Here is a 114,164-nt window from a genome sequence, read left to right on the forward strand (position 1 = left end):
AAATTCATCCATGAAACTCTGATTTATTAAATGTACGGGAAGTCTTGAGTGTAGTAAATATACATCATTTTGATCCCTCAAATTCTCAAGATCGACCCGCAATCCACAAGATTCACGGCAACATGCAATATTATATCTTTTATGGAGCCCAAAATCAAATACAAAAATACAGAAAGACTAGTGAGGAATTTAAAATGAGGACTTTCAATTGATCCCTCAAATTCTCAAGATCGACCCGCAATCCACAAGATTCACGGCAACATGCAATATTATATCTTTTATGGAGCCCAAAATCAAATACAAAAATACAGAAAGACTAGTGAGGAATTTAAGAACTTTCAAATCAATAGTTAAATGAATTTTTCTAATTTTAGTTGAAATATTAATTACTAAAAATATTAATTTTACAACACATGTTATGCAACCGCTAATTTTAAAATCTTCATCAAGTCCTCATTTTAAAGTCTTCATTAGAGCTCATCATATAGAAATAATCATTAAAAGGATTTGGGAAGGTAAAAAAGTTGCTATTGTCATGGCTGAAATTGGATGGCAAGGTTTCCTTTCTCACTGTCACTTCTGCACAACAGTCAACAGAGAACTCATCCTACTGAAGAAAACGATCAACCCTGACAAAATACAGAGATGGCACACTGTTCCCTTTGGTCAACCAAAGCATTTCTATGTGAATATGTGCAATAATGAAATTGATAACCTGATATTCGAGACCAAGGCATGTTTAGATTACATAGTAGCACTAAAAATCAGATGCAAAAATTTCGACTTCATTAATTGCCAACAAATATGTAATATCACTTTGTAAAGCACGATATGTCAAGTTGCAGACCCGAAAACAAGTAATTGAATTAAACTATAAGCAACTCAAGGGAGCAAGATTAAAATATTATGCCCCCTCCTCTCTGTACCTTAGCAAAACCCAACCTGAAGCTCCTCTCTGACTCTCTCAATCACCCTTCAACAAAAACCATACCAGACTAATGGAGGTTACGACGGTGTACAATATCTTCACGCACCCTAAAGAAAATCCATCCACTACACAATCTCCTCCACCAACCTACTACCATCTTCTGAGAAGTCCTTGTTAAGTAAGCAAGGTGAGAAAAGGGCAATTAGCAGTGGATTTCTTCTTAGACAGGTGAAAAAATCGTCCTTGCTGATTCTCCCATCAAGATCAGTATCAAAAAGATTGAACAGCTCACGGGTCTGCAAGTAACAATTGATATTAGTTGTCTACAAAGGCACAACTGAAAGATGTTGCAGGGATATTCATAAAAGGGTATGTCTATCACCTCATTTTCAGTCAAATCTGGGATTGCAGGCCTGATAGTGTCTCCAAACTGATACAATAGTAAAAGCCAGGCAATTGCCAGTGAATTAATTGTAACAAATCTATGGGGGTAGGCAAACAAAAGGAAAGGTGGGTGCAAGAAGCATACTTGCTGTTCTAAAATGTAGATATTATCCTCAGAAACACATTCAGAAAAAGCTAATGCACAGGCTTGCCGGAATAATCTTTGCTTCAAGACATGCGCTGATCCAAATAAGAACTGAAAGCAAATAAAAATGTTACATTTACAGCCTGAATCCTACAATAGCATATATCAAACCAAAACAGAATCACAATCAGATGCACAAATAGCTTTATAAATTGCTATATGTGCAACATACGAAATAATACAAAACAAGTATGGCAGTTGGAGTTGCCTGTCACCATAATTACATTCTCTAAAGTTTCTTTAATTTATGGATTTCTAATCTAAACAAATTACTCGAAAGCATTTTCATTCACGAGAAAGAAAAAGCTCTCCAACCCAAGGTCCTCTACTTGTAATTCTCAGAGTTCTATGGGTATCTCATCATAGAAACCTCTTGAAATTCTAAACATTTTCATCTATGCATCTCAGACAATTAAAATAATAATAATAATAATAAAAAATTAAAAATTAAAAAAAATAAAATAATAATAATAATAATAATAAAATGTTCAGACAATCTCTCACCTCAACTAGGCACAAATATATAAAACAAAATGATCCTTGATAACACGCTCAAGCACACACACGTGACCAAATGCTCACACACACAGAGGGATTGAGGAGTTGGAGTACCTGCTTAAATGTGATGGCTCGATTTTTGTCAACATCGATGAATGCAAATATCTGAAACCCAAAAGATATCCACATTATGAGCGGCAGCGGATGCAAAGGAAAGAAACATTTGACATGCAGCAACTGTCGGTTCTTCGTAAATACTTAAGGTCAGCAAAAGAAAATAAAACGAACCATCTGTGATAGATTTAAAGAGGAAAAACTATCATGTGTTTCCTAAAATTAGCAACAAATAGACACCTGCTTTCATGTCCTTAATTGTGTAAAAACTGTGTCAGCTTAGTAGCTTGACAACACAAGCATAAAGCAAGTTTAATAGGCTAAGAAGTAAGTCCAGAAGAAAAAGGAAAAACGCTGAAAGCAAACAACTGTGCAAGGATACTGCAAAAATGTAACTCGAATAGGTGATTAACAGAATGGTACAAATATCACGAAACCAATTTTATATTTTAAAAAGAATAAAAAGAGCGAAGTTTTGGTGGTGATGCATTGATGCTTTGAATCCTTGGTGCGTCTACTACAAACTCAAAACATAAATTGACTAAATTCACATACAATTCTTATTTGACTATCTTCTAGGCTACAGTACATAGTAGAAAAGGAAAAAAAAGATATTATGTGACCTGTCTAAACAACTGTTAGCATTTTAAGTTCAAGAAGGTAGAATACCAAGAGAGAAGGGAAATGATTAAGCAAAGGATGTGGTAACTGACCTCTTCAGAAAAGGTACAGGCCTTGAGTCTTAGAACCCTCAAGAAATCATGATAGGTAACATGACCACTGCCAAAATGAGATATAAGTAATAATCTTTCAGTTGTTGTATTACACTAAAAGTACTACATAAATCATTTTCAGAAGATACATGTATTGCATAGATTCTTTGAATAAGAGATACATACATATATGTGTGTGTGTGTGTGTGTGTGTGTGTGTGTGTGTGTGTTGCACACATTTACAGCACAGAGTTGAGCATTCTGAATGCGATGCCATTTAACTAAAGACAGTATCTAATCCAATTGATATGTCATGCATCAACCAAGCAAAACATATGCTTCAGGACGAACATTCTCCACCCATGACAAACAAAACATATGCTGAAATGCAGACAATTGAACAAGGATGAACACATAAACTACACATATCATAGTAGTGTACTAAAAATGAAAACTTCCAAGATAAAGCAAGCATTTTTTTTTCTTTTATTGGAAAGCAGGACTCTTATCCCAATATTAACATAAGTGTGTGTGTGTGTGTGGAAAAACAATTGCCACACATATTATAAGAACATAGGAGACAGAAAAGATACTATGATTCAGATGCCGGAGAAGAAATTCATATAACGCAATGCAGCATGCATAATACAAATAATAAAAAATGATGAATATCAGTCACTGACAAGATGACACAACTACAACTTTCATTTAATATGAGTTCCAATGGTACCTGGGGTCTGGATTCATAGAAAGAAATCTATCCAAAAGGTCAACAGCTTCCGTGCTGCTTATATTGAGTACCTGAAAAAAGAAAAAAAATAATAAATAAAGATGGATCACTTAATTTCTATCAGGTCTCACATGTATTATGGACAAAAAAAAAGGTGCATAAGTAATAAAACCATGTAATCTAGACACTCGTGTGAGAAGAAGCAAAATATATCTGGTATCATGCAGAAAAGTGGATGCATCAGACTGTAACTAAAAATTAGGACAACATGTCAATAAGTTGAACCAATGAAGTAAGAGGAGAATTTTCGCATTGGCAATTGCCATCCTACACTCTTGTATACTTTTGAAACTATAACGTGTCCAGGCAGAATGTCATTGCTTTAGAACCCTATGGATGAAGTTGTCTAAATGACTAATGCCTTGAGATATGCACACACACATGTATCACAATCATGACCAAAGAATTAGATACCGATAAAGATTTGAGAGAACTTGGTTATAGTTTCTAAATTTGTAATCTATAGAACTGATAATCTACAGACAACGATGCAAAATTTTAAAGGGCACATAGTTTATAAATCAGTTCTAAGTAATAATATATCAGTGGAGGGCACATATATGCAGGGACTTACAGATTTTACACTCGCCATTTCAACCATGTAAGCTGAGGGCCGCACCTGTGGAATTTATGATAAAAACATTTAGCGCAACATTAAAGTTTGTTGAGGTAGCGCTAAGATCTCAATTTAACAGTAGAAGCGCATACAATGCCAAAATTGTTGGGCTTCCGGTTAGGTGATAAGTGCATTGGTTTGGGGGTTAGGGTGGTCTCAGGTTCATGTGCTTGTTTGTCAAACAACAAATACTGCACAAATGTGTAAGTATCAACAAAGATATATACCTGTTTCGATTTTGAATCAGCTGCTTTCATGAGAAGCATCAAGTCTCCAAAAGAATGAGATGTCTGTACAACATTGAGTGCAGCTGCCATAGCATGACTAGTCTGCATATAAAATATGTGCCAACGTCTATCAACAATCTAAAAAACAAGGGCATACCAGAAAGACAGTGATGCAAAACAAAACTTATCCAACAAATTTATAGAAATACTGGCCAAACCAAATTTACTAAGGGCAGATTCTTACCCTCTGAGCAAAGTGGAAAGCACTTTCTTTCTTGTTATCAAGAGGTGAAACAACAGGAAGGTACTCGACCTGCCCAATTCAGATAAGATAACCTAGATCAATATTCAACGACCAAGTGATATAAAATGTTATACCAAAATGTGATGCAGAAATATAAAGAAAATATAAGATAGCGATTTACCTCCATGAAATTGTGAAATTGCGTGAACATTCGAAACATGAGCCTTGGCAAAGAAATGTGCCCCCTAATAAGCACTCCACATGAAACACTTATAAGATACCAATCCAGACAGCACCCAACGGAATAAGCAGATTAGAAAAGTGTCTTACCAGGACTGATCAAAGTGCACATGAGGATAGCGTACAATTACTGGTTGGATTGGGTAACCAGGGATGAATGCACCAAGTTCAAATGAAATAAGATATCTTCCGTTGGTTGTGGTTCCCTCAGGAAATAGGAGCACTCGAGGAAATCTATCGCATGAAGCTTTTCTCTGTATTCAGATCCTTGAAAGCAGAATTCTGTATCAAATAGCTTACAAAATTGATACAAATCACTTAACATATTATTTCCTAGAGTAACCATATGCTCCTACAGTTGCATCCACTATGAAACTAATTAAATGTAGGGATATATACCAAAAAGGTCTAACAAATAACATTTCAGCCACAGTTGGGCTTAAAGAGTATGTTTTACAGTTTATAGAACAAATATAAGTATGCATTACATAAATATGGCACTGCAAGCAAAATTCATACAGTTGCAGTATTCAAGTGAAGATAACTAAGAATTAGGACAACTTTACAAGGCAATGCACTAATATAATAACAATTTTATGGTTTAGCTTGCACGGCATAATATATAATAGATATAGTATTAAAAAAAAAAAAAAGCTAAATAACCTCACCTGCCTACTTCAGAACACTAGTTCTATTGTTGACATACTGCATCCATTCATTATTATAGGTGCCATTTGTTCTCATACTTAACAGTACAGTTACAGGAGTTCTATAAGATTCTGATTCTCAAAAGACATTGCACAAAGCCATTTTAAAAATCCAAAGGTTTGGCCCTTGGGCCCATTTTTGGTCCATTACCTATTTACGAGATTTATGGCTTTAGTGTTTCTTCCTCTTATCTGATTTATCAATACTTTTCTTGGCCTTATCTGCCGTTGGTCATATGCGGATATCAACTACACCAAGCATAGAATTACAATGAATATAAATGCTATTTCAACGTAAGCATTCTTAATGGAAGCAAATGCAGGAATTCTGAAGGTACTTCCTAAGAAATTTTACTGTAGATATAAAGCAATACAAGTTTGAAAAAGAAAAAATGATAACAAAACACAGGAACCTGATAATACAGGTTTAACTCGATATTAGATGACAGGAAGAGAAAGTGGTTAGGAACATATACATCTAAATTGGTTTATGACTTACTAACCAAACAAGGATAGCCAAAAACTTATAGAAACTTCCTACCTTTATTTCAGTAACAGCTTGCCTCCTTGATGATGGTGAAAACCTATTAACATATATCACCTGAGAACACAACCAAAAAAAAAAAAAAATTTGAGCAAAACCATGATAATAGAATATATATATGTATATGCAAATAAATTGATTGAGCAATCTCGTTAACATATGTAACCTTGTGTGCATTAAAGTAAACAACTAATATGCAGGGACATTATATTACCTGCATTGCTCTGATGATGGTTCCAACAAAAGGTAGGGAATCATGGGACTCAGATGCGACAATTGTAGGGAATAGTTCATAAAAGTAGAATATAGGTTCTATAAAAGATACATGGTTAGATACAACAATTGGGGCGGTTGCCCTTGGAGCAGGTTTTCCTATCCGTCTTATCCAATGGTAACTGAAACAGAGGTAAAAGAGGACAAACAATCCATTAGAAGGAATACAAACACAATTCCACTCCTATCAAGAATGCAGATAGTTATACTCAATCCTGGATAGCTTCACTGGATAACTGAACACTTACAGTTTACCAGACACTCCCCCCAGCGAAAGAACAAATTTAAAAAACTAAAATTAACAGCTCCTTCATACACCTTTTCTCTCTAACCTTCCTTTCAGTTGAATCCATTAATAAGTTCACTTAAAATCGCAGTAATTAACTCTCAGAAAACTCAAAAAAGCCATACTCTTGCTCAAATGTTCAGAATCCTATGCCTGTCAAAGTCACTACTTGACTTCAATCCAATTCCACTTTCAACTCATTTCCTCTACTTTTGCACCAACCAATCACAGCTTAGCTTAACCGGGGAAAAAAAAAATGAACAACGCAGACACGAAAACGGTAGTAAACCAAAATAGAGATGAAAAACTGACCCAAAGGCGAAGAGAATACATCTGGTACAGACCCTAGTGATCCACATAATCCTACACCTCCACTTGGGCATAGGGTTCTGCCTCTCCTTCCATCCCAACAGAGCCAATTTGGTGGCCACAAACCCAATCAGCAACGAAACCCCAAAGATCACAAGCCTCACAATCGCGATGGGGAAGCAAACCCCGATCTTCAACCACTCGTAAACCCCTCCGATTTTCAAAGTCTGGTTCTTGAACGGATCCGCCGTCGTCGATACGGGCACCTTAAACCCGCCCGACCCGAGAAACGCAAACGGGTTGCGGAAGCTGCCGTTGCCGTCGCCGCCGCCGTCGTCGTCGTCGTCGTCGTGGACGGTGACGATCAAGTGGGGTTGATCGGGCGACGGAGGAGAGAGGAGCGGCGCGGTGAGGGTGAGGCCGGCCTGGCCCATTGTGGTGGTGGTGGTTACTGTTTGGGTGTAAGGCATATTGGAATGATATATAAGGGAGAAGAAAGATTGAAGTCTTGACAGACAAGTAGAACGGTAATGGGGGGAGAGATGAAAAAAGGTAGGTGACTTTTTGGGGTGTTTCTCTTCTGGACTTGTCTGTCTGTAATATGTATATGGCAGTGTGTGGTGGGAAACAAACATTTATTCCCTTGGCTGCGTTTTTCATGGTTCACCTTCTTCCCTTCCTTCCTGTTGTCTAGTTGTTCGAATTCGAGACTTACAGTTGTACTTTGACGTTTTTTTTTTTTTTTTTTACTTAAAATGGCCAATGAGTGATTCAGAAGAGGAAATGATTTTTGAGTGTCCAGATACGATGAGCTTACATTTATGAGTTATTCATAAGAGGAAATGAGTGTCCAGATACGATGAGTTAAAATTTTTGGTCGAACATTATAATGCAATATTTCAAAAGCGTTCTTGTAGAGAGAATACAACTAGATATTGTGAACTTGTCTTAATATGATAGATCGACACCTCAAATGACTTCGGAAAATTATAGTTAATAATGGAGTGTTTTACCAAAAGAAAAAGAAAAAATAGTCTTTGTTTATCTTTGAAAAGAAAACGATTTTGTTTGTTAGACTATGAGGAAAAGAGTTACATGATATTGACGTCATACATTTACGGGGTTAAATTTCTCGGAAACTATTAAATTTTTTGTGATTTAACTTTACAGGTACTTGAGCGGTATCTAAAATATCTTTCAAATTAGTTTTTGGGTACTATTTTTGACCGAAATATATCGAAATTTTCAAAGTTATGTTCAAACCGAAATTTCAAACGTTGTATACTTGTTTGTATACACTTGAAACCCTCTCAATAACAAGATACCAATGCTACCATCTCAAACTGAAATGAGTAGTATAGAACTCATGGGGTATTTTCTTAATCCTTTTGCCTTTTTGCTGGGACATGGGAAAGCAAGAAGAGGACGACGTGAGAAGTTCAGATGCATTAGGTGGATGAAGCAGACTCATAAAAAGGCAAATGGTCACTTGTTTTCGTCCGATACAATGGACGGTGTCGATAATGAGCGGGTAATCCCACTGAGATAATTGAAGGAAACGTTAGGCTTTATTTATTTATTTATGTTTTTTTTTAATTTCATTTGTGAAGGCACACTTTGTGCAATGTGGCCCGCTCTCTCGCATCCACTTGTGCATATTACATATGACACACTCACATTTTATCTTTTCACTCAATTGACATCGACAACATGCTCGACAACATACTCATCGTGTATTATTGAATTCAAAAATTTTCACTTTAAAAAAAAAGACAACGAGCTCATCTTAAATTGAACTCAAAATTTCTCACTAAAAAAAACACACAGTGTCCATATAGTCATCGAACAGTGTTATGGTTTCTAATATGTTTTCATTTTAGAGTGGCACTTGAGTTTTGACTTTTGAATGTTTAAGGGGGGAGGCTAGGATGTATCATCAACTAATATTGTAATTTACATGAATGTTTATGATAAGGTCGACAACTTGGGTCTTGGCTTGCCACTTTTCTTTTAATTAGTGCACTAAAATCTGTCTGTTTCTGACCAGAAGATGATGTTTGTAGTCTCTGTAATATTATCATCATTTATAATATCAAAATGATTGTCCACATTTTCTTTTTTAGGAATAATTGATTGCTCACTTTTTTTTTTTTTTTTTTTTTTTTTTAGAGTGGTTCTAGTTGGACTTCTAAATTTGATATTTGGACCTCTAATTTTTTTCAATTATTAATAGACTTTGTCAAGTCATATGAAAAGACAAATAAGGACAAGAGAGCAAAATGGAAAAAAAAAAAAAAATACTCTTCTTAACTTCCCAAATATAACATTCAATAAAATTAATTTTTTTTTCCTGATTTTCCTTATATTGTCATATAGTTTTATAATTTACCTAACATAATTAAGTAAAAATAATAATTTTTATACGTGGTCCATCATTTAATACAAAAAATAAATTCAAAACAATCTGATTTGGAATTTCCTTAAACTAAATTCATTGAATATTATTATATAGTTATTACTCGATCTTCCAACCCAAAACCCTTGAAATCCTTCTTTTAGCAAATTCAAAAAAATTTCAGCAACATATCAAGATTGAGAACAACCCTCTGATTAATTTTGGTGGAGGAGAGACCTACTCATAAGAGCAATATCATGTGATATTGATTCATTCTTCTTCTCGTGGTTGAAGATAGAGATAAAAAGTAGAGTAACTGATTGTTGTATCTCATGTTTAAGGGTGTTTTGGTAAAAATAAGCTGGTCTACTTAGCTTTTCAAATAATCTAAAAAGTAAATTAGATGTAACTAAGTATAGGAGGTCCAAATAGCAAATTTGGAGGTCCAACTAAAACCTATTGGAATTGCTCACTTGTTCCCAACATTCAAAAGAGGAAACAATTTGTCATCACCGAAAGAGGTTAAACTTTCGAACCAAGAAAAAAGGGGAGTGAATTTTCACTCCCCTAATTACATTCTACACTCTCTCTCCCACTTTAATTTTCACTCCCCTAATTACATTCTACACTCTCTCTCCCACTTTAATTTTCACTCCCCTAATTACATTCTACACTCTCTCTCCCACTTTAAAGTATGGAAATGTCAAAACTGCCCCTCTCCTTTATATTATCACATTCGAACACTAGTACACCCACCAGCCACCACCACTCTGTTCTCCATTCATTTGGCAACTAAACTCTATATGTCAACAATATATCAGCTCAACCACTGCAAGTAGCCTAGTGGTTCTTGCCTAGTTGGGTGTGCTCCCCAACCTAGGTTCGAATCCCGAATTTGTCAAAGTAGCCAGGCACTGTGCTGTAATGCACAGTTAGAGCATTTCACATGCGCCGAAGGGGTTTATCTTGGGCCTAGGAAACTTTTGGGTTCCCCTTGACAAAGTAAAAAAAAAAACAATATATCAGCTCCTTTCATCTAGACGCCATTGTTATCTGCCATACCAAATCCAGAGATATATAACTAAACTTAATTAGGGTCAATCTCTCTCCGCAAAACTCAAAACACACATAGAAATTCCATCAAAGCTTTAGCTTTTTTTCCTCTTCATTCTCCAAAATGATTGCCCAATTATACTCGTACATTGCCCTTGAAGAAAACCCAAATCAATAATTACAGAATCAACAAGATGATGATCCATATGATGCAGAGGAGACACTCTCTCTTTGTGATCTTCCTACACACAGCAACCCATCTCACTGGGATGACTTCTCCGAAGAGTACCATAGCTCTTCATTTGATAGAGACGAAGACAACTTCTTTGAATTCTTCAGTGAAGAGTTCATGACCTCAACATACGCATCTGAGAATAAAGACATCTACTGTGGGAAGAAGCTGATTTTGAGAAGATAAAGTAGTGGGCATTTTTGACATTTCCACTGTAAAAAGTGAGAAAGGGAGTGTGGAATGTAATTTGGAGAGCATACATTTCACTCCCCAAAAAATAAAGAGGTTAAACTGAACAGAAAATGTGCAAGTGCTTTCATATGAGGATAAACTGACAATGCAGCATTTTTCGAACCAAGATATTGAGTCCCCTGTAAAGTTTGTAAACGAATCTATACAATTCTGACCGTGGCTCTAATTATATAATTTCAAAGCTTTTCTCTCTTGCTGTATAGACCATAGAGGAAACGCAATATTTTGTACACTAATTTCCATAAGTTCTGACCTCACTCCAACACAATCTATAGATGCATGATAATATCATTTTCAGGACAAATCTGGATTCTGAACCGGCTCAAATTTGCCAGCATTCAGATTTGCAATCTGAAGATGAAAAGCTCGATCAATTACATTTTCTCCAACCAACAACCACGTGCTGTCTGTAATTTGGAGCAGAAAGAGACTACTCATCGTCACCAGAGTAGTACTCAGTTTGGCTACTATTGTCGTCTGAGCTATCCCACCGCTCTGCACCAGAAACCACATCACTTTCTGGACTATCAAACAGTTCTTGTTCTGGAAGGAAGTAGGCATCCTCTACAGGCTTATAGTCCTTGCCCTTCCAAACCACAATCTGTTCCTTATCAAACGTCACCAGGATACAAGGCACAAGCTCCTGTATCAACACGCAAATATAATTTAAAAAGTTGGATTTAAAGAAGCAATCACACATGCAGACACAGAGGCTAGGTCATGTATAGAATCTGCATAAACAAAGCCAAGATTTTAATGCTACTATTCCTGTCGCAAGACACGTTGCGCACAGAAAGCTAGACCTGCTGCCATTGAATAGCCAGTTGGATGTTCAAGTGCAGGCCTCTCATTTTCGAATAAAGAATTGAAAGTGCAAGTACATGTGGGAAGCTTAAGCAGAGAGGAAGAAGGCTTGGATAGTTACCCGAAGTTTGCAGCCTATTTTCTTGTAATCACTCTTCTCAAGACCCTGGCAGTCTATCCGCACCAGCTCAGAGGAGAGAAACGCATCTCTAACCATCGGTACCAGATTACCATAGTAACCATTCCTGGCTGCAGTTTCAACTACATCATAAGCAAATGACACAGAAACACTATCAAGTCTTAGAGACCATAAACTAGATAAAGTATGTACCAAGTTTTGTTAAAGCAGGGACAACTAATCCTCTCTTCCTCATTTCCTTTGTTTCCTCAATGCTTAGCCCATCAATCGCAGTTTTGATCAGTTTGGGATATTTTGGCTCATGTGGCTTCCACAACATTAATGGAATCACAGGCCTCTTCTTGGGATTATAGTTCCTGCCTCTGAACAATATGATTAGACTACCATGCCTGCAGATGATCTTTCCAAAGGTTTTGTCCTGCAACAGACACATGAAACTTGAAATTAATATCTCTTTCAAGTTCCAAGAAATAAAAGTGTATGGTTTAACCATTTCGTCTATAATTTGATTCAAAATGAAAACTGAAAGATTATATGTTGCATGTGTTTATTCATTGTTCTACAGAGACACCTCTTCAGTATTTTATCTGTCATAATGCATAACACCAGTGTGGTTGTCTCGACTCTTTCTGAAGTACACAATCCCAGTTACGATTCTACAAAGTCTCCTCTTGCAAACTCTGACAACTTCTCTTCCCAACAGAGTTTTAACTTTTCAATTATCAAAAGAGAAATAAAAGATCAACAAGTGAGAAAATTTTAAGGGCATCTATGGTGAAATGGTAGATGGATTTTGTAATACAAACACAAATTGACCTACAAAACCTTGCAACCAGGGTTTATGATGGGATGCAGGTTGAAAGAATTTTGATGCTTCATAAAACTACAAAACTATATGTGACGCAGGATGGACAAGAATTGATCTATAAGAGGTAGAAGATTATGATACCAAAGTAAAGGCAAATAAGGGAGCAAAGAGAAATATGAAGAAAGATAGATCCAGCAAAGGTCAGATTTAGAGCCATGATTAGAGCATAACATACCTCGAGCTGGGTGCAAACATTTCTCATGTCAACAGTCGGAACACCTTGACATTTTATCCTCACTGCTTCTTCATGTTTCCAATGGTTATGAATATCATTCAGCATATTGTGAGTCAACCCATCCCTCCCTACAAGAAATCAAACCATAGTAACAATAAGATGTCGGCAAAGAAAAATAAGAGAAAGAAGATTGAACTATCAATGCATACACTGCTTGTTCTTGTTTGGTAACTGAGTTACAACACACATACAAACTTCAAACATTGCAAAGTATGATCTGATCAATAAACAAAAGGAATACAACCCCTCAAAGCAAATGCACTATATAGAATCCAAACACCAAATTTCTCAAGACCCAAAACTACCGGTTGTATCAAATACCCTCCCCAGCTCAAAAACCTCAAACCAATACCAAACAGAAGAAATACCACCTCCAGTTCATACCCAAATTCCTAATCAAAATCAAGACCCGAACTACTACGAATACTATCAAATACTCATCCAGTTCTGCACATCAAACAAAGAAAAAGCTCACACAAGCACAACAAACGAGCCGATTCAAGACAACCCAATTATCAACTACAACAACAAGAACACCCATATCCTCAATTCCCTAACCACATTACACTATTAGAAACCTCAAAATCAGCATCATCATACAAAAATAATACTACCCAGATTATCAAACAAAATCTGCAGCTCATCAAATACGAAAATCTCATTACCCAAATTGATTTGCTTCTTGGTTTTCCCTCTCTGACATTTCTCCACCAAAATTTTCCTCTCAGCCGAACTGAGCGGCTCTCCCTGGACCGCTTCTCGCCTCCTCCTCCTCTCCTCCTCCAACTTCAGGTCCTCCTCCTCCGTTCCCTCCACGGACCTCACCTTCGGGTCCACGGCCGGGGCACAGACCCCGATCCACGGCCGGTCCAACCGCCCCGGCCCAAAAGGCGAGTACTTGGGCTCCCGCAGCCCAATGGGCCGCGCTTCCGGGCTGCTCTCGGTGTAGCTGTACCTGAAATCGAACGGCAAATCGGAATGTATCGGCTCCTGACCCTCGCGATCGAGAGACGACGGCGGACTGTACCGGGGCTTCTGCTTCTTCTTGAAATTAGGGTTAGGGTTGGGGTGGTCTTGGGGTTCGGGGAAAGGGAGGGTGGGGGTTTGAAGGAGTAGCGGTCGTGGAGGGTGGAGAGGTGGCGCGTGGAAATGAGGGCGAGTGGGTTTGGGTTTAGGCGGGAGAGCTTGGTGAGGAACATGGGGAGGGTTTTAGGCTTCAGCTGGGGTTTCAGACTTGGCAGAGTGTCACGGCCGAACTTTGCAATGTGCAAAGCGAACCGTGCAGCACTTGCTACCAAGCAAGTCAGCTAAGTGAGTACCTTGCAAGGAACAATGAAAGCCACACGATATTAAAATAGTGCTAGCAACAAGCAAGAACACAATTATATAAACGTTGGGCAACCGCGAAGAACAATGAATAATCAAAAGGAAAGATCAAAGAGCAGTCTCACGAGACACAGATGATTGAATAATTCATCTTTTATTGATAGTAAGACGGCGAGGGAGGCAAAAGTACATGTGCTTACCTATACTAGTTCACTAGGCCAAATTATGCCGACTAGGAACTCCTCCCCAAAGAGCATATCGGCCTTTCATGAACATGACGGGAGGAAATGTGAAAAAGGCCGAGGAGACTAATGCTAAAATAAAATAAATTACATAATTTGTAAATTACCAAAATATCCCTAGCACACAAGCAAACCAACCAAAGGCTTGACTAATGACCTTGGACAAGGTTTCTTGCAGCATTACACGTGCGGCCCCTAACATCCTCCCCCACTTAAGCTGTCGGCGCTCTCGACGACGGCTTTGGCCTTGAAGTCGTCAATCTTCTGCTGGAACTTCTTCTTCAGGTCTTCAACATTCTCCCAACTGGTTTCTTCATCTCCAAGACCCTTCCACTTGACCAGCAACTGCTGGCATGGGCGCCTTGACACTCTGGTCACTCTCTCTGCTAGGATCTCCTCCACTTCTTTCGGCTTGGGTTGACAGGACCCGCCCCGGATTTCGCCCCGAAATCCGGAGTGGCCCTGCGGGGCCCACCTTAGTGATAACTCTACCGAGAATTGGTCGAGTCACCCCTAAAGTGGATTACCCAAAACAATAACCCACAATAGATCAGAGCCAAACAAAGAAGTGCGGAAGCTATTCGTCAACTATGCCTCGAACCACGTACGCACGACCTCAACTAATAACGCCTGCAAACTGGGCATTAGAAACAGAAAGGCCCAGGGGAAAGTAGACGAAAAACGTTAGCGTGAGTGGACAAAAATAAACAATTTAAAAGAAAAAGGATTTCATACTTTCCCACATTTATTTCTTTAAAAAAAAAAAAATTTCCCGATGCATGCAACATTTATAAAACGTATGTCTTTAAAACTCGGAGTCTCGTGAAAACATACCAGTCCCCGCTGGCTAAAAGAATCGGACTAGCCCCACTAGTCAAGTAACAAATAGTAGAATATGGGGAAGGGACGTCACCATACGGGTAAAGGAGCCCCTTAGGCTCAACCTACCCTCGACTACCACTCACACATAGATTGTGTGAGGAGGATAACTAATAACCTCGCCTGCCACCCACGTGAGGAGGAGAATAAATCACTTCGACTGCCACTCACAAACACAAAGTGAGGAGGAGAATAAGCTACCTCAACTGCCACTCACAAACGCAAAGTAAGTGAGGAGGAGACCTAATTGAATGACCCGAGTATGGTGAGGAAATCATTCAAAATCCATAAAATCCGAAAGGCTTTCCCAATATCTCACGAGAAAACAAGTAAATATATTCCAATGACGTGACCCCGCACGCCAAATACTCTCAAATTCAGAACCAAACCCGGAAATTAGTACGAGCCCAAATTCCTTCGGAAAAATCTCATTTCCAATAATATTCTAGAATATCTCAAACTTGACTACTAAATATAATATGTAATCCAAAAATCATCTCGGTAAAATAAGTCGTCGAAAAATCTCGTAAATCATATTTCCAAAAAATAATCATATATTCCAAAACCAATTCCGAAAGTCATACCGAAATAAATCATAATTAAATTCCAAAATCAATTCATATGCTCGGAAAGTGATAGGTTAATTAAATAGAACGTACTTTAGTAAATAAATGCATGCATCACTTATTTAAAAAAACAAAAGTCCACTCACAGTACTATTGGGCGACCACGCAAACGAGTTCCTTCATCGAGCAATAGCTCGGTACGTCGTCCTGTACACAATTATGTTTCCGTAAACGGCAATCCGATAAAATAAATACGAACCTAAACGAAACTCGAAAATCCCTATCTCCATTACTTCTCAAATTCCACCCAAATCTCTTCCACAACACTACTTCCTCAATTTACATATTCCACAATGAAAACGAGGGAAATCCGACGGCCGGATTTCCCACAATTCCATCACAAAACTCCAAACTTCGGAAATTCACAAACAATTCCAAACTCCTCCAAAATTCACCAAACTTCATATACAAGCTCTACAACAATATACAATTTAATGGGCTAAAAACTGAAATTAAAACACTGCCATATAAGCCTCCACGTGCCACCAACAGTGGCAGCGCGTGGGCCCCACGCGCCGGCGGCCACCACCTCCGATGGCCACCAAACTCCGGCACTAGCACATCTACACAACAAGCCCAACCAACTTCCCAACTACAACATCATCCAATTTTACCTCGAAGTGGTCGAATCAAGCTGGTGAAGAAAAGCTCGAAACTTCAAGAACCCTAAAAATGGAAAATTGTCAATTCGATATCTACACTACAAATTGGATTGAACTACCTTAGGGGAAATGATCACCATCAAAAACCGAACCTTTGATGCTAACCTGGTGGCCGGAGGTGGCCGGAATGGCCGGAAATCGGCGAAACCCCAAAACTGCAACCGGAGCAAACCTTGCTTCGATCCGAGCTTTTCCGGCCAAATCGTCGAAAACTAAGGGCACCAGCGTGACCAGGGGGAGGAGGCGACCCTGTGGTGGCCGGCTTTCTGCCGGGTGATGGCTGGACGGCGGCCAATCGAAGGGAAGAAGGATTTCCCGAAGAAGAAAGAGGGGAAAATCGGGGGAGAGGAGAGAGAAAGGTGGGTTTCCGGTTTTAGAAACCTACCACAGTAATTTTCCTTATATATATAATTTTCTTACCATGAACAGTAACTTTAATCTTTCACTTATAACTTTCACATACGAACTCCAATTTTTACACACCACATATGCACGCGCTCGGTTTAACGTCCTCTACAATTTTCGTGAAGGAAGTTTCCTCAAATTTTGATCCGAACGAAAAGTCAACTTTTAGGGCCACTAAAAGTACGGAAACGAAAGTAAAAGTGAAAGTAGTTGTCGTTTACCGTCCAAATGACTAGTAAACCGGTGGATTCAGGTTCGGGACGTTACATGGGTGGTCTGATGTCGACGTGCTCTCGAACAGGCTGGTTGCGTGCTTGATCTTCATGGTCTGGCTGGTGCGGCTTGAGGTTGCTGACGTGGAAGATGGGGTGGACTCTCATCCAGGCGGGAATATCGACTTTGTAGGAGCATTTCCCCACTTTAGAAATGATGGGGAGCGGTCCTTCATACTTTCGAAATAGTCGCTTGTCTCTAGAGCGCAGGAACCTGAGTTGTTCCGGGAGCAGCTTGACAAGGACCATGTCTCCTGCTTTAAACTCCTTGGGTTGGCGGCCTTCATCTGCCCACTTCTTCATTCTCCCCGCTGCTTTCTCTAGGTAGGCTTGAGCAATCTCGGCATTGGTCTTCCACTCTTTTGTGAAGTTGAAATCATGCGAATTCGCCCCTTTGTAGACTTCTTGCACAGTATGAGGCAAGAGAGGCTGTTGGCCAGTGACAATTTCAAAAGCACTCTTGTTGGTGGATGAGCTCTTTTTCGAGTTGAAACAAAATTGTGCAACATCTAGAAATTGCGCCCAATTCTGCTAATTGGCATGAACGAAATGGCGCAAGTATTCCTCCAACATCCCGTTGAACCTTTCTGTTTGCCCATCAGTCTGTGGATGATAACTTGAAGATATGTTGAGCTCAGACCTGAGCAGCTTGAATAGCTCGGTCCAGAATGTTCCCGTGAACCTCGTGTCCAGATCACTGACAATGTTCTGAGGCACACCCCAATACTTCACCACAAGTTTGAAGAAGAGGCTTGCTGTGTCTTCCGCCGAGCAATACTTTGGAGTTGGCACAAAGGTGGCATATTTGAAAACCTGTCAACCACTACCAGGATACCTGATAAGTCTCCCACATTCAGGAGGTTAGTAATAAAGTCAAGGAAGACACTCTCCCACGGGTGAGTCGGAATGGACAGTGGTTCCAATAGCCCTGGAGTCTTTTGACGCTCAATCTTGTCTTGCTGGCATGTTATGCAAGTCTTGGTGTATTCCGTGACATCGTCCCGCATCTGGGGCCAATAGTAACCCTGCTTGAGAAGTGCGTGGGTTCTCTGCCATCCTGGGTGACCTGCCCACAGGGTGTCGTGACACTCTCTCATGAGCATTCTTCGTAGTCCGTCAGCTCGCGGAACAAACACTCGTCCTCCTTTGGCCATCAATATATCATCCTCCATCCAAAACCGACGGCTCTTCCCTTCCTTCACCATTTTTATGAGGGATTGCACCATGGGATCCTTCTCCAAACTCTCCTTGATATGTTGCTTGATTTCTGTGGCAATGATACTGCTTGACAAAGTGGCCAACACCTTGAGGGTGGCAAGGTCGGCCTTGCGACTTAGAGCATCAGCAACTGGGTTTGTGTGCCCAGCTTTGTGTTCGAACTGGAAGTCGAACTCTACAAGAAACTCCTGCCACCGAGCCTGCTTTAGAGTTAACTTTGGTTGGGTCAAGAAGTGGCTGACGGCAGAATTGTCTGTCTTCACAAGGAACTTTGACCCCAACAAATAGTGTCGCCACGTCCTCAAACAGTGAATCACGGCTAGCAACTCTTTCTCTTGAGCCGTGTACTTCCTCTCAGCTTCCGAGAGTTTATGACTTTCATACGCAACAGGCTGCCCTCGTTGCAGCAGAACACCTCCTAAGGTGAAGTCAGAAGCATCTGTCTGAACTTCAAACGGCTAATTCAGGTCAGGTAAGGCAAGGACCGGATCTTCCATCACGGCCTTCTTCAAATCTTGAAAGGCCTTCTCACAATCACTACTCCAGTCCCATGTCACTCCCTTCTTCAAGAGCTCAGTTAAGGGGGTTGTCTTCTTTGAGTAGTTCTCAATGAAACGTCGGTAGTAATTAGCCAACCCAAGAAAAGAACGTAGCTCTTTCACATTCTTGGGGTTTTGTCACTTCTTTATGGCTTCTACTTTCTCCATATCCATCCTGATTTGACCCCTTTCAATAACGTGACCTAGAAACTTAATGGTCACTTGTGCGAAGGAGCACTTCTCGCGCTTGACATACAACTGATTGTCCCGCAACCATTGGAACACCAGCTTCAGGTGCTCTACGTGTTCTTCTAGGGTGGAGCTGTATACCACAATGTCATCCAGATAGACTACCATGAACTTATCCAAGTACTCGTGGAAGACTTGGTTCATCAAGGTGCAGAATGTGGCTGGCGCGTTGGTCAACCCGAACGACATTACCAGGAACTCGAAGGCGCCATAACGGGTGACTCACGCGGTCTTGTGTTCATCGCCTTCTGCAATGCGAACTTGATAGTACCCCGAGCGAAGATCTAGCTTTGTGAAATACTTGGCACCACTGAGTTGGTCAAACAGATCTGCAATCAGAGGGATTGGGTACTCGTTGCACACAGTGACTTTGTTAAGAGCCCGATAGTCCACACACAGTCTCCAACTTCTATCATGCTTCTTTTGAAACAACATGGGCGCACCAAAGGGGGCTTTAGATGGCCTAATGAATCCTGCCTTGAGCAGGTCCTCAAGCTGCTTTCGAAGTTCCGCCAGTTCTGGGGGAGCCATTCTGTAAGGCGCCTTTGCAGGTGGTTTGGCCCCTGGAAGCAGTTCAATCTCATGGTCCACACTTCTTCTCGGAGGTAATTCCTTGGGAAGTTCGGGAGGCATCACATCTACATAGCTCTCCAATACCCCCGCGATCCCCTTCGGAACCACTTCTCCTTTAATCTCATCCCTTATCAGGCGAACTGCTACATAGGTAGGCTCTTCACGCCTTTCTTGAACTGGAGGGCGGACAAGAGGTGGGGTTCACTTGGTTGTTCGATTCTTGCGGGAACCACACATGGCCTTTCTCCCATAATGAGCAAGTTTTTGGCACTAGGAATGGGAATGGCTTTGTTCGCCAACAAGAACTCCATTCCTAATATGACATCAAAATCGTCCATCTGAACAACTATGAGGTCCGTCTTCCCTTGCCAGTGACCCAACTGGAGTGATACCCCTCGAGATAGGCTCGTTGTGGGTGAGGCCTTTGAGTTCACAGCTTTCATGCGACCCACATCCTTCTCCAACTTCAGCCCCAACCTCCGAGCTTCAGCTTCTGGCACAAAGTTGTGAGTGGCCCCTGTGTCAACCATCATGCTCTTGCCTCCTTTCCCATTAATACTACCATCTACGAACATCAAGCCTTTAGCTTGGGACTTCTTAGGTGATTGTGGTTGTTTCTCCACCGTACCCAAGAATCTCAAAGCTCCCATGTGACCAGGTTCCTCCTCAGGCTCTTGCTGATCCTCTATTTCCTTCTATTGAATATGAGCCTATAGAGCAGAGAGAGCAGTCTTATGAGGGCATTCATTCACTCTATGAGGTCCTCTGCATAAGAAGCATGCTAGTGGCTTTGGAGCATAGCCCGAGGGATTAAAAGGTCGAGGGGTGAAGACCCCTGTCGAGGCAACAGGCTTGGATGTTGCCGTGTCCCTCGTGTTCACTATTCTCCTGTGCCCTCCTCTTGAGTTGGAAAATTTGGACTCCGCTCCCCCACTTCTGATCGGTCCGGGCCTTACATTTCTGTTGACATTCGCATTCGAAAACGGCTGAGTCTTCTTAGAAGAGTTCTCTTCGAATGTGTAGTCCATCAACCTTTCAGCAGCAGCTTGTGCGGAGGCCAAATCTTGGACCCTCTGCCGCTGAAGTTCTGTCCTCGCCCATGGCTTTAAGCCTTCAAGGAAATAGAATAGCCGATCCTTCTCTGACATATCCGAGATGTGAAGCACAAGCACAGAGAACTTGTTCACAAAGTCTCGGATGTTGTTGGTGTGCTTGAGCTCCCTTAGTTGCCGTCTGGCAATGTATTCAACATTCTCGGGGAAGAACTGAGCTTTGAGCTCCTTCTTAAGGTCTTCCCAAGTGTCAATGGTGCATACTCCCCTTTGGATGTCATTATACTTGGTTCTCCACCATAGTTTCGTATCTCCTGACAAATACATTGTTGCCATGTTCACCTTCACCTCTTCCGAGTCTGGCTTCACTGCTCGGAAGTATTGCTCCATATCAAATAAGTAATTCTCAAGCTCCTTGGCGTCTAGCGCCCCTCCAAATGCTTGAGGTTTCGGTATCTTTACCTTCCTGTAGTCTGTCACAGGTTGGTTTCCCATCGCACGGATGGTCAGGTTGAGCTTGGTACTCATCTCCACCAGCTCGTTCCTGAATGCATCAATGGTGGCTCAGACATTTTCTGCCATATTGTCCACCGTCACCTGGAGTGTGTCAAGGGCATCACTCATTGCCCCCATTTGCTCGTTCGGAACGGGAGTTTCTTCCTCATTTCTCTCCCTTCCGCTTCCTCGAGCTTTACATTTTTCAAGGGCCACAACTCGGTCCTTTAGGCTCTCCACCTCTATCATCTGCGCCGCCAACCCATCTAGGTCAACGCGGTCCAACATATTAGTGATATCAATCAACCTGTCGGGCACCCCAGCAAGTTCTCCGAGTTGCTGGTCATACCAATCGAATCTTTGTTGGTTTGTCATCTTACCGGTCATCGTAGTAAGCTTCTTGAGCCAAGTTGGCTCTGATACCAACTGTCACGGGCCGAACTTTGCAATGCACAAAACGGACCGTGCGGCACTTGCTAGCAAGCAAGTCAGCCAAGTGAGTACCTTGCAAGGAACAATGAAAGCCACACGATATTAAAATAGTGCTAGCAACAAGCAAGAACACAATTATATAAACGTTGGGCAACCGTGAAGAACAATGAATAATCGAAAGGAAAGATCAAAGAGCAGTCTCACGAGACACAGATGATTGAATAATTCCTCTTTTATTGATTGTAAGATGGCAAGGGAGGCAAAAGTACATGTGCTTACCTATACTAGTTCACTAGTCCAAACTATGCCGACTAGGAACTCCTCCCCAAAGAGCATATCGGCTTTACATGAACATGACAGGAGGAAACGTGAAAAAGGCTGAGGAGACTAATGCTAAAATAAAATAAAATAAATTACATAATTTGTAAATTACCAAAACATCCCTAGCACACAAGCAAACCAACCAAACGCTTGACTAATGACCTTGGACAAGGTTGCTTGCAGCATTACAAGTGCGGCCCCTAACACAGAGCATAGTATAGTACACATTTTGGAAGAAATAATTTCTCCCTTCACCGACCTAAGTTTTTAAGCAGATGAAGACACATGGTCAATATGACCAAAAAAAGAAGACACATGGTCAAAGTTACAAACTTCGGTTTCGATAATGTTAATTTCTTATTTTGTTTACGTTCTTGCATGAGAAATTTTGGTGTTTGTCCTTTTCTTTTTATGAGGGGTAAAAATTGATTCCATAACTTATGGAACTTTGGTTGTCATAAGATGAGCAGAATTAAAACTAACTTGATTGTATATGTTGGAGTCTAGCCACATTCAGTTGAGTAAGAATGGAACGAAGATCTTCCACCAAGAAACCCAAAACAGATAAAGACTCGTAAATACAGTTATTTAGTAGAGATTCGTGATAGTATTTTAGGATGTTATGTAGATTCTTATTATAATCAAGGGTTTAGGCTAAACGTCTCCTTTGTATTCGACAGTTTTATTAAGTAAGGCTTGAGAGCAACCGCACCAGCTCTTTATTCAAAAAAAAGAAAAGAAAAAAAGATAGAGTTGACCTCTAGAGTTTGTCTCCCTTTCTTTCTTTTATCTCTTTAATTAATTATGTTGTTTTTACAAGGCTTAAATAAAAATTGAAAAAAGCTACAATGTATTTACAACAGATGTTGCAGATGAAGGGAAAAATAGAAGCATCAAAAACAAATTCATGACTGGTGGCTCCGTTGCTAAAACAAGCTTCTTGTTTTGCAATTGCACCATTAGATATTTAGATGTCTAACAATATTACGAACAACTCCCGTCGTACTCTGTGAGACAGACCCCTCACGGAGGATGGAAACATCGATCACAATGTACGTACCATTACTTTCATCAAAATTCAGTTCATAGAGATATGAAATTTAGGTACCACCTTTTCCAATCATTTTAGTTCCAATTATAGTTGATGACATTAACCCATGCCAAAGTTCTTACTTCATTTATCATTGATCTATTTGAGCCTCCATGTTTCTTCTATCAATGTATACTAATTAATTTAGGTAAGATACTAGACAATACATGCTTGTCTACCTATAAGTTTTGTTAGAACCACAGATTCTCTGCATATCTCTTTCCTCAACTCAAGCTTTAGTTACAACAAACAAATCTCCTCCATTAATTGATTTATCTCCGGCTTGATATTGCTACTATCAAGGATCTGCTATGGCTAGAGTTTAGCATCTGTTACAAGGCTAGGATTGAGCAGTTTGATATTGTTGTAATTACAATTGAATGCTTTCTGTAAATATATCCATGTATAGCGCTATACATTGTAAAGAGTGCAATTGCACAAATCAATGGAAATCAATTTCTTCATGGTATCAGAGCGGGTTATCCCACGTGTGAATGCTTAACAGCCACACGGGCTCCACGTCACTCAATATAAGTTGTCCACGTGTATGACTTGAAAATTCGCCACACGTGCGGGGGAGTGTTAAGATTATAGATCCCACGTGGGAAAAATGAGATCTTGCCTATGGGTATATAAGGATTTGCTTGACAGCCGCACGGGCTCCACGTCACCCAATATAAGTTGTCCACGTGTATGGCTTGAAAATTCACCACACGTGCGGGGCATGTTGAGATTATAGATCTCACATAGGAAAAATGGGACCTTGCATATGAGTTTAAAAGGATTTGGGCCACTCTATCTATTGCCAATTAGTTTTGGATGTGAACCCCAGATTCAGAATGCAGTAGGTTGCAAATGGGTCTTTCGCATCAAGAGGAAATCAGATAACTATGGTAGTCCTGTTATTAAGCCTGCCACTATTCGTACTGTGATTACTATTGCTGTTTCAAGAAGTTGGCCACTCAGGCAATTAGATGTAAAGAATGCCTTCCTTCCACTACTAGTAAAACAGCTAGTAGACACTGATTTCAATCCGTATGTGTAACTCCCAATGGCCATTACCCACTGAAATCTGTGTGTGATGGTCATTGGCCACCCTACACTCACGGATTAAATTTCTATCCCATTTGAGGGGGGTGGCCATTGGCTTCTGCGTACACAAAAAAGGGACAGTGTGAGTTATTTAGAAGGGACCCACCAACATCTCATTTGTTGTATATCCAGTAGGAACATCTCATTTGTTGGGACACACGGACATCTGTGAAAAACATTATGTCACACAGATTTCAGTGACAATATTGTCAACATGTGCTCATGTAGGATCCAGTAGATCATTTCACACTGATATCTGTTGCTAGAAACTAAATCCCACAGATTTTTTTATCAATGTGAAAGTCAGTAGGTATAAAATCAGTGTGCAATGACATTTTTGCTGGTAGTGTTCATGGCATTCTTAAGGAAGATGTTTTCATGATACAACCTCCTGGCTTTGTTGATCCCTCAAAACTTCACCATGTCTGTAAACTTAACAAAGCACTTTATGGGTTGAAACAAGCACCACATGCTTGGTTTCATCCCTGCTACTATTCGTACTGTGATTACTATTGCTGTTTCAAGAAGTTGGCCACACAGGCAATTAGATGTAAAGAATGCCTTCCTTCATGGCATTCTTAAGGAAAATGTTTTCATGATACTGTTTGAACGTATATTTGGCAAGGCTCACATGGCAGAAAGGTGGGTCCGACCCACAAGGCGTAATGAATGACCGCGGCTAATCATTAAAGATTTACAAAGTTGATTTTCAAATTAGCCGCAGCACATTAAATGTTTATTGTCAAATTTATGACCGAAGATAATGTGTGTAGAGAGCCGTTATTAGATCAGGAGAGACCAAATGAATCACAAGGCGTAATGAATGATTGCGGACCCACAAGTCGTAATGAATAACCACGGACAAGTCGTAATGAATGACCGCGGCTAATTAGCAATTAGCCGCAGCACATCAAAGAGAATTGATTGTTAGAAGAAACGTTACCGAAGTCATCAGAAAGTGTTATTGTCAATCATCAGTTACAAGACTTGATTGATTGCTCATGAAAGAATCAATCAATGATAACGTCACAAATATCACAAACATGAATACTGTTCTATTTGTAATCAATGCGGTCTTAGCTGTAAAGGTTGAGATTGTTTCTTTTCCTTCATTCAGTAGTTTAGCTTCACTATAAAAAGGACCATAGGATTCATTGTTAGAGGTCCTCGACCAAATGCTCTACGCGATTACTCAAATTTTATCTCAATATATTTCTACAATTCCACAACACTTAATTATCAATCTTTACGTATTTATCTTTCCTGCACTTTACCTTGTTGTTCTTTACATTCTAGCAATTTATCTTTTTGCTTGTTACTTTGCTGCAATCTATCTTTCTTGTTCTTTAGCTTCCTGCACTTTATTTGCTGAACCTTTACATTCCTGCACTTTACTTACCTGCACTTTCGTTTATGCTATTTACTTGTTGTTATTTACTTTACGTCGTTTACTTTATACAAAATCATAAAAAAAATCATCACCACTTCAGTTTCGCCTCAATCACTGAGTTACATAGTACGAAGACTGCCGCTAGTTAAGGCCGATCCATGCTAAAGTCCTTGCATTCAAGGCAGAGAGAACCTCGCGGCCGAGATTGATCATTCCTCGGCCCACAATCAACTGATAAGAAGTTAGATAGGCGCAAGATCTACAATCTATAACAAAACCTAACTTGGCCTACCGGCCGCGAACTGGCACGCCCACTCACACGTCACCACTCTAGAAGGACATGTAAAAGCCAAAGAAGCCCTCGGCCCAGTGACACGCGGCCGAGACTATTTTTGAGCGAACAGATACAACCTCCTGGCTTTGTTGATCCCTCAAAACCTCACCATGTCTGTAAACTTAACAAAGCACTTTATGGGTTGAAACAAGCACCACGTGCTTGGTTTCATCGTATGAGCACATTTTTATTATCTGCTGGTTTCACTTAGAGTATTGCAGACCCATCCCTCTTTATTTGTCGCCATGTGCCACATATTATCTATTTTCTATTATATGTTGATGACATTGTGGTGACTGGGAGTGATGATCGTCCCTTCAGAGCTTTATACAGTGTCTTGGGCGAGGATTTGACATCAAGGACCTAGGTCCTCTTCATTATTTTCTTGGCTTATAGGTTACTACTCATCAGCATGGGCTACACATCAATCAGCTTAAATACAATCATGATATTCTGTAACGTCCCGTATCTCAATTACCCGTTTACTAGTCATTTGGACGGTAAACGACTTTTATTTTCACTTTTACTATCGTTTCAGTACGTTTAGTGGCCCTAAAAGTCGACTTTTTGTTCGGGCCAAAATTTGAGAAAATTTCCTTCATGAAAGTTGTTGGGGACGTTAAACCGAGCGCGTGCATATGTAGTGCGTAAAAATCGGAGTTCGTATGCGAAAGTTATGAGCGAAATAAGGAAGTTACTGTTCATGGTAAAATTTTGATAAAAATAGAAAATTACCGAGGTAGGTTTCCATTTCCGGAAACCCACCCCTTCCTCTTTCTCTCTCCTCTCCCCCGACCTCTCTCTTCTCCGTTCGGCCCTTTTTCTTTCTCCCTTCGATTTACCGCTTTCCGGCCACCAACCGGCGTGCAACCGGTCATCAGAGGAGCGCCTCCTCCCTCCCATCACCCTAGTAACCTTGGTTTTCGACGATTTGACCGGAAAAGCTCGGATCGAAGCCAAATTCCCCCCGGCTGCAGTTTGAAGTTTTTGCCGATATCCGGCGATTCCGGCCACCTCCGGTCCCCATCTCGCCGTCGAAGGTTCGGTTTTCATCACTGATCATTTCCCCTATGGCCTTGTATCACGATTTGTTGTGTAGATGCCGAATCGACGAATTGAAATTCTAGGGTTCTTGAGGATTTCTGGGTTTTTGTTCATTGATCGATTTCGGCCGTTTTTAATTGTTATTTGGGAATGTTGTAGTTGAGAAGTTGAATCAGTGTGTTGAGAAGGTGCTACTGTCAAATTTTGGTGTCCATTGGGGTTGGTGGCAGTGGCGGCGCCGCCGCCACTGTGGGCTGCTGTAACGGCGGCTAGGGTAGCTTTTTAATTTCAATTTCTGGCTAGTTAAATTCTATAATTATCATAGAGCTTGTATGTGAAGTTTGGTGAATTTTGGAGGAGTTTGGAATTGTTTGTGAATTTCCGAAGTTTGGGAGTTTCGGTTGTTGAATTGTGGGAATCCGACCTTCGGATTTCCCTTGTTCCGATATGGAATACATCAATCGACGGATGGATATTAATGGTGAAGTTTGATTGGGTGTGGAAGAGGATTGGAGAAGTTGAGGTTTTGGGTTTTGAGATTTAATTATTGATTATCGTAAATATTTAGCAATTTGTTGTTTACGGATTATAATTGTGTACAGGACGTGATACCGACCTATCGCTCGACGAGGATCCTTACGCTTGGATACCACGTTAGCCGTATATCGTGAGTGGACCTTTGATTTTAATTGATGCATGCAAATTAAATTCCGCAAGTTTTAAGTTATTGATTTAACAACTATTTATCGAGCATTTTATTTTGGTTTGGATTATTGAATGTTTTATTGGTTTGAACTTTTGAATTAAGATTCGTTATGCTCGATTTGAGGATTTTGTTTTATGCGGATTCGGAAATTTATACTATTGATTTTATATTTATATTCAGCTCTTGGAGCTTTTTAAGAGATTTACGAAATAAGAATTCGAGGAAGCAAAACTTTATACTTCTTTATACCCTACTTATATTGGAACTTGAGATGATCTTGGCGTGCGGGGTCACGTCTTTATACACTTGGATTCTTATTTCGTGAGATAAGTGGGGAAATTATACAGATTTACTGGCTTTGGACGATCTTCTTCCTCACCATACGCGGGTAATGTGAATAGGTCTCCTCCTCACTTACTTTGTGTTTGTGAGTGGCAGTGAGGTAGCTTTCTCCTCCTCACGTGGGTGGTAGTCGAGGTGATATTCTCCTCCTCACACAATCTCTGTGTGAATGGAAGTTGAGGTTATTAGTTCTCCTCCTCGCACAATCTATGTGTGAGTGGCAGTCGAGGGTAGGTTGAGCCTGAGGGGCTCCATTCCCGTATGGTGAACCCATTTTCCCCATATTCTTTGTTGTTGTTCTTGACTAGCGGGGCTAGTCGGTCTTTTCTTAATTATTGCATGCATCGGGAGTTTTATTGGGATAATTGTGGAAAAGTATAAAACCCTTTTTCTTTCAATTATTTATTTTTGTCCACTCACGCTAACGTTTTTATATACTTTTCCCTGGGCCCTTCGGTTTCAAATGCCCAGATTGCAGTACTGTTGCTCGGTGTACGAGTGTGAGCCATAGTGACCGCACCTGCTTCCGCCATCACCTTCTGTAGGTTACCTGGTTAACCTACTGTATTCCTTGTCTATTTATATTCCTAGAATGCTCTGATTACTAAGGGATATGTGACCCAACTTATATGTATTATATTTGGGGTCTATGACCTAACTTTGGTGATTGTAGTGACTTATACCCTTTGGAGATTATGTTTAATGTTTTTAACTTTGAGATGGGTTTGGATGAATTTGGGAGCAGGGTGGCTCCAGGAGTTTTGGTTGGATTATTAGAAGTGAATTATTGGTTTTCTGCAGGATTATGGGTTATCCATTTTTAAGGGAGGTTATGCCGAAATTTTTGGTAAATCTCCTTTAAAGGTGGGTCCCGCAGGGCCACTTCGGATTCCAGGGTGGAATTCGGGGCGGGTCTTGTCATATTCTTTCTAAGCATGTCTTTTATTTAGCAAGCCTGTCAGTACACCCATGTCTGCCAAGACTGCTCTTACTACTACTGATGGACCCCTGCTTGAAAATCCTACAATTTTTCGGGAATTGGTTGGCTCATTGCAGTACCTTACTATCACTCGTCCTGACATTGCATTTGTAGTAAACATGGTTTTTCAGTTCATGAGTCAGCCGCGTGCCCCACATCTAGTTGCTGTTGGAATTTAGTTAGAATATTTCAAAATACCAGCTATATTTAAAACCTCCATTGGACCTTTAATTGCATATGAAAATAGTCATTAACTCTTTTTGATTGTGATTGACACAAAGATTTCATCAGTTTACTCATGTATTATTCATTTGTTCAAAGTCTGCAATTATGGTGGTTCTTTATTTGCTTTCTTTCGTTTTGGTTTACTCATCAATGTCAAGATATATATTGCATTTCTGTTACATAAGTTACAGAGTTTAAATGTCATTCCTATTTTGACGTTTTGATTCTTCCTAATCAATGTCATTATATTCATTTCTGTTACATAAGTTACAAAACTTAATTGCTATTAGCAAATTATTATTGCATTAATCATTTTTGTCCTATATAATCTCTAGCTTTCCAAATCAAAAAATACAACAGAAATTCAATCTCCTTTATTATCTTTCCAAGCTCAAAGTATTCATGTATTTCCTTTAATTTATCTATTTCACTGAAAGAAAGTTTCATGCTGTTCGATACGATCCGAGTATTGTAAGTGTACACCTACAAGGATCGAGGTTGTTGTACCCTGGAGCATAGGGCGCCACAAACCTGCTACACCGAGACACTGTCTTTGAGGGGCGAAATCTACTCTTAAGGGCAGTGTTTACACGCCTCAACCTTAAACTCTTTTTGAAGTAATCATTGGGTGGCGGCTCGCAAATCTAAAAGATAAGTGTTGATCTTCTATTTTCAGCTTATTATGACATTAATGTGATTATATTTATTTACTAATAAAATATTATATTTGTGGAATTTTGTAGGAAACGAAATCTGATGACAAAAATAACATCCATCGACCAAATTTTCCAACAAACTTAATAGTAGACCTGTTGGTGGATGTTTCCTTGTGGAATGCTTAAACATAAAGATAAGTCTATTTTTTCAGTTGTTGTGAGTATAACTCTTCCTCGTTAAACATATTAATTTTCCGCGCTAAAATTTTAAAAGAACATATTATGGGTTGTTTTGAGGACGGAGTCAACGTTATATCCTGAGTTATATCTAGGAATGAGTTTATTCATTTGATTTGGAATAATTATTATGGCAGTTAGCTTCACACATATTGCAAAATGTTCATTGCATCTTAATCGTGCATTAAACTTCAGTTTTTTTTTTATTGGCTTATGATTATTAAATGTCTACTTAGCCTTTCAAATAAGATCTCAATATGCTCGGACTCTTATTAATCTATTGCATTCATTCCTTTCATTTGGTGCCTTTTTTGTCCCTTGAAAAACAAAACCGTTTTACATGTAGTCGTACATTATTGTTTTGCTCCAATAAGATTTTCTCTATTAATACTATTTATTTTGCACGGTTACAGTTACATACATGATTTTATTATAATTTATTGTCTTTTATTATATGTTACGATGGTAAAGTGTATATATTTTAGTTGCTAATGGGTTTTCAGTTTGCATTTGAATGTTGATAATGTGTATTTTTCGGTTAGTAATGTATGGCGTAAATAAATAGTGCTTGAACTGCAATGTGTAAGGTTGAACAAATGTTCTTAATGAGTTTCATAGCCCAAACATTTGGGTGGTGTGTTTGTTTGCAGTACACACTTGATGGTTTCACCTATATGAATGTGGAAGTGGGGCCGCTTCCTATGAGAGCAAGGCATACTCTCTAGAGTATTCATGAATACCCAGGTAGGGCGCATGGCCTATTCGCGCCACCCCATAGAAAATTTTATTTTCACCAAGGTTTCGTGGGTCACGACTAATTTGTCCTATGGCTGGTTCATAGTCCAAAAGACACCAGTTCTGATGCATTGATTCTCACTTTCTTTTGATATTCCTTATCTTTCACTTTCCTTGAAATTTTGGTATTTTGAAATAGTGGGGGATTGTTGGAATTTAGTTAGAATATTTCAAAATATCAGCTATATTTGAAACCTCCATTAGACCTTTAATTGCAGATGACAATAGTCATTAACTATCTTTGATTGTGATTGACACAAAGATTTCATCAGTTTACTCATATATTATTCATTTGTTCAAAGTCTGCAATTATGGTGGTTCTTTATTTGCTTTCTTCCGTTTTGGTTTACTCATCAATGTCAAAATATATATTGCATTTCTTTTACATAAGTTACAGAGTTTAAATGTCATTCCTATTTTGACGTTTTGATTCTTCCTAATCAATGTTATTATATTCATTTATGTTACATAAGTTACAAAACTTAATTGCTATTAGCAAATTATTATTGCATTAATCATTTTTGTCCTATATAATCTCTAGCTTTCCAAATCAAAAAATACAACAGAAATTCAATCTTCTTTATTACCTTTCCGAGCTCAAAGTATTCATGTATTTCCTTTAATTTTTCTATTCCACTAAAAGAAAGTTTCAAGCTGTTCGATACGATCCGAGTATTGTGAGTGTATACCTATAAGGATCGAGGTTGTTGTACCCTGGAGGGTAGGGCGCCACAAACCTGCTACACCGAGACATTGTCTTCGTCTTCGAGCGGCAAAATCTAATCTTAAGGGCAGTGTTTACACGCCTCAACCTTAAATTCTTTTTGAAGTAATCATTGGGTAGCGGCTCGCAAATCTAAAAGATAATTGTTGATCTTCTATTTTCAGCTTATTATGGCATTAATTTGATTATATTTATTTATTAATAAAATATTGTATTTGTGGAATTTTGTTGGAAACGAAATCTGATGACAAAAATAACATCCATCGACCAAATTTTCCAACAGTTGCTGCCAAACGCATTCTAAGATATGTTAAGGGTACTCTTGGACGTGGATTACTGTTTACACATCAACGCCAGCCTATTACTCTCTCAGCTTATTTTGATCCTTATTGGGCTGGTTGTCCAACCACTAGGCTTTCCACTTTTGGCTATCTCGTGTACCTTGGCTCAAATCTCATATCTTGGTGCTCCAAAAAGCAACCCACCATAGCCCGCTCCAGTGCAGAGTCTGAATACCGCTCTCTTGCTCATGCTTGTGCTGACACAATGTGGTTATCTTCTCTATGAACTTGGTGCTCATACATATTCAGTTTCCTGTGTTATTGCATTGTGATAATTTGAGCACAACATACATGGCTTCCAATCCCATCTTTCATGCACATACAAAGCACATTGAATTTGACTATCACTATGTCCGGGAAAAAGTTGCCATTGGGAATCCTAGGGTCTGTTTCATTCCTTCAGTAGATCAATCGGCTGATCTGCTCACCAAGCCAGCATAAACATCGCCATTCTTTGTTGTCAGGCAAATTTGTGCGTCCAGGACCCTCAAGTTTGAGGGGGGATGTTAGAACTATAGATTCTTTGCATATCTCTTCCTCAACTCAAGCTTCAGTTACAACAAACAAATCCCCTCCATTAATTGATTTATCTCCAGCTTGATATTGCTACTGTCAAGGATCTATTATGGCTAGAGTTTAGCATTTGTTACAAGGCTAGGATTGAGCAGTTTGATATTGTTGTAATTACAATTGAATGCTTTCTGTAAATATAACCATGTATACCGCTATATATTGTAAAGAGTGCAATTGCACAAATCAATGGAAATCAATTTCTTCAAGTTTACACTACAATATTTCCAAGAATGTGGTCAAGCCTCTCTAAGATAAGCTTGATAATTTGGTCAGTTAAACCATCGTTGTTCATAGACTCCAAGAAACTGACCAAGTTATCCTTATTTGTACCAATGAGAACAGCAAGGATCTTTTTTGCTTGAATTGGAATTCAAGTAATTGAAAGGGTATAGCTAGCCTCTTTGTTTCCAAGCCACTGCTCTGAGTTTGAAAGTGACCCTCCATCATTAGTTAAAAGCTCTACCCTTGGTTATTAGTTCTATTGCAAATCATTGCAGCTGTGATAAAATTGATTTTGCACATCATAATCTAATTAAATTGGTATGTTTCATCAAATACTTGGATCAATTCATGTTGAATGGCACATGCATTTAAGAAATAGTGTTAGACAAGCCAAATCTTGCACTATTCGGTGTTGGCAATTAGATTTCATTTTATTTTACCTTAAGTATTGTTCTTAGTGCTCGAGTTATTCTAACCTTAAGTATAATGATTTCTGGGTTCGTTTACAATACATTAATGTATTCTTACATTAAGTACGACGGTAGATTGGCTCGACTTGATCTTGAACTAGTATATGACTGTAGAGACCTGGTCCTGTAAGAAGTTAAGCCACAGATTTTGTCATGCATGACATTCTTCAGAATTGTCGAGTCTAAATTGTCATAACCTTATTCACATTTCACAATGTGTAAGAAATACATGGGAAACTGATATTTTCATCAATTAAGTTTCTCCAAAAGAAGCAATCCTGCCTAGCCTACACATGACATTGACTTGGCACAATATATGAGTATAGACAGCCAGAATTTATGTTCTCTTACTTTTAAGGTTCCCCAAAACCAAGTTATGTTCAAGCTTCTTCTTAATCTTATTATTTTCTATTCTACTTTATTCCTTGTGAAACTCAGGTAGGTTGTTATGTATACATATATATAATAACTCATTGGTCTAGATCAAGTATAGAGCTACCCAAAATACACCTTTATTTTCAAGCATGGGGAGCAAGAGATTCAGCTTCCATTCCCTTATTCTTCTTTTCCATATGATCCTAATAGGCCTTGTTTGTGTCAAGGGAGATGAGCAACACCAAAAGGTACACAATCCCTAATGTTGAATTTAGTGTTATACTTGTTTGACATTTCTAATCATGGTTATGAAAATATTACACAGAAGTTTTACATTGTATATTTGGGTGATCACCCTGCTGATCATGAAGACTCTGCAGCCCAAACACATACGAATGTCCTCTCATCTGTAACAGGAAGGTTAATGATCAACAATTTCTCTTTTCCTTATTAGAAAAAGGCACTAGATTTACAAATTTTATAAAGTTGAAGAATATATTGATGCCTTTTGCAGCTATTCTGGTGCAACAGAGTCCATGGTTTATAGCTATACAAAGAGCTTCAATGCATTTGCTGCTAAGCTTTCCAGTGACGAAGCTGAAAAGCTATCAAGTAAAGTACTATCTGTCAGTTTGATACACGTACACCACGTTGCGTTTTAGTTGCTAAGGTACATGACAGACTGTCTGGCAAGAGAACACTTCTGTGATTAACTTGAGCCTTGTGTTTGTGAATGTACAGGAATGGATCAAGTTCTCTCTGTGATTCCAAATAGGTATCACAAGCTGCACACAACAAGGTCATGGAACTTCATTGGGTTACCATTAAAAGCTAAAAGAGATTTAAAAAGTGAAAGTGACATTATAGTTGGTCTCTTTGATACAGGTAACTGGAAAACTGACATCTAATTCCTGCTTGGTTAATTACCATTTTTTTTAAATTTACTTCAGTTTTTAGATAATAGAACTTATGTATACTTCTATGTTGGTATAAAATCTTGTATCAGGAATTACTCCAGAGTCCCAAAGCTTTAAGGATGAAGGCTTTAGTCCTCCACCAGCAAAATGGAAAGGAACTTGTGGCCAGTTTGCTAATTTCTCAGGATGCAACAAGTAAACTTTCAAAAACACTTCTATCACTTAGAGAGAGATTAGTTCCTAATTTACTTTAATTTTGGTAAAAATTCCAAATTACTGTACACCAAAACATGTTTTCCTACATAATTGTCAATTTAATGTGCTTTTGTTTTACAGCACAAGAAAATGGAAAATGAAAGCATTTGTTATCAATATTATTAGCACTTTGGTCTTTCTCTTGAATATTACTTTCAACAAATAAAAGCACCCAGAATTTGTTTCAAAATTTGTTTTAGTTTTTGATGTGAAACATGCCCTCAACAATCATCAATATCAATATTGACATCTACATATTCCTTTTCCTTTTAAAATGTTGTTATATGACTTATATCTCTTACGTGTATCTTTGTTAATATTATCAGTGAAAGGAACTCGAACTTAATACCCCATCCACTATTGTGGAGGGCAATGCTGCGATACTAATAGTTAGATGATAACTAATGCTCTACTGCTATGTTACTTGTAGCAAAATCATAGGAGCTAGATACTTCAAGCTTGATGGCACTCCAGACCCAGCTGACATCTTATCTCCAGTGGATGTGGATGGACATGGGACTCACACATCATCGACCTTAGCTGGCAACCTAGTGCCGAATGCCAACCTCTATGGCCTTGCTAAGGGCACTGCACGAGGGGCAGTGCCATCAGCTAGGGTGTCCATGTACAAAGTATGTTGGGCTAGTTTCGGCTGCTCTGACATGGACATTCTTGCTGCGTATGAAGCTGCCATACACGATGGCGTGGATGTCATATCGATTTCCATTGGTGGAGGGGGAGCCTCTTATACTTTGGATAGTATAGCAGTTGGTTCATTTCATGCCATGAAGAATGGTATTATTACAGTGGCCTCAGCTGGAAATGATGGACCAAGTTTGGGGAGTATTGTCAACCATGCACCATGGTTGGTAACTGTGGCAGCTAGTGGCATTGATAGGCAGTTCATTAGCAAAGTTCATTTGGGCAATGGGAAGAATTTTGCAGTAAGTACTTTTGCTTAAATGATTTACAAATATCCATTAATTCATTATGTTGTTCTCAACTAATAGTCAGTTCTTTTTCTTCTTAAAGTTCTACCAAGTACTGAGAGATTAAAGTATATATATGTACTAACATGTTGAACTAAAAGTACTAATTGTTTTACAAAAAGTGTTAATGGATTGAACTAAAAGTACTAATTGTTTTACTAAAAGTAGGTAATTATGTGTTGAACTATAAATTTAGCGAAATTTGAATTGGACAAACAAATATACACCCTTCCTATTGTGCAGAAGTTATGCATGTTTGTCCAGCGCGCAGTTTCAGCGTTTGGTTGCTAAAAACCCACATTTATTTTTCAAGATTTCCAAAACTAGTCCTTTGTATTTCATATAACCCTCTCAAGAAGTGCTTGAACCCTTTCCAGTACTGCTTGAATCCTCCTTATGTAAGACCTCCAAATTTGGTTAAAATATTAAAGGGTTAAGAAAGAAGGCGATAAAATTCTTTAAAAGGGTACACATGTTGCCTATTTTTCAATATTCCCATTGATTTTACTTGGTTGTGTTTATACTATGTAGTGAAGTTTAATTCCATGTTTATGGTATATGCAGGGGATTGGAGTGAGCACATTTAATCCAAATAAGACGTTGTACCCCCTTGTTAGTGGGGCTGATGTAGCACAAAGCTCGGAAAGCAAAGAAAATGCAAGGTATGATCACTTTGTTCCTCAGCTATCAAGAATAATAACAAGTCAAACTAATCTCACAAAACAAAGATAATTAGAGTTTCCGACTGTTGTACATATCAGGTTCTGTGCTGAGGACTCATTAGACCCTAAAAAAGTAAAGGGAAAGATTGTTTTCTGCCAATTTAGATCTTGGGGTACAGATTCTGTCATTAAAGGAAATGGAGGAGTTGGTACCATTGTTGAAAACGATCAATTTCTCGATGCTGCTCAAATATTCATGGCACCAGGAACCATGGTTAACTCTACAGTTGGCGAAAGCATTGATGCCTATATACATTCAGCAAGGTAGCTAGGAAATGAATAATAACTTGTGACTCAGTTTATCAAATGTTTGATATGTACATAAAGTAAAGAAGTGCCTTTTTTTTTTTTTTTTTTTTCATGTAGATCACCATCAGCAGTTATATTCAAGTCACAAGAAGCACAAAAACGTGCTCCATATGTTGCTTCATTTTCATCCAGGGGTCCAAATCCGGGATCAGAACACATTCTAAAGGTTAGTCATGATTATTTTTTCTAACCTTATCGTCTCATTAGCAAGTTCAGCTCGAAACTGAAGCTGTTTTATTGCAGCCTGATATTGCAGCACCTGGGATTGACATTTTGGCATCTTACACTCCATTGAAGTCACTTACTGGGTTGGATGGTGACACACAATTCTCAGAATTCACACTCATGTCTGGAACTTCAATGGCATGTCCACATGTTGCTGGTGTAGCAGCATATGTTAAGTCATTTCACCCGAATTGGTCTCAAGCTGCAATAAGATCTGCCATCATGACCACAGGTATGAAATATATATGCATTTTACAATTCTTCTCGGGTATCCTGGAGACATGCTGTTGCTTTCAACACTGCCAAAATCACTTTTATAACTAGAAGTGTTTGTTACAATGCCTACGGCGGTAATGGAGAAATATTGTTTGATGAGGATTACAAAAGAAGTCAAATGCTTCCAAGATAAGCACCTTGATGGTGGTTCAAGTTGAAAATTTAGAAAGAATTTGGGTTTCTATTATGTGCTTCTAACAAAAGTGCTGCACGCAGAAGCACTTCTCAAACGATACTGAGGACTTGGGGTGCTTCTGTACAGTGTAACACTTATCAGTGCTTTGTTAGTATCACTTTTATTAGAAGCAAAGCTTATTAAACAGTGGAGTGCTTCTTATATATTCATCTTGGAAGCACTCCATAACGAAGCACCTAACATGCTCCAGTAAATGCTTCCAAGTGCTCCTGCAACTCTAAAAGCACATTTACCTATCTATATAAAAATGTTACGAAAAAAAGGCTTTTTGTTAAATCTTGAAGCATCTTTTAGCACTTCTCGAATCCTTACTCATAGTACTCTAGTATAATGCTTAAATTCATCCTGGCTTACAATCTCATTAGAATCATTAACTCTTTATCAGCAACACCGATGAGCCATAGAGTGAACACAGAAGCAGAATTCGCCTATGGTGCTGGTCAAGTGAACCCGAGAAAGGCTGTGAATCCAGGCTTAATCTATGACATGGATGAAATGTCATACATTCAGTTCCTATGCCATGAAGGCTATAGTGGCTCCTCATTAGCCCCATTAGTTGGCTCAAAGTCCATAAACTGCTCCTCGTTGATTCCTGGACTCGGCTACGATGCTCTCAACTATCCCACCATCCAGCTCAGCTTGAAAAGCAGCAAGCAACCGACAGTAGCTGTTTTCATAAGAACTGTCACTAATGTTGGTCCTGCTAGTTCCACATACAATGCCACCATCAGAGCACCAAAGGGAGTGGAAATCACTGTCAAACCCATGAGTCTGACTTTCTCTCATGCTTTGCAAAAGAGGAGCTTCCAAGTTGTCGTGAAGGCGAATCCGATAGACAGTATGCAAATGGTGTCTGGCTCGCTCGGATGGAAAAGCTCTAGGTACACCGTGAGGAGTCCCATTGTGGTTTACAGTCCAGGAAATTAAGTAGTTTCTCATCATAAAGTTATATAAGTTCATTTGTGGAATTTAAGAGGATGTACTTGGGTACTCATGCTTTTAAATTGTAACTAGTCCAATCTTCAGGTTTAGTTGTTTCCATGTAAACCATGTGCTTGTTTCGAAGTAAAATAAGGGATTATATGTCGGCAAGCTAGTGCTATGGTCCATACTATTAATTCTTCATAAGAACTAATAACTTCACCTTAAAGCAACCATCAGATTAAGTTCTCCCTTGAGCTTGATCTCATAAGTATTGATCTGTTTTTTCAGTTAGATTATTTGAAAGTATTCAGTGACTATTTCCCTTCAATTAGTGCTATATGATATAACGAACCACATCGGCGGTCACATTTTGCGGATGTGGGACCCACCCATACACGTAGCTAGGTCTCGCCTCCATGAGATGTGGTGATCAGTATATGTGACCTAATTAGTGGTACATATTCTCTTTTGATGTGTTCCTATATTTGCAACTAGCATGAGTTTCCAACTTACCCAAAGGACGATTTTCGCATGAGATATGTAATCAGTGAATGTGATACATACATGTGTGTAAGTGCATTCGATTGCTCTGATTTCAATGATTCAATCCCACTAGTACTGGCTTCTCGCTGGCTTTGATATTTGCCATACCTTGAATTGGACTCCAAGGAAGACTTTGGTGATGAGGGTCCATGTGCTCACTACCAAAAAGTACTAGCAATTGCTCATTTCATGTTGTCTGCACTCTATTGATCAATCTACCCAAAGGTGCGTTTCAATTAATCATTTTGCTAGCATGTGTATTATTTCCTTTGAGAAGAAAACTACAAAATGGGCATGGAACGCTATGATTGAAACTTGAGAATGCAAAGCTCCCTTTCTCACCCACCAGCAAGCATCTCTTTGCTTTAGGGGACCATAATATTTTTGCAAAGCTGCAAGCCACTTCCTAGCTGTACATACTCCCTGCATTTTAATTAGGGTCATTGTTTCTATTTTTGGGTGCCTACTCTACTGTATGTAGCTTCTTCCGAAAGCAATTGGTTCAGAGTCTTTCTGGATTTGATCCAACTGAAGGCGTGCACTTTCGAGTCACGCTTATATAAGCAGAAAGAGATCAAACTGTCAACTTCAAGTCATCGTAGGGTGCTTCATTTCCTATACAATATATTCTTCTTCTTTTTTGTCTATATAAACAGGCTGTTCAAGTTGGTAATTTTCATCCCAAATATACCATTCCATTCTTTGTTGTAGAGGTAAATGCCATCCTACATCTAAACAACTCTTTGATTCTGTCTCTATTGACTGTTTTGGCTGTTGTTTTCTTCATCTTTCTTATCATTTCTTGTTTGATTATTTATTTCACAGGTAATATGATGGTTAGAGCATTCTTGTTGTTCTTGGCTTTCATGGCTACAACTAGAACAGCTCTGATGGAAACGCAGACGTACATTGTTCACATGGACAAGGCGAAAATCCCTGCCTCGGGTCACAAAGATCAACACTACTACTACAAAGCAGTGATGGATTCCATTACCGAACTCTCATCTCAAGAAGAAGAGGAAGAAGAAGGTGGCAAAGCATCAGCTCCTCAGCTTCTTTACATCTACAACACTGCTATTTCGGGTTTTGCAGCAAAGCTCTCAAGCAATCAACTCAAATCCTTGAGTCAAATCCATGGTTTCTTAGATGCCACACCTGATGAGCTTCTAACTCTCCACACCACACACACTCCTCAGTTTCTTGGCTTACAAGAAGGGAAGGGACTTTGGAGTGCTCCCAACTTGGCCACGGATGTGATCATTGGGGTTGTTGACACGGGAGTCTGGCCAGAACATATTAGCTTCAAGGACAAAGGAATGTCCTCTGTACCCTCTCACTGGAATGGCACTTGTGAACCAGGCACAAGGTTCTCACACTCAAATTGTAACAAAAAGCTTATTGGTGCAAGAGCCTTTTTCCAAGGGTATGAGGCCATTGTCGGAAGAGTCAATGAAACAGTGGATTATAGATCCCCTCGTGACTCCGAAGGACATGGAACTCACACTGCTTCAACTGCAGGCGGTAATGTTGTCAAACAAGCAAGCTTATTTGGCTTAGCAAAGGGATCGGCCAGTGGAATGAGGCATTCTTCAAGAATTGCAGCCTATAAGGCCTGTTGGCCATTGGGGTGTGCTAACTCTGATGTAATGGCTGCAATTGACAGTGCTATTTCTGATGGGGTAGACATTTTGTCACTCTCATTGGGAGGTCTTCCGAGACCTTATTTTCGTGACAATATTGCTATAGCTTCATTTGGTGCAGTCCAACACGGAGTTTCCGTGTCATCTTCAGCTGGAAATTCAGGTCCCTTTCGCTCCAGTGTTAGCAATACCGCACCTTGGATCATGACTGTTGCTGCTAGCTACACTGACCGAAACTTCCCAGTGATAGTGAAGCTTGGGAATGGACAAACTTATGAAGGGTCATCACTATATTCAGGTAAGAAAACTAAGCAGTTGCCACTAGTGTATAACAGAACAGCAGGTGGCCAAGGAGCTGAGCATTGTGTTGATGGCTCGCTTGACACAAAGCTTGTGAAGGGAAAGATTGTAGCATGTGAGCGAGGAACACACAGCCGGACTGAAATTGGAGAGGAAGTGAAGAAAGCAGGAGGAGCCGGAATGCTTCTACTCAATAATGAAGCTCAAGGAGAGGAACTACTTGCTGATGCTCACATTTTGCCAGCCACTTCTCTTGGAGCTTCGGCTTCTAAAGCCGTGAGAAAATACGCAGGTGCAGCAAAGAAACCTACAGCTTTGCTTCTGTTCCAAGGCACGGTCTTTGGTAAAACTGCTCCGGTGATGGCAGCATTTTCATCTAGGGGGCCAAGCTCAGTTGGACCGGACTTGATCAAGCCAGATGTGACTGCTCCTGGTGTCAACATTTTGGCTGCTTGGCCAGCCAAGACTAGCCCAACCAGGCTTAAAAGTGACAAGAGAAAGGTGTTGTTTAACATGGTCTCAGGCACTTCAATGTCTTGCCCTCATGTTAGTGGCTTAGCTGCTCTTATCAAATCAGTGCACAAGGATTGGTCACCTGCAGCAATCAAATCTGCACTTATGACTACAGCTTATACACTAAATAACAAAGGCTCTCCGATTTCTGATTTTGGCTCAAAAAATCAATCAGCTAACCCTTTTGCATTTGGTTCGGGGCATGTCGACCCAGAAAGTGCTGCCGATCCAGGACTAATTTATGATATCACCAGCAAAGATTACTTGCTCTATTTATGTAGCTTGAATTACACATCTTCCCAAATAGCTCTTTTCTCCGGTGGGATTAGTAACTTCACTTGTCCTAGCAACAGTGCAGTTCTTCTTCAGCCCGGCGACCTGAACTACCCTTCATTCTCAGTGGTTTTCAAAAAAGGCGGAATGAAAATGAGTGTGACATACAAGAGGACAGTGACAAATGTTGGTGCCATTAACCCTAGTACTTATGCAGTGCAAGTGGAAGCACCCATTGGAGCATCAGTTACTGTTGAACCTAGGAAGTTGGTTTTTAAGAAGATGGGTGAGAAATTGAGCTACAAGGTGAGTTTTGTTGGAGTGAGTACTAAAATCAATTCCTCATTTGGATCCTTAGTTTGGGTGAGTGAGAAATATAGGGTTAGAAGTCCCATTGCAGTGATTTGGGTGTAAGTGTTCTAGGGTTAAACAGAAGCAATAATGCAACCTCTAGTTTAGGTCGACTATGGGTGGAGAAAAGAGAATTGACTTATTGGAGAACTCATTAACAGGATTTGAAAGCTTTTAGAAACATTGGATAAAAAACACTACTAGTGTATGTGATTGATGAACCAAAAATGCATCTAGAGGAAATTTTCAGATCTACTTGATTGTTGCAATGCTGCACCAGCACAGTTTTAATTAGTGTTTTACCAGAAGGCCATTAGGTTGATGCAAGTTTACTTTTACTGTTTTACACCAATTATCTGGGTTACTTTTAGGTTCTGATTAAAGCTCATTTTCTGAGAAATATAAAAATCTGCAATGTTCTATTGTTTGCCATAGAATTATTTGATCCTGCTGCTATGGCAATTGATAATTTGATGGACTCTTGGCCAAAGTGAGAATTTCATATTTGAATTTTATATATCAGTGCTACTCATGTAGACCTAATTAATTGAACTTAGCTGACAAACTCCATTCTCTTTCCATCATGTATATTTACATCTTGCTTGTTTCAACTTTTCAAGAAAAGATAAAATCTATGATGCACCTACATGAATACTTATATGTTATATGGAAAATTTCATAATATAATAACGTTTGACAAACATCACATCACTACTTGAATGATCTTTACATGTGTCTTAACATAATGACATGAATTAAAATTAAAGTTACTCATCTTAATTACTTCAATGATTTATTCATTTATTTTATAATTATTGATGATGCAAGGGAAGGCATAAGAAAAGACAGAAACAATAAAAACCTGATTGACTAACCATTCAGATGCTAGAAACCACTTGGATGTGTAACGTGGATCGAACACGGCCATGGTAACCTAACTCAAAATGTGAAATAGTGGTCACTCAAATGAGCTTTCCTGCCGCTAAAAACTCTCAAATTTAGTGACCGACCTACAAAACCGATGTTAGAAACCACTTTGATGCGTAACATTTGAACCAAACAACATCACAATACCAGGTCGCTAACCCTAAATGAGGTACTGTCACCATGTTACCGTAAAACACCCGTCTCAAAAGAGCAAGTTGCTAATGTATGGGTTATTATTACAAATGGTACCTGAACTTATCCTCTATTTTATCGATGGTACCTGAACTTCAATTTTGATCATAACCAGTACCTGAACTTTTCGATTTTATTTTAAATGGTACCTAAGGCCACATTCGATCACTATTCCGGCCAAAAAAGCCAAATCTAAAAAAACAAAAAACAAAAAAACAAGTTCAAGGCAAGTCTATTACCAAAAAATCATCACTATATATGATCGCAGCCCTCGAAATCATCAAAAATCATCACTATGATCTCCTCCCATGCCGTTTTTAGTTGGAATAGAGATCGGAGGTGGCTCTAGGTACCATTTAAAATGAAATCGAAAAGTTCGGGTACTGGTTGTGATCAAACTTGAAGTTCAGGTATCATCGATAATATTGAGATATAGTTCAGGTACCATTTGTGATAATAACCCCTAATGTATATATCATATAAATAGCAATTTATAATTGGATCTATTTTCTTAGTTGGGTCGGCCCAATTATTAAAGGCGCCGAGCTGAAGCGTAAACGGGTGGGCTTAACCAGACCGGATTCCTAAACCGACCTAGTCTAAACGAATCGGGCCCCCCCCCCGCCCATACACGGCTACTTAGGATTTGTGGAGGTTCAAAAACAAATAAAGAAAATCCCCTTTCAAAAAACTTCTCCCTTTTTTCCATTTCGAAGCTTGTGGAAAGTGAAAACCCTCTCCGCTTCCGCTACCGCAATTCCGCTGCCGTCGCCGTCGGCCGCCGCACCGGAGATTCTGCTCCGCCTTCATTTAGAGGTACCTTATCGCCTCTCAACCGCCTCTGTTTTCGTTTTCTGTTTCTCCAGTTTCGTACGTGTATATGCTAGGTTTTATTTTTCAGTGATTTTGAATCGTTTACGTGTTTACTGGGGATAATAGTTTTTCGTTCCCATAACGTCGAATTGGATTACGGATTAGACAGTGTGATTTTGTGAGTTGGATTATTGTATCTGGCCGGGTTTGATAATCTGTAGTGCATTTTTGGGATGTAGCAATTTCTGGCTGTTTTGAGCCATGTTTAGTTAGTTTTCGTGATGATTTCTCTAATTTTAGGAATGAAAATTACGGATTAGGATTCTGCAGTTGGATGAAGGATTGATGAAAGCGTTGTTGTTCATCAATGCTTTATCTGAATAATGCAATGTATTGGAATTATAGTTAAGAGGTACTGATTGAAAGACCTGCCTTAGATCTCCAATTTAGTCGGATGCCTTTTTGAGCCTGATGTTCAAATCGAGGTTGGTTTTGTTGCTTCTTGGTCCTGGTCTGGAGTGTCTTCAACCTCCCGGTGGAAGGTTGGGTTGTAGAAAGAACTAGTATGAATGTGTCATCTGTAGAGGCAAATTTGCTGGACTAAACAAATATGAGGCACTTTTTTTTTTTTATATTTCTTTGGGAAAAGAACAGTAGTGGTCTGTACAGTTACTGTGTAGGGCTCCTTCTCTTGTGACTTCTTTTGGTTTTGTGATAGATGTTGAAGTTTAGAGTTTCGATTGTTGAGTGACTTGGTTTTCCATATCTTTGTCTCTCTGCTTTCATTTTTTATTTTTGTTCATCTACTTTTTGCTTTTTTGCTGACGTGATTGTCATAGTGTATCATCTCTCTCTATTTAACACCAAATAAAGAAAACGATAGATGATGGAATGGGGTTGAAGAATTTGGCTTTGATGGTCCGTTGTGACTAATACCTTTTTTCTTTGGCAGTGTTTGAATAACCAATCTCCAAAGATGGCTGTGATTGATGATGGTTTGAAGAAGCTCGAGTACCTTTCCTTGGTTTCCAAGGTCTGTTCAGAGCTGGAAACTCATCTAGGGTTTGGGGACAAAGTTCTAGCCGAGTTCATAACTGAGATGGGACGAAACTGTGAGAGTGTGGATGAATTTGATGCCAAATTGAAGGAACACGGTGCCGAGATGCCTGATTACTTTGTCCGTACACTCCTCACTATCATTCACGCAATTCTTCCTCCCAAGGCAAAGTCCGAGAACGACTCAAAGAAAGAGAGCACTGCTGAAGGTAGTAAAAGCAAGTTCAAGGCTTTGTCTATTGCTGATAACAGGGATAGGGTAAAGGATATCCAGAGGGAAATTGAGTTGGAGGCCAAGGAAAAGCGAAATGACAGAGAAGAATGGGGAGATGGGCGTGAAGAAGATAGGCCCAAAGGTAGAGATGGAGGTAGAGGTAGGGATAGGGAAAGAGATACAAATCGAGACAGAGACAGGGACAGGGACAGGGACAGGGACAGGGATAGGGATAGGAGGGATAGGAGAGAGAGGGGAAGGGATAGGTATGATAGAGATGAAAGGCGGAGAGATAATCATTATCATGATTATGATAAGGGAAGGCATACAGATCGATCCAATAAGCACAGGAGGGATGAGTATGAAAAGGACGGAGATGTTAGAGAAGATGATGTTGATAGGAGAGGAAGTAGGGATCAGCGGAATGGATTGCACCATTCTGATGAGCCTGAATTGTATAAGGTTTATAAGGGTAGGGTCTCAAAAGTGATGGACACAGGTTGCTTTGTTCAGTTCAGCGATTTTAGAGGGAAGGAGGGTTTGGTTCATGTTTCGCAGATTGCTACTCGGCGAATTGGTAATGCTAAAGATGTGGTGAAGAGAGATCAAGAGGTCTATGTTAAGGTGATTTCAATTTCTGGTCAAAAGTTGAGCCTGTCAATGAGGGATGTTGATCAACATACTGGGAAGGATTTGCTACCTTTGAAGAAGAACTCAGAGGATGATTCTCTTAGGACAAACCCATCGATATCAAAGGATGATGGGCCTGTGACAAGGACGGGTCTCTCTGGGATTAGGATTGTGGAAGAGGATGTTACTGCCCCATCTCGCCGGCCATTGAAGAGAATGAGCTCACCGGAGAAGTGGGAAGCCAAACAGTTGATTGCCTCGGGTGTTTTGGGTGTCAAAGAGTATCCAATGTATGATGAAGAAACAGATGGGATGCTTTATGAAGAAGAGGGAGCTGAGGAAGAACTTGAGATTGAGCTTAATGAGGATGAGCCAGCCTTCTTGCAAGGGCAAACCAGGTATTCTGCAGATATGTCACCTGTGAAAATATTTAAGAATCCAGAAGGGTCATTGAGTCGTGCAGCTGCACTTCAATCTGCACTCATTAAGGAGCGTAGAGAAGTGCGTGAGCAGCAGCAAAGAACCATGTTGGATTCAATCCCAAAGGATCTGAATCGTCCTTGGGAAGATCCAATGCCAGAGACTGGTGAGAGGCATCTTGCACAGGAACTTAGAGGTGTTGGTTTGTCGGCCTATGACATGCCTGAGTGGAAGAAGGATGCTTTTGGGAAGACCGTCACTTTTGGGCAGAGGTCAAAGCTTTCAATTCAGGAACAGAGGCAGAGCTTGCCTATCTATAAGCTGAAGAAAGAATTGGTTCAGGCAGTGCATGAAAATCAAGTTCTTGTTGTCATTGGTGAGACTGGTTCAGGCAAGACAACCCAGGTAACGCAGTATCTTGCAGAAGCTGGGTACACGACAATGGGTAAGATTGGGTGTACACAGCCACGTAGGGTGGCTGCAATGTCTGTAGCCAAGAGGGTTGCTGAAGAGTTTGGTTGTCGTCTGGGGGAGGAAGTTGGATATGCTATTCGTTTTGAGGATTGCACTGGACCTGATACTGTAATCAAGTACATGACGGATGGTATGCTTCTTAGGGAGATTCTACTTGACGAGAACCTTTCTCAGTACTCTGTGGTCATGCTTGATGAAGCTCATGAGAGGACAATCCATACAGATGTTCTTTTTGGATTATTGAAGAAACTTGTGAAGCGGAGACCAGACCTTCGTTTGATTGTCACATCTGCTACCTTGGATGCTGAGAAGTTTTCAGGTTATTTCTTCGATTGTAACATCTTCACTATCCCCGGAAGAACTTTTCCTGTAGAGATACTCTACACCAAGCAGCCAGAAAGTGATTATCTTGATGCATCTTTAATCACTGTTCTACAAATTCACTTAACGGAGCCAGAAGGTGACATCCTTCTCTTTTTGACGGGACAGGAAGAAATTGATTTTGCATGCCAGTCACTATATGAGAGGATGAAGGGTCTTGGTAAAAATGTGCCTGAGTTGATTATCTTACCAGTTTATAGTGCCCTTCCCAGTGAAATGCAGTCGAGGATATTTGATCCAGCCCCACCTGGGAAGAGGAAAGTAGTTGTGGCTACCAATATAGCCGAGGCATCTCTGACCATCGATGGGATATTTTATGTAATTGACCCTGGATTTGCAAAGCAAAATGTTTATAACCCAAAGCAGGGGCTAGATTCACTAGTCATAACTCCAATATCACAAGCATCGGCCAAACAACGAGCTGGGCGTGCTGGCCGTACAGGGCCTGGGAAATGTTACCGCCTTTACACTGAGAGTGCATACCGCAATGAGATGTCCCCTACTTCAGTTCCAGAAATTCAGAGGATAAATCTTGGGACTACTACATTAACGATGAAAGCAATGGGGATAAATGATCTCTTGTCTTTTGATTTTATGGATCCTCCTTCACCCCAAGCACTCATTTCTGCTATGGAACAACTATACAGTTTAGGAGCCCTAGATGAAGAGGGTCTTCTGACCAAATTGGGTAGGAAAATGGCCGAGTTTCCTCTGGATCCACCATTATCTAAGATGCTACTGGCCAGCGTGGACCTTGGATGCAGTGATGAGATCCTGACTATCATTGCCATGATTCAGACAGGCAATATATTTTACAGGCCTAGGGAAAAGCAAGCCCAGGCTGATCAGAAGAGAGCCAAGTTTTTCCAGCCAGAGGGAGATCATCTGACTTTACTTGCAGTCTATGAGGCTTGGAAAGCTAAGAACTTTTCAGGGCCTTGGTGTTTTGAGAACTTTGTTCAGTCTCGATCTCTTAGGAGGGCGCAGGATGTCAGAAAACAGCTTCTAAGCATCATGGATAAGTATGTTCTTCTTATTTGTCTTGCTGTATTCTGATCGTAAATTCATCATGCTGTATGTAATATTGTAATGGATGCGTGGGTACTTTTTTCTAGGTTCACATTTGCATGCAAGGTTTTAAAACATAGTTTTACATGTTTTGGTACACTGCATGCTACAAAAAGTGGACTTAGCATGCTTTTTTCAATTTGTACTTTAGGTAATGCTGAATGCCATGCCTTCTTTTGTTTACCATCTAGATATTTGATACCTGAACAGCAAATAGGTCATTATGAATCGCATGCGACTGCAGAGTACAGAATGTTTTTAGAAAATTAGGGTAGAAATTTTGCCACCATTTTTCAGAAGATTAATTGTTTCAAGTTGCAACTTTTGGTCACCGTTTTGTTTATATCCAGTGTTTTAACCAGTCCTCTCGTTTGCTGCCATTTTAGATATTGAACTGTTGATACAGTGTTTTTTTTTTTCCCAAGAGATTTTTCAGAAGATTAATTGTTTCAAGTTGCAACTTTTGGTCACCTTTTTGTTTATATCCAGTGTTTTAACCAGTCCTCTCTTTTGCTGCCATTTTAGATATTGAACTGTTGATACAGTGTTTTTTTTTCCCAAGAGATGTGTGTTTCCTTTTTGGTAAAATTAACATTCTGATACATTAGCTTGGATGTTGTGTTGGTTGATACTACAATGTCTGTTCAATCACTGTTTTTTTTTTTTTTTTTTTTTTTAAGACTACTATTTGAAGTACCCCACTGGTCAATTATATTTAAGTGTCGTGTTCTCATTTGATGGTTAAATTGCGTTCTGACTAGAATTGTGACTTTCAGGTATAAACTGGACGTTGTGAGTGCTGGAAAGAATTTTACAAAGATCAGGAAGGCAATTACTGCAGGCTTTTTCTTCCATGCTGCTAGAAAGGACCCACAGGAGGGGTATAGAACCCTAGTGGAGAACCAGCCAGTTTATATCCATCCAAGCAGTGCTCTCTTTCAGAGACAACCGGATTGGGTCATCTACCATGAGTTGGTTATGACTACAAAGGAGTATATGCGGGAGGTGACAGTTGTTGACCCCAAATGGCTTGTGGAACTAGCACCCAGGTTCTTCACGGTGGCTGATCCTACCAAGATGAGTAAGCGCAAGCGTCAAGAACGTATTGAACCGCTATATGACAGATACCATGAACCAAACTCCTGGCGTCTTAGTAAACGGCGTGCTTGATATGTGTTGGTTCAAGCCATCTTGTATTGATTTTTCCTGTTAGTGTAAATGTAAATAAATTGTACAACAACTCCAGCATAGTCTCCAATTTGACGTCAAGGGAGGAAATCATAGCCCCAGAAAATTCCATCTAGCTCTCCATTTCAGAAACATCTTTTCCTCTACAGATCTGGTGTAGAGAGAGAAATGAAGGGCCATGTCTTTCGTAATCGGCAGAAATTTTTATTTGGGAAGGTTCTTTCTTCACATCTGCCATCTTTGTCAAAGATTCAAACCTTGCTTCTGACTCATCGAAAGAATCTTCCAAAATATTTTAGTGGAGCTTGAACGAGGTTTGTTTATTTACATCAAAGTAATATTTTTCTCTTTTATTTATACATATCTGTTTTTTTGTAATGCTATATTGATGTATGCTGTACCACTCTTGTTGACTTTAGCATATCTTTTTTTGTTTTCGATAAGGAAAGAAAGGACTTTACCATATCTTTGATTGTTATGGTATACAACTAATGCTTCTGGGAAATGAAAATATGTTTGATGGATGGCTTCAAGGACTGCTGACATCCTACAGTCACAAGTCCAAGCCTATTGTTGTTGTGATTTCTTGGACATGATAGAGTTTGGAACTTGGAAGTTTTGATTAGAGGATATGAGTTTCTTGAACCCTGTGGGTTTGAGTCTTCGAGAGAACTGTGAGAAGATTTGTTACTTGTCTAGTTGCTTTTCTAGTCTGTTATGCCAAGTTAGCTTATGGTCATTTCAAGACTAAAACCGTATACCTGAAGTGCTTAAGGTGTTCAGTTTGTATTCAATTATTTATAATATTTATTTTCTAGGTGCTCAGAATGCTTTTCAATGTTTATAGCACTAATAGAGAACTAATTTCTTTCTCCATTTCTCTTGAACTGCTTGAGACATTTGACTTCATAGGAATATTATAATTCAGTAGCTTTGGTATTAGGTATGAATTGTGTTGGTTAATCTCATCGATAGAAAACACCATTTTTTATTCTTAATACAGAGAGGGAGGTATGGTGACCTCATTTAATCGTTTGAATAACATTCATTAAGATGCTTTTAATTGTCATATATGTGAAACTTTTGAAGTACGTTTGAACCACGGAGTCCATTGTGATAAAGAGTGTTTGGGGATATTGTTGGAATTTGTGCTCAGTTTATATAACCCCCAAACTAAACCGAAACTACATTTTTCTTCAGGCCCTGGAAATTGCAATTTTATTTACCAAAGATGGCAGATTACTCCAAGCTGCTTGAATGTCATCTTCCTCCTGTTGGTGTGACATTACACCACTTGCGTTGTGCGGTCAAAGTAGAGGGCCATTTGGCATTCTGTTGAAAGGTTCCCAGAACCGAATTTTCCAGTGACATCTTCTCCCGTCTCTTAGAGTCTACTGCATCTTGGTTATAAGAATTGTAATGTATAGCTGTGGAATAGCGATTCTCGCGTGCAAAATGCTCTGTTTTTGTGTTACATGCTATGCATAAGTGATTAGGTGATTTAAAGAACCAGTCTGTCCCGTAAATCTTACTTTTACATTAAAAAATGTTCGTCTTATCAGGCGGCATTAGGTTCATGCAAGTTTTACTTTTACATTAAATATTTGTTTTATTATTGGGTTTTGATTAGATTTCATTTTTGGAGAAGAATAAAACTAACTGTCCTATTAGCATAGAATTATTTGATCAGGCTGCTCTTGCAATTGAATATTTGATGGACTTTCAGTCAAATGAGAATTTCATCTTGACTTCTATACTTTCTCATAACCTAAATTCAGCCTACAATCTCTTTCCCTTGCCATATTTTCCACAACAAAATCTTTCCTCTATACGTGTTGAAACGATCAAACGATTATATGCATTGGAAGTCAACCAAAGGAAGATAAAAACCCATGACGCACCCACATTGTGTGTTTCATTTCACAATGACATGGATAGACATGACGCATTTCAATATTTGGATAGTAAATGTTCATATTGGACGTGACACTACTTGTGGTAATTAAACTTTGAAGAGTCTTCCCACCAAAAGAGGAAAAACACTACCCGGTACAACTTAGTTGGTCTTCGAAGAGCGCTTATATCTTCCAGATAAATTTCAACGGGCATGAAGGGTCATGCGGGTCACCACTTTGTTACATTCTATGTCGACGAGTATCAAATTTAATGAGATTCTGTTTGGCGAGTATAACAAAATTGCAAAATTGATTTTTGTAAAATTTGTAAAATTATATAAAGAATGTATAACTAGATAACCATTATGGAAACTCGGAAAGAGGTATAACCAATAACCAATTTCCTCCCAACCAAAAATCTGTCCTTTCCATTTATGAGCCTAGATGCTTTGCTGACAGATAATACGGTAATTTTAGCTAGTTATTGCGTCATTATCTCGTACTTCTCGAAAAGAGCCTTCCTTCTGATTTTGTCTCCTGTTAAGTGTTAACGTCAGTTCAGTACAAAATTCACAAGGGCACTCCACGTGTCAACGAAGCGCTGAGCTGGCTCACGTCTGACCAACCCTGTCGCTCCACGTAGACATCAACGATAACGGAAACCGGCGGCTGAAGCCTGAAAACGTTAAAATGTTTCCGTTTTGCTTTGGGCAAAAGAGAATGATCTCTCTCTCTCTCTCTCTCTCTGATTCTAATTACTGCACACACGCTTTGTTAAACACGCAACAAATGCAGAAGAAGATTTGATCCTCAGAAAAGTGGTGCAGCTTTCTTTTTTTTCCATGAAGGTTCCAACTTTGCCCACCTAATTAAGTTTTTTCCTATTTTCAACAAGGTAATCCTCAAGTTTTCTCTTTCTGGGATCCCAAAACACGCTTTGTTCTTCAAAGCTTTTGGGTGTGTGTATAAGGATCCAATTGAGCTTTTCTTGTTGAATAGGATCTAACACAGACTCTAAAACCCAAATCATATTTTGCTCTTCTTGACTCAAAGATTGAATCTTTATTTGGTTGTTTGATTGAAACTCCATTTTTAGCTTGTGGGTTGGAGATCAAGTTCAATATAGAATACATGTATTACAGAAGTTTCATAGGAAAAAACCCATTACAGATATTCAAGTTTTTGATTCAGTTTCTTTGAAACCAAAGATGGATAACAATGGTTCTCCACCACCATACTATCCACCATACCAGAATGCTTACCCACCATACCCACATCACCCTGCTTCTCAATACCCACCTCCTCCTTCAGATCAATACCCTCCTTCTCAATACCCTCCTCCACCAGATCAATACCCTCCTGCTCCTGCTCCTGCCCCATATCCATACCCTTATAGCTCATACCCTCCTTACCAACAAGCCCCATATCCATACCCTTCTTCAGCTCCACCTCCTTCCTCTGCATACCCTCCCTCAGCTCCACCTCCCTCATCTGCATACCCTCCTTCAGCTCCACCTCCCTCATCTGCATACCCTCCATCACCTTCACATTCTTCAACTACATACCCTCCATCACCTACATCATATCCACAATCACCATCCTCAGCCTCTTCCCATTCGGGCCCTTTCGACTACAATCAGCCCCCTTATCCCTATCCATACCCTCCGGCCCGGCCAAGTACAAATAGTGGTCCTCTGCCAACCCTTCAACACCAGGGGAGTGGTAGTTTTAAGTATGATTCTAACCATTATCAGTACCAGCAGTCAGGGATGTACCCGCCAGTAGAAAGCCCCCACCAATCCCCTCTGCGTGCCAGTAGGTTCTCTCTTCACCAGAGGTATGATAGTTGTCCTGTAGGAGTTGAGGCTTCTGGTTACCCCCCAGTGGATCAGCTTTTGAGTAATATGCATTTGTCTGAGAACCAGCCAACTGATAATTCAGTGGGGCCGTCAGCACCTTCGAGTGCAAGGTGTGATAAGGTGGGGGAGTTTTATGGGTATCCTAATAGCTCCTTTACGACTTGGGAGACGAGTAGTACTTATTCAGGGAATCAGACTGAATCGCCAAGTCCTGTTTTGACCCCAACAACTTCAATCAATGGGTCTCAACATAGCCAGAGTTTGCAGATTGTTCCATTGCAGAATAAAGGGTCCTTGAAGGTTTTGCTCTTACATGGGAATCTGGATATTTGGGTGTATGAAGCAAAAAACCTGCCGAATATGGACATGTTCCACAAGACTTTGGGGGATATGTTTATGAAGTTTCCAGGGACTGGAAGCAACAAAGCTGATGGGCAGTCGAACCGTGGGATTACTAGTGATCCGTATGTTTCAATTTCAGTTGCAAATGCTGTAATTGGGAGGACATATGTGATAAGCAATTCTGAATTTCCTGTTTGGAGGCAACATTTCAATGTTCCAGTAGCACATTATGCAGCTGAAGTGCACTTTGTTGTTAAAGATAGTGATCTTGTGGGATCCCAGCTTATTGGAATCGTGGCAATTCCAGTAGAACATATATACTTGGGAGCAAGAGTTGAGGGAATTTACCCAATCCTGAATGCTAGTGGGAAGCCTTGTAAACCTGGAGCTGTCCTAAGGCTTTCAATTCAGTACACTCCAATTGAGAGATTGAGCATTTACCACAATGGAGTTGGGGCAGGCCCTGATTACTATGGGGTTCCTGGCACCTATTTTCCTCTTAGGACAGGTGGAAAGGTAACTCTTTACCAAGATGCTCACGTCCCAGACGGTTGTCTTCCAAACTTGATTTTAGGTGGGGGGAGGCCATATGTGCATGGGAAGTGTTGGCATGACATTTTTGATGCAATACGTCAAGCACAGCGTTTGATTTACATTGCTGGGTGGTCGGTTTGGCACAATGTTAAACTGGTTCGGGATGGTGGTGCAGCATCAAGTGTCACCATAGGTGATCTTCTGAGATCCAAGTCCCAGGAAGGAGTAAGAGTACTGCTGCTTGTGTGGGATGACCCCACTTCAAGGAGCATTTTGGGTTATAAAACTGTAAGTATCTTTCAATTTCAAATTCTGGAACCCTATCTTAAGGGACTGTGGTTCTAAATCTATCATTGAATTGTTAACCTTCATATAACGTCATGATTTGTGAGATTCTTGATGCAAGTCCTCTTACTTAATTTTTGTGTATTTCTCATGAAATTATTTGTTACAGGATGGAATCATGCAAACCCATGATGAGGAAATTCGGCGGTTTTTTAAGCACTCTTCAGTGCAAGTGTTGCTTTGCCCCCGCACTGCCGGAAAACGACATAGCTGGGTTAAGCAAAGGGTAAGGCACAAGCAATTATTTTCTGCTTCCATCTTTAAATGTTTGACAAAACTTTCTGGAAATTTGCAAGCATTCTCAGTTTCTTGCAGAATTTGAGAAAAATCGATATATATCGTAAAGCCTTCTCTTTATCTATCAGTTGCAAACTAAACAATTTAACACTGAACTCATCAATCACTTCGAAGAGAATGAACTCCACAGGATAATTCTTCCATATATTGCCTTGCAGAAGGCATAACATATAATTCCAGATCATGTCAACATTAATTTTTCTGAAAATTTCTTAATTTCCTCTCATTTTATAAGCTAATTACATTTTATTATATGTAGATAACAAGGCAGAGCAATTGGAATTGTCTAAACACTATATTTTCATATTAGCCATAATCTAACTCTTTTGTTGACCTCGTTAGCTGAAATTTAGGCTTAACTGAGTTCAGTAATATTACTTATTTTCATGTATTGGTCTTTATGTTATTCCTTAGATTGTTTTTCTTCTGTGTTGTGAAATGTGTGGCATTGAATTGCTTCATGTTTTTGATTCTTAGGAAGTTGGAACGATCTATACGCATCATCAGAAAACCGTAATTGTGGATGCTGATGCTGGCCATAATAGGAGGAAAATCCTAGCTTTTGTTGGAGGACTTGACTTATGTGATGGTCGATATGATACTCCAAACCATGAGCTATTTAAGACGTTGAAAACAGTGCATAAAGATGACTATCACAACCCAACGTTCACGGTAATTACTAGATCTTCTCTTTGTAATTGCATGGTTAACTTTTCTGAAAAAGCTTAACTTGTCACTATAAATGGCCAGAGGCAGCTACTACCGATTTATATCATGTGAAATAATGATGTCCCTTTGTGAATTAAACTGAGGATATACGGAAGAAACAAATTGAAAATGCATTAAGACATGGGCTAGGCGAAAAACATCAAATCGCAATAGAAGGTTATAGAATAATTTTAGGAGAATGGAAATTCATACTCTGTAATTTGTAATATACACTCATTTCCTTTTTTGGTTGAATTTCTTATAAAAAGCCGAAATTTAAGTTACTAAGAAAAGAAAAATGGAGTGTGGATTGTAAAATGGAGAGTGTGAATTTCACTCCCCTAATATTATGCTGCTATTCTACCTCTTATGTAGTCATTCAGTATTCAGAGGCGGACATACAGTTAGACCACCAGTATATACCATAAATTTTGTCATTCTTCCTGTCTATAGACTAAGAAATTGTAAATTCTGGCCAAGAAATCGGTATATTATGTGATACTGTTATTATTTAAGTAACCAACGCAATTTTTCCTCTGATATATATTTTATCACATAAAAGGGTAGCACCGCTGGTTGTCCAAGAGAGCCATGGCATGATTTGCACTCTAGACTTGATGGTCCAGCAGCATATGATGTTCTGACCAACTTTGAGGAGCGCTGGTTAAAGGCTTCAAAACCACAAGGGATGAAGAAACTGAAAAAATCTTACAATGATTCTTTGCTCAAGTTGGAAAGGATTCCAGACATAATTGGAGCAGCCCATGCTGCTTCCACTAGTGACAACGATCCTGAAACTTGGCATGTTCAGGTAATGATTATAACTGATTATTGAGGTTGCCCCTGGAACTTTGCTCGACTAGTAAATGGGTGAGACCAAGTAAATCCTATATCCAAACCAAAAATAAAAAATAAGAAAAGCAAACTATTAAAACTAATAAACTATTAAAACTAATCTTTTCTGGGTGTTTCACCAATGCAGATCTTTCGTTCAATTGATTCAAACTCTGTTAAAGGTTTCCCAAAGGATCCAAAAGAAGCAACAAGCAAGGTGAAAAACATTTACTGATAATTTTCTCTTTACTGTGACCTTTTGGAAGTTGAGTTTGAACTGGTGATTAATGCTCTATTCTTACAGAATCTGGTATGCGGAAAGAATGTGCTGATCGACATGAGCATACATACAGCATATGTGAAGGCCATCCGTGCTGCCCAGCATTTCATATATGTAGAGAATCAATATTTTATTGGGTCTTCATACAATTGGAATCAATACAAAGACTTAGGTGAGGAATATTTTCATTTGGAGAAATATTTTCATTTGGAGAGCCCGTATTCATAGCTAAATAGGTAAAACTGCCTGCTTTTCAAGATTGAAAATAGTCATCATCTCTGTCAATATAAAGAGGAACATTTTGGTTTGAAGAGACCATATTGATAGTTTATGCCCATACTTTTTAAGATTGAATTCATAGTGGATGAGTATGAGTTTTACAGTGCATGGGTTAGCGTGAAAGTACTCAACTGTCTTAAAACATTAGGACCATGAAAGAAAGCTTCTTTAAGTTGAACCTATGGTTAAGAGCCAGTTCATTGTAAGCTGTATATTTGAATCTGCAATCATGCTCCTATGGTTAAACTATCTGTTAATGTTTATGCAGGTGCTAATAATTTGATTCCCATGGAAATTGCCCTTAAGATTGCTGAGAAAATCAGAGCACACGAGAGATTCGCTGCGTATATTGTTATTCCAATGTGGCCAGAAGGTGTTCCGACTGGTGCAGCAACACAAAGAATTCTATTTTGGCAGGTGGGCTTCATTTGTTTACTTGGTAGTTGATATCTATATTAGGAATTCCAAATTTTTAATGCACCTATACTATTTCTTTAGTTAGTGAAATTTGTACCTGTTGAGGAACTGAGTAACTGGAAACAGAGGTAGATTAAATGGTTGTGTTCCAAATTGGAAATGCTCACTCATTGTTAGGTGTGCGACTCCTCTCGTGGCAAGGACATTAGGGCTTCAAGAAGATTATGATAACTCTAAGTTCCAAAACAACATCCACTTGAATCCAAACATCAATTGTAGAACCTATAGAGGAACTGAATGGGTTACATTGTTTTGGTTTATATCATTGTGTAGAACTGTTGTTTAAAGGGAAGGGTGAGAAAGGAGAGATTATTAAGAAAAGAAATTATAAAATTTGATCATATGAGTGAATTGTAAGATAGAAAACCCAGTGTACTAATAAAATCTAAAGCAGTGTGGCTTACTTCTTCGCTAATATTTACTTTGAGGATCTTTTATTGATTGTTGCAGCACAAGACGATGCAAATGATGTATGAGACAATTTACAAGGCGTTAGTGGAAATGGGGTTGGAGGGTGCATTCTGCCCCCAAGACTATTTAAACTTCTTTTGTCTTGGAAATCGTGAGGCTATAGATGGAAATGATACATCTGTTTCTGGAAGTCCTGCTGCAGCAAACACTCCACAGGTAAATCTTTTACCCCTAAAACTGCCAGTCATGGTACAAGCAAGGGCCCGTTTACTCTTCTAGGCAGAAGGTGCCTGTACCTAATAGCAGCACACCGGATATGTCCTATTAATTTTCTGGGCGTGATTTGGAATGAGAGGAGGGTTGCAATATTTCTAATATTTTACTGTTGTTAAATCCCAAGTTTCCTTGCATCTGTTTAGCATAAATATACTTATGTATCTACTGCATCTCTTGTTTCCAGGCATTTAGTCAAAAAAGCAGGCGATTTATGATTTATGTTCACTCAAAAGGTATGATAGTCGATGACGAGTATGTAATAGTGGGGTCTGCAAACATAAATCAGCGCTCTATGGAAGGGACAAGAGACACTGAAATAGCAATGGGGGCCTACCAACCCCATCATACATGGGCAAGAAATCATTCTAGTCCTTTCGGAGAGGTAATCACAGTATCCCGATTATATGCTGGTTTTGAGTTTATTAGAGTCTGTAAAAGGACATAGTTATAACTGTTTGTATGCTTTTTCACTTATATGGCCTGAAGTTGCGAATGTTTTGCTCGATAGATATATGGATATAGAATGTCACTATGGGCAGAGCACACAGGAACCATTGAGGACTGTTTTAGAGAACCAGAGAGTCTTGAATGTGTTAGGAGAGTTAGAGCAATGGGTGAGATGAATTGGAAACAATTTGCTGCTGAGCATGCAACAGAGATGACGGGTCATCTATTGAAGTATCCAGTTGAAATTGATCGAAAAGGCAAAGTGACATCCCTTCCTGGATGTGAGAGTTTCCCCGACGTAGGAGGAAATATAACTGGTTCTTTCCTTGGCATTCAAGAAAATTTGACAATTTGATCACCAGTTCACTTTGATTTAGAACAGATCAGTCAGTACAGTTTTGAAACTTTTTTGTTTCGTTTAGCATACCCATAGCATTAGACACCATCCTTTTAGGGTTTTGTTTTATTCGACAGGAAATATAAGTGCTTTTAGGGTTTTACCCTATTTTTTCAATTTCATTCTTTGGTAGACCAACTCGCTTCTTTGGCATTCAAGGAAACCTGCCCATTTGATCTGCCTGTTATCACATCCAGATTGTTCACAGAAGAATTCCAATAAAATATACCTGTACAGTTTGGTTATACAACAATGCCAATTTGGCACATTACATTATTGATATCTCCTGCTTTGCAGAATAGCATGTCCGATTATGCATCTCTGCTTATGTGGCTAATTTCAAGCACTGTGTTTAAATAATGCAAAAACAATGTTAATTTTGCTGCATAAGTCTAGGCAACAATGAACTTGATGAGATTAAAAATACATCTTTGAGAGGGTCTATGTACTACACTTTGACTACACTGGTTACTCATTCTTTACATGTGAAATGCGCTATCAAGAGCAGTAATAAATCTCATGAGATGTTGACAAGCTTCGGACGTCCAGTTTCTGGATTCATCTCTACTCGGAGACCAAGTCGAGCAAGGTCGGGCACATCAACAGACCCTTGAAGTTCCAATTCAGCCACCGCCTGCTGATTTTCTTGGTTCCGCTCCAACAAGTTCCTCACACACCAAATGCCCCACTCCCTTAAGTACGGGTTGTCATCATCTGTTACACACTGTTGTAACAGCAGAAGAAGCCCATCCTTTCTCCTGATCTCATCTTGCACAAGCTTCCTTCCATATAAACAATTACCAATGACTCCAACTATGTCTCTCCGAAAACCTTTGTATGGACATGGTTTCAATGTAGAAGAATTTGATCCATCTTGGTCCTCAGCTTGGTTGATAGATTTCCTAATTATTGCTGGCGGCTCAAGGTCACGAAGCAAACACAAAAGTAATTCAATGAGACCAGAGGAGAGCAAAACATCCACAACATCCATTGTATTCTCTGTTGATCCTCTTAGTGTTCCTTGGGCACATATATCTCTCAAGATTGTGAGCGAGTATCCTGGGACATCTATCTCAATAGAGCCTGTTGGAAGTCCAGACCTGCCTCTTGTTGCATAACTAAGAACTCTGACGGAGTTCTTGAATATTCCATAAACACACAAAGCAAAATCATTGGGAACAGTTATCTCGTTGAGACGCTCATTCAAGATCTCTGATACATTTTCCAACAAAAATTCTTGCTCTTTCGAGAAAGACTCTTCTCCACATTCTGTATCTTCACCATTCTCATTTCCATCAACACATTGTAAACTTGAGAAAAGTGGCCGGAAGAAAGGTTCCTCTAAACAAATTCTTGAAAGAAGCAATTTGTACCAATCTTCTCCAAAACCAACTGGTTAGACAGACAAAACATAAGAAGGTACAAATTAGCCTCATACATGAATACAAGGTTTCAGCAGAGAAACTTAATTGAAGCTAAATGTAAGAAGCAATAATAAGAATATATCCATAATTACCTGCAGCGGCAGTCCTTACAATCTCTTTCACAATAGTTATTCCACATTCACCACTAAGAGGTGCAACAAGTTCAGGGGTTCCATCACAACAAGTGTAGATAATCATACACAGAGGACCACAAGTCTTCTGGCTACGAACTCTTGCAAGAGCAACAAATTTTTCTGAGAAGAGTTGCTGCCAAATTGCATGCTGCTGTCGTTCTCCAGCCAATGCAGCATTAGCCAGAACTTGCAAGCCCACACAAATAATCCCAAAATCTGGCTCCGGAGAAAGGTTTGCAGAACTCAAAACATTCGATATGATTGCAACTCCATTTTGCTCAACAAATGAGTTCTGATTTGCTTCCTCCCCCGCACACAGATTTCTTACAAGCCTCAAAGACAACGTCAGAAAGTAGTGATCAGAAGGGTACGAGAGAGATTGAATGAGCTGCAGGACTGTGGGGAGAATATTCTTAGCGGCAAGGTCTTCGCGACCATCAGCCGTTTTACAAACTTGTATCAAATCTTCCAAGGATTTTACAAGGGTAGATGAGTTTGACACACTTAAAAGTGTCTGGAGAACAGCTTCAGGTACAGAGCACTCTTGCAGTGTGGTATTATCCATTACTAAATCAAATATAAACTCAAAGCAAAACAAACAACTCCGATAGCTGACTTGGTGATAAAATAACACACTTGTCAACAATCACAAATACTATTTGATCCTGCACAGATACAAAACAGACCCAAAAGCTAAGCTTTGCCGCAATGTAGTGTAAGATAACATCACAGAATCATCATAACACAGGTAAAATCTATACTCAAAACATGGGAACCCATTTCTCTATATCGTGAACCCATCTCAATCAGTACAGATAGTGTTCAATTGAACACTGAAATTAGAAATCATATATCTCTAATCTCAAGTTTGATACTTAGATATTATTCTGTACAGACAAGACAGTGCAAAAGCCATTGCAGATGGGTATGAACCCCTCAAGCTCATTATTGAAGCACCAGAGAAAGCAAGCCAATTCAACAAGGATTAAAGAAAGAAAGACGACATGAAATCTGGTTAAAACTATCAAAACTGATGAGCAAATGAAAAGTGATAAGGAAAAGAACCCAATATGAAATTGTACAACAAAAAGAAATCAATTTAGCAGAGGAAAAGCTTTTACCTGATGGCAAGAGATAGCAGATGTTCAAGTTCAGATATGGGTTTCGGGACTAGGGTTTAACGCAGAGAGGAGCATGGATACTCCAAAAATCTGACTATGGTGTATCGTATCCGTATCCGGGTTGGATACGCGTTGGGGGGGTATTCTTGACAAATTGAATCAATTAAAACCTAAAACATACCACAGCCGCACTTGTTCTCCCTTCGCGTCTCTGTTCTCTCCTTCTTCGCGGCTTCGTCAATGAAAGGGTCGACCAAGACGTATGTTCAGATTGAAAGCTTGAAGGCTGAAGCTCTGTGGGTTGAAGGCTTGAAGCTTGAAGGTCGATCTCCAGATTTTTGAATCATCTGATATCAATTGGTTTGATTGTTATTATCCCGTGGCAGCAACCATCTCTTTGAATTGGAGTTAGGGTTGTTATTGATTGTTGTTATAAAATTATAAATTGGTTTGAATTATAATCCCGCGGCAGCAACCATCTATTATTAAAGCTTGAAGGTCGTTTTGGAGTAGGGGTTGTTAATTGTTAATTGTTATTATAAATTGGTTCAACTTTTTGTTAAGTAATTTAATCCTTGGACTTATGTTTTGTATGATTGTTTTAATATTATGTCTTTTAATTGCTTGTTTCATTGCAATGCCATAATTTTATATGCAATATTCATCAGATACATTTATTAACACCATATATATATATATATATATATATATATATATATATATATATATGTTACATATTATTTTAGAAAACGTATCCGAAATGTATCGTATCCTGTTTTTTTGAGAAAAAACAGATCAACGTATCGTATCGCACCCGTACCTCGTACTACCTCGTACCCGTGTCAGTGCATCATAGAGAGAGGGATGACAAAACTAACCAAACAAGACGAGGGTTTAGAGTTGAAGGTAAAGCCGTACTTCCATTTTCTTTTTGGTAAATAACGATTTAATACCAGCGTTTCAACTGTCACTACTCACTAGCAAGTTTTCACCCTTTCCCATCGAACAAAATTTTTGGATTTTTAGGAAATATATAGACAATATTCATTCTAAAGGCATAAAATTTGAAAAACTAACTCAAAATTAAATGTCGTGAATTTCAACTCATCTATATCTATATTATTATTAAGAGAAGAGAGTTTGTCAGCCAAAACAGAAGAATTTTACCAAAATATCCCTCAAATATTAAAAAATATTTGAACTAAAATATTTGAGAAAAACAAAAAGGTCAATTTGCAAATAAAATAAAAAACAAAAGAAATTTAACAAAAAAAAATCAAAATCAAAAACAAAATATATGCAGCAATTTTCTCTACAATCTGTGAAATAACTTCCCACGTAATTATTCACACCCATAGGGTGTGTTTGGAGTCTAGTTATTATTAAGAGAAAAGACTTTGTTAGTTAAAATTTTTATTAAAATTTTTTGAAATAACTTAAATCACAAGAATAAATAGGATATCTATTTTATAGATTTCCCCCACTATTTTCTCTCTGCAATAACTACTAGTGAATCTATTTCCTCTGCAAATTTTTAAAAAAAAAAAAAACAAAATTTTTTCGTACACATGCAGAATGTAATATATGAAAACGGATCTTACTTGAATAAGTTATTGAAGTCGGCTAAATCGAGTCATAGCTCACATATAACAACCCGTTAAACATTAGTTATTTTCATTTAGTATTGTTTCAAAACATCTCTAGTCACTTTGATAAACATTTAACATAATTAATTGACATTGTTTCCATTCACACACTTGTTTTAAGAGAATTCTATAGTAAAAGTACTGGTGAATGAAAACACTTCTACGGTCAAACCACTAACCTCCTCCAATTTATCCCTCGTCTCTCATCACTTGGAATAACATAAAAACTCATTTGAGGAAAAAAAAAAAAAAAAAAAAAACCTCCCATAGTTGATAAAAACCTGCTTTCACTAAAAAAGGCTCTGCTCTGATTTCTGAGTCGGAGAGCCTCCCGTTCAGCCGTTCCCGTCTTTCTTTTTTCGCGCGGTCTAGGTCACGCTTTCGTCATCAAATCTCCTCTTCGTCTCCAATTTCAGGTCTGTATCTTCCTTCTTTCCTTATTCCCTTCTCCTAGAATCTGAAGAAACCAACCCCTTCCAAAACCTCTACCGTGTTCGCTGTTAGGGTTCTTGCACACCCAAAGCTCCGGCCTTTGCCCCCTCTACTATTGATTTTGCAGCTGTTAGGCTCTAGCATTCCACTTCTTTGCTATTTGGTTGTTGTTATTGTTCTGCTCTAGAATTTTGATTTTCGATTTGTGGATTCTAGCTTTGCAGATTGAATTACCTTTTTTTAATGGCGACATTGGATTCCGACGTGCCCATGGTTCCGGCAGGCGAGGGATCCAGCGGTGCTGGCCCTTCTTCAGTTAAGAAGTCCAAGCGATTCGAGATCAAGAAGTGGAATGCTGTGGCTCTCTGGGCTTGGGGTAACTAACTAATCCCAACCCTCAACCTATTTCCTCTGGTTTTCTCTTGGCTTGGGTGTGACATTTCGATGAATTTTGTTAATAAATGGTTTGGTGATGTTGTTTTTGGGTTGTTGTATGCAGATATTGTTGTGGACAACTGTGCTATATGCAGAAACCATATCATGGATCTTTGTGAGTTTTATTCTTTGATTGCTCTGCAATATTATACACTTTTACATTTTATGGTATTGCTTATTGTTTACTGACTGGACTTTTGCTGTGGTGGTTAGGCATTGAGTGCCAAGCAAACCAGGCAAGCGCAACAAGCGAGGAGTGTACAGTTGCTTGGGGTATGTCTTTTGCTTGCAAACACTAATATCTTCAAGTTTATGTATATCCTCCCTACTATCTTTCAGATTGTGTATTTGCTATGCCCTTGTTATTGACTCAGTTATGTTATTATGTTTTAATCATCACCTACTCTTTATCGGCATCTTTGAGTGATTTTGTTGTTCCTCAATACTTTCTACGTTATTGTAGGACATTTCTTTTTGATTCTTTGCTCTTGAAATTAGATTAGAGGGAAACGCTAGAATTCATTGGATTACCATATTTTCACTCTGCACTTGAGGTCAAGCAAATATGCCTAATGGGCATTAAAGAATACATCTGCTTCTCTTCGACATGTTAGACTGTTAGGTGAGTTAGAGAGAAAAGGAAAAGGAGAACTACTGTTTTCAAAAAGAACATTGTCCTGTCAAAAATAGTTTTTGGAAACAGGGAGATTCTTAGAGTGCTATTGCGGAACTATATCAGCAAATTTGACCTAGCATTAGTTGGCCTGAATATCTTTGTTTGATGTGCTTTATATGTGCGCTCAAAGCTGTATTTTACTGTGCTTATGCCACTCTCACCCCACAACAGTTGTCTCTATTTTTATTTATTTTGAACTGATTACAAATACCATATTGTATCTCCAAATGATCCTTGTGTTAATGTAGTTATTGCTTGCTTCTGGTATCAAGCTTGTGACATCTATATCTGATTTGCTTGTTGTCTGAGATTTGGTTCTTATTGCTGCAGGGGTTTGTAACCATGCATTTCACTTTCACTGCATAAGCAGATGGCTCAAGACCCGCCAAGTGTGTCCATTAGGTATTATTTCTGCATTCCTGCTCTTGCAGTATATTTTATCTCCCCAGTCCTCGGTTTCCCTAATTATTTTTGTGGTTGTCTTGGTATTCCAGATAACAGCGAGTGGGAGTTTCAGAAGTATGGTCATTAGAAGCTTCAATTGTTGGATCAGCTGTACACGTTATGCTATGCTGATGTCGAGGCAGCCTTACCCTTCTCTGCCATTTATCTACTTATCTAGTTTCCTTGTTAAATCAACTGGAACCCTTATAGTTCTGTAAAGCATTATGCTGCTTAGGTGTCTGATGTGAATTTCCTACTGCCTATCCATTTGCTATTAACCATTTTCCAAGTTTGTGGCTCTTTTGTTTTTCTTTGCCAATGGATAAATGTTTATTTTACAGTGTCCTGTCTATAAGAAAAAAATCAACACATAAGCATACCAGTCTCTGCTGATCAATCCCACCTATCAAAATTTATGGATGGAGATGGTTCTTCATGAAAATCGTACAAATAATTGGTTGGTTCTTATCCTATCCTCTTTTCTTGAATTGCTGATATAGAGGTTCCTTCTTGTTAATCTCAAGTAATCTAATCTGCTTCTCTGTTTATATATCCAACACAGAGAGAAACCAAGGCTACATATAGACTGCAATGCCTGAAACTCCTGCCATTGCCTCTACTGCCTGTACGTTCGAGAGTCTATGAGCCATCTTAACATATATTAAAAAAGAAGAAGTTGAATGACTTGACCTATATAGTAGTCTGTTTAATTAATCTGGATTCCATAGCTTAAGAGGAGTACTATTCACACCTCTTGAAATAATTAAATCCTCCAACAATTTTTGGAAGTTTTTAAAGCCAATTTTGCCCTTCTAAAAACTGAACAAAATGAACAATAAAAAAGATTAAATAAAATCTGCACCTTCTCTTCTTCCTTCTTCCTTCTTCCCCTCCCTCATTCTCTTGCAGCCATACCTCTCCCTCATCCTCTTGCAACCATAACTGAGGATTATTAGACAACTTTGATTAAGATAGAATGTTAAATATTACAAAATGGAAGAAATGACAAAAATATAGAGAAGAAGAATCGAGAAAATAATGATCGGAAAAAAATTTCTATTGTCAAATCTTTTTTTTGTTCTTTTTCTAATTTCGCTTAATTGCTTCACTTCATGGAGGTGACGTCAATTGTTATCTTGTTTCTTTTCATTTATTTATTTATTTATTTTTGCTAGAATAGACTATGTTGCTAGCCTGTTTTGGGTTTAAGGAAATTAATTTTGATAATAGTCCTCCATGTGGTATTTTAAATTTGGTGGATGGTGTTAAGTTAATGACCTCTTATGAGATGAATGATGTCAAGGCTACACTTGGATTTAAATTGATTTATTAAGAAATAGAGAGTATGCTGGCCACGGGGTGTTAACGACATGCTTTTTACCCATATGCGGGTCGGAACTTGGAACGAATGATACCACGGGACCCGAACCCGCAATGTTAAATTAAAAAAAAAAAAGTTAATAAAACAAAAAGAACGAAGAGAGAGTGAAAAAAAAATCAGATCGCAGTTGTCACCTGAATTCTCATCGGAGAAGTACTCACTCGGTGCTCACCAAACAAGACCAAAACTTTAGAGATTTGCAAATTTTCTGAAATTGGGGATTGTCAGAATTAGGGTTTTTGTGTGATCTCAATTTTGAACAATATGGCCAAATTCAGAGACAGAATGGAAGATTTCAAAGACGCTGTGCGCCAAGCTGCCATTTCTTCCGGCTACAACGAGGTTCTTCAATCAATCCCTAAATCTCTAAATTTACTGCAATTCTTTGGTTTTTACTGTCAAAATCTCAAAAGTGTTGAATCTGCGAAATTTACAGTCCAAATTGGCAGCGACTATGGCCAAGTTCATTATACATGCACCTCGCCAAAGGTCACCTTTCACCAGAGCTGCTTACAAAACGGTACTTATTTTTGCACACTTCCCAATGCTCTTCTGTTGTTCTTTCGGCCATTGTAGCTGTTCTGATGAACTCTAATTGGAGTGTTTGGATGAAAGACTGATGCTTTACTATGAAATTGTATTATTTTCTGATTCTTCACATGGAAACGCAAGCTTTTGAAATATGCATTGCCCTATGGTTTAATTGTGAAGCATATAGAAAACCTGTTATGTAGCTTTTTTTTTTGGTTTCAAGGCCCGGTTTAGTTATTAGATCAAATGGAGACTAAGACGTGTAATCCGATGAGACTCGATGCATCTGTAGTTCTCATATCTGATTTAGTAGCTAAGAAATAAGTCGTGATTTAAGGACCCCATGAGAGTGTGTGTGCCTGTGTGTCAATCAATAGCGTATGAAGCAAGACATTTCCCCGAACACTAGGGTGGACTGCCTCTGCGAGTGTTAAACAAACTAGTTTTGTTTGGATGCTATTGTGGATTTATGCAAGCTTTTTATATGTCTAAGCAATGGTGCCGATTTCCCCCGGGTGGACTCAAGTTATTGCTTTAACTCAACTCTACTAAGCCTGGTGCTGATTTTTGTGTCTCCGTTCTCTGAATTTAGATTTGTAGTCTTGCCTAATTGGTTGGAAATATATTTAGTACACATAGGGCTGATCTTTCTTTTTGCATGTCCGATTCTCAATATATCTGTTGTTGCTGCATATCACCCAAAAAGAAAAGAAAGTTTTTGTGTTTGCCAATAATTCTTAATACTTTTTACACTCAGACAACTAAAGGAAGTGTATTTAAGTGTGAGTGCTGATTCTATATGTATTCTATCTCTTAGTATCCTCCGACATCCAATTTCACTCCCTTCTATGCTATTTCATGTCTCCACCTTCTAGTTCTCTGATTCAGTGAACATTCTTCTTCAGACTTGGTGTAGATTGTATATTATGTTATATTGGACCACCTTGTTGTAAATTATAACTTTACCTTACCACCAACAGCATATCTAATTGTGGTTTTCTGGGCAAATCATGGTAAGCCCAACCACAGGACATTGCCAGTGTTTAACCCATTTGCTTTGATACATGAATCAGCTTGAAAGCATTGGAGCTCTGGAACAGTTTATGTTGAAACATCGAAAGGATTATGTGGATCGGCATCGCACCACTGAACATGAGAGAGATAGCATTGAGCAGGAAGTAAGTTCTTAATTGGCATGGTGATATTCTCCGTTTGGTTATAAAAATTGTTGAAAAAAAAAATCATAGAATTATTCCTCTGATTCTACTCAGTGCTACCTGTTGTATATCAATTCCTGGACTTAGTTTGCTCTTCAGTAAATCCTTTTTGAACTTTAGTTTGTTATTTTTTTTCCTTTTTTCTAGGTGAAATATATTTTCGTATACTTGCCAATCAAGTTGTATGGTTTTCTCTGTGCTTACTCCTATCTCTATATGCAGGTTAATGCTTTTATTAAAGCGTGCCAAGAACAAATTAATGTTCTCAAAAATAGCATTAATGATGAGGAGGCACAGTCAAAGGGCTGGCTTGGTATGAGGGCTGATCACTCTAATGCTGATACTATAGCACACAAGCATGGGGTGGTATGATTCTTTCACATGTTATATAAGTTTGTCCATTTATACTGTAGTCTGTGCTCATAAGCCTAAGTACTCTAAGGCATTAACCCTACCTTTTTTCTTGATTCTGTTGGATATGGAAAGCATCCTGTTTCTTGTTCTTTCTTAAGCTAATTTTTCCTTGGCCATATTATTGGGAAAATTATTAATATCCTGGCAAGTTAAGTAGGAATTTTATATTCCTCAACTTTTCAAAAATTGACATCATGGTGTTATTTAACTTTTTCTGATGCATGTGCTCAAACCTGCAGGTTTTGATTTTAAGTGAGAGACTTCATTCTGTCACATCACAGTATGATCAGCTAAGATCCATACGCTTCCAAGATACCTTTAGCAGAGCAACACCAAGAAGAAAACTTAACCGGAATCCAAAATCAAAATCCGAAGATAACTCCAATTCTAACAATTTAGAGGTCAGAGAACCTGAAGCATTTCAGACGCAGTCTCTAACCGTCCAACAACAGCTCTTGGATGATGAAACACGCGCCCTTCAGGTCATCAGAATCTGGGCTCCGTTGATCTCTTTATCCTAGCTCCACTATGTTTTAAGCTACAAACCTTCAAGTATATAAAGTTGCTTACAGTTTATATATTGCTGTTCTTGCCGTTCAATGCAGGTAGAGCTGACTAGCCTTCTAGATGCAGTTCAGGAAACTGAAACTAAGATGGTGGAAATGTCTGCACTAAATCACCTTCTGTCTACACATGTTCTGCAACAACGTGAACAAATAGAGCAACTATATGACCAAGTGAGTGGTTATCTGATATGCGTCACTTCATGATTTTTGTTTACAACATTCTCCCACTGTTTCCTTTCGCTGTTTATTACTTAATCACTGGTTTATAGTTGCATCTTGTATAAAGCATTAGTGTGTATTTCAAAGATCTACTGCTAATTATCCTTGTGCGCTCCAACAGGCAGTTGAAGCCACACACAATGTAGATCTCGGCAACAAAGAGCTTTCCAAAGCAATCCAGAGAAATACCAGCAGCAGGACCTTTCTTTTGCTCTTCTTATTTGTACTTACTTTTTCCATTCTCTTTCTTGATTGGTATAGTTAAATGTACCGATTACCATAGTTTGATAATACACACTCACTTAGGGAATATATGCTCATGTAACTTCCACAAAGGAAATTGGAAAACGTTCAAAAATTTGAGGTCAGTGATTTTTCAGTATTCACAGTTTGATGGAAATCTATATATATGCAATTGTTGTATGGTGTTGTTTTTAGTTTTGCCCTTTTGCCTAAGCTAAAGAAGAAAGATTTGAGCCATTTCAAAGTTAATTGGTTATTTCATGTCCAGTAAGGATATTCCAATGTGATTGAATGAACTATCATCTGCCTCTTTCGTTATTCATAACTTTTTTCCCACTCCTTTGTGACGAATCTTACCAATAAGAGGGATTTTTTTTATTTTTTATTTTTTGAAGTTCTTTCAAAAATCCGAACCCTTATATTTCCATGTGCAAAAATAACTAATAATCAGCACACACCGGATATAAAATTTACCTCATTGCATCTCTGCTCTTTCAAAAATCTCAAGAGAATTTTTTAAAAAAAATTGTGGTCACAAAAGTTATGTCATATTCAATACAATAATTCACTAGCTTCCAACCAAAATGGGAAAAATGGGTATACCAAATTTATAGGCCCAAATACAAAAAGATTTGACCAAAAGAAAATATAAAAGTATATATCTTCAAAATTAAAAAAAAAAATTACAGAAAAGAAAAAAACAAACACCAAAAACACTTTAATAAAAATGAATAAATAAAAAATAAAAATAAAAAAACACAAACGAAGTAAAACTTGCAAACAAAGCCCTGGGTAGTTACTAGTTAGAAGACTAGAGAGCCCCCTACACAGGCAGTCTTCCTTTTCTTCTAGCGGCCACCGCCCAGCTCCAGATTCGTCATATTCACCTCTTCTCGATTTCCAGGTAACCTTCAGATTCCATCAAAACTTTATCCCTGTTCTCTTTATTCTTTGAAATTTGCGGCAGCAATCATGAACATGTTAATCAATTTACAAAATTTATCTGCAAATGACTGTTTTGGTGGGTTGTGTTGGAAGAAATGGTGACTCTCAGCTTTGCCCATGTTAGCAGTTAGTACAATTCTGGTTCTGATCTGATCACCGATGAAGTTGGTTTCTTTCCAAATCTTAGATTAGGCATCGAAATTGGGTGCTTTTCTCGTAGACTTGAATCCCACATCTGATATATATAGTTCTGAGACTCTTTTAGCTAAGTTTGGGCTTTCTACCCTTATAGCACATTGTAAGGATATGGGTTGCAATTTCTTTATTTTTATCGGTTGAAATGTTTTTTGGAAAACAAAATTTCAATGTAAGATAGTCTATGTGTTAGTAGTAGTAGTAGTTGGGTGATGTGCTGAAGAATTGCGCAGACTCGGTTTTAAGCATAGGTTTTTAAGCGAAATGCAAATGGCGTAATGTTATGAAAGTGGGAAGAGATAGATTTGGTCTGCTTGGTGTTAAGATCATAGTTATCTTGGGGATGAATAATTAGGATTTGTTCCAATCTAATCAGGTTTGTCTTTCTTCAATCAAGGGTTTAGTAGTCTACATTTGTGATTGTATTATAAGTGATGAATAAAAGTTGGAATAGTGATACTATTTCTGTTTTGGTGTTTGAGGTAGTCATCCTGTCGAGATGTAGTCACGTTTTCTGTTTGATTAAAGTGTTTTCTTCTATGAAGCTCATGCTAGAAATTATATGAACTTGAATTGAATTTCTTCTGCCCAAAAGTTTCAATTCTTATTCGAGTTACCTGTACTTTGGCTTATATATTTTCTAGTAACCAGTATTTTATTTTTGGTTGTTAAGACTAGACAACATGAGAACAATGGCAGCAGGGACAACCTTGCAGCTCTCGTGCTTCTCTGCAATGAATCGCCACCTCCACCTCTCAAGACGTCCTTCACTCCTTTGCACAAGCACTCTTCGCCCAAAGTCTCTGTCTATTCTTGCTATGAGTCTTGAAAGCGGTTCAAAGACCAAGATTAGTGCTAGTTACACAGGGGATGCATCACCTGCAAAGTCGGATCCCATTTTAGATGATGATCAAGTTGTTCAACCGAAACGTGCAGCCAAGATTCATGATTTCTGTTTCGGAATTCCATTTGGTGGGATGGTTCTGAGTGGTGGACTTCTTGGTTTTGTTTTCACCAGAAATCCTGCCACACTGGGATCCGGCATCCTGTTTGGAGGGGCATTGCTAGCCCTTAGCATCTTTAGCTTAAAGATCTGGAGGCAAGGAAAATCCAGTTTACCCTTCATTGTAGGACAAGCCGCTTTGGCTGCGGTTCTTCTATGGAAAAACCTTCAGACCTACGCAGTGACAAAGAAGGTGTTTCCTACAGGATTTTATGCTGCTGTTAGTGCTGCAATGATCTGCTTCTATTCATATGTCCTTCTCTCTGGAGGAAACCCACCGCCAAAGAAGTTGAAGACATCGGCAACTGTCGCATCATGATAAGATCTGATTGTCTGACTAGGTATAAACTATACAGGTTTGAGAGTTTGCAGGACTAGTTGTACTGATTATACGAACTGCAGAGGTGTTTGTTGATGAATAAAATGTCAATGTTAACTTAACGGTGAGGCTTCAAATGGCATCGAATATGAATTTGATTTGTGTTTTGGTATATTATAGGTATCACCCGATTTCATTTTCTCGTCTTGGATGCATGCTAGAACTGTTCTCTTATCCACACTACACATCTTTCATCATAGTTTACATTTTACATCAACCAAATCCCTTTACTGATGTATAAATGGTATTATATTTACGTCTTTGGTTTATCGATTGTGCAAGAAGATCAATCCCTCCACTCCTCTACCCACTGCAGATCTCTTCGGGCTCATCGTCATCTCACCTATCTACCACTCTGTATAGTCATCCTCTAGCAGCATCGACGACAAAGACCAATGTGGGTGCCGAGGTCGGTGGAGGCACAAACACGCACTCAATCTTCACTTCACCTCTATCTACTGATCTTGGAGAGTACTTTGTCCCCCTCGTCCTTTTCTCGTTGTTGTGGCATTTGCGGTTCATAAACCGTTGATGTTCTACTCTGGGCCTCTGGGGGACCTTCCAAAGGTTGTCTTTCCGAGATTTGGTGCGATGGTGTTCGTCGAAATGTTCACGCTCCTATGTTAGAACTTCTCATAGCTATGATTAGGGTTGGCAATGGGGAGGGTAGGGTAAGAGGATTAAATTACCATCATCATACCCGACTTCATTATTCATCCTCATACCCTCCTCAATCCCTGTAATAAGATATTGGAGATTCCCCGTTCCCGTTCCCGTCCCATTGGGGATTAGGTCCTCATACCGGCCCCAATCCCCATTAACAATATTACAAATTTATTATATAAAAATTTATACAAACAATTATGGATTGTAAAATATGAAGTTAAAATTGAACATCAAAATAAAATAAATTTCTTATTTCAATAAAGGAAAATTAACATGTTGATAAAGATATTTTATTAAAAGAATCTTCCTTTTTTTTAACATATATATTAACAGAATTTAAATATTGACAAAAATATGAAGTTTACATAAATATTTATTTATAAATAATATAAAAAATATATATATAATAAATAAACAAACATATATATTTATATATGTATTTCGTATAATTCTTATTGGGTGGGTATCCCATGGGGATCAAAATATCATCCCCGCCCCGTACCCGATAACAATATTCGAATACTGGGAATCTCCATTCCCGTTACCCAATTTTCCCTGAATTTCTCCCCATTAAGGTTGAATACCATATGGGTACCCTATCCGATGGAGATTTTTGTCATCCCTAGCTATGATGTAACTATTAAGGCAACTCTTATTTAGGGGTGTTATATCCTTATTTTAGCACCTCTTTCTTGCACTATTCATATAGCACCTAATTCTCATGGTACTCATCTCCAACCATGAAGTGCTATATGGAGTGTTATTTTCATTATTATTGATTAAAATATAACATGAGTATAATATTTATCAATATTATATTAAAAATATGTTAATTAATTTAATTAAAAATATATGGTCCCGAGCTACTGTTTATGGTCATGTTTATGGAATAGTTACAAATTTGATATTTGATTTGAGGCCGAATACTATATTTTTTTAGACCAACTCTATCTTATTAGAGTTGCCGTTAACGTCTCATATCTAGTTTGCTGTTTGCAGTCAAGGGGAACATGGCATCCATAATCCATTAAACAAGACCTTAAAAGCAGACAAGTGGTCAAGTGGATGTTAAAATTAGGTCAATGACCCAATAATAATGCCTTTTCTACTTAAATTTACAAATCTCTTTGACACCCTAAAAAAAAAATGAAAAAAAAAAAACCAAAAAATAAAGTGAACAGTAACCATAACCCCTGCCCCATCTTCATCTTCACCGTCACATTTCCATTTTCCCTGCATCACTCTGAAACCTCCGGCCCCACCAAGAAAAACAAACCCACCACCTCTAAAGCAGCCACGTGTCTCCATTCCCTCACACCTGCCCGCGTAGGGACCACCACACGCGAGCGCCGCCTCGGCAATAGTGCTCAAACGGTCCCGTTTCGTCCCCACCTTGGGCCCCGCTCCCACCTTTCACATGGTCACATTAGGGAACCCTGTGGTGGCCCACACCCAAAAAAAACAAATATATTCTCAGGCCCCCACCCTCCCCTCACGCCCACCCACCCTTCTTTACACGGTCCACAGAGCCAAAACCCAACCCTGCCCTACCCCCGCTCTCCCCACCCCTGTGGGCCCGCCACGCCCGCCTAATCCGACCCCACTCTCCACGCCCTCACGTGACCACGTGCTCAAAGTAGGAAATGCTCTAAAAACCCTAGCTGAACGACGACGGAGCGGGAACCAAGAGACCGCCGAGATTTCGCGGACGTCAATGCTTCGACGACCCGGACATGAATTGGAGCTCCGTTTTGTCGCGGATTTCCAGCGTGAAGTCTCGGAGAGTGGTGGTCGTCGCGTCGGTGCTGTTCGTTATGGTGGCGGAGGCTGGGGGAATCGGAACGGGGGACAGAAACGACAGCGTATTGGAGACCGGAGCGGCGACGTTGCCCATGGAGGAGACGAAGGAGGAGATGGGCCGGGCCGACATGTTGAGGAAAGGCGAGGCGGCGGCGGTGGCCGGGAATGTAAATAGGTGGGGCGCCTGCGTTTGAGGGACCATGAAGAAGGTCCCCGGAACCACGCCGTTTGAGGTTACGGCCCACATGGGGACCATGCTTTGGTGAACCGGCTGCGGCGGTGGCGGTGGTGTCGGTTGTTGGAGGGTGGTGGTGGTCAGAGGAGCCAGGCCAGCCGAAACGCTGTCGTTTAGGTCCACGTAGTCACTATTGCAAGGACGTTTGCGTTTCTTCGACGGGTCGCCGGGTTTCGGGTCGGGCGCGGTGGTTGGGATTTTGAGGGACCCGTTGACGGACATGGCGATTGCCGGGACGGTTCCGGTGCCGGTGGCGGCTATTATCGCCGGCTCGGCGTGCTCCAGCAGCCACCGGATGGTCTCGCCGTCGGACTTGTGCCCGAGCTCCCGGGTCAGCTGGAAGATCCGGGCCGCGCACGTGGCGGGCATTCGGATCCTCCGGCCGCGGCCCTCAACCTTCGTGTGCCGGTCCTTCGTCGACGACCGTTTCGGCTTGCTCACCGCCATAGTCAGAGCCGGCGACCTCTGCTCGGGTTCGTGCTCTTCCTTCAGGACAAGAGCCTGAGACGGCGGAGAGTCGGTCTCGGCGCGGTCGGTGGGGTCCACTCCTGCGGCGGCTGCTGTGTGTTGCCCGGGTTCAAATTCTTGGTTTTGAAGCATGGCGACAAAAACGAAGGAAGACCCAGTTGAGAAGGATGAAAACCCAGAAGGAAACTGGGAAGAAGAAACGAGAGAGTTGCAGAGAGAGAGAGATTTGAGTGCGACACAGAGACTGGAGGGAAGCTTAAAAACGAAGCCTTTTGTGTGGGAGGGACTGGTTATTTATACGGAGTGGGACGGCTTACAGTAGACGTATTATTTAATTGTTGTGGAATTTTATGGTAATTGGCAGGAAAAGATGGAAGAGAATCTGACGGTTCGTTGCCCATCGCACATCGAGTTGGACGAAGGGATGCTGACACGTGGTTGGACCCATTGGATAGGGTTTTATCTGTTCGGGTGGGTCAAAGGTCGTAATGGGTCCAATGATAAAAATTATATTATTATTTGTTAATTTAACAAAATAAATTACAACATAGTTCCTCTAATACAACCACAAACTAAATTATCGAAAAAGAAGGCATCTCGAGGCAAATCATGACACCAGCGCTGACTCTCTGAGCTACCAAATCGTGACCAACATTGGCAATAGCATCAGCTAAAAAGTTCGCTTCCCACTTCACACGTATGAAGAATACAGTGTTCAATAAACTCTTCAACTATAGAATTTTCCGTACCAAGTTTTTGATTTTCCAAGAAGTTTGAATGCTTCCAAATACTTAATAAGTGATGATCAGTAGAAGCATTAATAGAAGTAAGAAAATTAAGCCACTCAATAAAAGAAGCATTCCAATATTATTATTGTTTCTAAAATAATATAATTGTTACTTCAAAAAGAATATATAATTGTTTTTTTTTTTATCAAGGCAAAAAGCCACTATATTGATCACAAACTAGAATGACTATTACATATTATCTTGCTACCAATTAGGGGTAGGCAAGAAGTTGTGCTAGTACCCACAGTGGTACGTAGAAACTAGGGCACTCATTTGACATTAAATACATTCGAAAATAGCATGAATCTTCCTTCGGTACTACTCCAAAAGATCCGCTAGAAGCACAAAAAGTGCATTGGTCCCTAAAAAACTTAGGGAATTATTGGAAGTAAGCAAAGCTACTAACATAATGCAAGGCTAAAACATCCAGGCTCAATTTACTCAGGCCTAAAGGAAACAGCCCAAGGATAGCGCCGCCCAAGCCATGGCAAACCTGGCCAACTCGGCCCACGTCGTCATCTTCTGCACATGCCACCACCCATCACCATCTAGTCCGCCGCAGCCGTCACCGCTGCCTCCCAAAGCCCGTCACAACAATTCCAACCACCATGAACCTCAAAAGCATGAAAACCAAGCAAAATCGAAAGCCACGCCTCGAGTTTACCCAAAAACCAGACTGATGCAGTCCACCTAAAGCCACCATCGCCGTCACCGACCCCAGATTCACAGCAGCCAACCATGCAAAATAGAGATGCCACACTGCACTGCCATTAGCACAGAGATACCGCCCCTAGACCACCGCCGAGGCAATTGCCAAGACTTCGAGCACGCCATTCAAAAAACCGCCGCCCTTGACCCATCCTTAGATCACCCGTCCGGCAGCAGCACAAAGAAGCAGGCAGAGTACAGAGGCCCGCTCGCCATCGTGCGCCGCCAAACGAGCACAAATTTGCATAGGGAGCCGGTCACATAAAGAGGAAACTCTCCGCCGCTCTCTCTCTTTAGGGTTTTTCTTTTACAAGAATATATAATTGTTGTTTCTTTCTTTTGCTCATAAATTTTTTTTTTGGACAGAACAAAAATTATAATTCTCGTGTGAGATCAATATTACGCTTTAAGTTTTAATTCAAGACAATTATGAGTATTAGGACCAAAAAAGAAAAAGTCGACTTTGGCTCTGTTTGGGTTTCTTCCTCTAGCCATCCAATTGATCAAGTCCGGTAAGAAGATGAAGGCGGTGGCTCCCTCAGCACTGTCAGAAGAGGCCATGGTGAGCCTACTTGGTAGAGAGGATGCTATCCACGATTCTTTTTTCTATCTCTGTGGCCGACTTCTTTCAAAGAAAGCGATGGTGCTTTCATCGTTCTCGGCGGCAATCTCCAATATTTGGGGATTGAAGGAGAGGATTCTAATCCGGCAAGAGGAGGAGGACATCTTTGTCTTCCAATTTAAAGAGATGGAGGTGAAGAATCGAGTATTCTCGAAGGGTCCTTGGTTATACAACAGCTCTATGTTGTTGCTAGCGGACTATGATGGGGTCTCTGCCCTAGAAGTGGCGCAGCTGCATCTCCTTGAGGTGCGGGTGGTTGTGAGAGGGTTGCAGATTGCGATGCGGAATGAGAAAGCCCTAACCATAATTGGACGGGCGTTGGGGACTTTGTTCGAGTTGACCAGGGGGCGGTGTTGAGAAAGGATCCCGTCCAGAGGATTTGTGTGATTCATGATGTTTGCGGCGGATCTGGGCCCGACGGAGGTTTGAGTTCTCGCCGGTTGTTTCGGTGATGGTGGAATTATAGTATGAGAAGTGCCATGGGCTCTATGCGGCTTGTGGGTTTTTTTTCCTTGGGGGTGGTCTTTGTGACAAGAGGATGGCGGTGGAGACGCTCGCGTTGGTGGTGCCGGGCCGGGAGGCATCAAACTATGAAGGTCTAGATTCGGAGTCCGGAGTGCGACCTTCTGTGATGGCTGTTGTGGGGCCGGAGGGTCTTTCTGTTGTGTCGGCGGTACTGGGTCTAGTGACGGAAGCGACTAGAGAGCAGGTGGGGCGTTGGGTGGACCGGCGACGGAGGTTACAGAAGCTGCAACTGGGTTGGCTGCTCCAAAAAAACCAGCGGGAAACCCTAATTTTGAATTAGGGTTGACCGCAGGTTTGACTGGGGCTTTGAATGGGTTTGGTGGGCCGGGGGATTTAGGTTTGACTGGGTTTGAGGGGTCTGTTGGGCCTTCTATTGGGCTTGCTTATGGAAGAAGTCCAAATTTGGGCTTAGGTGTGAGAATTAAGGTATTTAAACCTAGTTTGGCAATTATCCCTTCGGAATTCCAACTTGGTGAGTTGGTGGAGGTTCCGATTTCGATAGGAGTAGTTCCAAAGAAGAAGGGTTGTCCGTTTGGATGCCAGACTAAACGTTTACTATCTCCAGAGAAAGCGGATGGTAATAATGCAGGTGTGGTTTTATGCTCCAACTCAAATGGGAAGGAGCTGCTTATTGATTAATTGTTTCAATATGGGGTTTAAGCCTGTGTAAGGGTGATTTAGTTTCTATGAGTCTTCTATGACGTTTCTAGTTCCTTCCTTGTACCACAATTGCGTGTCTGGCAATAGAAGCCTAGTTGAATGATTTCTTTCCGTAGGTGGCGAAGCTCTGTCATTCTTGGATAGACTTGCTTAATTGTGAGCTTCCCAATGATGTTAATTAGTTTGCTTAGCTTAGATAGGTTTTACCGGATTTTCTTGCCGGAATTCTTATGTAAATTTTGTAAGCTATAGCCAACTGGCTGTTGATTATTTGAATAACAATCAACTTCTATTCAAAAATATTGCCCTTTAATTTTATTTTACATAGAAAATGAGAAATGAGAAACACAAATTTGTTATTTTTATTTTCACGTATATTATACTGCTTTCTCATCCCTTTGAGATGACACTGGAGTTTATGAGAATAAGAGCATGTTTAACAAATACTCTATCTTTGCTCTTTATCTATTTTGGAGAGCATGTATAGCTTTTTATCAATTTCGCAGATGTATCAGGCTCTTAAGTGGCTCTTTACCATGAAAGCAAGATGAAGCTATCTATTATTTTTGTTAATTCAAAACATTCCTTTTAAGTAGTTTTGTATAATATACTTAAACTATTTTTTCTTTATTCAATAAATAATATAAATTCAAAACTAGCTAAAACAGAGATAATGTATTTTAAACAGACTAAATTGTGCAATTGTATATACATATGGAAATATTTATTATATGAATCACCATATCAAAAACTATTATGGTATTTAACGAATGAAATTTGGCAAAACAAAAATTTTGCAAGATATTTAAAGTTACTTTTTCCTCTCTCTCTAAACAAACCCCCCGAAACCAGTTTCCCCACTTCCTGCCCCTCTCTGGCCAGATCTCGATCAATTTGATTGGGATCTCCAGCTAGAGAGGAGGGAGGGTACTCGTTCTTGATCTTGTTTTCTTTTCCATTTTGCTTGTTTGCTTTTCTTTGCCGTTTTGGCAATTTTCCTCAGAGTTTGTCTCCGATCTAACCTTGCTTGGTGACCCTGTGCGGGTCTGCAGTATGCTGGGTCCTCAGTCAATGTTCCTTCGGCGGATCGGGGAGTGGTGGTGGCGGTTTGGGGGAGTTGTGGTGGCGTCCTAGGTTGGTCCCGATCGGTTTGGGTCCAATCTGATGGGGTGGTTTGATATGGGATGGACCCGATTTGGTAAAGGCCTGGGGTGGTCTTGGTGGTAGAGGGTGGAGGGTGGTGGTCAGGCGATTCTGATGGCAGAGGGCTGTTGGGGGTCAATCGGCAATGGCGATGGTGGTGGGTGTGGCGGCCTGTTGAGAGCTTTTAGTGTTTGGTTCTTTATTTGGTTTTCTTCAATAAGTCTTTTGTAGGTTTTTTTAGTTTTAGCTGTTGGGTCGCACTGTAATTTTTGGTATAGACAATCTTCTCTTCTCCGGTCGAGAGGTCGTTCCTGTTCTGGAGTTGGGTCAGCAGTGGTGGCGAAAATGTCTGGCTATAGACAATCATCCTTAGCCTTCTAGTGGGTCCTTCCTGTCTGAGATCGGGTCGAAGGCGATGGCGATTTGGAGCAGTGGTGGATGGATGGTGTTGACAAGAGGGTGGTGATGGTGTTGAGTTTTTTAGTCCCAGGTCTGATTGTCTGGCAACCTTTTTGGTCGGGTTTAGGTCACAATGAGTGTTGGCTTGGTCGATCAAACGCTGTCAGGAGGACTCTGGTGGGTGAGTTTCGTGTCGACATAAGTAAGTTGTCTAGTTTAGAGTTCTTACTGGCTGGACGAGAGGTGAGATGTTAAGGATTCACTGTTTCTGCGCTTTTGTCTGTCATACAGTTTTGTCTTTGCCTTTTGTTGTAGTGCAAGTTAAGTCTGTAGTTGAGTCGGGGCCTTGTTGGCTCTGTTAGTCTGTCATTTTGGAGTTCCAGTGTGAAGTCCAGTGGCCATTTCTGTGTATGAGATGATGCCAAAACTCATTGTATCCAGTTCATTATTAATGAAATTTCTTCTTGATAAAAAAAAGAAAAGATATTTAAAGTTTAAATTTCTAATTATTTTGAAAAAAAAATAGTACAAATTTAAAATAATTATAATTATATACCAATTATCACTAAGTGATCGATAATTTTTAATCTGAGAACTCCTTATTACGCAAGTAATGTAACTCATTAACGCTCACTTATGAAATCAAAAGTTATCCGCTAAACTAAACAATATCCCCCAATAGTTAACAATAACTTAACATAACATTGAAATTCCAGCAGGTACGTGATATTGCAGTATGCAATTCAACATTGTCCTTAAATCATTTGCCTGGATGAGCGGAAAAAACTATTGGTACTACCATACATGACAATTAGTCTGAAATAAACCCTTTTACTCACGTGAGAAATAAAAAGAGGATCGAGCAAAGCAAATGAGGCAATGAGGCGATGATAGTAGGACCAAGTGTCATGAGCCAATTGTTCTCTTGCTTTATTCTCTTTTTCATCAAAAGTTGGCTCAATTACACTGCCTAATTATTCGACTTGAATCCATATTGAATCTGCAGCCAATTGTTATGTCCATAGTCATTGCACCGCATAATGAGCCGGCGAAACATAAATTTCAGGCAGCGATGCCTTGATATAGGAGAAGAGCTAGCAGCATCGCTCAAGGAATTCAGTCTGGATGTGCCGGCATGTGAGCATAAGGCTACGTTTCAATATTTTCTGATCACTTCAAAAATAAATAAAAAATGTCGATAACAAAATCCGCCAATGTAACTAGTCTTTAGTTAGCTCATGATCTACATATTGATCCCATTGAGGGGGAATCAGATTCTGTTATTCTTTATTAATCTCTCATCAATAATTCTGATACAAGTTTGCATCCCCTTGATACTCTGTTGGGAAATTGTATAGAGCTAATGGGGAAATTTACCGGTTATTTACAATTTCACATAATCACATTGAGAGGAACATGGTTGGTGGTGGCTTAGATTAGCAGTAAGCACAGTACAAATCAAGAATGGGGCAAACTACATTGCTCAAAGTTGTCCTTGATGATATTGAGGGCCTGGAGTTGTTAGAGCTTAGAGTTGGGCCTTTTCAATCTGAAAAACTAGGCCTCCTTGCTAACCATAAGCCTTATTCCCAAGATGGCAACATAATGTTGTCATAATATACTCATAATTTCTTTATTAATTGTTACTATAGCATTTTACACATTCAAAAGCAAGAAACAAAATCTGAGAAAACAAAGATCAAGTTAAATAAATTTGATATATGATGAATTTAGTAAAACTATTTTTCTCTTTTCTTAATCTCGAGACATGATTACATGAATTACAACATTTTGGTCTCCATTTAAAAAAAAAAAAAAAACTGATTTAACTAAACAAAACAAATTTCTATAAAGAAAAAGCAAAACAAAACCCGACCCGATCTCATAAAAAACCCGGTACAGTGTACACACTCCATTCACATTTCACCGTCTCTGTTTCCCCTATTTCACGCTCTCCTTGTTTCTCTTCCTTTCACTCAAATCGGGTCTCCTTCTTCCTCCTCCTCACTCCAAAGAACCCTAATTTTCTGCTCGCAATCTTTCTTCGGTACGTTTATTTCTCACTCTTCTTAATCCCCCGCTTCAATTTTCTCAGCTGCAACGTGTTTCTCTATAAAGATTGTTTTTTTTTTTTTTTCCTGTATTCTTTTTGCGTTTGATGGTTGAAATTGAGAGAAGGATCATGAAACTGGTGCTGGATTTTTTTTTAATTTTGTGGTTTTGAGCTAATTTTTGTGTGCTTAATTTTGAAGCTGATCCATGGCGACATTGGACTCCGACGTGCCGATGATCCCGGTAGGTGAGGGCTCCAGCTCTGCAGGTCCTTCCTCGACCAAGAGGCCCAAGCGATTTGAGATCAAGAAGTGGAACGCCGTCGCTCTCTGGGCCTGGGGTAAGCAATACTCTAAACCCTAACCCTAATTCCTGTGGCTTCTTTGGGTTTGGAATTCTGGTTTATGTTGTGGTAATGTTTGTTTGGTTTGTTGTGTGTAGATATTGTTGTGGATAATTGCGCCATTTGCAGGAACCATATTATGGACCTCTGTGAGTTTCTGTTCTTCTCTGGGTTTTGAATTTTTTTCTTCTTCTTCTTCTTCTCTTTAGCGTGTTATTTGTTGCCTGATCATGTTGTTTGTTTGGTGTGGTGGTGATTAGGCATCGAGTGCCAAGCGAACCAGGCAAGTGCTACAAGTGAGGAGTGTACCGTTGCTTGGGGTATGCTTCAGCTTTCAACCTTGATTTCCTGTAGTTTAGATTTGTTTTCTTAACTTGGGACTTTAACTATCTATAACATGTACATTCTTAAAAAGTGTGCTAATATGTATAGTTTAAAGCATAATTTGTATTCTTGAATTGAAGTTGTAATAGGGGAAAGGAAAAAAATTCAGCAAATTACCATCATTTCACTCGGCACTTCAATGTCGTGGTTGAAAAATTATACATGGATTTCTTCTAAAAGATTACTGGCTCTGTTAGGTTCTTTTTGTATACTGTATTTTGATTTTTACTTTTTGTTCTTTGATATGCATTCTGTCACTTCATCTAGGAAACAAGAGATTGCATACATGATATGCCATTTCAGGTTGATGTTTGAAATGGATGCTGCTACTGATAGTGTTCTGGCACTGAGTTGTCGTTTTGACTGGTTTTAGAAATAGTGAATCAGGCATTATGCATCTAGGTTTAAGCATGTGGTGTCTCTTCTTCTGAACTGTTGGTTATATCTCTGCAGGGGTTTGTAACCATGCCTTCCACTTCCACTGCATAAGCAGATGGCTCAAGACTCGTCAAGTGTGTCCCTTGGGTAAGATATAGCATTATCATCCTCTTCTTAATTCTTAGCTATCTGTAGACATTCTGTCTTTTCAGGACTACATTGTTTTCTTCCTAATTTGTATTGTGGTTCTCTTTTGTTAACCCAGATAACAGCGAGTGGGAGTTCCAGAAGTATGGTCACTAGAATCTTTCATCTGGTTCGGTGTTGGATTTTCTATGCATATTGTCTAGTTCAGATCTGCGGTGAACTTTCTGCTTGGACAATGTCAAGGAGGGTCTTATACCTTTTGTCTATCCTTCCTATTTATATGTATTTTTGTGCTTTATATGGAGCTGTTGCTACTGGAACCCCATATATTTTTGTTGAGCATTTAGCTGCACATTGTCTGGATTGTGAATTTGCTATTGTCAAAGGTCAACTTCATTGTGCAATTGCTAGCATTATGAGTTAAGCTGTAACTTTTCACCCATATTGAGGTTGGTTTCTATTGGATGTGTCATTGTTCTACCTTATGCATATAATATGCTGCATGTTCAATAGTTAGCCAATTGTGGCGAGCCTGGCGACTCTGCAATCGCACACTATGGTTCAAGTATAGATAGTGGGAGTATAGTTTGTCAAGAGATATTTCTGGTTCAGAATCAGATAGAGATATGGACTAAGCGATATGGAGGGACAGTTCCAATAGGAATGTCTTTGTGCTCTTATCATTTATAAGGGTTGTACTTGTACCACATCTCTTAGAATAAAGGTGATCTGAGTAGTCATTACTACAGAACCTTAAGACGCAATGCTGTTGCCAATGTTACAAATCACCTTTTAAGTAGTCTCTGCGTAGAAGAATTAATAAAGCATGAAGGAATAACAAGCTCTCTCAAATGCTATTGTACTGTTTGGAGAAGAGCAAGATTTGACTAGGTGAGCGGCAGAACTTGGAAGAAAAACAAAGCTTCCTACAATTAATTAACTACTCTCCAATCTCAAGTCAATCAAAAGTAAAATGATTTGAACATGAATTGCTTTAGGTGTTTTAGTCTAGAAAAACCACGGAACTCCATTACATGACCAGCTTCTTCCTAAATTATCTCATGATCTTCAATGTAACCTTGTGAATCACAAAACCAGAAAACACCTGTACAGCAAAATATAAAGCAGCCACTGCTCGGGGGACAGGGGGTGGTGGTGTAAACCAAGTTAAAACTATTTTTGAAACACAAACCGATGTTGCCACAACAGTGCACTGTTAATCTGTTATCGAGCAAAAATTGAGGAATTGATACTTACATTAGCAATAACTAGATTGGAACAGTCTACAAAAGATGCTTGTTTTTGTTCTGCATTTTTCCAGAAGATCCAACAGTGAAGGCAGTGCTATCCAGAAGAAAATAGAATTTAAGTTGATGATGGCAGGAAAAGAGTTCCTACAAGACACATTTCAATGTTATACAGAGTATAGACCCAACAATTGAAGGAAGGAACTAACATCAATAACAGGTTCACAGAACTTTGAACAATTTGGATCAAAATGTCTTCATGATCAGTCAGATAGGAGTTTGGGTTAATCTGAGTTCGAATTGCAGATAATAGATGTTCTGAATCCAGCAGCCACTTAAGAAGACAGTTCTTTGCAAGGAAGAAAATGGTAAAAGATAACGAAAGTGCATAGGTGGTAGCAAAACTTATAGTGATAAGTCCTTATAATCCTCTTAATGAACAAATTACGAACAAAATGATAAATATCTTCCTATAAATGATACAGTCTAGCTCTGTCCTCAAATCCTAAGCCGAGGTCTGCGAGACCCATTTTGCCTTGATAGATGCTCAATAGTTCAGGTACTTGCTCTTGATATTTTAGCACAAACTTATTCAACAAGTACTTCTCACTTTTCTTCAGAATGGAAACCAAGGAACGCTCTCCCTTCGTTATTAAGCCCTTCAACCGGAGAACTCTAATAACTGAACATGTAGGTATGATCCGCTTCTCCAAACTATAAGTTAAAAAAACATATGGATCCCCAGCCACATCTGCAGGCTGCCAACCCATTTTGTTCAGAAGAAAATCCATTTTGCTCGAAACTTCTCAGAGAAGAACAAGGGATGTTTTCTAAATATATTGGCCTATGATATCAGCAGCCGAAGGCCATGATATCATTACAAGCTAGCTTACAGTAATCACTCAGTTAATTAATAATAATATGTAACTCCAGTTTTCATATATATATATATATATATATATAGAAGCTAGTCAAGCTACTGCTAATTAGTTTACTACTTTACTATCTTTATTAATTAAGGATCAAAGGGAGACCCAATATTAGCTATTCAGCTTCTGTTGCTAATTAGCATAAGATCGACCTTATATATTCTTCTGCATGTAGGTCTGCTCTCATAGTTTTATCTTTGGATTGTGTGTTTTTTAAAGTTTCCGACTACAATTAGATATTGTAGTTCAAGTTGGACGGCCACAGAAGCAACTCAAGCGTACGGCAGGGTTCTCCACTTGTCAAAGCCTGTCTCACTGCGAGTTTGACTCTCAGGGTCTTCCTCCGGCCATGTCTTCGTCCGGCCCAACTCGCATCCTGCGAGTCTGGCTCTCAGGATCATTGTCAGCCCAAGACTTCATCCACTTTGGCCACAGTAGAGAACACTTGAAAAGCGACAAAAAGCTAATGGATGCTTTACCAATTCCCCCCTATAAGGGTCACCATAACCATTGAGAGTTGTTCACTTAACATCAGCCAAAATGAAAACTTTGCTACATTTCTTCCTCTTCTTGATCACACTCTGGGTCAGTATCATCATCCCAGCAGTTCACAGCCAGTGCATTAAAGACCAGCAACTATCACTGCTCCAATTCAAGAAAAGCCTTGTGTTCCATGATATTTCCATATATTCACTTACCAGGCTTATTTCTTGGAATGCAAGTACTGATTGTTGTTCTTGGGTGGGCGTCACTTGCAGCCGTAGTGGGCGTGTTGTAGGTCTTGACATAAGCAGCAAACAGATCTATGGTGGAATTGACAATTCCAGCAGTCTCTTCCATCTTCATTATCTTCAAAGCCTCAATCTGGCGGACAACCGACTTGGCAGTTACTCTCAATCAATTCCATCCGCAATCGGAAATCTCCTGAACTTGAGGTATCTGAATTTATCTCTTAATGATTATTCAGGGCAAATTCCCATCGAGATTTCTCGCTTGAGGAGGTTGGTAGTTCTTGATTTTTCTAACAATGGTCCAGTCTCACAACTTGGAAGTCCAAATTTACACATGTTGGTTCACAACCTCACAGAGCTTAGACAGTTATATCTTGATGGTATCCCAATATCAGAACAGGGGAGTGAGTGGTGCCAAGCCATATCATCTTCCCTTCCCAACCTCAAGGTTTTGAGCTTGTCCTCTTGTAATCTTTCAGGCCCTCTTCTCGAGTCCCTTGCTAAGCTTCAGTCTCTATCCGTGATTAGGTTGGACTGGAACAATATCTCTGCGCCAGTTCCAGGATTCTTTGCCAACTTTTCAAACTTGACTGTCCTGAGTCTCACAAGTTGCTCATTGCATGGAACATTTCCCAAAGAGATCTTTCAGTTACCTTCTCTACAAAGTATTGACCTTTCAGATAATGACCGACTTGATGGTTCCTTGCCAGAGTTCCCGAGGAATGGATCTCTTCAGCACCTGCATCTAAGGTGGACAAAATTTTCAGGGTTATTACCAAATTCTATTGGCAATCTCAAAATGCTGTCCACCATATATATTCGAGATTGCTATTTCACCGGACCGATGCCCAAGTCAATGACAAACCTTACACGGTTGGTTTCTTTGTCGATGTCTGGTAACAAGTTGGAAGGTTCAATTCCGTCATTCAGTGGGGCCAATAATGTGGGCTACATAGACCTTTCCTACAATGGTCTAACAGGTACTATTAATTCCACGCACTGGGGAAACCTTACTAAGCTATCCTCTCTCGATTTGAGTTCCAATAAGCTCGATGGGAATATCCCAGCATCTCTGTTTTCTCTTCCCCTTTTGGATTACCTACATCTTTCCAGCAATCAATTCTCTGGTCCATTCCCTGAAATTTCAAATGTGTCTTCCTACCTGCTGAATGGTCCTGATCTTAAACTTGATTTGAGAAATCAATCTAACTTATATAGTTTGGACCTCTCAGATAACCAGATAAATGGCAAGATACCCGACTGGATTTGGAGTTTAAGTAATCTCGAGTTCCTAAATCTTTCTTGCAACTCCCTAGATTCTCTAGAAGTTCATTCAATTAATCTCACTAATCTAGATTACCTTGACCTTCATTCCAACCAGTTTCATGGGCAAATCCCAATTCTTTCATCACCTTTCAGACTCTATTACCTAGATTTCTCCAGGAATTATTTCAGCTCTATTGGAGATGTGTTTCTCAACGCAAGCTTTTTCTCACTTTCGAGCAATAACCTCAATGGGATCATTCCAGAATCATTATGCAATTCACATTTTCTTGAGGTTCTTGATCTGTCCAATAATTCTTTGAGTGGCACGGTTCCCCAATGCTTAACTGCAATGAGGAGGCTTGAAGTACTCAACTTAAGGAGAAACAGTCTTACAAATGTTGATGACTTCTCTCATAATTGTGGGTTAAAAACTCTTGACATCAGTGAAAATCACCTTCAAGGCCGGTTTCTAAAATCTCTTGTCAGCTGCACCCAGTTAGAGGTTTTGAACCTTGGAAACAATTTGATAACAGAACCATTTCCATGCTTTTTGAGGAACACATCCACCTTGCGTGTCCTTGTCTTGCGATCCAATAAATTTTATGGGCGCATTGGATGTCGCAACATTAATGGCACTTGGCCAGTACTTCAAATCATAGACTTAGCTCACAACAATTTTAGTGGTGAAGTACCTGGAACAGCTTTGACAACTTGGCAGGCGATGAAGACTAGCAAAAATGATGCCCCATTGAAGACCAGTCTCCTTCAATATGAGTTGTGGGGAGTTCAATATCAAGAAGATACAATCACAGTGACTAACAAAGGTTTAGCGGTGGAGCTGGTGATTGTTTTAACCATCTTCACCTCCATTGACTTCTCATGCAACAAGTTCAACGGATCAATACCCGAGGAAATTGGAGAACTCCAATCACTGTATGCCCTCAACTTGTCCAACAATGCTTTCACAGGTGCAGTTCCATCATCACTAAGCAACTTGAGTCAGCTAGAGTCCTTGGACCTCTCGAAAAACAAACTGCGCGGTCAAATCCCACCGGAGCTTACAAAACTCACTTTCCTTGCATTCTTGAATCTCTCATATAATCAGTTGGTCGGGAGGATACCAAGCGGTGCTCAATTTTCAACATTTGATGCAGCTTCCTTCCAAGGTAACAAAGGATTATGGGGGCCTCCTTTAACAGCAGACAAGAACCCAGGGTTCTCACCACCAAAGCTGGAAGGAAACCATTCAAATCCTGGACATGAGATTGATTGGGATATTATCGGTCCTGAAATTGGGTTTACATGTGGGTTTGGGATTGCCATCGGGTCACTTTTGTTTTGCAAGAGATGGAGGAAATGGTATTACAGAGCTATGTATGACATGCTTCTAAAGATATTCCCTCAGCTAGAACAAAGACTTGATCATCACAGGAGGCATGTTTATGTACATCAAAGATACTAGAGACTTTGAAATGGTTGTGAAGAGCAATGCACCAGACTTGTTTTACTAATAAGGACTAAAATCCTTGCTTTGTTTCTGTGTATTTTCATGTAAGTTGGACTCGCTCTTTCAATTTGTAACACATAATAAATAAATTTGTGGCAAACTTGCTCAATATTTGCCTGTGATGTGTGAAAAGAATGTGCCCGAACTGTCATATTTGTAACTTGTTTTCCTATGTGTGTTCTGAAGTTGTACTTAATTAATGTGAACTCCAGAGTTAATAGATATTCTAATTCTAAAAAAGCTGGTGAAGAACTGGCGGAATGACATTAAGATTTGGGGCTAAGAGAGCTGTTGCAGATGTCAAAATTGTATGAACTGATATTCAATCTTCAATTAACAAATTAACAATATACAAAGCTTTCTTATTATAGTCTGCGAAAAGTTATGTAGCTCAAACAGATTTGGAAAGCAAGCTTTAGCGTCGAACCACGTAAGATCAAAACGTGGCGATGACACTGTTAGGTGAAAAAATTATACATAATGAAAATTGAAGGGAAAAAGTTCAGGGGAATTCTAACTCTTCTATATTCTGTTGGGTGCAGGAGAAGATGGTGGAATGACTTGCAACTATGTGGTTCCCTATTTACGGCCTTCTTGTTCAAGAGAAGTAAGCACGTGCAGCACCTGACTTGTTTTCACTTCGAGCTGGCTACTTTTTGAAGCTTAGATCTCTACTATTTTTGCAGTCAAGCAACTTATTCTGGGTACAACTTCCTTACTTCAGAAAATGCAACCTGAGACAAGTAGATCAGGAATTGATGAAACAGAAATAATGCCTCTCATTCATCAGATAGAAACCCATTTATTTGAGCAAAGCATTTCTTATAAAAGTTATTGACCAAATAAAACTATTACTTTAATGTATTACTTCAGCTTACGTTGAAATCATATCTTCTTCAGAAACTTCGAAACTCATAAGCATATTCAAACACGTTAAAATTAAAAACAATTACAGTTCAGCACACTAGCACATACTAAAGTTCAAACAAAAAAGTCAAAACTAAACGAAATGAAGATCCTCGATACGAGCATTCCTTCATTACTCACGGATTAGGTAGCAAGCGTATACTAAAAAACCTTAAACTTCAGGACAAAACCCAATTCTATCAGCAAGATCCAACACCTCTGTTTCTTATTTGAATTTGCTTATGCGACATGTATGAGCAATTACGAAAACAGCAACGTTGTGTTAAGCTTAACCTGAGAAATTGCTCACCCGTGTATCACATATCCATAGAATTTTTAACTCAAAATTATTTTCAATAACCAGGGTTTCCACACATTCTCTCAAATTGGTTACTAAAAATACAATAAATATTTTTTCTTGACAATTTAACAAAATTTGATACAACAATGCCATATATTTGTAAATATTTATGAAGCACAAGAAAATACATCATCACCATCATACAGCTTGGGAATTTACTTCACCTAAAATCCTAAACGAACTGTGGAACTACTCTAAGAGCCATAATTCAAGCAAACCCCGTCTTATGATCCCGACATGTAAGCATACCTTGTCTATGCTCCTGAAATAAGCTCAACAAGTTTTGCCGCACAAACCGAAAATGTTTTTGTTGCCAGATCAAGTTCTTAATACATAAAAGAACTCAACTTCATAAAGTAACAAGACAATCTAGAAATGAAGAAAATAAACTACAAAACCAACATGCAAGAAATCCAACAACAGGTATATGTTCCAACATATTCTTGGTGCCTTCAAGTCTTCACCTAAAATTCTCAACACAAGAGTCATGAAACAAATGATTAACTCCTAGAAAAAGCAGCAACGTATTATCAAATTACAAGAGGTGCGACTGTCAGCTACCACTCTACTTACCCCACCCTTATCAGTGGTTTGAATCAAGTCTAAAGTGGTTTTTTTATTTCTCTCATTTTTCTGTGAGGGTAGGAAAAACATGAGGGTGGAAAACATTCTTTATTTAAAATTACATCCGCATTTACCTGGTATACTTGCTGAAAAATGGATCTCTCATGAGGTAAAGTGCCCATAACAGTTTTCGTCTTTTAACCTGAATCCAAGCCATAATACAAAGAGCTACTCAGCACCAACTTCAATGGGAATAAGACAACAAATTATGACACTTAGCATAAGGTTGATCTCATAGTCTACAAAGAAATTGGGAAAATCTAACCTCATTCTTTTCAGGGACAGAAAGATTAAACTGCTGCTCTTTTGTACCACCTGTGTACGAAGTAATTTGAGATAGAATGCCCATTCCAGTGAAGTCCAAAGCCAGCGAAAGAAACCACAGAATCCAGGAGCAAGCTCCATATTCAAATAAATAAAACATAAATAAGTGGTCTTGTTATAAATAGCACTTCCCCAGCCACATACAAAGCCCCATGGAGACCCTTTTCGGACAATATGGTGGATAGAGTCAAGCTCTCAACCACTGAAGCTGTGAGAAAATAAAATCTTGTAATAACAGAAAATAAATTGTAATTACACTTATCCCAGTGTGTATATGAGTAGTTACTTGGAGGCTCCATAATGGCATGCTGGTGTTGAACCCGATGCAACCATACTGGATCTGAAACAGTCCTAGCCTTTTCTCCAAACCTATTCAATGCAGATAGTGCTCTTCCTTCTAAATTCCATGGATCCTGTGCATGATTATTTATCAAGTGACCATTTCCCGCTGCTCGCCAGGCTTCATAAAACCACCACCTCTACGCTGAGAAGTTGAGGCATCCAATTTTTTTTTTCATCATATGGTGTCTCTCCTCCATGGAGAAGCATCTTATATCCACTGATCCGGAACAAAGCTAACCTAACTAGCACCCTGATAAACAATGAAATCGCCTAATGACGCAACAAAGAAGCTTGCATGCAATAGGTGCTTGATATATTGAGTGAGATATGGTAAGTAACAATGGTCCTTACTTGCCAGCCTCCGTAATAGCAATTAATGTAATTCCATTTTTTCTTGTCACCAAAGTACTGTTGGGCCACAACTTCAACCAACGTTTCCAAGTCCTTTAGTGCAGATATACACAATGGATAAGGAAAAGAATTACGCTCAGCATGGCCAACATGTAATCGACTAGGTGAGCAGAGCAAGATTTGAGCAGCAGAACTTGGAAGAAAAATAAAGCTTCCAACAATTGATTAACTACTCTCCAATCTCAAGTCTAAAATGATTTTGACCATGAATTGTTCTAGGTGTTTCAGCCTAGAAAAACCAATGAATTCCATTACATGACCAGCTTCCTCTAAATTATCTCATGATCAGCTTCCTCTAAATTATCTCATGATAGGTCCTTCTTATAATCCTCTTAATGAACAAATTACGAACAAAATGATAAATATCTTCCTACAAATGATTCAGTCTAGCTCTGTCCTCAAATCCTAATCCGAGGTCTGCAAGACCCATTTTGCCTTGATAGATGCTCAATAGTTCAGGTACTTGCTCTTGATATTTGAGCACAATCTTATTCAACAAGTACTTCTCACTTTTCTTCAGAATGGAAACCAAGGAACACTCTCCCTTCGTTATTAAGCCCTTCAACAGGAGAACTCTAATAACTGAACATGTAGGTATGATCCGCTTCTCCAAACTATAAGTTAAAACATATGGATCCCCAGCCACATTTGCAGGCTGCCAACCCATCTTGTTCAGAAGAAAATCCATTTTGCTCGAAATATTCTTCTCAGAGAAGGTCATAAACAGGGGATGTTTTCTAAATGCCAACACAAAATCATCTTCAGTCCAACCCCGTTCCTTATAAAATTGCATCTTTTGTTCCCGCTTTGATGCATCCACCATAAAAGTCACAACTAGTGCCTTCATGAACGTCGCAGATGATGAAGGTTCGATTCCCGTACTCATAACCTTGTTGACATCTTCCTTGGAACACTCAGTTTTATGGCACAGCATCAAAGGATGCCATGTCAGATAAACAGAGATTGTGGACTCCGGCACTTCAAGCCCTCTCAAAAATGCAACATTGGATACAACATATCTTAGTGACTCGGCCGACACTGTCCATTTCGAGGTCCTAAAGAAAGTAGCAACTTTTATCCTCAACAACTATACTTTTGATCATATCAAAACAAGGAAGGATACATTTCTCTAAGCTTCGCGTCAAGATCATGGGATTGTGAAAGAGGGCATTGGCGAGGTCGGTGCCTGAAAAGCCTAGAGAACCGAAAAATGCAAGTTTGGGTAAAAGGGTATCAGGATTGTATAAGAGCAACCTTGGCAATTTCTTAACAAGCAAGGTGATTTGGGCATCATTGAGTCCATAGTTTTTGGAAAGCTTAATAACCGAGTCGGGTCGCTCTGGGGTTTCAAAGTGTACCCTTTCTGACACATAGCGTTTTCTGGGGACATCCCACATGAGTTCATAAGGTATGAAACTGTAAAAGAGCCACCTTTATGTTCTTGTTTTGGTTTGTCATTTTCAGAACCCAGTAATGATTTTGATGAATAGGAACGTGGGTTTTGACATAAATGTAAATGGGTCACTGAATTAACAGAGATGCTACGACTTGGAAGAAGCAATTGCAATCTTTTAGAGCATAGACCAAACATAATTAGAGCAAAGGATAATGAGATAATTGAAGGAATCAGGAAGGGGCTCACCAAATACGAAGCGTATCTATGCTCTGCTTCAATCACCCAGCCTCGGATTTTGATGAATAGCTCGCTTGCTTCGTCAATTTGGGATTTAGGTTTTGGCTCCTCAGGTCACCAAAGCAGGAAGCGGGAACTGAGAAAGTGAGAATACCTTTTCATTTTGTATTTTTTTTTTCCTTCTTTATTTGTTTTACATGTGTTTTATTTTTTTTCCTGTAATTCCTTAGGCGATTTATAGTTTATTTCTTTGCAGCCCCTAGATAGTGTGTTGCACTAGTCAAGTAAGATATTATACTCGATGCGATCGACAATTACATTGTTACACTTTTAACATTTAAACAGTTATACTGGTTGAACTTACATTAAATGAACGTGAGCATTTAGATGTATTTGGATTATCTTAGTATTTTTTTTTTCCACACACAAAAATCTAACACAATATTACCACAATATCTAATAGATTACTTCTGGAAAATAACAAAAAGAAGATGTCATAATCGACAAGCAAATCATTGTTTTGCTTCAAATCATTGTTTAAAATTATTTAGGGACAGACATGAGGTTAATGAGATGATCAATAATTGTCCCAAATTTGGTTCATCAGCATTTTTTTTTTTTTAGAAGAAAAGAAAATTTCATTAATCCAAAAGATTACAACGATGGGGATGACTCCGTAAAATCTCAACCACTCTAACTAGAGAAGAAGACCTACTCATACCCCTAATGTTAAACCAGCGGTTACAGATACCATGAACCGATAGGGGCCCAACTCTAACCACATTCGCCCTTTCTTCCGGGCTACAGACACTCAACTTATCCCAGGAGTCTCGATACATCCTTATAGCCAACCTCAAGAAGAGACTATCCCTTTCCAACTCCATATACCAAAACCGCCAGTATATGAGTAGGGGCATCTCCCCATTACATTGACAACAAGAAAACATCGACATTAAAACAACAAGTCCCTGGAGATGACACCATAACAATGGCACAACCAAGAAACCAAAACAACCAAACCCTCGCTCAATTGAGGAAGGACTTATTACACCTAACCGAAAAACGAAAAGTAAAAACCTAATAAAGAATAATAATAGACTGTCCGGAACCGCTTTCCTGTCCCTCAAATTTGACTCAAGCTTCCGGGGAACCGCCACAGGAAGTTGGGATCTTGCAAGGTTGCTTGTCTCGAAACCAAATCTCCGATATCTAGCCCTAAGATAGTGCCACCACCAACCCCAGCCCAGACAAAAATCACACCATGCCTTCTGGTAGCCACCAAACCCAGATCCAACCCCAAAAGAGGCCAATGTTGGCATCAACCAACACCAACACAGGCCTAAAGAACATAGAACAGCATACCACCTGGCCAACCCGCTCCTCCCCTGCTTTCTCTCGCTACTATACTTCTGTAGGCCTGCAACCATCTCTGCCAAAACCCTCCCAAATACCGGCCAGATAATAACGCTTCCTGCAGCCCCGTCGAGAAGATCAAACCTTGCTGTTCAGTCATTGTCGTTTCAGCCCACCACCAAGCGCGGAACAACTGTGTCGTCGACTCCAAGTTATGGAACCCAGATCGACTAAGTTGTCCTCCGCCCTCGTTAAGCCCCCTTGTGTCTGCAACAAAACCCCGTTCCACCATTGCAACCATCTGAGAGAGAGAAAAGGACTTCCACTGCAGCCTCAAACCACCCACCGAAAACCAAACACAAACCCGTCCGGCCGCACCCAGCAAACACCGACGAGGCAGGGAGCCACCGTCAATGAGAGGGCGCCGCCGGACAGGCACCACAACCTCCTTTGTTTCTCCCAAACCCTAATTCTCTCCTATTTTTGCAAGATAAATATTAATTTACAAGATGTGCATCGCCTTGCATTTTATTCTAAAATAAGTAGAAATGAAATTCGTAGGATAACATTTGAAACTTTTTGGGATGAAAGATGGTGTCTCTAAATCAAATATTCTGAATTTCTTGATAACATTTTGAGCCATATATATCGGTTTCTTTCGAGATATATTGTCAAGAAAAATGTCAAAATTGGGCTCAAACAAAGACCAAAACAAATGTTTTCTAATTAAAATTCAATGAAAACTAAAAAATTATAATGGTTTCACAACTCAAACAAGAGAAATCTTTCTGTTTACTGGTAAATATTTATCAAATTTTTTTTTTCAATAGATGCAAGCCATGATATCGTCAATCCAAGAGTTTCGGATCAACGTGAAACCAAAAAAAAAGAAGAGAGTTTTGTGAAGCATAGAGCTACTAAAAAATCTCGGAGTCGCAGACACACAGTAGATGTAAGATGCATGCAACAAAAGTTTTAGTGTCTATATCTGACAAGAGAAGCCCAGACAAGACACAGTAAATTTAAATACCAGTACTAAGGGGGACCAGGATCAAGGAAGAGGACTTGGAGCCTAAATATATTGGCCTATGATATCAGCAGCCGAATGCCATGATATCATTACAAGCTAGCTTACAGTAATCACCCAGTTAATTAATAATAATATGTTTCTCTTTCATATATAGAAGCTACTGCTAATTAGTTTACTCCTTTACTATCTTTATTGATTAAGGATCAAAGGGAGACACCAATATTAGCAATTCAGCTTCTTTTACTATACTTTATATGTTTTTTGTATAAGATCGACCGTATATATTCTTCTGCATGTAGGTTTGCTCTCATAGTTTTATCTTTGAATGGTGTGTTTTTTAAGGTTTTGGACTGCAATTAGATATTGCAGTTCAAGTTGGACGGCCACAGAAGCAACTCAAGCGTCAGGGTCCTCCACTTGTCAAAGCCTGTCTCACTGCGAGTTTACTCTCAGGGTCTTCGTCCGGTCCAGCTCGCAGCCTGCGAGTCTGGCTCTCAGGGTCATTGTCAGCCCAAGACTTCGTCCACTTTGGCCACAGTAGAGAACATTCAGCGACCACAAATCTAATGGAGGCTTTACCAATTCCAGCTTGTTAAAGCCTCGATAACCATTAGTTGTTCACTTAACCTCAGCCAAAATGAGAACTTTGCTACATTTCTTCCTTTTCTTGATCACACTCTGGGTCAGTATCATCATCCCACCAGTTCACAGCCAGTGTATTAAAGACCAGCAACTATCATTGCTCCAATTCAAGAAAAGCCTCGTGTTTGTTTCTCTCCATCCTTCCACCAAGCTTATTTCTTGGAATGCAAGTACTGATTGTTGTTCTTGGGTCGGCGTCACTTGCAGCCGTAATGGGCGTGTTCTGGGTCTTGACATAAGCAGTGAACATGTCTCAGCTGGAATTGACAATTCCAGCAGTCTCTTCCATCTCCATTATCTTCAAAGCCTCAACCTGGCGGACAACCTCCTCGGCAGCGACTCTCAATCAATTCCATCCGCGATCGGAAAGCTCGCGAACTTGAGGTATCTGGATTTATCTGATAATCGTTATCCAGGGAAAATTCCCATCGAGATTTCACGCTTGACGAGGTTGGTGGTTCTTGCTTTGTCTGACAATGTACAACTTGGAAGTCCAAATTTACGCATGTTGGTTCAAAACTTCACAGAGCTTAGAGAGTTATATCTTGATAGTGTCCAAATATCAGAACAGGGGAGTGAGTGGTGCCAAGCCATATCATCTTCCCTTCCCAACCTCAAGGTTTTGAGCTTGTCCTCTTGTAATCTTTCAGGCCCTCTTCTCGAGTCCCTTGCTAAGCTTCAGTCTCTATCCGTGATTAGGTTGAACTGGAACAATATCTCTGCGCCAGTTCCAGGATTCTTTGCCAACTTTTCAAACTTGACTGTCTTGAGTCTCCCGGGATGCGAGTTGCATGGAACATTTCCCAAAGAGATCTTTCAGTTGCCTTCTCTACAAAGTATTGACCTTTCATTTAATGACCAACTCGATGGTTCCTTGCCAGAATTCCCAAGGAATGGATCTCTTCAGTACCTGGATCTAAGCTGGACAAATTTTTCAGGGTTATTGCCAAATTCTATTGGCAATCTCAAAATGTTGTCCACCATATATATTCAAGAATGCTATTTCACCGGACCGATGCCCAAGTCAATGACAAACCTTACACGGTTGGTTTCTTTGTCGATGTCTGGTAACAAGTTGGAAGGTTCAATTCCGTCATTCAGTGGGGCCAAGAATGTGAACTTCATAGACCTTTCCTACAATGGTCTAACAGGTACTGTTAACTCCACCACTGGGGAAACCTTACTAAGCTATTGCATCTCCGTTTGGGATCCAATAAGCTCGATGGGAATATCCCAGCATCTCTGTTTTCTCTTCCCCTTTTGGATTACCTAGATCTTTCCAGCAATCAATTCTCTGGTCCATTGCCTGAAATTTCAAATGTGTCTTCCTACCTGCTGAATGGTCCTAATCTTGAACTTGATTTGAGAAATCAATCTAACTTATCTCATTTGGACCTTTCAAATAACCAGATAAATGGCAAGATAGCCGACTGGATTTGGAGTTTAAATAATCTCAATCTCCTAAATCTTTCTTGCAACTCCCTAGGTTCTCTAGAAGTTCATTCAATTAATCTCACTAATCTAAATTACCTTGACCTTCATTCCAACCAGTTTCATGGGCAAATCCCAATTTTTCCATCACCTTGCAATGCCAATTATCTAGATTTCTCCAGGAATTATTTCATCTCTATCATACCGAGTACCATTGGATATGTGTTTCCCAGAACAACCTTTTTCTCACTTTCGAGCAATAACCTCAATGGGATCATTCCAGAATCATTATGCAATTCACATTTTCTTAAGATTCTTGATTTGTCCAATAGCTCTTTGAGTGGCACGGTTCCCCACTGCTTAACGACAATGTGGAGTCTTGAAGTACTCAACGTAAGGAGAAACAATCTTACAAATGTTGATGACTTCTCTCATAATTGCGGGTTAAAAACTCTAGACATAAGTGAAAATCACCTTCAAGGCCGGTTTCTAAAATCTCTTGTCAACTGCACCCAGTTAGAGGTTTTAAACCTTGGAAAAAATTTGATAACAGAACCATTTCCCTGCTTTTTAAGGAACACATCCACCTTGCGTGTCCTCGTCTTGCGATCCAACAAATTTTATGGGCACATTGGATGTCACAAGACTAATGGCAGTTGGCCAGTACTTCAAATCATAGACTTAGCTCACAACAATTTTAGTGGTGAAGTACCTGGAACAGCTTTGACAACCTTGCAGGCGATGAGGACTAGCAAAGATGCTGCCCCATGGAAGATCAATAACCTTCAATTTGATTTGGATGGAATTTATTATCAAGAAGATACAATCACAGTTACCAACAAAGGTTTAGACATGGAGCTGGTGTTTGTTTTAGCTATATTCACCTCCATTGACTTCTCGTACAACAAGTTCAACGGATCAATACCCAAGGAAATTGGAGAACTCAAATCATTGTATGCCCTCAACTTGTCCAACAATGCTTTCACAGGTGCAGTTCCATCATCACTAGGTAACTTGAGTCAGCTAGAGTCCTTGGACCTCTCGAAAAACAAACTAAGCGGTCAAATCCCACCGGAGCTTACAAAACTCACTTTCCTTGAATTCTTGAATCTCTCATATAATCAATTGGTCGGGAGGATACCAAGTGGTGCTCAATTTTCAACATTTGATGCAGCTTCTTTCGAAGGTAATAAAGGATTATGGGGGCCTCCTTTGACAGCAGATAATCGAACAGGGTTCTCATCACCAAAGCTAGAAGGAAACCATTCAAATGCTAGACATGAGATTGATTGGGATATTATCTGTCCTGAAATTGGGTTTACATGTGGGTTTGGGATTGTCATCGGGTCACTTTTGTTTTGCAAGAGATGGAGGAAATGGTATTACAGTGCTATGTATAACATGCTTCTGAAGATATTCCCTCAGCTGGAACAAAGATTTGGTCATCACAGGAGACATGTTTACGTACATCAAAGATACTGGAGACGTTGAAGTGGTTGTGAAGATCAATGCACTTGACTCGTTGTTGGCCTCAGTTTGCTAATAAGGACTAAGATCCGTGCTTTGTTTCTGTGTATTTTCATGTAAGTTGGACTCACTCTTTCAATTTGTAACACATAATAAGTAACTGTGGCAAACTTGCTCATTATTTGCATGTTATATGTTAAAAAATTTGCTCGAACTGTCACTTTTGTAACTTGTTTTCCTATGCTTTTTTTGGGTTGTAATGAAGTACAGTGAACTCCAGACTTATTAAAGATTTTTATTCTAATGAAGCTGGTGAGGAACTGGCAGAATGACATTGAGATATGGGATAAGAGAGCTGTTGCAGATGTCAAAATTGTATGAACTGATATTCGATCTTCAATTAACAAATTTGTTGTAGTATATATGAATCATGTTGTACATATGAGTCATAGTATAAATGTCTATATCATGTATACAATAGGTACTTGAGTGTATAATGTAGGTATAGAGACTTGTGTGACAAGCTTTATGCCAAAGGGAAACAAGCATGGCAATTATCATCATCACAGCCACAATGTAGAGCTGCAGCTGTAAATGGAGTAGTTATCAAATTGAGTTTCTCTTTGAGCATTCACACTACAAAATGTACTCCTATAAATACCTCTTTGTATGAGATGAATAAACACACTTGAATCTCCATTCTCTCTGAAATTTTACTCTCTTTCTCTGTGTATCAATATATACTTGTCCTCAAACACGTTATCAGCACGAAATTGCTCTAGAATTAGAATCGAAATTGAAAAGAGTAGAGGTAGTTCATAATCCGATCAAAGTCATTTTTCCAAACTTACAAAAAACCTCCAAAATCTAGCACATATCAAAGCCCTTCATTCAAGAAGCTCAGAACCGGCCTCAGAACCTCCAGAACCGGCCGGAAACAGCCTGAACCGGCCAACGGAAAAATTGAACCGCTGCCGAACCGCTATCGAAGTACTGCCGAGTCCTGCCGAGATCTGCCGAGATCTGCCGAGATCTGCCGAGAGCACCTGCCGAGATCTGCCGAGAGAACCTGCCGAGATCTGCCGAGATCTGCCGAGAGCACCTGCCGAGTCCTGTCGAGCATCTGCCGAAGCACCTGCCGAGGATCTGCGCAGCAGCTGCCGAGCACCTGCCGAGGATCTGCGCAGCAGCTGCCGAGCACCTGCCGAGGACCTGCGCAGCAGCTGCCGAGCCACCTGCCGAGCCCCCTGCCTAGCAGCTGCGCAGCAGCTGTCGACACATCTGTCGACAGATCTGTCGACCAACTTTCCGGCGACTTTTCCGGCAACTTTCCGACAACTTTTCCGGCGACTTTTCGGACACTTTTCCGGCGACTTTTCGGACACTTTTCCGGACACTTTTCCGGCGACTTTCCGGACACTTTTCCGGCAACTTTTCGACAACTTTTTCCGGCAATATTATTCCAAGGTATTATTTACTAAAAGTTCCCGTTTTTTGAGTTTTTATTCCACATTTCTTCTCTTTCTTTTTCTCGGAAACTTACAATTAAAAACGGAATTACAGAAATTCACGCTAAACGAACTAAGAGCGTTCGTAATCATGAACTAAGAGTGTTCATAATATTCGGACTAAGAGCGTCCGCAAAACATCATTGTTTTGGTCTAAATATTATTGATTTTAGCTTTCGTGGAAGTTTAAACTCCGAAACTAATATATCTTCTCTTATTATCTTCAGGATGTCGAATGAACCTAGACTCGACTTTCAAATGCTTGACTCAACGGGTTCGGAATACCATAGTTGGGTAACCGACGTTGAGAACCACCTCACTTCAAGAGGAATATTGCCCATAATTCAAGCTCCTAATCCAGGCCTTGTGTTCCAACGAACACCTACAAAGCATGCACAAGCTATTATCTTGATGCGGCGCCATATGGATAAAGCACTCATATTAGAGTACATGTCAATCAAAGATGCTAGAGACCTATGGGTAGCGCTAGAAGAGCGTTTTGGTAATATCCAAGATACCCTCCTCCCTGACTTGAAGGTTCAGTGGAATAATATACGCTTCTCCGACTTTAAGACTGTTGCTGAATATAACTCGGAAGCTCTTCGCCTCAAAGCCATGTTGAAGTTCTGTGCAAAGCCTCTCACAGAAGAGGAGCTAATTGAGAAGACTCTCTCCACCATTCCCGTCTCAGCAATTGTGATATCAAAGCAATATCGCACCGAAGTCAATGCTGGACGAATTACAAGGTTTAATGAGCTTATTAATCTTTTGTCGGTAGCTGAAAAGCACGACAACATCCTTGTAAAGAATTATCATTCAAGGCCCATTGGAACCAAGAGCGTCCGTGAGGCAAATTATAATGCACCCAAAAGAGGGCGCAAGCAGCAATACCCTAATAACAGGGGACAAGAAAGGCGTACTGGCCCATATAACCACCCCAATAAAGAGAGAAACCGCAACTTTAGAGCGGACACTCGTGGTGGCAACTTCACACGTGGTGGTAACTCCACACGTGGTGGCTTCACACGTGGTGGCAACTCCACACGTGGGAGAGGTGGATACGATAACAATATGGGCCGTGGAGGTCGCATCATAAGACGTGGTAGTAGCAGTAACCCTCCTAGGGAATATCCACAACGTGGACAAACTGCACCTCCAATGAAAGGAGGCAACCATAATGACGTGTGTCATCGGTGCGGATCAATCGAGCATTGGTTCAAGCAATGCCATGCAAGTACTCAACTAGCTGCAAGCTACAAAGAGTATAGGCAATTCAGGGAGCAAGAATCCAACCTTGCCGAAGATGAAGAGAGTGAAGATGTCAATCTCACCATAGAGGACTTCAAAGCTAAACAAGTGCATGAGGATGCAGCAGACTTTGATTAGAATAGTCTTTTCTATTTTCCAAGAATGGCAAATGTGCCTTAATCAATAAAAATTATATTGACTCTTTCTCATGTGGCGTACCCAATGAAGTATGATGTCTAGGAAAGTAATTGAGATCAAGGTATTTAAGCGAGCCTCGCTCCACCAACATCTCTCTACTTCCCTGGTCATATTTCATTGGAATTACCAAACGGATTGAGAAAATACAATTTGTATATGTTTGATTACATTTTGGAATAGACTTTGGAAACCTTGATGTAATCATTGGTTATTTTCCTTATCAATAAAGTATCGCATTCAATGTCATGGACATGTGTTAATATTCCGAACTTTATTCTTTTTTCAGTATGTTTTCCGGAGAAATGGAATGCCTTCTTGATAGTGGCACCACACATACTATATTACGACATAGGCAATTATTTTTATGGATGACGCCTAGTCGATCTTCAATAACTACGATGGCAGGATCATCACAATTGATTCATGGTCGAGGACCGGCTCAATTCTTGTTGCCAAATGGCACGAATATTAATATCACCGAAGCTCTATACGCTCCTAGGGCTGGAAGAACCCTATTGAGTTTTAAAGATATAAGAGCCAATGACCTTCATGTGGAAACACATTGTGAGAATGGACAAGAGTTCCTTTGCATTACCTCTAATAACTACGGAAATACACGAGTATTAGAGAAACTTATGTGTCGCTCTAGTGGATTATATGCAACCACTATCAGAGTAATTGAATCCAACCATGTCATGAACGAAAATTTATTGGATTCTGACACATATAGACTTTGGCACGACCGTTTGGGTCACCCAGGTCGTGATATGATGCTCCGTATATTAAAAACTTCACACGGACATCCATTCTTCAAAACGAAAAGAAGTACGAACCAAAGATTGGTCGAAAAAACTACTTCATATCATTCGTTTTGCAAGGCTTGCTCTTTAGCAAAGGTAGGATCAAGACCATCCTATGCAAAGGACACTAAAGAAAATATACCATTCTTGCAAAGAATACAAGGTGATATTTGTGGACCTATTCAACCAACTTGCGGACCATTTAGGTATTTTATGGTGTTGGTTGATGCATCGACACGCTGGTCACATGTCATGCTATTATCCACGAGAAATGCTGCATTTGCTAAACTCCTAGCACAAATCATTAAATTAAGGGCTCACCACCCTGATCATCCTATTAAGTCAATTCGTCTTGACAATGCTGGAGAGTTTACATAAAAAACTTTTGATGATTATTGCATGTCCATTGGGATCGAGGTTGAACACCCTGTACCTCATGTACACACCCAAAATGGTCTCGCAGAAGCTGCCATTAAAAGACTTCAAATGGTTGCTCGAGCATTGGTTATGCGCACCAATCTCCCTATTTCTGCTTGGGGCTATGCAATATTGCACGCAGCTGTGCTTATTCGTCTGAGGCCCACTGCCACCCAACCATTTTCTGCTTCCCAGATGGTAACTGGGTATGAGCCCGATGTCTCACACTTACGCATATTCGGGTGTGCAGTCTATGTGCCAATTGCGCCGCCACAGCGCACCAAAATGGGTCCTCAAAGACGATTAGGTCTTTATACTGGATATGACTCTCCCACCATTATCCGCTATATAGAACCCTTGACAGGTGATCTATTTACCGCACGATTTGCGGATTGTCACTTTGATGAGACAGTCTTCCCGTCCTTAGGGGGAGACATGAACTGTAATGTTACAGAAAAGACAGGAATTGTCGTGGTTTGTCCCCACTCTGTCTCATCTTGATCCCCGAACAGCACAATCTGAAATAGAAGTGCGGAGAATTCTCGATCTTCAGAACGTAGCAGAATCAATGCCTGATGCGTTTTCTGATATCGCTAAAGTGACAAGATCACATATACCTGCTGCAAATGTGCCTGCAAGGATTGATGTCCCTAACACTAGAGGACATGATGCCATCTCAAGAGTACATGAGAATGGCGCCAACGTCCCCTATATGGGTGACGTAGTGGCTAGACCCACGGCCCCCGCCAGGAAGCGCGGAAGGCCCATAGGTTCGATGGATTCTCGCCCAAGAAAGAAAGCGAGTTTGGCACAAAATAATCCATTAATTATCGATACAATTAATCCATCTCATGAAAATATTCCGGATTATGGTTATGTCAAAGAGACATCATTGGAGGACGCTCCAATAACAGAACCAATTCCAGAGAATAGAGAGATCTCCATGAATTACACTAGTATACATGTGATGATGGACAGAAATTCTATGATTATGAATGATGCATTTGCATATCATATTGCAAAAGGAATTATAGAATACGATGATATCGAACCTCGCTCCGTTGAAGAATGTCAACGAAGAGCAGATTGGTCTAAATGGAAAGATGCGATCCAAACTGAATTGGATTCACTAACAAAGAGACAGGTATTTGGGTCTATAACGCTGACACCACCAAATATAAAACCTGTTGGCCATAAATGGGTCTTTGTTAGAAAGCGTAATGAGAAAAATGAGGTTGTTAGATACAAAGCCCGCCTTGTGGCACAAGGTTTCTCACAACGCCCTGGAATCGACTACGAGGAGACATATTCTCCCGTAATGGACGTTATAACGTTCCGCTACCTTGTCAGTTTGGTAGTTTCCGAAAAACTTGACATGCAGCTCATGGATGTGGTTACAGCATATCTCTATGGGGATCTAGATTCAGAGATATATATGAAGGTTCCAGATGGACTTCAATTACCTAAATCAAATGGCTCTAAACCACGGAGCGCGTTTTCAATAAGATTGAGACGCTCACTATATGGATTGAAACAATCCGGACGGATGTGGTATAACCGTCTAAGTGACTACTTGATTAGGAAGGGATATATTAACAATGAAATATGCCCATGCGTGTTCATTAAAAGGACAAGTTCTGGATTTGCAATTATAGCAGTTTATGTCGATGACATGAATCTAATTGGAACTCTAAATGAGTTAAAAGAAACTGCTAAATATTTGAAATCCGAATTTGAGATGAAAGATCTTGGGAAAACACGGTTTTGTCTCGGAATAGAACTCGAGCACCGTAGTGATGGGATCATGATCCATCAGTCAGCATATACTCAAAAATTACTAAGGCGCTTTAATGAAGATAAAGCAAAACCTGTGAGTACTCCCATGATCAGCCGTAGTCTTGAGCCCAGAAAAGATCCATTTCATCCAAAGGATGAGGACGAAGGCTTATTAGAGGCTGAAGTGCCATATCTAAGTGCAATAGGTGCATTATTGTACTTAGCTCAATGCACAAGACCAGATATCTCATTTGCAGTGAACTTGTTGGCTCGACATAGTTCCTCGCCAACACGCCGCCATTGGATTGGTATAAAGACAATCTTTCGATACTTAAAAGGTACGATTGATATGGGCTTGTTTTATCCCTACAGGGAGAAAAGAAAAGACGGAAGTATGGGATTAGATCCCACAAGGCAAAAGGCCACCTTCCATAATATGAACGCCGGCGACACCATCCATGGTGGCCGACGTTCTCCTCCTCCCCTCCATCAAAATGATAATGATGTTTTGATGGGTTTTGCTGATGCAGGGTATCTCTCTGACCCTCACAAAGGTCGCTCCCAAACAGGTTATGTCTTTACCATGGGAAGCACCGCGATATCTTGGAGATCCACAAAACAGACCCTTGTTGCTACTTCCTCAAATCATGCAGAGATTATTGCTCTACATGAAGCTGTGCGTGAATGCATATGGCTAAGGTCTGTAAATAGACACATTCGAGGAACCTGTGGTTTGAAGTCTACCACAGAAGAACCTACATGCATTTACGAAGATAATGCAGCTTGTATCGAGCAAATGAAATTAGGTTTCATCAAGGGGGACAATACCAAGCATATATCGCCAAAATTCTTCTACAATCAGCAACAACAAACACTTCTAAAAATTGAAGTAAATCAAATCCGATCAGAGGAAAATGTAGCGGACTTATTTACTAAGTCGTTACCAAAATTCCCTTTCGAGAAACATGTGAAGAGTATCGGATTGAGAAGGTTATCCGAACTCCCACGGTCTCCAGGGGGAGTCTAAATCAGGGGGAGTATCCAGATACATACTCCACACTCAACGCGCGTTGTGCTCTTTTTCTCCTTCGACCAAGGTTGTTTTTTCCCACAGGGTTTTATTACTTGGCAAGGTTTTTAACGAGGCAATTTCGAAGCGCACGACCTAGACAATACTATTGACATGAAATATCCAAGGGGGAGTGTTGTAGTATATATGAATCATGTTGTACATATGAGTCATAGTATAAATGTCTATATCATGTATACAATAGGTACTTGAGTGTATAATGTAGGTATAGAGACTTGTGTGACAAGCTTTATGCCAAAGGGAAACAAGCATGGCAATTATCATCATCACAGCCACAATGTAGAGCTGCAGCTGTAAATGGAGTAGTTATCAAATTGAGTTTCTCTTTGAGCATTCACACTACAAAATGTACTCCTATAAATACCTCTTTGTATGAGATGAATAAACACACTTGAATCTCCATTCTCTCTGAAATTTTACTCTCTTTCTCTGTGTATCAATATATACTTGTCCTCAAACAAAATTAACAATATACAGAGCTTTCTTATTATAGTCTGCGAGAATTTATGTAGCATAAACAGATTTAAAAGCAAGCTTTAATATCGAACTATATATAAGGTCAAAAAGTGGCAGTGCACATTATTAGGTGAAAAAAAATTATACATAATGAAAATAGGACGGAAAAGTTCAGTAGAATTCCAACTCTTAAATCTATACTCTGTTGGGTGCAGGAGAAGATGGTGGAATGACTTGCAAATATGTGGTTCCTATTTACAGCCTTCTTGTTCATGAGAAGTATGGCTTGGTATCACAAGCAGTACCTGACTTGTTTTCACTTGGAGCTGGCAAACTTTTGAAGCTTAGATCTCTACTATTTGCACCTAAGCGACGTATTCTGGGTACAACTACCTCACTTCATAAAATACAACCTCAGACAAGTAGATCAGGAATTGATAAAACAGAAATAATGCCTCTCATTCAGTAGAAACCCATTTGTTTGAGCAGAGCATTTCTGATGTCTTATGAAAGTTATTGACCAAATAAAACTATTGGGGCAATGTATTACTTGAGCTTATGTTGGAAACAGATCCTACTTCTTCAGAAACTTCGAAACTCAAAAGCATATTCAAACACGTTAAAATTAAAAACAATTACAGTTCAGCACATTAGCACATACTAAAATTCAAACAAAAAAGTCGAAACTAAACGGAATGAAGATCCTCAATACTTGCATGCCTTCATTACTTAGGTAGCAAGCGTATACTAACAAACCTGAAACCTCAGGACAAAACCCAATTCGATCAACAAGATCCAACACCTCTGTTTCTTATTTGAATCTGCTTATGCGACATGTATGAAGCAATTACAAAAACAGCAACGTAGTGTTGAGCTTAACCTGAGAAATTGCTCACCCGCGTATCACATTTCCATGGAAATTTAACGCAAAATTATTTTCAATAACCAGGGTTTCCAAACGTTCTCTCAAATTGGTTACTAGAAATACATTAAATATTTTTTCTTTGACAATTTAACAAAATTTGATACAACAATGTCATATATTTGTCAATATTTATGAACCACAAGAAAATACATAATCACCATCATACAGCTTGGGGAATTTACTTCACCTAAAATCCTAAACGAACTGTGGAACTACTCTAAGAGCCATAATTCATTGCAAACCCCGTCTTATGATCCCGACATGTAAGTATACCTTGACTGTGCTCCTGAAATAAGCTCAACAAGTTTTGCTGCACAAACCAAAAATTTTGTTGTTGCCAGATCAAGTTCTCAGTACATAAAAGAACTCAACTTCATAAAGTAACAAGACAATCTAGAAATGAAGAAAATAAACTACAAAACCAACCTGCAAGAAATCCAACTACTGGTATATGTTCCAACATATTCTCAGTGCCTTCAAGTCTTCGCCTAAAATTATCAACCATAAGAGTCATGAAACAAATGATTAACTCCTAGAAAAAGCAGCAATGTATTATCAAATTACAAGAGGTGCGACTGCCAGCTACCACTCTACTTACCCCACCCTTATCAGAGGTTTGAATAAAGTCTAAAGTGGTTTTTTTTATCTCTCTTATCTTTTCTGTGAGGATTGGAAAAACATGAGGGTGGAAAACATTCATTATTTAAAACAACTTCTGCATTTACCTGGTATACTTGCTGAAAAACGGATCTCTCATGAGGTAAAGTGCCCATAACAGTTTTCGTCTTTTAACCTGAATCCAAGCCATAATACAAAGAGCTACTCAGCACCAACTTCAATGGGAATAAATTAAGACAACAGATTATGACACCTAGTAGAAGGTTGATCTCATAGTCTACAAAGAATTTGGGAACATCTAACCTCATTCTTTTCAGGGACAGAAAGATGAAACTGCTGCTCTTTTGTACTACCTGTGGACGAAGTAATTCGAGATAGAATGCCCATTCCAGTGAAGTCCACAGCCAGCGAAAGAAACCAAGGAATCCAGGAGCGAGCTCCATATTTCCGAATAAATAAAACATAAATAAGTGGTCTTGTTATAAATAGCACTTCCCCAGCCACATACAAAGCCCCATGGAGACCCTTTTCGGACAATATGGAGGATAGAGTCGACCTCTCAACCATTGGAGCTGTGAGAAATAAAATCTTGTATTAATAGAAACTAATATAAATTGTAATTACACTTATCCCAGTGTGTATATGAGTAGTTACTTGGAGGCTCCATAATGGCATGCTGGTGTTGAACCCGACGCAACCATACTGGATCTGAAACAGTTCTAGCCTTTTCTCCAAACCTATTCAATGCAGATAGTGCTCTTCCTTCTAAATTCCATGGATCCTGTGCATGATTATTTCTCAAGTGACCATTCCCATGCTGCTCACCAGGCTTCATAAAACCACCACTTCGACGCTGAGGAGTTAAAGTATCCAAATTTTTTTCATCATTTGGTGTCTCTCCTCCATGGAGAAGCATCTTATATCCACTGTTCCGGAACAAAGCTAACCTAACTAGCACCCTGATAAACAATGAAATCCCCTAATGAGGCAACAAAGAAGCTTGCATGCAATAGTTGTTTGATATATTGAGTGAGATATGTTAAATAACAATGGTCCTTACTTGCTAGCCTCCATAATAGCAATGTAATTCCATTTTTTGTCATCACCAAAGTACTGTTGAGCCACAACTTCAACCAACGTTTCCAAGTCCTTTAGTGCAGATATACACAATGGATAAGGAAAAGAATTACGCGCAGCATGACCAGCATGTAATCGAGGAGAAGCTGTGTCGATTATATGTTCATTGACAGCAGTTAATATTCCCAAGATAGTAGTTACTGCGAAACATCATATAAAAATAATATTACCAACTTTGCAGTTTCGTGATATGTATATGCACACATATGCGAGAAATAGAAACTTCATTATATATAACGACAAGAAAAATGTTGGAATCATGTCGGAAACAAAACATCTGTTTTTTTTTTTTCTGTAGAAGGTATAGTTACTTCAGAGAGAGCTAGATAATTACTTGGAAAACTAAAAGAAGCCCTGCAATTTCTAAGCTAACAAGAAGTAGCCAATGTTACCAAAATTTCAAAAAACCTGCTTCTGGTCCTATCTCTGATTGAGAAAACCGTTCAGGTAGAAGCCAAGTGAATCCCTGCACAAAATTGTTCAACACCGAGTTAAGATGACAATAAATTTAAAAAGAAAACTGAAAGTAAAGCCCTACATTCAAACGAAAACACAATCGCAGCACAACAAAGCCATAATTTTTCTCCACTTAAGAGTTACCTTGCTGGCAATGAAAACACAAAAAGAAAGAAAACTAAACTAAACACAAAAAGGCAAACCACAGATCAGCGCAGGAACATATTTGGGTGATGTAATAACCAGAGAACAAATTAGGACTGCTTAACTCGAAATCGCTTTTTTAAACAAGTAGTCAGAACACTTGCATTGCATTACCTTCTGAAACACTCATGACCAAATTCTCCTCAAACCCACATCTTTTGAGCAACCATAGATAAATTTCGAAAAATCAAAACCAACAGGAACAAACAGTAGTACTAACCACACTAAACACTCCACAAGGGTGCAAAGTAATTATAGAAGGTAATTCTTCTTAAACCAAACATGAACGCTATTAAAGATTGGTTTTTTTTTTATCAGATTTTCTCCATTTCTAACAAAATTAAAAAAATCCCAGTGAACCAAATAGCACAAACAATCCAATGAAACTAGAAAAACCACCGCATCAAATGATAACCATAGACGTAGAGAAAGCAATGAAATTTAAAGAAACTGATAGAGAAGCTCACATTGGCGAGAGACTCCAAGGAGTGAACATAGTCCTTGTTCTCCCTGACCCATTTCTTATAAGCCTCCATAGCCTCCCAATCTCTCTCAAAGTCTCTGCCTTTCCCACAAATCCCCAACCTCCTCCTACTCGGCCTTATGCGACTTTGGGACGGAGACCCACAAGGACCAAGCCCTTTATGGTAATTTCATCTCTCAGTTTCTCGGTTGCTGATGTGTAATAGGAAAAGGCTCGATGAGAGGAGAAGGATTGGGTGTGGTTTATGTTATGTGCCGCAAATGAGTTTGTTTCATCTGGGTCGTGGGTCCGTATGGGTTTGAGATTTTCGGACTGAAGTGGACTCTGGACGGTTGAGATTTTGGGGACTGATGAGGTTATATAGGCTGACGCGGCAGAGAAGCCAAGCAATGGATATGGGTTTTGCACGCCCCAATGAGGGGCATTCGCAAGGGTAGGACCTAGATTACTAGACGAATGGGGCACCAAACGTGTATTCTTAAATCTAAACCTCCATTTTTTTTGAGCTGAAATTTATACTTTCATTTTTATATTTTGCACTCCCCTTGTGTGACTTTTACCAAATCACCCTTATTTGTCTCATCCTCGCCCTTTTACAGCATGAAAGTCTAAAACTGAAACTCTTTCTGGTATGGGAAAATGGTACTGGTTTCACCGACTATGTTTTTCTTGGTTTTATTCCAATCCATTGATGCCCACCAAATCTAGAAGGACACTCCCATGTATCTCTGGGAAACATGAAACTCTAATGCTTGCATAAGGATGCCAGAATGTGGGTGTTGGCTCTTTACTAGAGACAAGCTCCAAAAATTTGTGTTCTTGAATTCGAGTGTGTAAGAGGTTAAAAGCAGAAGAATGTGAAATTGGCCTGATAGGGCAGAGAGAGAGCTGCAACCAGAAGAATGTGTAATTGGGGAGGTGGGGAGAGAGAGAGAGAGATGGGTAGTTTTGGAAAATAAATATTGTGAATTAATAAAGAAGTATTAAAAAAATCAAAAGAAGTGTAGAATGTAAAAATGGGAGTACAAATTTCAGCTCCCCCTTTTTTTTTATGACAAAATCTAAACCTCAATTGCTCATGCATTTTAGTCTCTCCATCTATTTTTCTATTAAAAAATGTCTTTTTTTTTATCACAGTATCAGTAGATGGAGTGAGTAACGTGAATGACGATCAATGAGTCGTCACCTTAGAGCAACTTTAACAAAGATGTCAATTTTTTTTTTGTCAAATTTGAATTTGACAGCTTATGTGCCAAGTGACATTTTGCAAAGTTGCATTCCAACATATGGGTCAAATATGTATATTAGTTTATCTTATATAATTAAGCCAATTCTCAAGGGAATTGTTAAATTTTTGAACTACCATATTTGCCCTTACATAATATAAATATTAATAAATAAATTATTTCTATATGAGGATAAGATAGTCAATTGACTATGTCATATTTCAAAAATTTGCAATACGTACTTCCCATTAAAAATGAGAAACTTCTCCAACATCAGGAAAGAAACTGTTGTAACTTTTTAAATTTAAAAAAATAAAAATAAAACCAATTGACATGTGCGGAACACATGTTAAGGGACTAGTTATAATTAAGAGAGAACTTGAAGAAGAATGAGTAGTCAGCCAGAAAATTCTGCAATGGTAGAAAACTTACACAATCCTTCTGCAATCCAAATTACAATGGTAATGAAATACTTGTTGGGGGTGGTTCAACTAATTGAATTGAAACAGTTAGGTGGGTTGCAATGATATGGGATTCGGCAGAAAGATTGAACCAGAGAGTCATGAAGGTGTAGAAGACTAGATGGTAAAAACGGAGGTGTTCAAAGGACACATACCCATATTCTAAGTACTGTGAGAGGCATATGCACAGAGGCAATTAAAACTACAATTCCATAAAAAACTAGAAGATTAAATCTCATTACCCATCAAAACTTTGCAATTGCTTCATCAAAATCTCATATTCCCAGTCTTCATTGAGCTCACCTAATTAATCAAGAAGCACCTGGTCTGATCTAATCATTGATTTTCTCTATGCAAGCTCATCTCCGATCTGATCTCCGACATGGTAGGAGGAAATAGAGAGGCGAGAATGATTGAAGGTCTGCCATGGGTGGCTCCGATCTGGGTAGGACAAAGGTGAGAAGAGGGAGAATGAGAGAAACAATTAAAAAATAGAAAATGACAGATGAGTAGAGGCTGTCATTTTTGACAAAAGAAACGATCAAGAACTGACTTCCACCGTGGAATTGAAGGATGGGTGAGAGAGATATTGAACTGTCTTTTCCATCTGTTGGAGCTCCACGGTGGATTTTGACACCATCGTTGGAGATGATTGACACCACCGTTGGAGATGGTCTTAGGGGTCATCATTTGACCCTTCAGCCCTAAGCTTGTCCCAAGCCTGCTCAACCCTTTCTAAAATAGGGTAGGGTATGGGCCATGAAAATGAAGCCCGACCCTTTAAGCCCAAATAATTTTCTATTTTTTCTATATTTTAATTTTGCTTCTCTTTTTTCTATAATATGCAATCTATCTATTTCTTTGTAATTGATCTTGTAAGCTTTGTTTTCTTTAATTTTTATTTTCTTTGTTACACAACAATTAATATTGGGAGATTTAGAGAGATAGTTAATTGAATATAATCACCTTAACTAATATTAATAAATGTTATAAGTTAATTCCTATATATATATATATTAAATATGATCAACAAAAAACAATGAGTCTTGTATTATCTATATAACCATTGAGCTACATTTTGAGAATAAAAATAACTTTTTTTTTTTATTTTGTT

At 39.5% G+C, this 114,164-nt stretch overlaps 17 protein-coding genes across 22 annotated transcripts; 11 read left to right on the forward strand and 6 right to left on the reverse strand.

Annotated features, from left to right (window-relative positions):
- Window positions 1-678: 678 nt before the first annotated feature.
- Window positions 679-7,699, reverse strand: LOC112179221 (lysophospholipid acyltransferase LPEAT2). The gene is made up of 14 exons (XM_024317577.2): window positions 7,082-7,699; window positions 6,425-6,605; window positions 6,208-6,267; window positions 5,050-5,213; window positions 4,901-4,964; window positions 4,720-4,788; window positions 4,476-4,577; window positions 4,207-4,251; window positions 3,573-3,643; window positions 2,843-2,909; window positions 2,130-2,180; window positions 1,458-1,568; window positions 1,311-1,358; window positions 679-1,224 (listed from the first exon to the last, which is right to left on the reverse strand). The coding sequence occupies exons 1-14, from the start codon at window positions 7,546-7,548 to the stop codon at window positions 1,054-1,056; spliced, it is 1,671 nt and encodes a 556-aa protein (XP_024173345.1). The 5' UTR covers window positions 7,549-7,699; the 3' UTR covers window positions 679-1,053.
- A 3,351-nt stretch (window positions 7,700-11,050) lies between these two features.
- LOC112200590 (CRS2-associated factor 1, mitochondrial) lies at window positions 11,051-14,265 on the reverse strand (the record flags this gene model as incomplete). The annotated part of the gene is made up of 5 exons (XM_024341649.1): window positions 11,051-11,653; window positions 11,936-12,063; window positions 12,146-12,371; window positions 12,997-13,124; window positions 13,722-14,265. Coding segments are annotated over 5 exons (1,239 nt in total), but the record flags the coding sequence as incomplete, so codon positions are not given.
- Window positions 14,266-14,686: 421 nt separating this feature from the next.
- On the reverse strand, window positions 14,687-17,802 carry LOC121051615. Its single transcript, XM_040514279.1, has 2 exons — window positions 17,468-17,802; window positions 14,687-15,040 (listed from the first exon to the last, which is right to left on the reverse strand). Exons 1-2 carry the CDS (start codon window positions 17,769-17,771, stop codon window positions 14,820-14,822), a joined length of 525 nt encoding a protein of 174 aa, XP_040370213.1. The 5' UTR covers window positions 17,772-17,802; the 3' UTR covers window positions 14,687-14,819.
- Window positions 17,803-33,917: 16,115 nt separating this feature from the next.
- On the forward strand, window positions 33,918-38,927 carry LOC112168810 (subtilisin-like protease SBT4.14). The gene is made up of 11 exons (XM_024305762.2): window positions 33,918-34,190; window positions 34,268-34,362; window positions 34,457-34,554; window positions 34,684-34,827; window positions 34,949-35,054; window positions 35,545-36,058; window positions 36,668-36,765; window positions 36,865-37,089; window positions 37,192-37,300; window positions 37,378-37,591; window positions 38,217-38,927. The coding sequence occupies exons 1-11, from the start codon at window positions 34,092-34,094 to the stop codon at window positions 38,756-38,758; spliced, it is 2,244 nt and encodes a 747-aa protein (XP_024161530.1). The 5' UTR covers window positions 33,918-34,091; the 3' UTR covers window positions 38,759-38,927.
- Window positions 38,928-39,782: 855 nt separating this feature from the next.
- LOC112179284 (subtilisin-like protease SBT1.1) lies at window positions 39,783-42,875 on the forward strand. Its single transcript, XM_024317666.2, has 2 exons — window positions 39,783-40,011; window positions 40,124-42,875. Exon 2 carries the CDS (start codon window positions 40,129-40,131, stop codon window positions 42,436-42,438), a length of 2,310 nt encoding a protein of 769 aa, XP_024173434.1. The 5' UTR covers window positions 39,783-40,011; window positions 40,124-40,128; the 3' UTR covers window positions 42,439-42,875.
- Window positions 42,876-44,158: 1,283 nt separating this feature from the next.
- On the forward strand, window positions 44,159-51,319 carry LOC112179274 (probable pre-mRNA-splicing factor ATP-dependent RNA helicase DEAH5). 2 transcript variants are annotated; one of them, XR_002927714.2, is made up of 4 exons: window positions 44,159-44,310; window positions 45,260-48,504; window positions 49,327-50,052; window positions 50,939-51,319. XR_002927714.2 is itself a non-coding variant. In XM_024317649.2 (3 exons), exons 2-3 carry the CDS (start codon window positions 45,284-45,286, stop codon window positions 49,718-49,720), a joined length of 3,615 nt encoding a protein of 1,204 aa, XP_024173417.1. In that variant the 5' UTR covers window positions 44,159-44,310; window positions 45,260-45,283; the 3' UTR covers window positions 49,721-50,203. The 2 variants fall into 2 exon arrangements, 1 of the variants encoding a protein (XP_024173417.1); XM_024317649.2 differs by lacking the exon at window positions 50,939-51,319 and having other exon boundaries at window positions 49,327-50,203.
- A 1,034-nt stretch (window positions 51,320-52,353) lies between these two features.
- On the forward strand, window positions 52,354-59,395 carry LOC112179292 (phospholipase D gamma 1). Of its 2 annotated transcripts, none has more exons than XM_024317683.2 (10): window positions 52,354-54,656; window positions 54,823-54,939; window positions 55,488-55,682; window positions 56,281-56,529; window positions 56,701-56,769; window positions 56,857-57,004; window positions 57,380-57,528; window positions 58,039-58,215; window positions 58,460-58,657; window positions 58,762-58,946. In XM_024317683.2, the coding sequence occupies exons 1-10, from the start codon at window positions 52,842-52,844 to the stop codon at window positions 58,795-58,797; spliced, it is 3,153 nt and encodes a 1,050-aa protein (XP_024173451.1). In that variant the 5' UTR covers window positions 52,354-52,841; the 3' UTR covers window positions 58,798-58,946. The 2 variants fall into 2 exon arrangements, with proteins under 2 accessions (XP_024173451.1, XP_024173443.1); XM_024317675.2 differs by having other exon boundaries at window positions 52,356-54,656; window positions 58,784-59,395.
- Window positions 59,396-59,496: 101 nt separating this feature from the next.
- On the reverse strand, window positions 59,497-62,234 carry LOC112179307 (ataxin-10). Its single transcript, XM_024317697.2, has 3 exons — window positions 61,799-62,234; window positions 60,636-61,342; window positions 59,497-60,511 (listed from the first exon to the last, which is right to left on the reverse strand). Exons 2-3 carry the CDS (start codon window positions 61,240-61,242, stop codon window positions 59,637-59,639), a joined length of 1,482 nt encoding a protein of 493 aa, XP_024173465.1. The 5' UTR covers window positions 61,243-61,342; window positions 61,799-62,234; the 3' UTR covers window positions 59,497-59,636.
- A 1,465-nt stretch (window positions 62,235-63,699) lies between these two features.
- Window positions 63,700-65,771, forward strand: LOC112196401 (RING-box protein 1a). 2 transcript variants are annotated; one of them, XM_024336734.2, is made up of 6 exons: window positions 63,700-63,860; window positions 64,093-64,252; window positions 64,376-64,426; window positions 64,525-64,584; window positions 65,318-65,389; window positions 65,482-65,771. In XM_024336734.2, exons 2-6 carry the CDS (start codon window positions 64,120-64,122, stop codon window positions 65,517-65,519), a joined length of 354 nt encoding a protein of 117 aa, XP_024192502.1. In that variant the 5' UTR covers window positions 63,700-63,860; window positions 64,093-64,119; the 3' UTR covers window positions 65,520-65,771. The 2 variants fall into 2 exon arrangements, with proteins under 2 accessions (XP_024192502.1, XP_024192513.1); XM_024336745.2 differs by having other exon boundaries at window positions 63,701-63,860; window positions 64,101-64,252.
- A 1,132-nt stretch (window positions 65,772-66,903) lies between these two features.
- On the forward strand, window positions 66,904-70,174 carry LOC112174421 (syntaxin-81). The gene is made up of 7 exons (XM_024312194.2): window positions 66,904-67,154; window positions 67,249-67,332; window positions 68,417-68,521; window positions 68,783-68,926; window positions 69,214-69,456; window positions 69,580-69,711; window positions 69,881-70,174. Exons 1-7 carry the CDS (start codon window positions 67,077-67,079, stop codon window positions 70,022-70,024), a joined length of 930 nt encoding a protein of 309 aa, XP_024167962.1. The 5' UTR covers window positions 66,904-67,076; the 3' UTR covers window positions 70,025-70,174.
- Window positions 70,175-70,749: 575 nt separating this feature from the next.
- On the forward strand, window positions 70,750-72,647 carry LOC112194750 (protein FATTY ACID EXPORT 1, chloroplastic). Of its 2 annotated transcripts, none has more exons than XM_024334987.2 (2): window positions 70,750-70,906; window positions 71,816-72,647. In XM_024334987.2, exon 2 carries the CDS (start codon window positions 71,826-71,828, stop codon window positions 72,462-72,464), a length of 639 nt encoding a protein of 212 aa, XP_024190755.1. In that variant the 5' UTR covers window positions 70,750-70,906; window positions 71,816-71,825; the 3' UTR covers window positions 72,465-72,647. The 2 variants fall into 2 exon arrangements, with proteins under 2 accessions (XP_024190755.1, XP_024190748.1); XM_024334980.2 differs by having other exon boundaries at window positions 70,760-70,906; window positions 71,821-72,647.
- Window positions 72,648-74,182: 1,535 nt separating this feature from the next.
- Window positions 74,183-75,982, reverse strand: LOC112179354 (transcription factor TCP9). Its single transcript, XM_024317756.2, has one exon. It carries the CDS (start codon window positions 75,823-75,825, stop codon window positions 74,902-74,904), a length of 924 nt encoding a protein of 307 aa, XP_024173524.1. The 5' UTR covers window positions 75,826-75,982; the 3' UTR covers window positions 74,183-74,901.
- Window positions 75,983-77,709: 1,727 nt separating this feature from the next.
- Window positions 77,710-78,168, forward strand: LOC112167643. Its single transcript, XM_024304693.1, has one exon. The coding sequence runs from the start codon at window positions 77,710-77,712 to the stop codon at window positions 78,166-78,168; it is 459 nt and encodes a 152-aa protein (XP_024160461.1).
- A 4,256-nt stretch (window positions 78,169-82,424) lies between these two features.
- On the forward strand, window positions 82,425-84,322 carry LOC112179375 (RING-box protein 1a). The gene is made up of 6 exons (XM_024317775.2): window positions 82,425-82,585; window positions 82,791-82,930; window positions 83,032-83,082; window positions 83,194-83,253; window positions 83,771-83,842; window positions 83,961-84,322. The coding sequence occupies exons 2-6, from the start codon at window positions 82,798-82,800 to the stop codon at window positions 83,996-83,998; spliced, it is 354 nt and encodes a 117-aa protein (XP_024173543.1). The 5' UTR covers window positions 82,425-82,585; window positions 82,791-82,797; the 3' UTR covers window positions 83,999-84,322.
- Window positions 84,323-86,558: 2,236 nt separating this feature from the next.
- LOC112179330 (receptor-like protein 52) lies at window positions 86,559-89,477 on the forward strand. The gene has a single exon (XM_024317730.2). It carries the CDS (start codon window positions 86,559-86,561, stop codon window positions 89,475-89,477), a length of 2,919 nt encoding a protein of 972 aa, XP_024173498.2.
- Window positions 89,478-97,143: 7,666 nt separating this feature from the next.
- Window positions 97,144-100,427, forward strand: LOC112167651 (receptor-like protein 19). The gene is made up of 4 exons (XM_024304705.1): window positions 97,144-98,299; window positions 98,752-99,958; window positions 100,005-100,113; window positions 100,356-100,427. The coding sequence occupies exons 1-4, from the start codon at window positions 97,144-97,146 to the stop codon at window positions 100,425-100,427; spliced, it is 2,544 nt and encodes an 847-aa protein (XP_024160473.1).
- An 8,047-nt stretch (window positions 100,428-108,474) lies between these two features.
- LOC112179340 (peroxisome biogenesis protein 16) lies at window positions 108,475-111,539 on the reverse strand. 2 transcript variants are annotated; one of them, XM_024317738.2, is made up of 8 exons: window positions 111,347-111,539; window positions 110,628-110,685; window positions 110,143-110,359; window positions 109,737-110,041; window positions 109,386-109,654; window positions 109,190-109,257; window positions 108,891-108,952; window positions 108,475-108,774 (listed from the first exon to the last, which is right to left on the reverse strand). In XM_024317738.2, exons 1-8 carry the CDS (start codon window positions 111,413-111,415, stop codon window positions 108,713-108,715), a joined length of 1,110 nt encoding a protein of 369 aa, XP_024173506.1. In that variant the 5' UTR covers window positions 111,416-111,539; the 3' UTR covers window positions 108,475-108,712. The 2 variants fall into 2 exon arrangements, with proteins under 2 accessions (XP_024173506.1, XP_024173514.1); XM_024317746.2 differs by lacking the exon at window positions 110,628-110,685 and having other exon boundaries at window positions 111,347-111,536.
- Between the last annotated feature and the right edge of the window lie 2,625 nt (window positions 111,540-114,164).

This window comes from Rosa chinensis, chromosome 1 (genome assembly GCF_002994745.2).
Source record: "Rosa chinensis cultivar Old Blush chromosome 1, RchiOBHm-V2, whole genome shotgun sequence".
Lineage (NCBI taxonomy): Eukaryota > Viridiplantae > Streptophyta > Magnoliopsida > Rosales > Rosaceae > Rosa > Rosa chinensis.

Coding starts and splice junctions, on each gene's coding strand:
- LOC112196401 (XM_024336734.2), top strand. CDS start 64,120: ATGGCGACATTGGATTCCGACGTGCCCATGGTTCCGGCAGGCGAGGGA. Junction 64,253..64,375: donor TGTGGCTCTCTGGGCTTGGG/GTAACTAACTAA, acceptor TGTTGTATGCAG/ATATTGTTGTGGACAACTGT. Junction 65,390..65,481: donor CCGCCAAGTGTGTCCATTAG/GTATTATTTCTG, acceptor TTGGTATTCCAG/ATAACAGCGAGTGGGAGTTT.
- LOC112179330 (XM_024317730.2), top strand. CDS start 86,559: ATGAAAACTTTGCTACATTTCTTCCTCTTCTTGATCACACTCTGGGTC.
- LOC112167643 (XM_024304693.1), top strand. CDS start 77,710: ATGAAGGCGGTGGCTCCCTCAGCACTGTCAGAAGAGGCCATGGTGAGC.
- LOC112174421 (XM_024312194.2), top strand. CDS start 67,077: ATGGCCAAATTCAGAGACAGAATGGAAGATTTCAAAGACGCTGTGCGC. Junction 67,333..68,416: donor CCAGAGCTGCTTACAAAACG/GTACTTATTTTT, acceptor TACATGAATCAG/CTTGAAAGCATTGGAGCTCT. Junction 68,927..69,213: donor TAGCACACAAGCATGGGGTG/GTATGATTCTTT, acceptor TCAAACCTGCAG/GTTTTGATTTTAAGTGAGAG.
- LOC112179375 (XM_024317775.2), top strand. CDS start 82,798: ATGGCGACATTGGACTCCGACGTGCCGATGATCCCGGTAGGTGAGGGC. Junction 82,931..83,031: donor CGTCGCTCTCTGGGCCTGGG/GTAAGCAATACT, acceptor TGTTGTGTGTAG/ATATTGTTGTGGATAATTGC. Junction 83,843..83,960: donor TCGTCAAGTGTGTCCCTTGG/GTAAGATATAGC, acceptor TTGTTAACCCAG/ATAACAGCGAGTGGGAGTTC.
- LOC112179292 (XM_024317675.2), top strand. CDS start 52,842: ATGGATAACAATGGTTCTCCACCACCATACTATCCACCATACCAGAAT. Junction 54,657..54,822: donor GCATTTTGGGTTATAAAACT/GTAAGTATCTTT, acceptor TATTTGTTACAG/GATGGAATCATGCAAACCCA. Junction 58,216..58,459: donor CTGCAGCAAACACTCCACAG/GTAAATCTTTTA, acceptor TCTTGTTTCCAG/GCATTTAGTCAAAAAAGCAG.
- LOC121051615 (XM_040514279.1), bottom strand. CDS start 17,771: ATGAAGAAGTGGGCAGATGAAGGCCGCCAACCCAAGGAGTTTAAAGCA. Junction 15,041..17,467: donor GCACGTCGACATCAGACCAC/CCATGTAACGTC, acceptor GGTCCTGTCAAC/CCAAGCCGAAAGAAGTGGAG.
- LOC112179274 (XM_024317649.2), top strand. CDS start 45,284: ATGGCTGTGATTGATGATGGTTTGAAGAAGCTCGAGTACCTTTCCTTG. Junction 48,505..49,326: donor CTTCTAAGCATCATGGATAA/GTATGTTCTTCT, acceptor TGTGACTTTCAG/GTATAAACTGGACGTTGTGA.
- LOC112179340 (XM_024317738.2), bottom strand. CDS start 111,415: ATGGAGGCTTATAAGAAATGGGTCAGGGAGAACAAGGACTATGTTCAC. Junction 110,360..110,627: donor AGAGATAGGACCAGAAGCAG/GTTTTTTGAAAT, acceptor GATGTTTCGCAG/TAACTACTATCTTGGGAATA. Junction 110,042..110,142: donor GCTATTATGGAGGCTAGCAA/GTAAGGACCATT, acceptor ATTGTTTATCAG/GGTGCTAGTTAGGTTAGCTT.
- LOC112167651 (XM_024304705.1), top strand. CDS start 97,144: ATGAGAACTTTGCTACATTTCTTCCTTTTCTTGATCACACTCTGGGTC. Junction 99,959..100,004: donor TGCAAGAGATGGAGGAAATG/GTATTACAGTGC, acceptor ATATTCCCTCAG/CTGGAACAAAGATTTGGTCA. Junction 100,114..100,355: donor TTGACTCGTTGTTGGCCTCA/GTTTGCTAATAA, acceptor ATTCTAATGAAG/CTGGTGAGGAACTGGCAGAA.
- LOC112179284 (XM_024317666.2), top strand. CDS start 40,129: ATGATGGTTAGAGCATTCTTGTTGTTCTTGGCTTTCATGGCTACAACT.
- LOC112179221 (XM_024317577.2), bottom strand. CDS start 7,548: ATGCCTTACACCCAAACAGTAACCACCACCACCACAATGGGCCAGGCC. Junction 4,965..5,049: donor GTGCACTTTGATCAGTCCTG/GTAAGACACTTT, acceptor AGTGCTTATTAG/GGGGCACATTTCTTTGCCAA. Junction 4,578..4,719: donor CTTTCCACTTTGCTCAGAGG/GTAAGAATCTGC, acceptor TTTTATATGCAG/ACTAGTCATGCTATGGCAGC.
- LOC112194750 (XM_024334987.2), top strand. CDS start 71,826: ATGAGAACAATGGCAGCAGGGACAACCTTGCAGCTCTCGTGCTTCTCT.
- LOC112179307 (XM_024317697.2), bottom strand. CDS start 61,242: ATGGATAATACCACACTGCAAGAGTGCTCTGTACCTGAAGCTGTTCTC. Junction 60,512..60,635: donor TGTAAGGACTGCCGCTGCAG/GTAATTATGGAT, acceptor CTGTCTAACCAG/TTGGTTTTGGAGAAGATTGG.
- LOC112179354 (XM_024317756.2), bottom strand. CDS start 75,825: ATGCTTCAAAACCAAGAATTTGAACCCGGGCAACACACAGCAGCCGCC.
- LOC112168810 (XM_024305762.2), top strand. CDS start 34,092: ATGGGGAGCAAGAGATTCAGCTTCCATTCCCTTATTCTTCTTTTCCAT. Junction 34,191..34,267: donor GAGATGAGCAACACCAAAAG/GTACACAATCCC, acceptor AATATTACACAG/AAGTTTTACATTGTATATTT. Junction 36,059..36,667: donor GCAATGGGAAGAATTTTGCA/GTAAGTACTTTT, acceptor TGGTATATGCAG/GGGATTGGAGTGAGCACATT.